This window comes from Patella vulgata, chromosome 4 (genome assembly GCF_932274485.2).
Source record: "Patella vulgata chromosome 4, xgPatVulg1.2, whole genome shotgun sequence".
NCBI lineage: Eukaryota > Metazoa > Mollusca > Gastropoda > Patellidae > Patella > Patella vulgata.
In genome coordinates this window covers 591,543-735,721 of record NC_065882.2, presented here as the reverse complement: position 1 = coordinate 735,721, position 144,179 = coordinate 591,543, and the positions used below count along the sequence as shown (strand labels likewise).

General features: G+C 37.1%; 4 protein-coding genes, 2 long non-coding RNA genes and 1 other non-coding gene across 28 annotated transcripts; 3 read left to right on the top strand and 4 right to left on the bottom strand.

Moving 5' to 3' along the window:
- Window positions 1-10,943: 10,943 nt before the first annotated feature.
- On the bottom strand, window positions 10,944-16,884 carry LOC130012492 (uncharacterized). The gene is made up of 4 exons (XR_008787930.1): window positions 16,581-16,884; window positions 13,345-13,559; window positions 11,803-12,053; window positions 10,944-11,550 (listed from the first exon to the last, which is right to left on the bottom strand). It is a non-coding gene; the product is annotated as an uncharacterized LOC130012492 (long non-coding RNA).
- Window positions 16,885-20,330: 3,446 nt separating this feature from the next.
- LOC126817643 (uncharacterized) lies at window positions 20,331-28,866 on the bottom strand. Its single transcript, XR_008787929.1, has 7 exons — window positions 28,778-28,866; window positions 26,739-26,849; window positions 24,596-24,789; window positions 23,535-23,684; window positions 23,087-23,257; window positions 22,449-22,549; window positions 20,331-20,417 (listed from the first exon to the last, which is right to left on the bottom strand). It is a non-coding gene; the product is annotated as an uncharacterized LOC126817643 (transcript).
- A 10,767-nt stretch (window positions 28,867-39,633) lies between these two features.
- LOC126817660 (uncharacterized) lies at window positions 39,634-64,524 on the top strand. Of its 18 annotated transcripts, none has more exons than XR_007679094.2 (8): window positions 39,634-40,191; window positions 49,180-49,305; window positions 49,948-50,024; window positions 50,309-50,362; window positions 57,601-57,676; window positions 58,642-58,749; window positions 59,572-59,644; window positions 59,880-59,932. XR_007679094.2 is itself a non-coding variant. In XM_056100088.1 (6 exons), exon 6 carries the CDS (start codon window positions 55,495-55,497, stop codon window positions 56,662-56,664), a length of 1,170 nt encoding a protein of 389 aa, XP_055956063.1. In that variant the 5' UTR covers window positions 39,636-40,191; window positions 46,583-46,652; window positions 49,180-49,305; window positions 49,948-50,024; window positions 50,309-50,362; window positions 51,014-55,494; the 3' UTR covers window positions 56,665-56,872. The 18 variants fall into 18 exon arrangements, 11 of the variants coding, with proteins under 11 accessions (XP_055956063.1, XP_055956066.1, XP_055956062.1 ...); XR_008787788.1 differs by lacking the exon at window positions 59,880-59,932 and adding an exon at window positions 64,418-64,524 and having other exon boundaries at window positions 39,651-40,191; window positions 57,912-58,749; XR_008787785.1 differs by having other exon boundaries at window positions 39,653-40,191; window positions 49,948-50,018; window positions 57,912-58,749.
- Window positions 64,525-68,322: 3,798 nt separating this feature from the next.
- LOC126817663 (uncharacterized) lies at window positions 68,323-72,617 on the top strand. 5 transcript variants are annotated; one of them, XR_007679103.2, is made up of 3 exons: window positions 68,323-68,400; window positions 71,286-71,426; window positions 72,470-72,617. It is a non-coding gene; the product is annotated as an uncharacterized LOC126817663 (long non-coding RNA). The 5 variants fall into 5 exon arrangements; XR_007679102.2 differs by lacking the exon at window positions 68,323-68,400 and adding an exon at window positions 70,599-70,848; XR_007679097.2 differs by lacking the exon at window positions 68,323-68,400 and adding an exon at window positions 70,600-70,909.
- A 13,083-nt stretch (window positions 72,618-85,700) lies between these two features.
- Window positions 85,701-89,681, bottom strand: LOC126817720 (galactose-3-O-sulfotransferase 2-like). Its single transcript, XM_056100608.1, has 2 exons — window positions 89,557-89,681; window positions 85,701-87,122 (listed from the first exon to the last, which is right to left on the bottom strand). The coding sequence occupies exon 2, from the start codon at window positions 87,053-87,055 to the stop codon at window positions 85,907-85,909; it is 1,149 nt and encodes a 382-aa protein (XP_055956583.1). The 5' UTR covers window positions 87,056-87,122; window positions 89,557-89,681; the 3' UTR covers window positions 85,701-85,906.
- Window positions 89,682-101,078: 11,397 nt separating this feature from the next.
- LOC126817655 (probable chitinase 10) lies at window positions 101,079-107,765 on the bottom strand. Its single transcript, XM_050544761.2, has 5 exons — window positions 107,628-107,765; window positions 105,767-105,970; window positions 104,761-104,973; window positions 103,026-103,364; window positions 101,079-101,397 (listed from the first exon to the last, which is right to left on the bottom strand). Exons 1-5 carry the CDS (start codon window positions 107,674-107,676, stop codon window positions 101,237-101,239), a joined length of 966 nt encoding a protein of 321 aa, XP_050400718.2. The 5' UTR covers window positions 107,677-107,765; the 3' UTR covers window positions 101,079-101,236.
- Window positions 107,766-118,384: 10,619 nt separating this feature from the next.
- Window positions 118,385-139,746, top strand: LOC126817719 (pyruvate dehydrogenase phosphatase regulatory subunit, mitochondrial). Its single transcript, XM_056100543.1, has 17 exons — window positions 118,385-118,668; window positions 122,083-122,213; window positions 123,684-123,765; window positions 124,672-124,753; window positions 125,138-125,219; window positions 126,317-126,438; window positions 126,941-127,055; window positions 128,214-128,366; window positions 128,719-128,843; window positions 130,430-130,622; window positions 131,816-131,971; window positions 133,034-133,173; window positions 135,306-135,454; window positions 136,401-136,608; window positions 137,583-137,672; window positions 138,329-138,511; window positions 139,275-139,746. Exons 1-17 carry the CDS (start codon window positions 118,397-118,399, stop codon window positions 139,671-139,673), a joined length of 2,682 nt encoding a protein of 893 aa, XP_055956518.1. The 5' UTR covers window positions 118,385-118,396; the 3' UTR covers window positions 139,674-139,746.
- The last annotated feature ends 4,433 nt before the right edge of the window (window positions 139,747-144,179 follow it).

Here is a 144,179-nt window from a genome sequence, read left to right as displayed (position 1 = left end):
TAAAAAGAACCCAAAACCAGAATTGTTCCAAAAAGTCTTCATGTGAATATCTCATTTACCAATTTCTTTAATGTTTTAAATTTTATCTTCATCTGTATTTTGCTATTTTCTTTTCTTTTTAAATTCAATTATCTTGTTTTACCAAATAGTTTAATTTTTTTGTGATTTTCTATCTATATTGTTTTAGATTGGAGGTAGAATAAATTGGAAATGACAAAGTAAACACACCACGCTTCTTTTTGGTAGCAGCACCGAAACTTTGGAACGTCATCTACTTTAAGAGAAGGGCCAGACTGAGTTTCGGTAATTGTAAAAAGAACCCCCAAAACAGAATTATGCTAAAAAGCCTTTATGTGATTATCCCTTTTACTATTTTTTTTTAATGTTTTGTATTTTACCTGCACCTGTACCCAGCTATTTTATTTTTTGAAAATCTTATTATCTTGTTTTACCAAATAGTTTAATATTTTATGATTTTCTATATATATGGTCTTAAATTGTGTACTCAAAATCATATATTTTACTTGTACAGGGGCCACAGAGCAGCTTTACAAGTTCAATAAATTATTATTTTATTATTATGTTGTTCTGTCAATGCAGGCATTGTTCCACACTCGGCAATGGAGGATATGGCTTATCTAGATGCTAGAGTTAGAGATAGAGAAATGGGGTTTAACTAGGTCATTTCGGGACTAACATATGGTTCAATTAAATTTCCATAATTCGCTTGCCCGTAGGGGTCTATAACAGTGGGAGGAAACCGGAGGACCCAGAGAAACCCGACGAGGTTGGACAGGCGACCCTACTTCTTTTCACGTACAACCAGGGAATCAAAACGAGGCCAGTTGACTCAAGACAGACTTTATGATACAGCGCGCACGTGCTATAACCATTCAGCCATCCACCCTCCAACTATAGGTCTACAATTCATTACATCAGAAGAGAGAGAGAGAGAGAGAGAGAGGGGGGGGTTAACGTCCACTCGACAGAAATTAGATCATTTCGGGACTAACACGTGGTTCAATTTTATTTAAACAATTCGCTTGCGCGTAGGGGTCTTTAGCAGTGGGAGGAAACAGGAGGACCCGGAGAAAACCCACGAAGATGGACAGGCGACCCTACTCTTTGTCACGTACAACCAGGGAATCGAAACCACGCCAGTTGACTCAATGACAAACCCTATGATGCAGTGGGCACGCGCTACCCATTCGGCCACCCCCAATCACATCTGCAGATTGGCAGTTAAATTTATATCGTCAATATTATAATTCCAAACGACACAAATTCGGGGTATATTTATTCTCAGATACTAATAGAAACCGAATTACCATTTTATAGTATTGGATACTTACCCCATTCTTCATTTTAAGAAACATTCCTTCCCAGGTTCCGTTTACTAATCCAGACCAAGTACTCTCTTTATCATTGTATATACTATAGCTACAATATTATGGTAGAATTAAACAACATTACACCAAAATTACCACTGACTGAAACGTTTGAGCTGGGATGAGCTCACAAGAAATACGAACCGATTATTGAAATCATATTTAGGCCAAACGATTTTAGTTTACAGTTCGTAGGGGTCCTTATCAATAAATAACTTTATCATAAGGCCTGTCATTGAGTCAACGGGCGTGGTTTCGAATCCCCGGTTGTACGTGACAAGGAGTAGGGTCGCCTGTCCAACCTCGTGGGTTTTCTCCGGGTCCTCCGGTTTCCTCACACTGCTAAAGAACGCTACGCGCAAGCGAATTATTGAAATAAAAAAATTAAACCATATGTTAGTCCCGAAATGACCTAGTTTGTGTCGAGTGGACGTTAAACCCCATTTTTCTCTCTCTCTCTCAATAAATAACCTAGACAATTCTCTTAGCGATGTTTTGCAATCTGATTAAAATACAGATCTATATTTCGTTTCGTTTTTCGTACTTTCCATGGCCTCTATTACATGAAGATCAGACCAGTGATAGTGAGGGCGGGGGAGAGAGGGGGGGGGGTCACACGAGAGGCTTTTGACCCTATGTCGTCAGACTTTTGATTAACCAATCAGCGTTGATGTTTCTAGTTTCTAGTAGGATACCCACAGTTCCGTGCATCGCACGCCAAGAACTCTCTGCAACAGACCGTTTCATTGGCTAATCCCTCAAGTCAACCAAAACGCAGGTAAACTATTCCAGTATAGTATAGTATAGTAAAGACAAGTAAAGCGAAATTTTGAACTATAAAAAAATGAAACGAAATAGGATCTGTTTAATCAGATTGCGATGTGTTCTTAACTTAACTTAAGTGTTCGAAACTTAATTATATTATTTGGAACCGAAACTAAACTGGGTGTGACCTTAAACGAAAGTTTCAGATTTTCCTTGCGTGTGATGCGATCCTCCCTACTAGTATATACGTACGTGAAATTAAGATCCTGTGATATGTATTCCATGATATCGGCTATAAATCCCACAAATATCTTTGTCCCATTTGTATCCTTTTCATCAATTAAAGGTGACCACTGAGAAAGCAAGAATAATGATACCAAATTTAATTTGAGAAAATCAAAGATTGAGCAGCTAATAAAACATGGAATTGTAAAAGTATATGGTCATCGAAAAATGAAAATTTGTAATAATTTCATAAATCGTGAAAATACCATAATCGACATGGATGTTTGAGATATTGGGCCCTCATCACATTAATTATTGTCCCTTTATTATTTAAAACCTCTTCTCTACAAATAATAATTACAAAAACGCACGCTATTGTATGAAGTATCCCTGTAACATGGACCAGGAACTGGCTATGACGTCATCGCTGCCATCTTGGAACTGTGATGTCATTTCAAAAATTTAAGTACCTTATCAATGCGCAATTATCTTAAGAAGAAGAATAACAAGTTTCACGTCTACTGTGGACATTTGTACTAATATATATTTTAGATTGGCAATTATCTGAAACATGGCAATGATGCCCAACAACATGTAACTGGCTGAAGCTTTCAAGATAATGTGTGACATATCTTACAGATTTAGTCAATACATCAAGGTGTCGTCCATTATAACCATATGCCATATTAGGAAACAGTACATAGTGACGTGACGTATCAACGGAAGTAAACACGGAACCACGTGATGACATTACAAGTGTTATTGTATCATGAGGATCTGGATTAGTACAGGTATTCTCGTCATCCTGTGAACAAATAAAAAATAAATATTAATTAAATGTAACCCTTGTGCGTATCCAAGGGGTATTTCAGGACCCCACGACCATATCCTTAACAATTCATATCGTCACTGTTAATACCTCAAATATTATTCTTTTTTTACTTTGATTGATTATAATTCAGTCTTTATATCAAGCTGTAGTTTGAACATATCTGAATAAAATTATGCATCACAAAACCAATTTTTGTCTGGGATCTTAGATTACCCCGTGTTGCCGACAATGTTTTTCGTGCGACGTGTCCGTACAAGGGTTAAAGGCTCTATGTGTGGCTCAATGATGTTCAGTATTTACAAATACATGACAAAATGATTGAAAATTCCACCGACCTATGCTGCTCCTTATGCAACAAGTCGCCGCCATTTTTAGTTGCCGCGAACCAAAACGATTGAATCGAAGCCAGTAGATTATCTTGCGAGTTTCTTTTTTTTAATGATAAATAATCAATCTGAGTTACAAACTAGCCGTGCGAAATGTTATATTTTCTAATAAATGCAAATTGGAAAATTGTATTTTGTATTGAAATGAAATTTCTTTGAATTTTGAAAGTGTTATTATCCAGAAGTATCCTTGATGTCTGTCTAGTTTTCAATAATCATTCTTGTACAAAATATTCATTTGATATTTAAAATCAATATTTAAAACTAAAAGGCAAATCATATACCAATCAAATAATAGCCTTGTCAAAAAGCCTATTGGAAATGAATTAATTAAAATCGAACAATTCTATGACCATCGTATGTTCACATTAATTTTTACTGGTTGCATTAATTATTGTCGTCTCTCAACGGATATCATGTTTCTGTCCATGAACATCGATTTTAAGATGGTATCTAATATAGTGTTTTTTAGGCTCCTAAAATAATATCTAAAGAACACTTAGCAAGTCTTTTTATATAAATTGCAATATGGCAAACGTTTATATCACTATAATAATAACAATTACCAGAAAGATACAAGTTACCCCAAACTAACCTTTTTACGAAGTTTGACAAGCGCCATATTGTCAAAACTTGTCACCAAATTTTCCAGGATGTGATACTCTGTCAAGTGATGAAATATGATCCATGTTGACCAATGTCTGATGGTAGTAGATTTTTTAGAATTCTCATCAATAAAATTTATCTGAATAAATATATACAAGTTCAAGTTCTAATGTATGCTATTGATACGGAATTGTGTCATCACATAGTATACTAGAATATAATTATATATATAATGTCGTTTTTTTTTCTGATTATATACACTAATGAACAATTTACTACTTTCATCAATAAAAAAATAACTATGTTCATCAATGAACAAATTACTGTGTGCGTCATTGAAATAATTCGCTTGCGCGTAGTGGTTTTTATCAGTAGGAGGTAACAGGAGGACCCTGAGAAAACCCATGAGGTTTGACAGGCGACCCCACTCCTTGTCACGTACAACCGGGGATTCGAAACCACGTCAGTTGACTCAATGACAGACCTTATGACACAACGCGCACGTGCTAACGATTTGGCCATTCACCCCCATTAGAAATGAAATGAAACGAGGTTTAACACTGACTATGTAACCTAGAGGAATAATTTTAAACATGTTACCGTCCTCATTAAGGTGAGTGGGGGTGTTCTGTCAAAAAAGATAATTGATCTGAATGTAAGTATAAATAACATTATTTTATAAAGAATGTTCATTAGATTTGATCTGAACATTTTTATCAATTAGAATTATCATTAGAATGAATACATATTTACATTGGAATTATCATAAATAAATACATATATGTAAATTGAAATTATCATGAATAAAAAAATATGTCAATTGGTAAATAAGCATGCAAATTAGAATATTCCCATCATAAAATGAATTTGCAAATTAGAATTCTCAACAATATCTGTGTTTTTAATTCGTGTTTTTAATGTCGAAGACTTTGGGTTATACTGAGTTAGAGACTTAGACTTAGCTACTGTAAATATTTTGAAATATATAACAAATTTGGTGTGTACCTTTCAGCTGAAACCTAAATTAGTATTTGAAATCATAAAAAAAAACCGACACTTACATTCTTTATAGTAGAATATAAATGTTCCTCTTCTAAGAAAACTATAAAATTAAGATAGATTCCAGAATGTTTCTTGGCGTAATCTGTTATTAAAGTAGTCCAGTTGTACCAATTGATTAGGTCAATGTTGATGTATAAATACGTGCTGTAATCATCACCTCCCATTTCCAACATCTCAGTTGCAAAAGTTTCTTGAGAACAAACAATAAAACATCAAAATGGTTACAATGTTTATACTGATAGAATAGTACCGGGTAATGATAATGTAACCAATATATACAAGGTAATAATAAAATGGTTACAATGTTTATACTGATAGAATAGTACCGGGTAATGATAATGTAACCAATATATACAGGGTAATAATAAAATGGTTACAATGTTTATACTGATAGAATAGTACCGGGTAATGATAATGTAACCAATATATACAGGGTAATAATAAAATAAAATATACTAAATAACCTATTAAAGTTGTAATCAAAAACATGCTTATGTTTCAAAAATGGAACAATGAAACTCAAAAAGTCAAGTTTGAACACATGGTTCTGAGTTAATTTGGGGCAATTAAAGGCTATTCACGGGGTGTCAACGCGACTTTCGGTAGCAACGGAACTAGGCTTGACAATCGAGGCTAAATAAAGATATGCTATAGGCAGAATTAGCTCTTACATACTGCATCTTTAAGTTTTATAGTCTGCATTGATTGATCATTGTCTAACTGGATATGATCGACAGTTTATTTGTTATAAACGCAAAATCATGCTTTCAGAAACCATAAACAATGGAATTAACGCCAAAATCCTCGAAAACCCTGACACCGAGTTCACAAAGCATTCTTAGACTTAAACATGCATTATGCAAGAGCAAAATCTGCTTATTACAAGTATTTCTTTAGGCCTGAAATGTTATCTAAATTATCAATTAGACATTAATTAACTTTTCCAGACCATAATAAACTCTCGATGTCAAGGCTAGCCTTCGATGTTGGCTGGATTAGATTCCTATATGCCGCTAACGGCCGTTGATAATTAAATTAAAAAAAGTGGATAATCGAGACTAAGCTGTTTATATTAATGATTTTAGTAATGATGACCGAGACTATGCCAAAATTTTACCCGCTTCTTTCTCGGCTCATAGTGGATCAATTTGACTGAAATTTTCAGCAAATTACCTTGACACTATCTAGTTTTTAACTATTATAGCGAGATCTGCCATCTCGTTATCTTATCTCCCATAATGTATCTTTAAGTTAAGAATTTATTCAAAATTGTTGGCCATATTTTAACTACAATTTAGCCCTTTATAAAACGTTTGTTGTTTTAATGTATCCAATACATCAATAAGAAATCGTGTGCAAATCTTTGTGTTTCTGGATCAAGGATATTTCTCATAAACAGTGATTGAAAGTTGAGTAAATTCTTGACTTAAGTCTGAGAATGCTTTGTGAACTCGGGGCCAGATATAAGTTACATGTTTTTTTATTCATCTAATATAATCAAATGACTTAAAGAAGATGTATTAATATTGAGCTAATTGAAATCCTCTTTTTTAGTTTACGTTCGGAAATCATAACCAGGGGAACTAACTCCATCGTCATCTAAAACCGGATATGCGTTACCTGTTTTGTTTTCGTATAATATGATCACATGATCAGAGGCAAGTCCACTGATTATGTGACTTAATGAACATGTTTTAACATTCAGCCAGTTAAATTCATCTGTTGTAGTTTCTGAAATGATAATAAAAAACAAAAAAACGTACGAGGTGTAACAGATACACATTATTTAAGATAATAGATTTAAATTTCAACCGACAGGATTCTATTAAAATATAGATTTTTATAAGCAATATTTTATTCAGATTTGTATCTGAATAGGGATTGGGGAAAAGGCATAGCCTATATTAAACCCCTCTCCATGAAATATAGATTCCATCGCATGTCCTTCGCAAATGACAAATGAACTTAAAACAAGGCAAAAGATATAATATAAACAAGCCAACAGTGATCACTGGCTGATGTCCCCCGCCGAAATCCCAAAATAAATAGATGACATATTAATTAATCGCACATCTATTTTTTTTTCAAAAGTATCAAGCAATCAAACTGATTATCAACTATACACTAAGTTTTACCACTGTCTATCAGATAGAATCAAAGTCATCTTGTCCCAAAGCACCGACCAATGAAATTACTTAGCTCTGCTTTATAGCTTTAGCTAAAAATGTTAATCATTAAACTACCTCAATTAAAAGCAGAGTTGTTTAGTCAAGGTAATGATATAATGAATCTATACTCGGAGTTTCATCACTCTCACTTAATCATAACCAAAGTTATTATGCCCCAAAGCATCCACCAATGAGATTGCTTATCTCTGCTTACCGCAAGCAGACAATGTTCATCATCAAACTCCATCAAGGCATTCACCGAATGAACGCCTATACCAAGTTTGAACATTCTACCTCAACTAGAAGGATAGTTATTGTGAACCCATTTTAAGTCCCCTGCTTTCTTCGAAAGGCGGGGTACAATAATTTAAAACCTTATGGCAATGTTCACATTGAGAAGGAAGGGTGCATTAACCATGTCGCAAATGCATATACCGAGGTCTCGAACAAATTACGAAAAGGGTCATGACAGTGGCAAATGACAATATCAAGTTCATAAAGTTGGTCTTCATACTAACGGCGATAATATAAAATAGCAATGATATCGCTAAAATGAAGGATTTTATATTGGCCATCTTGTTACACAGTGTGTGGGGAAAAAAGATTAGTTTGTATAAAACTTAACTGCAAGACAGGGCCTTTAATATTACACTGTTACTAAAAATAGAAACAATTTGGAGGACGAGACTAGATAAAACGCTCGGCGTGCATTCGACCAAGACCCGTGCGTCCTTAGTCAACCATGTGTGTTTTTGAAAATTTGAAAAATGACTAGATGCAATTTGAATGATCAGAATGTATATGATTAAATAAATGTGAAAACTGTCTTAATCCCAGTGTGTCCACAGCAAAGGAACCCAATCACAGTAGGCGTGAGAAATCCTTCTGTTTTGACCTCCAGGTAGCTGAGGAACTAGGCATCCGCATATACCCTGAACAATTCGAACAAATACAAAAACATGCCCATTACCAACAGATTATGTAAACATTTTATAAAACTTTTCAAACATTCATCCAATAAAGGTCTTTTGAAAAGATGCCAACTTAAGTTAGCCAAAAAGCCAAGGGAAATACGCTAGTAAAACTACTTTTATATGTAAAACATTGTTAGATACAACTGTAATCATCGCGGTTTCTAACTGGAATGGTGGGTGTGCGAGCTCTCACGAGCCATCCCATGTGAGAAAACGGTGTGCTTAAAGATGCATTATGTAAGATTTAGATAAATAGCTGGCTGTTCTCGCTGTTATAGTTCTAGAAAATAGATAATGAAAAAAGGATATGGTTAACATTTCATTCAAACAACTTTATTCTGAACAGAGTTAGTGCCTTTTGAAGAACAGTGTAGTCTCTATTGAGATTGCTTATGATACGTCACTACTGGTGTAAAATGACTTTGCTGTTAATAAAAATAAGTTTACGGGACTTTCAAGTAAATTTAATATATTTTGTAATATTTGTGAAGAAACTACCAGTTTTCCAAACACTTCATAAAGATACTAATCACTGCCGTGGCGCTGAAGTTAACCGATGTACAGTTATGGGGATGAGAGAGTCTGGTGGTGGTTAAGCTGACCTAGACAAATTAAGCAAAAAATTTTGACATGCCTTTCAGTTTAGAGAAAGAAGTATTTAAAGGGAATTGAAAATACTAGTACTGAAGAAGCTCAGTTTCACCTCACCAAGGAAGTTTCAAAATTTATTCGTCAAGCTTACATTGATGGTGACAATTTCCCTCGTAGACAAAGAAACCATCGACATTGGTGTGATATGTGATGGAACATGGCAGAAGTTCTACCCTCGTCAGACCGGAGTGGCGTCCGTACTGCCTGCTAAGGCGACGGAAAATAGTCTCAGAGCGCGTCAAGATCGCCATCGTGGTAAAAGCGTTGTGTAAACGCCAGATATCGCCGAGTCACGGCGTTTGTTTTCAGCATGTTCAAAACAAACGCCATGGTTGTGGAAAGCTGTGAGAACACCACTTTTTTCAAGTTACTAATTATTTGGGCCATTTTTGTGCGTTGTGTTCACGTTTGCCGGCGACCTTGTGCATATTCTGGTCGCCGTAAGGACGCCTTCCCGGTCCGACAGGGGGCATTATGAACACTTCAGGTTGTATTAAAATCCGTTCATTTGTTCCAATGTTAAGATTAATGCGTCAAAATTTAACAGCACGCGAACACAAATGGCGTCTTATTTTGTATGGTGACCTTTATACCCCCGTCAGCCCGGGGTGGTGTCCTTACCGCGCTGCTACGGGGATGGAAAATGGTTTTAGAGTGTGTCAAGATCGCAATAAGCGTGGCAGAAACGCCAGCTATCGTGCTGTGGTCACCATGGTCGCCAATGATCGCCGAGTCACGGCGTTTGTTTTGAGCATGTTCAAAATAAACGCCAAGGTTATGCGATCTGAACTGGAAAACTATGAGAACACGACTTTTTTCAAGTTTTTAATTTTTGGGGGACAATTTCTCGCGTTGTGTTCACGTTTGCCGACGACCTTGTGTATTTTCTGGTCGCCGCACGGTCGCAACAGCGCAGTAAGGTCGCCACCCCAGTCTGACGGGGGCTTAACCTAGATAATATAGCTGTCGCCAAAGTAATAATTAAAGCTGCACTTACCTACAAGTATGTATCCATTGAAAAGTAAACAAAATAAAAGTAGAGAGGTCGGGGAAATGCTTCTTAACATAATCATCACAGAACATTTATATAACTATTTTCTGTATGCCCCCACAATTAAGAAGCCCTTTCAGTTATATATTTACAGGATAAACTAAATTTTTTGGGGAATACTGGAATAACAGGAGCAACCTAGTTAATATCATTCAAGTATGATTCAATCTGAATCCGATTTCTTTCGCTAACTGGTTAGGCCGTAGAAATAAGGCATACAAATTGAACAATAAGTGTCGATGGACGACCTTTGTGTTCAGTTGAAATGTACACAACTTGTTCGACTATTAATATCGTATTATGACGAGGACATCCACGTAGATCAGATCAAAGAACGGTTAACTATATAATACAAGCATGTTGATGTTGGTATGCGAACTTGTGACCACTTGTACAAAGCCGCGAGTGCTTCTGAACGAACTTAATTTCAAGTCGAACATACAATTCCGTTAGATGTAACAGAAACCTGTCCCATTGTAGCGGATGCACTCACGCTGCTGATATTTCATTCAATTGACACACGAGGTCCCTCTGTACATTGATATGTATTTCAAAGACTTGGAAGAGAGGTCTGTTGATCTGTAAATTACCGTAGGGTTGAGAAATATAAGATAAAAGACATTTTATTGCATAACGCCCACGTGGAGCAGCATACGATTCCATAAATCACATGATTTAGTACAACAATCATACATGAACACAACTAACATACGTATATATATATATATATGAACAAACGTATTGCATCAATTGCAAAATAAATAGACGACACATATTAATTAATTTCACTTCATCTTTTAATAAAACGTCTAACGTGATAAAACTTATTCATTGACGAAAAATTTAAACCTACTGTTTGTGTTCAATAGATGGCAGTGGCAATTGGTGGTAAATGTTTGCTCAATTAACAGAATGTAACACAATTGAATAATTATACTGTTCCGCTGAAGTCGCCTCTAAATATTTATCTATATTTTATTAAAATTCGTTCAATTAACACAGTCGATAAAGCACTTATAAAGCATATGGCGTGCAGTGTGCTATGAAGGGCTTCTAACTGGCAATGGTATTATAACGTGTACGTAGGGCCTTGGTTTTGCCGAACGCCCTCGTCCACTGAAGTATAGGGGATGACCAAAGAAGCAAGCGGTTACCAGAGATGAACGAAAGGTAAGGTAATCTCTGGAATCCAGATTCGATACTGATTTTATCGTCTTGTTGTTCGTGATCTAGCTTTCATAACAGTAAATCCCAATCTTTCCATACACAATACAAGGCAACAGACGACCACACAACAACTTAGCAAAATCAAAACCCCATAAATATCAGTAAACTGGAGTTGCTTTGTCTTCATGCGGTCATCACAAAACCCCTCCTTTCGATGAGGCAGCCATTTCTTGAATAACATGTTTAGTATTCCAGATTCATCCAGATGCCTCATGCTGTTTGAATATTCACAAAAAAATATAATTAGTATTTGAACTTCAAATAATAATCTAATAAACATTTAAATTTCAATTGTGGAGTAATATTCATAATGCAAAAAGTATATTCGACTTATTTTCTGGGAAAACTGCTATTAAAGGGCCTATAGCCCTATTCATTGGAACCTTAAAATAGTTGAAAATGGTACTAGAATCACATATTTTAATAGTCCCTTTAAAGTACACGTTAATGAATTGTAAATAACTTACACTCGTTCTAGGTCATGTCGTATGGGCGATATTTTTGGTGTAGCAAGGGCGTACATGACTGTATACAGATCGAATTCAAAGCGTACAACATCACAGTTTTGAGAATAAAACTCGGCAGTGGAAGTCGATTCCGTGAAGAACACGTGATTTCCCTGTAAAATCTTTCGTAGTTGTGTGTCACGTTCTTTAGTCAAATATCCATCGTTGATCAGTTTTTGGTATATCTTTCTATAGATTGGTACTTTTTCATTCTGCAAAGAAAATGAACAGGGGTTTAAGGGTTCTTTCAAGCGCAGGCATAGGTGTACACGGCTGGGCATCGCTTTTCATTATTATGAAACCTTTTTGCATTTAGCGCCACGGTGACTCAGTATGGCGTTTGCTCACTAACAGGTTCCATACCATTGTTACCCGACGAAGTTCCAGGGACCTTTCTAGCATCGTCTCCTATTCACAGTGGTGCAAAAAGGGGAGAAAGGGAGAGAGAAATGGGGTTTAAGTCCACTCGACACAAACTAGGTCATTTCGGGACCAACATATGGTTTTTAATTTTATTTCAATACTTCACTTGCGCGTAGGGGTCTTTAGCAGTGGGAGGACCCGGAGAAAACACACGATGTTGGACAGGCGACCCTACTCCTTGTCACGTATAACCGGGGTGTGATAGAATCAATTTAAATGCAAATATTGTATTGATACAGGGGACTTAACTTAGCTCAACTGACTGAAACTCAGCCAGGTTATGCAGATTCAAATGAAGAGTGGACCGAAGCTTGCCCAGAAAGGTAAGGATCATCAATCAACCAAGGCAGCAGACGAGTCTTAGGTAATTCTATCAGGGTCCGAAATTAGATATTATTTTTCGGATTTTATTGTCATCAGATAAAAATGACCTGGAACAAGTCCAGAAATGCAATGATTGTGAATCAACTACTGCAATTCAGACGAAAATAAACATAATTTAGAGTTTATCTTCATCTTCACAGCACGTCTAAACCAGTGCAAAAACTGACCCCTAGCACAACTCCCCTAAGCACGCCAGATAGCTCGAAAAAATGAAGCCGTGAAAACGACCGTTGATGAAGTAACAAGATTTCGGGCTCTTAGTCTGTACTAATAAACAGTGCCTCCCGGAAATACTGGAAAAACGCAAATATCTTTTTCCGGGTATGAAACGATTTTAAAAAAAGCAGGATACCGTTGGGGTTTGTTGGTGAAGTTTCAGGTTGCATGGTAAATTGATCAGTACCCTCGGGAAATTCAAGAAAAACGAAAATGCATTATTCCGGTAATGACACATAGTCGATTGTAAAATGTTTTTCAAGAATAAATAGCAAACTGCCTAATTTATTTGAATGTAAAAAGACATACTTTGAAAGATTTTGCCGGTCTTTTCAATATATGAATTATCAGTATTTTCCTCCTTATGTATGCAGGCGATACGGTTTTAATGACTGCTACTAGATTTATTTGATATCCGGCAGATTTAGCTCTTGAAGACCCCTACTCTTAATTGAAAGTAATTTGTTGTAAATATTTTACCTTAAGACTCTGTAACATAGAAGTATTTGCAATTGCACCCAATGTGTAACTGCTGTTTATCATTTCTTCTGGAGTGTTGAATGGTGCAACCGTTTTAGAGGCCGTTAATATAGCCACGAAATTAGCTCTGTAAATGGACCCGATCACGACACTTAAACTCCAAAAAGCGGCGATAAAGATTCGGCTTCTGTGTGAATAGGCCCTCATTGTAATACCTACAATATTCAAAGAAACGTCCATGGAAATTAAGATGGTTTTATGATGAAGACATTTTAGATTTCCTTATTGACAATAGTTAGGTGGAATTCTAAGGTGAAGTATTTTTTTTAATTCCTACATAACCTTACTCATTCGAACTGTCTTCCCCGAACCTTTTTGTTTTATTGCTTAATCAATATGATTAAAACCCATATCTTTTATGCGTTTCTTGTTTATGGCCCCCACTACATGAATATCTAAGCTGTTATACCTGGAGCGGGTGTCTGGGGTCGTTCGAGGGGACATTGACCCTATGACGCCAGCCATTCGATTAACTAATCAGCGTCGGTTTTTCAATTCGGAAATGCGAATGTCTACCCACGGTTCCGCATAAGACCAAAGAAATCGACCCAACGAACAATTTGATTGGCTAATCCGTCACACCAATTGGAACGCGGGTAATTTAACTATACTTCCAGAAATGAAGACAATTAAAACGAAATTTTGAACTATGAAAAAGGAAACGAAATATGATCTGCTTTTTAATTGGATGTACCCTTAAATAAGAATTCTACCACAAAAAGATGTTTTAATATGACAAATAAATGAAATGAAATGAAATGGGGTTTAACGTCCTACTGTTCTGCTCCTAAACTGGGCTAATGAAGATGGGCATACGCCATACAGTATGCTACGGCCTACTCTTATATCGAATTCCAACTGCCAACGGATCTTTTACGTGCACGCCAATATATACACAGGACCTCGGTTTTGCGTCCTATCCGAACGACTAGACAGCTGTCCGTGTCAGGCCCTCCGTCACTGACAAGGGGAAACCGCGCCGGAAAATCTGGATGCACTTTCTCGGTTAATGCAGGGATCGAACATCCGACCTCCGGGCTAGCGAGCCAGCGCCTTACCCATTTAGCCACGTGATCCCCATATGACTAATAAGTTTAATATTAACATTTATCCGACACGCGAAATTTTAAAAGTCATTCTGTCGAATATTATTACAAAGGAAAAACATACCAAAAAGAAACTAATTGACCTTTATACATATCTGCAGCTTCGTTTTCATTTTCCACGTGAGTGACGTCAAATATCCCTATTGACGTCATTTTGACTAACTGGGAGAATATGACCCGTATTTTTACTTTAAATACCCCTGTTATCGTCATTTAATAGATTGTCTTACCACCCGACGTTTTTCAAGGTTGCCAGAAAAGTATTAACATATTCGAAAAGGGCAATGAACATGTATTTTAACTAGTGTGTCAGGTTGATTTCCTCGTATGCTAGGGGAATATCCTTATAGAGTGCCAGGTTGATCTCGGCGTCGTTTCCGTATATGTAATAAGTCACGTGATATCCTATATTTGCATATCCAACATAGTGCCGTGCATAAAATGCTATGTAGAAAGCGTAAAGGACAAATGAGATGCGAAAGAGGTCAAATGTCATAGAGTAAAATGTTGACACTCAAGAAAATAGCATATTCCAATAAAACATTTGTCATTTGACACATTACATCTGACATTTAACCTTGACCTTAGAAGTATTTTGACTTTATCATTACCTGTATTAGGATTTGTACTTTTTACATATAATCAATCAAAAAAAAACCCATTTTTTATTAGTTATTAGATACCTTTTTATAACGCACCGTTGCTTGGATTTCATAACAGCACTCAGTGAATTTGTCAGAAAAACAGTAAAATGAAAATCGGAATTTAGAAATAATAAATGAAATATTGTTTTATGGCACGTCAGCTCAAACCAGGCTATATTGCCCCAAACGTATAGTGGTTTACAGGAGACGAACTAAATAATAATCACAATATTATATATTTATAAATATATATATAGGTAAATATAAACATGACAGAAAATATTAATTAAAAACAAATATCACAAACCCTTATGTATATATAATTAAAATACAAGAAGCGCAAAAGCACTTTAAAAAATTATTCTGTAAAAACAATTGTCAAGCAATTTAGAAAACAGGCTCGGTGTAAGGAGTGGCAAAGGTAATGATTTAATCTAGTGTCTTGAAGATGCTTACACTCAACCATGAACCAAATGTGTTTAACTATCAAAGGAACATGACAGTGTTTACATTCCGGTTAAGGCTCTCGCTTTAAGATGAAAGTGTGTCTTAAAAAGTATAACCAATGCGAGAGCGACACAAAACAATTTCATCCTTCCTGTTTGTACTATAGGAGCTGGGCCACTCCCCTAAGAAAGGCTTGATGTGATGAAATTTGTTTATGACTGCAAGATCACAAGATGGTTGCCAGCGGCCATAAATGAAATAATAAAATATCGATGATTTAAAATATATGGCATTTTTTGTTAATAAAAGTTACATAGTGAACTTAGTCGATGCTAAAAATTAGACTTTTACCAAAGAATTTTTCTTGAATATTCCAGAATTACACCATCGTGTCAAAATAACCATGTTTCGGGACCAGCATCTATATGTAGAGTCCAGGGGAAGAACGATCGAAGTCACATTTTTGTCTTTTCGTATAAAAGGCAAAACAGACTTTTGGACGAGAATACTTGACGCGAACAGAACAACGAGTGGGTTTAATTACAACTTCAAAATGATGTTTAATACGAATCATAATTACCAGTACAACAACTGACTTCCACTTTTAAGCCAAATTAAGGTTAAATAAATACGACGGACTTGTATTTGTCCGGGAGGCCATTTCAGAAGGACCTTACTTCGATGTGACGCCGATCGTTTTTACCTGAAATTGATTGCTCCACAGAAAGCTTATACAATGTGCTACCAGATGGCGCCATTAACTGGGGTTTGTTGAAAAAGTGACTTAGATTGTTCTTCCCCGGGCTCTTCATATGTATATGTTATTTTAAAATTCCCCTTTCCCTCACTGCATGTTTATAGAAATGGTGTGTTGAAACTACCCAAAACAGCGAACCTTAGTAATATATCGTTTCGGCTGAGGTAGGGATCGAATGGCTGTATTATTTTCTGATTCCGAAATCTAAATCATTACACGTACCTTGACTAAGAGCAATTCCTATCACATAGAACACGATTACGTGTATTGTGTCGGGTTTATCTCCATGTTGCTGTATGAGATCTGGATTGATCTTGACCTTTTCCAAACACCACATCATGCCACAACCCACAATACATGTTAGAAGTATTAAAATCAAGACAGTGGCTTGAAAGGGTTGAGCATCAACCCAATAAGAAGGAGCTGGCAATTCTTTTCTGTAAAGAGCATGTCTGTTTTCAATAATATATGGCGGAAAAACATAATCCACAGCTGGAAGACGCCAAACATTGACCGAAGACGCCGAACAAAGGAAATCAAACTCCTGTAATAAAGGAAATTAAATGGGGTTTAACGAGGCCTTGGAGTTAACGGATCATTAACTTTAACGGATAGAAAGGTTGTTGCTGGAAGCCCCGTAAACTTTAACGTGTAGTTAACTTGGCGTTATATTTAACGGAGGTGTTGGTCTCCGTTATCTGTTTAATGATGGCATTAGTTGGCTGTAGCAAAAAGTCATAGATTACATTGTACCTTTGTAATTTTCTATAGAACATTTTAGAGGGTTGGGCGATGCGGGCCTATTCCATTTTCTATAGGATGAAATTCTATACTATTTTACAGAATTTTGGTGGCCTGTGGGAAATAATGGCCCCATAATTCTGTAGTGCAAATCCCATAATTTTCCCTAGATTTATGCTAAAATTTCTAAAGTAAAAAATAAAGTATTCTATGGTGTTTTCTCACTGTCTTCAGTTTCTTGTTAATACTAACTTCTATGAAGTTGTTATACTTGAATTCAAAAATTTAAAATTCAGCCAATGAACTAACAGTATTCTCTTGGATTAACTTTAATGAATCCGTTAGCTAACGGATAATGAAATTGACTTTCCAGCAACAGAAATTTAACAGACCGTGGCGTTAACAAACGACAGTTACCAAGATAACGATCCGTTAAACTCTAACGGATCGTTAAAATAACGTAGTTTTGAGCAACCGGCCCCAGTTGGTGAAGTATGGCATACACCTAGTTGTCATTCAGACAAATGTTCTATGCATATTAGTCTGGATGGATGTCAACATTTGAGCTTATCTAGGTCATTGGCTAGATTTTCCGGTCTTTTAAGATCATCACAAATGAAGATTGGCAGTTACTTGTCAATATTATAATTCCCAAGTCCCTTTAGACTGGTCATCGTCATCCCGCGCCCATGCACATGATTGGAGGGCATAAGGAACCAGATAAGCTAAAAACAAAAGCAATTTTTCGTACAATCAGGGGTCATAATCCAGATAGTTATGGTCTGAAATGCGCAAATATCTTTGGGATATAAAGATGTATTTTAAGTTTCATCAAAATCGGATAATATTTGTGACCTATAGAGGGTTCACAGCCTTCGTATTACATACTTTTACACAAATTGCGTACAAAAAGCGGCCATTTTGTCAGTCAGTTTCGTTTCGATTTTCCCGAAATTCGAAGTCAACCTTCATTATGGTAGAATGGTGATATATTTAAACGCTTTTTAAAATCGGATGAAAAATGTGACCTTTAGATAATTCACAAACTAAAAAACACGGTTTGTCGTAAATCAGGGGCCATAATCTAGGACGTTACAGTGTGTTATGTGCGAATTTCGACAGTTACTAAGATCTGTGGGTTATTAACATACATTTCAAGTTTCATTAAAATCGGATAAAGATTGTGACTTCTAGGGGGTCCTCAACCTTGGTATTACATACTTTTACACTATTTGTGAACAAGGAGCGGCCATTTTGTCCGGCAGTTTCGGTCCGATTTTCAAAGAAATTGAATGCAGGAGCGAACCTGAGACCTGGTTAACGCACAGGCGTATTATTCACCGTCTCAGATACTAATAGAAACCATCTTCAAAAGAAGGATTAGTCTCTCTTTAACTCCATACAAATTATCAAGCCCTCCACGTAATACCCTGCATATTTCGGCACTAATTTCGATAAGGTACTGTCACAGCTTGAGAGTCTTAACAGATTTCTCGATCATCGCGAATACCAAGTCTTGCGCTTTCCAGCTAAAATGTCTACCAGTGATAATCGATTTGCAACGTTCAAGGTTTGTTCAATGTCAAGGTTTCCGTGGAGTTCGCCATGTTTGATTTGAGTGTGTTTGTGTCACAACCTCTGATTGGACGCCACTGTTAACGTGTCTGTAGTAAAGGGAGATAATGTACGTATAAGTTCGTGAATTACACAGTTATGTAGCAACGTCTAGAACATGAATAGAAACCGAATTACTATTTTATAGTATTGGATACTTACCCCATTCTTCATTTTAAGAAACATTCTTCATTTTAAAAATTGACTTTCCAGCAACAGAAATTTAACAGACCGTGGCGTTAACAAACGACAGTTACCAAGATAACGATCCGTTAAACTCTAACGGATCGTTAAAATAACGTAGTTTTGAGCAACCGGCCCCAGTTGGTGAAGTATGGCATACACCTAGTTGTCATTCAGACAAATGTTCTATGCATATTAGTCTGGATGGATGTCAACATTTGAGCTTATCTAGGTCATTGGCTAGATTTTCCGGTCTTTTAAGATCATCACAAATGAAGATTGGCAGTTACTTGTCAATATTATAATTCCCAAGTCCCTTTAGACTGGTCATCGTCATCCCGCGCCCATGCACATGATTGGAGGGCATAAGGAACCAGATAAGCTAAAAACAAAAGCAATTTTTCGTACAATCAGGGGTCATAATCCAGATAGTTATGGTCTGAAATGCGCAAATATCTTTGGGATATAAAGATGTATTTTAAGTTTCATCAAAATCGGATAATATTTGTGACCTATAGAGGGTTCACAGCCTTCGTATTACATACTTTTACACAAATTGCGTACAAAAAGCGGCCATTTTGTCAGTCAGTTTCGTTTCGATTTTCCCGAAATTCGAAGTCAACCTTCATTATGGTAGAATGGTGATATATTTAAACGCTTTTTAAAATCGGATGAAAAATGTGACCTTTAGATAATTCACAAACTAAAAAACACGGTTTGTCGTAAATCAGGGGCCATAATCTAGGACGTTACAGTGTGTTATGTGCGAATTTCGACAGTTACTAAGATCTGTGGGTTATTAACATACATTTCAAGTTTCATTAAAATCGGATAAAGATTGTGACTTCTAGGGGGTCCTCAACCTTGGTATTACATACTTTTACACTATTTGTGAACAAGGAGCGGCCATTTTGTCCGGCAGTTTCGGTCCGATTTTCAAAGAAATTGAATGCAGGAGCGAACCTGAGACCTGGTTAACGCACAGGCGTATTATTCACCGTCTCAGATACTAATAGAAACCATCTTCAAAAGAAGGATTAGTCTCTCTTTAACTCCATACAAATTATCAAGCCCTCCACGTAATACCCTGCATATTTCGGCACTAATTTCGATAAGGTACTGTCACAGCTTGAGAGTCTTAACAGATTTCTCGATCATCGCGAATACCAAGTCTCGCGCTTTCCAGCTAAAATGTCTACCAGTGATAATCGATTTGCAACGTTCAAGGTTTGTTCAATGTCAAGGTTTCCGTGGAGTTCGCCATGTTTGATTTGAGTGTGTTTGTGTCACAACCTCTGATTGGACGCCACTGTTAACGTGTCTGTAGTAAAGGGAGATAATGTACGTATAAGTTCGTGAATTACACAGTTATGTAGCAACGTCTAGAACATGAATAGAAACCGAATTACTATTTTACAGTATTGGATACTTACCCCATTCTTCATTTTAAGAAACATCCCTTCCCAGGTTCCGTTTACCAATCCAGACCAAGTGCTCTCTTTATCATTGTATATACTATAGCTACAATATTATGGTAGAATTAAAATCAACACACGAAAATTACCACTGACTGAAACGTTTATACTGTGATGTGCTCACAAGAAATACGAACCAATTATTGTCCCCCGCCTTTCGAAGAAAACAGGGGACTATTAAAATGGGTTCGTCCGTCTGTCTGTCCGTCTGTCCGTCTGTCTGTCCGTCACACTTTTTGGGACACAATAACTCTCTTCCTAATTGAGCTAGAATGTTCAAACTTGGTGTATGTGTTTATTAGGTCAATGCCTTGATGGAGTTCGAAGATGAGCATTTTCCGCTTAGGGTAAGCAGAGATAAGCAATTTGATTGGTTGATGCTTTGGGACACGATAACTCTCTTCCTAATTGGGCTAGAATGTTCAAACTTGGTGTATGTGTTGATTAGGTCAATGCCTTGATGGAGTTCGAAGATGAATATTTTCCGCTTAGGGTAAGCAGAGATAAGCAATTTGATTGGTTGATGCTTTGGGACACGATAACTTTTAATTGAGCTAGAATGTTCAAACTTGGTGTATGTGTTTATTAGGTCAATGCCTTGATGGAGTTCGAAGATGAGCATTTTCCGCTTAGGGTAAGCAGAGATAAGCAATTTGATTGGTTGATACTTTGGGGCACGATAACTCTCTTCCTAATTGAGCTAGAATGTTCAAACTTGGTGTATGTGTTGATTAGGTCAATGCCTTGATGGAGTTCGAAGATGAGCATTTTCCGCTTAGGGTAAGCAGAGATAAGCAATTTGATTGGTTGATGCTTTGGGACACGATAACTTTAGTTCTAATTAAGTGAGATTGATGAAACTTGGTGTATAGTTTCATTACAGTAATACCTTGACTAAGTTTGATAATGAGCATTTTCTGCTCAGGGTAAGCAGAGCGATACGCAATTTGATTGGTCGAGACTTTGGAAAACAATAACTCTCCTACTTTGATTGTTAGACTATAAGTAAAGATATACTGTTTGATTGTTCAATACTTTGTAAAAGATAATTTGTGATAAATTTATGTGTCCTCTAATTATTTTCCTATTTCGGCGGGGGACATCAGCCTCACTGTTGGCTTGTTGAAAATTCATTTAATCGTGGTTTTAAATTCCTTATATATTCAAAATCTACCTATATTTATATTAATTCACACAACATCCATAAAACTGAATCCAAACAGAGCGGCTCATTTTAGCCTAATAAGCAAGTTCGATAAATGTTAATATTAATGCAAAAGGTATGTTAACAAAGAGGGGATGGCCGAATGGTTAGCACGCGCGCGCTGTATCATACGGTCTGTACGTGACAGGGAGTAGGGTCGCCTGTCCAACCTCGTGGGTTTTCTCCGGGTCCTCCCACTGCTAAAGACCCCTACGCGCAAGCGAATTATTGAAATAAAGTTGAACCATGTGTTAGTCCCGAAATTACCTAGTTTGTGTCGAGTAGACGTTAAACCCCATTTCTCTCTCTCTCTCAACAAAGATACAGTTTCATAGGTTCGGCAACCCCTGAAAACGACACTTTGATTAACCCAACGAATTAACAGCAATGAAATGAAATGAGATTGGGTTTAACGTCCTACTGTTTTGCTCCTAAACTGGGCTAATGAAGACGGGCATACACCATACAGTGTGCTATGAGGGAAATTGTGCCCGGGAGGCGGCGCTACGGCCTACACTTATATCGAATTCCAACTGCCAAGGGGTCTTTTACGTGCACGCCAATTTGTAACGGGACCTCGGTTTTTCGTCCCATCTGAACGACTAGACAGCTGTCCTTGTCAGGCCCTCCGTCCTGCATCACTGACAAGGGGAAACCACGCCGGAAAATCGGGATGAACTTTCTCGGCCAATGCGTCTTACCCACAAATAACAGCAAATGTACCTAAAACGTAACTCAGAAGTTGTTACTTAAAGCACCACAACGGCATTTTGTAGTCATTGGCCTCAACAGAACTAGTACCATGTGGCCATTATACCGAAGATGTGATCACCACGTGATGAATTGGAACTGTACGTTCTTTTGTATACTTACGTGAAATTAAGATTCTGTGATATGATCTCCATCATATCCACTAAATAGCCTACGAATATCTGTGTCCCATTTTCATCTTTTTCATCCATTAAGGGTGGCCACTGAGAAAACAAGAAGATAATTTCTTAAATGCAATGTTCAGGCGAGGTGCTCAATACCCTTGTCGCGGAATTTAGTGGTGATAGATCCCTAGCTAAAATAAACGTCTCATAAAATGTAGACATTTTAAAGTAACATGTTCAACGATACTCATCAACAAGTCTTTGAAGCCGGATATAGATTGTAGTATAGCTGTTAAATATCCTTGTCTCAGATGTGAGTAATCGATCACAAGCTAAAATAAACTTTCCGTAAAATCTACATGTTCTAAAGTACATCTTTATGTAATTAACTGTCGTGTAAAGGGTTGAGATAGGGTTGTCCCTATTGAGTCCAGATACTTTCAGATTCGTTTCCATACGCTCAACACGGCAGACGGCAGACCTCAATATATGATAAGACGTGATAGAATCACAACGATTTCGATCGTAGCACGAATCGTGATAGTGGTAACCTAGCATTACATATCCGGTAAGACACTCATATGTTTATCGCAGCTGAGAATACATGTTATAAATTTAAGATATGTAAAATCTTACAGATTTAGTCAGTACGTCAAGATGTCGTCCATTATAACCATATGCCATATTAGGAAACAGGACATAGTGACGTGACGTATCAACGGAAGTAAACACGGAACCACGTGATGACATTACAAGTGTTAGTACTTCATATATAATTAGATTGGTACAGGAATTCTCACCATTCTGCTAAAATAAAAAAGAAAATAACAAATAAACTCGAGTATTGTCTCTCAACGACTGAAGGATAAATTATTTACGTCCATGAACATCGAGGCTTAGAAGGTATCCCCTGAAGTATAGTATCTAAAGAACATTTAAAAGAATTTTTGTTTTGTTCAATTTTAATGTTATAGGTGTAGGTAAACTAAAAATAACATAAAATCATGACCACTTTTTATTGATGATATGAAAAACTATATTTGCGGATTTAATAATTTCAAAAATGCATTCGACCCCAACTAACCTTTTCACGAAGTTTGACAAGCGCCATATTGTCAAAATTGTTTGTCAAATTTTCCAGTAGGTGATACTCTGTCAAGTGATGAAATATGATCCATGTTGACCAATGTCTGATGTTGGTGGATTTTTTAGAATTCTCATCAATACAGTTTATCTGAATCAATAATATTCTTCTTATTATATACACAGAAAACGTATTATCGACATTACTCACCGGAAGTCTGCGTTTATGGAAGGGGTAATCGTTGGCCTACCTGGCTAGTTTAAGTGTACGTAATATATTCACAGACAAAATATGTTCCAGTCAAACTTGTCCTCAAAATTGATTGATTGGGATTTGTTTATTCAATGATATGCATGTAGCAATTTTCATGGATGTATTATCACTGTCTGTCTGGCTGGTTGATTTGCATACAGAATTTCTATCACATATCACAGGGACATTATGGAAGATTAGATAATGAACTGACAGGTTTTCACTATAATAGTTAAAAACCAGATAATGTAAAGGGACTACGCTGAAACTTTTACTCAAATTGCTCCACTCTGAACCGATATGTTAGCGACTAATATTTAGGCCTAGCCTCGGTCATCATTACTAAAGTCGGTACGATAAAAAAAAGTCTCGATTATCCACTTTTGGATTTAATCATCAATGAGCGTTGAGCAGCCGATCGGATTCAAATCCAGTGACAATCCGACACATAAGATGGCATCGAGAATTGATTAGGGTCTTTTCATGTTAATTAATGTCTAATTAATAATTTAGATATCACTTTCAGGCCTAAAGAAAGACCCGCAATAGGCAGATTTAGTTCTTGCATAATATATGTTTAATATGATTATTACAATGGCATCATTATTAATATGACGTCATAATGTATGTTTAATCGGTTAAAGGTATATTATAGAATTAAATGTAACAATAACAATTTTAAATATTTCTGGTGGATGTTTTGTTAAAATTGTATTTGATGTTCTTTGACCAAGATACATTTGATGTGTGGATGTAATCTGTGATGGAAACCTAAATTAGTATTTCATTTCATAAATGATGGCACTTACATTCGTTATAGTAGAATAAATATTCTCTTCTTCTAAGAAAACTATAAAATTAAGATAATTTCCAGAATGTTTCTTGGCGTAATCTTTTATTAAAGTAGTCCAGTTGTCCCAAGTGATTAGGTCAATGTTGATGTATAAATACGTTCTGTAATCACCACCTCCTGTCAGTTTCAGTATCTCAGTTGAAAACATTTCTTAAATAAAAACAAATACTTACACAGAGAAAGCTTTTAAAATATACCGATAAAATAGCTTAAAGGGCCAACCCCGATAATATTTTAGAGAATAAAACTTCTTAATCTTGTGTTAAAATCCCTTAAAATCCTCTACCTCAGGGCCGGGAAACTAACTCAATATCTGTGATATATTTTCAAACAACTTAAACCTGGTGTCCCAAGCTGTATTATGCGGGGTCTGGATAAAACCAGGCTTTAATTTTATAAAAATCATGTGTAGGTGAAATTTACCTTTCGTTATCAAATACAGCACATGGGTCATTCATTGTATAGACCTCTAAAAGAACGGGAATCAATTAACAGGTCATCCAACAAAAAAAAATGACCCGAAATTCTAAAAGGGTTACGTGTCCGGATAAGCAGTTTTGACGTTCACGCCCAAACGACTTAATATTTTGGGCTGAAACTTTGAGACAAGGTAATTACACCATTCCTCTATATTTAAGCGCTGAAATATCATATGTACTCAGACTTTTATTTTTGAGACTCTGTTCAATTCGGGATAGTCCCTTTAAGATATCAATAATGCAGTAAACGCGAAAGCTAGATGACGTGGGTCAATAATGTCAAACAAGAACAAACATGGCTGTGTTTATAAAAAATAGGATAATTAAATTCTTCTAACTCAATATCATCCATTCGACATTGAAAACACGAATTGTTTGTCAATTTAAATCAACGTTGATGTTGTGATCTTACCGGCAAAAGATGGACTTCTGATATCGAATATTTTAAATTGGTATACGAATCGTGTACCATAATGCGTTTCAGTGCCGTTTGTAACAAGGGACTCGTAGAACGAGACTAGACATATTCAGAAGTCATTCAAACGTATACGTCATATTCTTATATGGGGAGCATACGCCAAAAAACTATCGATGTAGACTGGAATAACCAGACGCTAGAGATTACCATTCGACTGAGACTTCTGGCGTATTTCGCCGAACACAACTGATTTTAAATTAGAATAAATCAGTTTATATACATTCATATTACATTATTATATGTGTTGCGACCAATTTGTGTCAATTTCTATGTCCCAAATATCAGCGATTTAGCTCCGCACCTAATGTCATTTCAAACATCCCATTTGCAAACATTAAAGGGAATAACAATCTCTATCCAACCTGATGTAATTCCCTAATTATTATTTATATTAACCGTCAACAATCTCTATCCAATCAGATGTAATACCCAATTATTTTTTATATTAAGCGTCAACAAAAGCGTTTATTTAGCTAAATTACCATTGGGAAATAAACATAGATTATTTCAGAAAATAACCGATCAACTGTGCTGTATTGTTTTGGGTTTTTTTGTGCTTTACTGTGTACTTGTCCGTTTGGCTGGCGGAAGGGGTTAGACGACAAAGCCTGGTTATCAAACAAAATCATTCTTTCAAAAACCAAGGGAACTAACTCCATCGTTGTCCAAACAGGACATATAATCAAATGATCAATTGAAATAATCCCACTGAGTATGCGACTTCAAGAACATGTATTAACATTCAGTCAGTTCAAATCATCCACTTTTATTTGCAGAAATGACGACGGCTAATGACGACGGGCATACGCCATACAATGAACTATGCGGGGAGATTTTGCCCGTACAGCGGCACTATAACCTACTCTACTATCGAATTCCAACTGCCAAGAGATCTTTTACCTGCACATTGACGTGTATACCGGACCTCCGTTTTTTCGTACCATGCTAACGACTATACGCTGTCTCTGGCCAGACCCTCTCTCAAGCATCACTGACAAGTGGGAACCACGCTGGAAGTTCCCGAGGAACCTTCTCGGGGAATGCAGGAATGGAACACGCGATCTCCAAATTAGCGAGCCAACGTCTTACCCACCGAGCCAGCGAGCCTCCCTATTTTCAGAAACCATAACCATATACATTACCTGTTTTGTTTTCGTATAATATGATCACATGATCAAACGCAGCTCCACTGATTGTGTGACGGAATGAATATGTCTCAACATTCAGCCAGTTAAATTCATCTGTTGTAGTTTCTGAAATGATAAAAACACCTCCACGAATCACATCAAAACATATCGATATGATTTGTCTTCTGATGACCACAATGCTTAACACGAAATAATGCATTAGAAACTTTAACCTCTATCGTTCGACCAGGTTTTCAGCAAAGCGGACCCTCAATATCGATGCCGTTCGTCCTGTCATGCGCACAATATGAAATTAAATCCTTAAAAACTAGCCGATAAGCTTGTCGGCAGAACGCCCAGTATTAATAGGTTTCCTGCTCTCATGATCATAATTCTTCACTTGGAATTTGGGGGTTACGGTGGCTAAGTGGGTAAGACGCTGGCTCGCTAGCCTCGACGTCGGGTGTTCGATCCCTGCATTGGCCGAGAAAGTTCATCCAGATTTTCCGGCGTGGTTTCCCTCCTTGTCAGTGATGAAGGAGAGGGCGTGACAAGGACAGCTGTCTAGTCGTTCGGATGGGACGAAAAACCGAGGTCCCGTGTACATATTGGCGTGCACGTAAAAGACCCCTTGACAGTTGGAATTCGATATAAGAGTAGGCCGTAGTGCCGCTGCCCGGACAAAATTTCCCTCATAGCACACTGTTTGGCGTATGCCAGTCTTCCTTAGCCCAGTTCTGGGCAGAACAGTAGGACGTTAAACTTTATTTCATTTCATTTGAAAATGATCCGTAAAAACTGTGGCCTCTTTCGCGTTCACAAACCAGTTGTTAACGGACCGGCCGATCGATTGGCAGGTGACGACTATATATGCCCAAACTAAGTGGAGCGTACAAAAACATTCATGAAAGTTAATTCCCGTGCACGTAAATGCTCCCTTGGCAGTTGAAATTCGATGTAAAAGTAGGCCCTGCAAATTTCCCTCATAATACATTTTATGGCGCATGCCCATTCGGACCTTGAACAACATTTTATTAGCCAAGATGGCGTATAACGTCACCCCACGTTCCTTTTCCCCCGAATCCACAATGGCGATGGCGCGGGTATTTCACAGGACAATTACTGGAGAGCTGCCAAACTCTCAGGACGTAATACGCCGGATATTACGGTTGGCCTCGGATGGGGATCGGGAATTACTGAACGCTTATACACTCAAACAAATGTACGGCACTAAATAAAAAAAAATAAAAAAGGTGTTTTGCTTTATTGCACTGTCTCCTACTAGTGGTCTATTAATTACATATATGAAGCAGTTCAATAAAACAAAACACCCATCCCCCCAAAAAAGAAAAAAAAAAATATGAATACTAAAAAGAGTGCCTCCTCCTGGCGGTAGTTGGCAAACTATTGGGGCTAATTAACCCAACTAGGCCAAACTCTTACAATTAATAAAATAAATACTCCTGCCTCCCCCCGCCCCAGGCCCAAAAAAGAAAATTAAAACAATTACAGGCTCTGCGACCACTGGTGCCGGTGTCGATTCCAAAACCATTTCTGTACCCCTTATAGAATCCGTATTGGCAGGTAAAGTACTATATACAGGAATGTTATATGGAATTTCCAGGCCAGTAGCTTTGGAGCAAATCTGATTTTATGAGCGACCGCGCCTTGTTGCTGTCCGGGTCTAGCCGGAGCAAACGACAGGACATTGCCAGAGTGATAATTAAATCTGTACTTACCTATAAGTATGTATCCATTTAAAAGGAAACAAAATAAAAATAAACAGATCCTTAAAAGAGTTCCCAACATGATTTATTGTAAAAACATTTGCCTAGTATTTTGTATGGCCCTAAAGAATAGCTCTATTAACGAAACAACTCGGTGGCCGCATCTAACACACGACTATAACCACAATGTTATTTGGTGAGCTATTGATAGTAACTGATTAATCGAATAATAACTTTCACTAAAGGCCGATTCCCACAGCCCACGGGTGAAATTTGATTTCGGTCGAAAGGCACACGGCGTGCATATTCAATAGAAGACTTACTTACATGTTATCAATGCCTTAACGTAATACCCTGATCGTTTGAGTATATCAGATTCCTCGATCGTCGCAAATACCAAGTCACACGCTTTCAAGATGAAATGTATGGAAAGGTATCGCTGCCAATATTGATTGCTCTGCGACAATGTCGTTTCCATTGAATATATGTAAAAAGTACAATGTACAAAGTCCTAATACGGGTAACGATAAGTCTAAATACCTCTAAGACAAGAGTTAAATGTAAAACGTCAAATGTTAAGTGTCAGATGACAAATGTTTTGTGGGAAAATGTTGTTTTTTGACGTGTCTACATTTTACGTTTCTCTCATTACATTTTACATTTGCGCTCTGCCATATCTCATTTGTCCTTCACGCTTTCTGCATAGCATATTTCGCAGAGCATCAACTTTGATATGCAAATGTAGGATATCACGTGGCGTATTAACATATACGGAAACCTGGCACACTATAAGCCAGCACACTATAAGGATATTCACCACACTATATAACAGGAAATCAGCCTGGCACACAATAAGAAATGTACTTACCTTGAAAAACGATCAAATTTGGATGGCACTTAACTATTTTACCATGATTACGGGTGGTGGTGGTGGGGGTGCATTGTCAAAGTACGAGTCTCCATACGATATTGCAGATATCATGTTCCATATTAGTAAAAGCACGTTCATTTCTATTTGTAAATAGGTAAATAATTTTTTGGTACAATCGTATTTCATAACTTGAGACAACGATCATTTGGGTGCTTCAAACCTAGCTGTATTAAAGATGCATTATGTGGGGTTTAGATAACGAGCCGGCAGTTCTTGCTATAATAGTTCTAAAATAGATAATCAAATCAGAATATGCTGAAAATTTCAGTTAAAATGCTTCAATCTTGTACTTTTTACATATAATCAATGGAAAAGACATTTTAGCTGAGCATTTAATATTGGCAGCGATACCCTTCCATAGAAATGTCTACCTGTGATAATCGAGTTGCAAAGTTAAAGGCTCGTTCAATGTCAAGGTTTCCATGGAGGTCGTTATGTCACAATCTCTGATTGTACGCTACAGAGTGGTTGCACTTGGTACATACATGTACAACTCCAATAGCGTGGTGCTGAAATGAGGAAATCCATAAAATATGTACTTTTTACTTTTCCAGTATTAATAGGTAGTTTTAATGCAATGTTACTCTTTTTCACCATTAAAATTTCAACTGACCAGTGAAGCAAATTCCAACATGAGCAAAGTTGATTGAGAACATACAAACTGGTAATGGGGTTGCTGGTGCTTCATTCACCCTAAAACAGTTATATAATATTAACAAGCGGTTGCCATGCAAGATATGCCCACATTTTGCTAATTTCTTTTGAAATGTCTCTAAGCGAACGATGTCCTCTGACAGTTCCTATCGCTTCCTATATATCTGCAATATGAAAATACCGCCCATCTCCACCTCTAGTCTAAGGCTATTTTGGAATCCTTACCGACTATTTTTCACCATGATTCTTTGTTGTTTGCCAAAGGAATCATTTCTTGCCACAGCTGACACACATTTATAATATAATAATTCAACACTATTTTCAAATATAATTTTTATTTACGGTCTGATATGTGCAAATAACAACAAGAACCGATATCCTAGGACATATAACATATAATTTAAAGTTTCATCAAAATCTGATAAAAATTATGACTTTTTTCTACAGGGTCCACAACCTTGGTATTACACTATTTGCGTACAAGCAGAGTGGCCATATTGTCAGGTAGTTTCGAAATTGTGACCTTCTAGGTCTACGTCTACAACCCTGATCACCATTTTGTCCGATTTTCACAAAATTCGAACTCAACCTACAGTACGGTGTAACGGTGATATATGTTCAAACGTTTTTTTCTAAATATAGAAAGTAAACGACAACATCGTTTAAGCAAATCAATTACACGAAGTCTCATTAACCTAATAATAGTTTAAAATGAATAGGCCTACAGCTGACACACCTTTTAAAACCATATTGACTGAAATCGGCCATTCAACTCACAATTAATGCTTTATTCTTTAGGCCTAGAAAACAATACATAAAAAGGTAACTACATGTACTATACTCCTTGTAGTTGGCACAACATAAACACACCGTGATTTGAATATGCTGTACAATGCTGCTGGTGTACGTCCGTTGATTTTCATGGGTGATCCGTGACTGTTTGCCTTCCTGTACTCGAAGGGGTGGACATCGTTTTTTAAGGAATTACTCTAGTTGAACTTCACTTAGGTCCCTCAGCACATTAAGTATTTTTTTTTATCGTCCTCTTTCAGGCATTCTGAAGCAAAAACGAAGAATATGCCATTGTCAAGATGAATCCCACCCATGTTGCGTGCATTCTTCACCCCTCGGTTAAATTGAAATCTGCACTGCCGTGTCGTGCAGTCTGTCACCGCCTGCGCTTTTCAAAATTGTGCGCAGATTGTCAGGCTTTTAGTAGAGAACAGAGTGGTGTGTAAAAAGTAACCCTGTAGGATCTATCTTCTGTCAACCTTGTGCTGTAATGGTTTTTCAAATGTTTTAGAAATAAGATTTAAATTCGATTCCGCAGTATCAACACAATTAAAGTCTATAGAGTAATACTACTAGTATAGTGTCCAAAAATATTTCCTGCAATTACGGTAAACTGCAGTGTTATTTTTGTATAGCCTAGTTGAAATACGTTTATAACATACAGTTGACAGGTCTTTAAATATTTTATCGGTCCACAAAAAAGTGATCTTCAGGCTTGTTTACCTAACCCAACAGACTCCAGCGCATTAATTTATTTTCCAGGACAAACGCTTCTGAACTACAGGGTTGTCTATCACAACCATCTTTAACGGAAAAAAATCAGTTGGCCGACCTCTGCATTTTCTTTTCATACCATGTCTTCTCGCAGTTGGCGGCACTGTCTGGCCTGTTCTGTTTTGTTTGAACCTTAAAGAGGTGTATTGTTCGTTGCTAGAAATTAGCCTACTCTATCTATCTAGTGTGGGTTATTATTCATGGCGGTACAATTCTACACGGCATGTGTCAGTGTCTTGTGCTAGTACACTTTCATGCCGATCTACTGTACATACATACGTAGGCCTGCGAATATGTTTCAGAGGAAATGGCCAGTCTTTTTTTGATAGTTGTTAAATAGACAAAGGTGGGAGGGGGAGGGACATTTTTTGATATAATTTAAATAACCACAGAATATGGTGCTAGCTACTACTGCTACGGCACCAAAATATATTTTTCTTCTTTTTGAGCGGCACTACACTAGGCCTATTTATGACTATTAAACATAGGCATTGACCGAGCCCCATTCAATAATTCATCGTACTTCATAGACGTCGGTTTTCTAGAATGAAGAATCTAGGCCTACTTGCCTCGGGCACGTAAAATTTCCCTCATTCATAGCACACTATATGGCGTCAAAGAACTGTACTATTCAGACTCTAGTTACGATCTATGATGGCGTATGTCTGTCTTCATTAGCCCAGTTCTAGGCCTAGGCCTATAGGAGCAGAAGGCCTAAACCACATTTCATTTCATTTCTCGGCCACGGCCGATGATGTCGTCGTACTTTAGATTGTAGGCTCATTGCAAAGTGACTTCAAGACGCCAAAATAGCTCAAACATTAGAAAAAACAAGGTTTATTGGCATGTACATTCCAGCCGAATGGAGATGTACTGATGATGTAGGCTAGGCCTAGCAGCCAGCTTGTTCTCGTGCGCCAACAACGGTTACATCGGAATGTCTTGACAGTCAGTGCTCAGCAAATAATAAACATTTTTAAAACGTATTAATAATCATTTATAATAAACGTTTCTAAAAAATAACCAGCGGCTGCCAGGCAGGATACGCCCACATTTTGCAAGAGATGGATAGAGAACAAGCTAAAAACAAACGGGATTTTTTGTACAATCAGATGCAATATGTTTTAAGTTTCATCAGAATCGGATAAAAAAGGTGACCTCTAGAGGGTCCACAACCTTCGTATTGAATACTTTTACACAATTTGCGTACAAAGAGCAGCCATTTTGTCGGTCAGTTTCATTTCGATTTTCCCGAAATTCGAATTCAACCCTCATTATGGTGGTATGGTGAAATATTTTTAAAAAAGTGACCTCTATTGTACAGTCGAGGGCCATACTTCAGGAAGTTACGATCCGATACGCGAGAATATCGAAAGGAACCAAGATCTTAAAACATGCATTTCAACTTTCATCAAAATCAGATCAAAATTGTGACCTCTAGAGGGTCCACAACTTTGATATACCAGATGTTTACACTAATTGTTACGAGGGGCGGCTATTTTGTCCGGCAGTTTTGGTCCGATTTTCACGAAATTCGAACTCAAAATTACGGTATAACAGTGATATATTTGAACGTTTTGTTTTAAATCGGATAATAATTGTTACGTCTAGAGGGACCTCAAGCACAAAACCTGATTTTCCGTACAATCAGGGGCCATAATTCAGGAAGCTACCATCCGATATGCGCGAATATCGAAAGGAACCAAGATCTTTGGGTTGTAAAATTCCAAGTTTCATCAAAATCTGAAGAAAATTGTGACCTCTAGAGGGTCCACAACCTTTATATACCATATGTTTACGCTATTTGAGTCCACGGGGCGGCCATTTTGTCTGTCAGTTTTGTTCCGATTTTTACGAAATTTGAACTCAACCAACCTTAGGATGTAACGGCGATATATTCCAACGGTTTTTGTTTAATCGGATAAAAAGTATGATCGCTATAGGGTCCACAAGCCAAAAACGCGATTTTTCGTACAATCAGGGGCCATAATTCAGGACGTTACGGTCCGATATTCGCGAATATCGAAAGAAACCTAGATCTTTGGGTTATAAACTTACATTTGAAGTTTCATCAAAATAGGATTAACAGTATGACCTCTATAGGCGCGAATATCGAAAGGAACCGAGATCTTTGGGTTATAAACTTACATTTGAAGTTTCATCAAAATAAGATTAACAGTATGACCTCTATAGGGTCCACGAGCTAAAAACGCGATTTTTCGTAGAATCAGGGGCCATAATTCGGGACGTTACGGTCCGATATGCGCGAATATCGAAAGAAACCGAGATCTTTGGGTTATAAACTTACATTTCAAGTTTCATCAAAATAGGATTAACACTGTGACCTCTATAGGGTCCACAAGCTAAAAACGTGATTTTTCGTACAATCAGGGGCAATAATCCATGAAGTTGCTATCCGATACATGGCAATATTTAAAGCAACCGAGATCTTTTGGAGATAAACCCATACTTCAAGTTTCGTCAAAATCGGATACGAATTGTGACCTGTAGAGTGTCCACATACAAATTGTGGAGGGACGGACAGGGGCGACGACAATATACGTTCACATGAAAATGTGGGCATATAAAAACTATATACTAACAGGAAATGACCTCAAGCAAATTTCATTTCGAAAAACACAATTTCGTTCAATGTAACAAAAGCAGTTCCCAGAATTTATTACGTTAAACCCTGTTCCATTCATTAAATACGTGGCTATATAATAGAAATCGATGGATAAATGTTTGCTCAATTAACATAATAAAACAAAGATAAATAACGTATACTGTAAGCGGTGTTCTTTCAGATATAAAAGTTTTCCGCTGGAGTGTTCTCTAAATATGTTTCTGTTTTGTTTTGTTTTAGCAAAGTACAAATTTATCGATATTTATATTCACACTGTTTAAAAAATAAACTTGAAACAATATTTTACAGTTTCACAATGCTGTTGTCTGTTGATGGAATGAAAAGGTGATATACTAAATCAACCAGCGGTTGCCAGACAGGATACGCCCATATTTTGCATAAAAATCGAGGAAGTTATGGTCTGAAATGCGCGAATATCGAACGAGATTTAGATCTTTGAGATATAAAGTTATATTTTAAGTTCCATCAAAATCGGACAAAAGTTGTATTACATACTTGTACATAATTTGCGTACAAGGAGCGGCCATAGTGTCGGGCAGTTTCGTTTCAATTTTCTCGAAATTCAATCTCTACCTTCATTATGGTGAAAAGGTGATATATTTAAACGGTGTTTAAAATTTGATAAAAAGTTTGTCCTCTAGTGGATCCACAAACTAAAAATTGTGACCTGTAGAGTGTCCACAAACAAATTGTAGGCGGATGGACAGGGGTGACGACAATATACGTCCATATAAAATGTGGGCGTATAAAAAGTTTTTATCTTTTACTGGGATATAGACATTGTAAAATGTATTACACTTTATATCTAATTTTTTTGAGGGACATGATTACTCCAATCGGCTTACACGTGTTTGGGATTATTTTGACACAGGTTTGCATTCTGGCAAACTGGAGTTTTTCTGCTAACACTTTACTATTTCCGTCTGAACATGCTGTTAATCCAGTTATATCATATGCCAATATATTCTCATTTTACTGGGGGGGGGCCGAAATATAAGTTTATCTCCCAAAGATCTCGGTTCCTTTCGATATTGGCATGTATGGGGTCGTAACTTCATGGATTATGGCCCCTGGTTGTACAAAAAATGACGTTTTTAGCTTGTGGACACTCTGGAGATCACATTTTGTTATCCGATTTTGTTGAACTGGATTCCTTTCGGTATTTGCGCATATTGGACCGTAACCTCCTGGATTATGCCCCCTAATTGTACGAAAAATCACGCCCATTTTTGTTGATTTTCTGGTCTAGAATGGATGAAGAAGGTTTGAAGTAACATTTTCTATCAGGTTTTGGTAAATATTCATGATTTGAGGCGGAAGGATAACAGGATTATCAGGTTGGCTATGGTTATATGTACGGCAACTAGTTACATGTTTTAGTATGCTTCTTCAAGTTTGGGTATCTCAAAAGTTTGGTCGTCAACCTCATACAAATTTTAGTGCAAAGACATGACCTCTGTCTGTAGTGAAAAGCATTCATCCCAACGAAAATTTAAGAAAAGTTGGAGGTGGGCAAAGAGGCCAGAATTAACATTGAATGGGGAAATTAATGGTGCTCTGCCTCCTGTATGTAAACAAGCTGACAGTGGATGAGAGGCCTAAATTTGATGGTATGATCTCCAAATTGTCAGAAAATGTGATATATGACATCGTAAAATTTCAAAAATGTTTGACAAATTTGTGAGGGGCAATTTTGATTTTAGTCAAAATTTTGTGATTTTCAGTGTTTATTTACTTTTCAAAATTAGTGGAAAATATTTTAATGTATAATTTTTAGTCTTTCTGCACATTAAAGGTTAGATGAGAAGAAAGTATCGTAATTTCACTCAATTTTGCCTAAAAATCATGATAAGTTGTCTGAAATTCTTCAGTTTACCCAAATATTGCTGTCAAAATTTTAATTATTCATCTGTTGTAAAATGAACCAAAATGTCTTGCATGTCTCTATTTTCATTGTTAAATAACGTGGAAAGGATCCGGATTGTTTTCATATTTGAGGCCCAGGAATGTACAGCGCAGTGGACGCTTACGGCTAGCCCCCGGATCCATTCACTTGATTTGATATTTGTTTATTTGATGCAATGTCTATTTTCTGTCTCGTCTCCGCAGGTTTATCTTGTAGATTTTTGTTTTGCGTGTAATGCGGTCCTCCTGCACTTACTTTTATAATGCAATTGATAGTTTCTTATTCTGTTTCATTATATATTTTATTCCTCAAAGGAGTTGAGAGTTTCGCCAAGTTGGGTTAATTATTAACCAGTTTGAGTTAACCCAACTTGTTGCCCGACTACCGCCACGGGGTTGCACTCTACGCGGTAGTCATTTATTTTTTGGGGGTGGGCTAGTGTTCTGTTTTATTAAAATACAGTGGACTTGGCTACACTCTAATTATACAGAACCCTAAACCCTTTTTTTCTAATATTTTTGTATCAATGGACTTTGGCCCAAGCCAACCTCAAAATACGCAGCCTATCGTAAAGCTGCCTTGCAGTAAAAGGCTGCAGTATTTCGAGGTCCCCCTCCGACGCCAGCAGTAAACGCATTTTTATCACTGGCTGGCAGAGTCGGAGCTCTCCTCTAATGATCCGGCCAAAGACTCGCTCCATGGCTTGCACGGTGGGTACTGTAATATGGGTAGGCGAGAAAGGGGTGGAAGAGGGACATATTGATCAGGGAAAGCAGGATTGCCATCAGCCAAGAAATCCTCTTCTGATTCAGATGGAAGTCGAAGACGACGTCTATTGTTGGAAATAAAGAGTAAGTTGTCTTCTTCGTCCGAAGACGGGGAAGGTGGCTCCATCTGAATTAGCGGAGAGCGAGGTGGTCTAAGAGGCGCAGGTTCATCGGCTGATGGCAATGAAGAAGTGGGCGACATTGGGGCAGTGCCCTCGGTCATCTCATCTCCTCGTCCGAAGAGATTAAAGGCTCGTGGATGTAGTAGCGGCAGAGGTTGTGGCTTGGGGTTCTTCGGCGTGTGCTAGCGCACCACTCACCTCAGTAGCTGCCGCAGCTCCACGAAACGCAGTCTGCTATTTAATGCCCGAGACCTCGACCGCTCGCTTCCTCAGAAGGGGCATTTTATAGTATTCGTTCTGAGTTTTTAACGAGTGAGACATCTGCAGCTCCAAGTCAACTTGAGCCGAGTCACAATGCTTTTTTCGTATGGCTCGGGCACACGGATTTTTAGACATCACAGAATTAAAAACTCTAGACATGTATAAGGTGTGAAGGCACAACTGGTTGACGAGAATAAACAATCAAAGAATCCACATAAACTTAAACGTGCATTAGAAACTGTATCTGATAAACTAGTATGTAATTATTGGGTTGCGTAATACCTCAAACAGTTGGGACACAAACGATACCTATATATAAACAAACAAAACAAAACTATTTTATATAATAAGCTCTTTATGTATGAAACTATAAAATATTTTATTTATAAGAATTATGAAAATATAGAATATTTTATATATGAAAATACAGAATATTATATTTACGAAAATATAGAATCTTTTTATTTACGAAAATATAGATTTTTTATTTACGAAAATATAGAATTTTTTATTTATGAAAATATATCATAATAGAATATTGTAATTACGAAAATATAAAATATTTTATTTATGAGAATATAAAAGATTGTATTTATGAAAATATAGAATATTTTATATAAATATAACATATTTCCTATAATATTCACTTTATTTGTGGAAATATAAAATATCTTACCTACCTACATTACTTTGAAAATTATATGACAAATGTCAGTAATGCGAGTGTGCTTCTTTTGTGTTAGCTTGACGTATTTTAAGATTTCTTATGTTGGGGGGTGCGTAGCTCTAATACGTCGAAGCACACAGCGCTCTCACAATAATTGTTATTCAAGAAGCTTTAATCTATAAGAAACATAAGTACTAATTATTTGACGTCGATCTGGGTTTATTAACGAATGAACATGAATAACACAAATAAAGATATATGAAATCATAATTAAAACATCATTTACAAATTATCTAGTAATGAATAGTTGAATATATAAAGTAAGCATATATTATGTGATCAAGTGCAATTGTAAGCTATTTCACATTATCATATTATGCATAAAAGAAACATACATTTATCAATAGCAAATATAAAGTATTATCATATTATGTGAATAAGTATAGTAAACTATTACACATTATAATATTAGGAATAACATAAACATATATACTAAATGAATTATTAGGCGACACAATTATAAACTAACTCACCTATAAGAAACATAAGTACTAATTATTTGACGTCGATCTGGGTTTATTAACGAATGAACATAATTGTTCGTATTTCGTCTCTTATATTTATACCCAGTCGCTATCGCCAACTTAATATCTTAATAATAATTACACTAGAATTATTTGAACATATACATGATAAGGGTTAACCATATAATACAAAATGTGATATAAATTAACATATTTACATTACTGAGACGTAACTCAAATATAGGTACATACTAAATCAATGACTAGGATGCATGTTAAGTAATATTAAATTATTTTAAGATTGTTGTGTAGAAAAGGTAAATAGATAAGACAGTGCGTCCAGATTAGAACGATCAGGGTTCGGAGTAAAGATTAACTTATCCACTTTAAAGCAATTAATCAATTAAGATAAGTAAATACATGTATATCAAAATATGTACTATAACAGTAATAAAGAAAACTATCTAGAATGGACGCATTTACTTTATTTTAGATATAAACTATGTTATATGATATACATTTATCTATGAACAAATAAAATATTTCATATAATATATACTTTAAAATATTGTAAATAATAAAAAAAAGTCAAACTGGGGAATGAATGAGTGGGGTCATTTACAAAAAATTTTTTAAAAAAATGCTTGGGGCCTTATACAAAAAGAATGATGAGGATCATGTACAAACCAATGATAGGGGCCATATAAAGAAAAAATGCCTTTATTTGTTGTTTATTTCTTGTTACATCTATGTATTTTTCCCTATGTCAGCGGGTTTGTCCTGTGGGGTTTGTGTTTCCCGCACTAACTACCAGAACACATTTCTTCTGCTGTTGATAAAATATAAGCTATGATGGTTAAAAATTAGAGAATCGTAGTAGTAGTAGAAATTATATTCTAAAGAACTGTGTTATGATTTATTTTGATTATTTTATTATATAAAATTAATTACAGCCATGTGCTCGTTGTGGGTAATAATCTGCCTGTATTGACACATACAAAATGGTACCCACGTGATCTGCTTTTTAAAATACAAACTCTATTCATAACTATAGGGTAGTAACGCTATTAAGGTCTGGGTATTGATAACATATGGACACAGATCACCAAATATTCCTACGCCGTCACCCAAACAAGGGCCAAAGCTATTTTTAGTCTTCCTCTCCCTTTTCCTTTTTCCCCCTTTTGCATGGCGATTTTTGTTGACTTTTTGGTGTAGAATTGAGGAAAAGGGTTTGAAAATACATTTTCTGCCAGGTTTTGGTGAATATTCATAATTTTGATGCGGAAGGATACAAGAGTTGAGAGGTTGGTTACGTTGAAATGTAGGGCCTGAAATTGCATGTTTACTTGTCTCTACTTCCAGCTTGTGTATCTCAAGTTTTTCATGAAGAACCTCATACGTGCTTTTGGGCAAGTGGTTGCCACATGTTGCTCCATCTGTGGTAGAAAGCGTTCTACCCAACGAAAATTTGGGAAAAAGTTAGAGCCGGTCTAAGATACGAGAATTAACATTGGAGTCAATGGGAAATCTTTAGTGATCTGTGTCCATATAACTCGCTATGGGTAAGTTACTCATAAGCAGGGAGTTATTCAGCCATATTGAATCTGTGCAAATTAAGTTATATTTACGGATTACTTGGATAACTTATAATATAATATAGGATAAAGTTTGTATCATGATTAAACGAATGAAGGTAAGTGGCTATGGCTTGTATTTATTGTGACATAGATATTATCGTTAGTATTTCAGAAGGAGGAAGTATTAAAGTATAATAGTGCCCTCCATCAAAATGGCTCGTCCAATTTAATGTCTTTATGTCAAGAGTCTTAGTACCTTTTTATGTACCAGGACAAGTTATAAACTATAGTTTGTGCCTTACAATAATTTGTAAACGAGCAGTAGACGGAGTGGGCTCGTATCTTTCTGTCTACGAACTGAAATGTGAATACGTCCGATCTGAATTGAAATAAGGCCTGAAAACGTACGATTTACAGTCGACCATAACTGGTAGTAAAGAAACACAGCCTTACCGCTTACAGTATGTACTAACTGATATAAATACACAATACAGGGTTCATAGTTTGGACTACGTGATATATAGTTATGATAATTATGAAACTATTAAAGTGTGGTTATCTCCCCTTAATAAGAGTGTAAAGTAGTTTCTAACTGGTATATAAACACAACCTTAGAACATGGTGTACAGTCTGTACTAAATGATGACGTAAATAACATATTATACAGTTTGGTCTGTACTACCTGATGACGTAAAAACAAAATATAGGATGTACAATCTGTACTAAATGATATTAAAACCGAACATATTTGTGAAAAAAAGCTACAACATTATTCGTCTATGTTATAGTACTTATTTAATTTAAAATCATTTTGTACGTGGTTTTGATGGTTTGTTTTAACAAATATATATGTATATATAATCCAATAACATTAATATTTCTCTCTTCATTGAACTCAATGTTAAATCCATGATATTTCTCTCCCCCTTGAAACGTTAAATCTATGATATTCCTCTTCCCATTTAGCTCTGTGTTAAATCCATGATATTTCTTGGTCTGTAACAATGTATATAACCACACAGAGCACCATATATATACCACGGTATGCCAAAGGAAACTATAGTTTTCATTTTAGTAGGCAATTCATTTCTATTTTTTTGCTTCTAAAAGGTCAACAAATATTGTAAATAGAGAACTAGATTAACAAGCAAAATATTAAACTTTGGTTATCTACCTTGTTTTTAATGAAATGAGTTAACGTTACCATGATGTCTACACACACACACAAGTGATATATATTCAATCCCTGAATTGTCTAATTCTACAATATATTCACAGCGTCTAATAGAAACTTCAAGTAGACGAATAGATAATTCACGTATTTGTGACGGGTTAATCACCATCTCAGAGTTATGTTCAGTGGGTATAACCCTCTCCTGACAACCTGAATAATTTTCTGGAATAGCCATTTCTTCTGTAAATAAAAAAAACAACATTAATGTGTAACTGGGGGATATTATTCTCTAATAGGATGGCCTCAACTTTTAAACTTTACAGATTGTCCATATATACATAAAACCATTGAGGCCAGGGTCAACCTCACCACACTTATATGTCAACTCTAGGTCTTTGATTTGAATCAAAAACAACATCATAAATTATATCAATCTAAATCATATTAATATCCCCCCCTCCCCCACAAACAAACCCCCAATAGCATGAAAATGTAAATTTATCAGTATGCCCACTCCAACCGTTCAATTTCATTTACCGATGACGATAACAGTTTCATCCCGTTCTCAATTATCAATCGTTCCACCAAATCACAGATTTCGTCCCCATTGAGCAAGTGAAAAGACCCACAATATCGGTATCTCTTTTGTCTAATAGTAGAACGACATGTCGCTACTGCATGCCGCCAAGACCAACACCGAAATCAACTCCTGAATCAAGTGATCAAATTCAAGTATTCTGTCATGTTACAGGAACACAACTTTTCATAGTCCATACCGAATCGGTCGACATTGGAGAATTATACAAAGATACCTGGTCCACACAATGAACCCTATTTATCATTTCATTACGCTATTGTATATTATATTAACACTTGTCTAATTATACCCAATCCGTAAGTAACTATTTCCTTAATTAATTTTCTTAATCTCTTCCCCACTTAGCCACTTTTGCCGGCCTTACAAATACCCATCTATAGCTACTTTATGTACTACGCAAGCCGAAACCACGAAATATACGTGCACAAGCCACAGGTACATGGAACAGGGGCGCCCTTAAGGTGCAACTATGTCATTTAAAAGAAAATTGATTTTCGAACCTTCTACATGGTTTTCTCGTTGAATGGCTCTTAATTTATTTGTAAATCTAACTTTCAACATTTCATATAATTACATTACATTATTTCTTCTTTTAGTTAAAGATACATTTAAAAGTTTGTCATTTTAAGACGAGGACATGTATTGACCACCATACTTATATCTGTGCCATGAACGGGCCCCGAAAGAATTAACGGGCACCTATCATTATATTTTTACATGGCCCCAATCATTCTCAGTTCCGACCAAATTCATTCCCCTTTTTTGAATTGTTTATGTTTTTCAATATATCATATTATACAAAATTTCATATCAAGTCAGATATGAATTGTAAGTCCAATAATGTGATATATCTTTTACTATGCAATGGTAGAGATCACTACAGATCCAAAATATTGAGTGGTCGAATTGTAATTTTAATATCAACTATCATTAATTAATAGTCTTACCTGCATTATTACTCATCCATCCCTATAGAAAGAGCGCATGTTATCGTGTGTGTAAACGTTTGCGTCTCCCGTACTGTATCGTACTGTGTTGAGTGAATGTGGTTTGTATAGACTCTAACGGGTTTACCCAAAAACATAGTGTTACTCGGCTTTTCAAAGCCGTTTATTATTTGAAATTGCGATATTTCAGTATTCATATTGTTAGGATTTTTCCTGCCGTCTACGTGAAAATGTAGACGTATAAAAAGTCAGAATACTTTTACATTTTTATTTGTTTATCAGAAATGCTAATATCGAGTAGTGTATGCATCTGTGAAATACTATACCAATAGTTCAACCCCAATAAAAGCACATTTATTTTATATTTTTATTTGTTTACTAGAAATGATATTATAAAGTCGTGTACGAATCTGTACAATACTACGACCGGGCAGAAATCGTTCGGTGGGGGGGGGGGGTTGCATAATATATTTTCGGAACCCTTAGGTTGTTCGCACAGAAGATATCTTACTCCTTAATATTCACATCAAGGTCATCTATGTACTCAAATGGGGATCACGTGGCTAAGTGGGTAAGACGCTGGCTAGCTAGCCTGGAGGTCGGGTGTTCGATCCCTGCATTGGCCGAGAAAGTTCATTCAGATTTTCCGGCGTGGTTTCCCCTTGTCAGTGATGCAGGATGGAGGACCTGACAAGAACAACTGTCTAGTTGTTCGGATGGGACGAAAAACCGAGGTCCCGTGTACACATTGACGTGCACGTAAAATATCCCTTGGCAGTTGTAATTCGATATAAGGGTAGGCTGTAGCGCCGCTGCCCGGGCAAAATTTCCCCCATAGCACACTGTATGGCTTATGCTCGCTTTCATTAGCCCAGGTTAGGAGCAGAACAGTAGGGCGTTAAACCCCATTTCATTTCATTTCATACTCAAATGTACATGCCAATGCGATGGGAGATGAACCATGTACAGTGTTACACATTTTGAATAATGAAGCTTATATGATTCCAGAAATATTGTAAAATGCTGAATACAATTATACAATCAATAAATGCCTTTTTGTGTTTTGTTGGAATGCCACAGAAATAAACAAGAATTCTCCTGAATACTAAGATCACAGTTATCCTAGAATTACATGTAACTGATAAAGAGCGTAACTGGGCTATAAACCCCACTATTGACAGTTATTAATAAGGCTATTGTTATTATTTATTTCACTATTTTACGGTTTCACAGCTAGGCCAATAGGGTTCCTTCGAGAAGCTCTTTGACGTCACATCCAACCCATTCCATGCGGTTATGGTTGGGTCAAGAAAGAAAATGCACAAAAACGTCATAACTGGACACACTCAAGCATGGAAAGTATTCAATCACATTCCCTACTATCTAAGGTCTTTCTCACTTAATTTATAGATAATGACATTCAATATTTACCTGTCAAAGGAATGAAAAAAGATATGTTTCAGATATTTTTGTATCAATAGGCGTATTAAAGGGAAGAACATTTTTTAGCCAATTGAACAGCTAATCAGAAAAGGTTTACGTTATAAGGACTAAGACTAGTAATTATTTCCCCTTATTTCATGATGGGAATGTAGTGCGAGTTATAAATAGACAATTTTTCCCTTAATGTTTTTCTCCCCTCTTCCTGCATTTTTGGGTTGACTTTTTGGTCTAGAATTGGAGAAAAGGGATCAAATTTGCAATTCCATAGCAGTTTTGGGTAATACTGATGATATTACATCGGAGGGATAGGGGGTGTAAAGTGTCTTTCTGCAGAGAAATCATTGTGTCGGAAGTGAGATTTTCACCCCTGTCAACTTCAAATCCGTGTAGCAAAAAATCTAAACGGTCAACCCTCTACAAAATTATGATGAGGAGATTGCCAAATGTTGTCCCCATTGTGCCTATAAAGATTGGAACCAACGTAATGTTAAGCAAAAAGCTACAGCCTGTGATGTTAGTTTAAACAATATTTTATTCAATAAACTGAATTGGATTGAACAACAGGCAAGGCCTATATAAGTTCTCTCCAAACATATAAAATAGTTAAATCTTATGTTTACAATACAGTGGTGACATATGTACAGACAGTGAGTAACAAACATATATACATTTTGAAGTGTAATTTTAAGTTTTAAATGTTAAAGTTTTAAAATCTCTTGCTGTCTTTTATGTATTTTTGCACTATTTCAAATATGTTGGAATTGGTATTATCGGAAAGAGAGGGGTTGCCATATAGGATCAGGTCAATTGTAACATTTTGATTAAGGTGGTGTAGATTATTTTTTAGAATTTTTCTTGGGGCAGAGTAGGCTGGACATATGAAAAAATAATGGTAATTATCTTCGTCTGCAGAATTACACCTAGGGCACATCTTTGTGTCACTAATAAAATGGTAGAATAAGTGATTATTTAAGTTACTAGCTTTATTTCTTAATTGGCAATGGATAATATTCTCTTTCCTATTTCCAGTATTATAATATAGTAGTGGTCTAATTAAAGGATACACGCGTGAAAGGCCCAATTTGAATGTACTTAACGTTTGTGAAGTTTTAATATTTTCAGGTAAGTTGTTCCAAAGTTTAATTGTGCAGGGAAAGAAACTATTAGAATATGAACTCGTTTTACAAAATGGTAGATTGAGGTTGAGATTTTCATTTCGAAGGTTATAATTTGATACAGACGGTTCAAATTTTTTAAAGGCTTCAGATAGATAAGTGGGACTTAGGTTATTCTTTATTTTGTATCAGTAAATTAATTTGTGTTTTATTCTGCGATAAGACAATGATTCCCAACCAAGCTCTTTGTATAAATTGTTTTTAGATGAATTTCTTCTAAGGCCAGTTATTATTCTACCTGCTTCAGTTTGAACACTTTCTAATAGATCAGAATCCTTCTTTGAACAGTTATCCCATACAATATCGGCATATTCTAAAATTGGACGAATAAAAGCAAGATATATTTTGTTAAGTGAAATTCTGTTAATTTTGTATTTCAGTATACGCAAAATATTTAGTCGGCCACAAGCTTTCTGGTATATATTTGAAATGTGTTTTGACCATAATGCATTAGACTGAAATGTTATTCCCAAATGACAATGAGTAGTTACGTTTTCAACTTTTGTATTTTCACAAATAACGTCTGGATGGATTGTATTTTTCCTAGTAAAAATAATATCTTTAGTTTTATTGGGGTTAAAAGTTATACACCATTGTTTAGCCCACGATGAGATAATATTCAGATCTTCAGTCATAGATTTCGCGCTACTTAGAGGATCATTATGAATAATGGTAAAAAGTGAAGTATCATCGGCGAATAGCCTTATGTTGTTAGTAATATTATCGGAGATATCATTTAAATAAATTAAAAATAGGAAAGGACCCAGCACACTTCCCTGGGGGACTCCAGAATCAGTATACAAATAGTTTGATTTGAAACCTTCTAAAACTACGCATTGTTGTCTATTACTTAAATAGTGTTCAATCCATTTACATAATATTTCATTAACTCCATATTGTTTTAATTTAGACAATAAGCCTATATGCCAAACTTTGTCAAACGCTTTTGATATATCACAAAATATAAATCGAATTTGCTTTCCTTTATCAAGATTACTAATTATAACATCATAAATTTCTAAAAGTTGGTTTATTGTAGAATCGTTAGGTTGAAAACCAGACCGGTACTTATATAACAGGTTATTTTCTTTTATAAAATTATAAAGATTTTTGAATAAGATTTTCTCTAGTATTTTACACAATGAACATGTTAATGAAATTGGTCTATAGTTTTCAGGGAACTGCGGATCACCCTTTCCATTATACGCTGCAATGATATGTGAAGTCCTCCAGATATCAGGTAATAATTGGAGTTCTAATGAAAGATTAAAAAGTTTAGTGAGAGGGCTTGTGATTGATGGAGTTATCTTTTTCAATACAGCTGGACTGATATTATCGGGACCAGAAGGTTTTGAACAGTTAAGAATTAGTAACTGGTCTTTCACTTCTTGCTCACTTACAATAAAATTTTGTAGTTCGTTGTTACTGCGAGAAGCAAAGTATGGAAGGTCAGGTACATCATTTAATTTTGAAATCGAAGCAAAATAAGAGTTTAGGATGTTTGCCATATCAAGTGGGTGTGTGTAAACACAGTTTTCAAATAATAATGGGGAGGTTTGTACCTTTACATTATCATAATTTGTAATAGATTTAGCTATTTTCCACCATTTATTTGGTTGCAAGGTTTTATTATTTATTTGTTGTTCTAATTTCTCTTTAAAACTATTTTTAGCTTCCCTAATTAATGTTATTACTTGATTTCTTATTTTTCTAAATAATAGCCAATGATTAGGACTATTTGTTTTTTTGGCGCGTCTGTGTGCTCTATTTCGTTTTCGAATTTTTATACGTATGGCGTTATTCATAAATGGCTTATCATTTGGTCTTATAGTTACTACTTTTGTTGGGATATATTGTACTAATGCTTTATTTAAAACATCTAAAAAGCTTTGATAAATTTTATTAATATCATCATTTTTAAAAACATTTTTTGACCAATCGACAGTTAATAATTCGTTATTTAAACCTTCATAATCTGCAAGTTTATAATTTCTAATAGTTCTTTTGTATGTTAATTGTTTGTATGTTTTTATATTTAAAGATAAGGTTATTGGTGAATGTGTACTGCATATAGGAGCATTAACATTAGTATCTGATATAAGGGATTTCCTATTGGTAATAAAAAGATCAATGCATGAACCTGGGATCGTTGTGAAATTAGTCGGTTCTTTTATCAGATTTTCAAGATTTAATCTTTGTAATAGTTTTTTAAATGTAGCACAATTACTTGAATTACTTAAAATGTTGATATTAAAATCCCCCGTTAGGATAAAAGAGGAACCTCTATCTAATGCATTAGATAACGTATCGTAAAATATGTCCCAAAAGGCAACCTTTGTATTTGGGGGTCTATATATTACCCCGAGTAGAAATTTGGTGTAATCAGTAAATATGTCTATAAAAATTAATTCAATATCAGAGTTTATGAGATCATGCCTAATCTGAAAGTGTAGATTATTTTTTATATAAACAACAACCCCACCCCCATGCCTGTTTCTATCTATTCTAACTGGACTTCTATAACCGGGCAGTAAAATCATTGAATCATTAATAGTGTTGTCTAAATGAGATTCAGTAATACATATTATATCATAGTTGGAGAATTCAGCTTCAATTATATCTAGTTTTGGCAATAAACTACATACATTATTGTGGACAATGGAAATGTTCCCTGTATTTAATGTATTAAACGGACCAGGGTTTTGTTCTATGCAACCGACAATTAACAAAGTTTTAATTACCAGCAATAGATGCATATTTATACCATAACACGAGATAGGATGTAAGATCACATATAAGGCATGTTGATCGTTCCGTTTGAGAGGCCAAATAGTATTAGTTTTAATCGTGGCTGTCATTAAGTAATATTTTACGTTCACATGTAAGATCGGAACAATCAGACATATATTCATATATATTTAGGTACGTATGCATAATGAGATATGGCTTCATATTAGAGATTTCTTTAAATATGTAGTTAATACATTTTACACTCCTAGAAGTTAGATACATGGAATAACGAAAATGAGACAAACAAATATACAATATACTACATAACAATAATGAAAACATCAGAACAGTATTTACAATCACAATTACAAACAAATTCATACTTATATCGAGGTATGAGTTTACATCTCCAACAGATAAATTACTTACATTGTACTTAAATTGTATGTCAAGTTTTGGAGTCGAGTAATATTAGTGTATGGGGGGGGGGGCTAATCATATATGCAAGATGCAAGTAGGTAAAGTTCGTTGATAGTGATCTAAATGATCTTTAATATTACATATACAGTAACAAGGATAATTGGATGAAAGGGTGCTATTCGATCAATATCTCAAAATATTTTCAATGTCAGAGTATTTTTCAGTGTAGAATAATGTTGAGTACAAGATTTCTGTATAATTTAATTGATTCTAGTTCGTAAAAAGATATTCGATCAATATCTCAAAATATTTTCAATGTCAGAGTATTTTTCAGTGTAGAATAATGTTGAGTACAAGATTTCTGTATAATTTAATTGATTCTAGTTCGTAAAAAGATATTCAATATACCTATAATAGGTTGTGTCAATAACTACAATATTATCTTTTTTTTTTTTTTTTTTTTTTTTTTTTTGATAATTTATAATTTAATACAGTAGAATTATTTATTTATTTACAATTGTTATATACAAAGTCAATATGAGATGATATATACAAACGGTAATATAATACAAAATACAATTAAAGTTCCTATATTATAGCTACTTTCTTATATACAGCTAAAAATATATTTGAAGTCTGTAGTGGAAAAGCGTCTGGTTGAAAGAGAGTGTGATGTTTCCCAGCACAAAAAGAACGTACATAGGGAATTGTGGGATGTTATGATGGCCATGTTAATGTTAGAGGTGAGTGTTGATTACAGTGAATGAATAGCGGTAAAACAAACGGGTAAAACTTGAGTTAGTGTTTAAATGTTTTTAATGGATTTCTATTTTACTGTTGGACATATTTCAGTGGGTGTATAGGTATTTTATTTATATGACAGAGTGAGATAGTGCCATTTAACGAAAACGAAAGATGACTAAGATGTCAAGTTGTGACAACTTAAAGTAAATAGCACGGTCTGTTTAGTCATATAGTAGAGTAATTAATATGGAAGCTTCATACAGGAGAATTCGGTAAGGCAGAGTAGGCTGAAGCTTGGTGATTTCGATTTTATTTCCTTTTGTAAAATATTGGTTTATCAATTAAGCCAAAATTTTCCAGAATTTATATGGGGTAGGCCTACAGGTGTTTGGTTATTTTCGCTTGTAGGCCTACATTCTTACTAAAAAAAATTGCAATGAGTGCTCATATACAAAAGAAATATAAGAAGATGTCTATGGTTGTAGCTACTTATTATAGTAGCAAAGTCAATATTTCATGGGAGAAGTTGCAGAGTATAAATTCAGACATGACGACACAAACCTAGGCTTAAGGAGGGTCATAAGGTAGTGAAGACTCGAGCTTAAGAGAGTAATCTTTATTTTTGTTTTCTTTTTGTATAGAATTGGTATATAAGCTCTTGTGAAATATTGGTGGATAGAGGGTGTGTTCGGTTAGACCATATGATCGACAGGTATAGGTATATATCATGAATGTATTTAGATTTTATATTGTGTAGATGGATTGTATTGTTGTTGATTTTGAATTCTTTGGTGAGATGAATGTTGTTTATATGTGTAGTAATGAAACATTTATAGAATTTTAATTTGGGGCAATTCAGAAATAAATGATGGTAAGATTCAGTTGCTCGGTTACAATAGTGGCATTTATAGTTGATAGTATATATATTTCTGTATAGCATAATATCTTTTGTTAGTACTGCATTATTGATGATTGTATACATGAAATCCTTTTCTTTTTCAGATAAGGAGGAGCATTTATAGAGGTTTGTCCAGACTTTTGAAAAGTCAACATGAGGTAATTGTTTATTTATTTTTGGTTGTGTCTGTAATAAGTCAATTAGGGACCAGTATATGTCTTTAAGTTTTGTATTGTATGTATATTTGATGGATGATTTGAGGCTATTGTAAGTTTCTTTTATATCTATATATGATTGGGGGAGTTTTTCCGAGTGGGTATAATTATTGGATGCATATCTTGGCAGAGTATCCCATGTAGTAAATCCTAGCCAGTATATGTATAGGCCTAACCAGGGACTGTTGTTGTCTTTGATTGCTTTTACTATAAGTTGTTGTTGCATTGCCTGGATTTTTAGTCGAATGTTTGTCACTTTAAGGCCACCATTTTTATGCTCTAGGTTCAAGGTGTTTCGATTAATTGTTTCACTTTTATTTTCCCAGATGAAATTGTAGATTATTTTATTTATGTTTTTAATAATTGAGTTTGAGGGAGGAACTATCCTAGCAACAAACCATAGTTTGCTGAGTATATAGGTGTTTAAGATGCATACTTTTTCTTTATATGAAAGAGAGTGATTTTCCCATGTCTGGATGGTTGAATTGATTATTTGAACAAGGGGTAGCCAGTTCTTTTCCATTTTATTTGAGCCAAACCAAATGCCTAGTAATTTTAAAGCGTCTGTTTTAATATTAATATTTATATTTACAGGATAGGAGTAGTGTGATGGTTTTCCAACAGAAAGGATTTCAGTTTTATCATGGTTAAGTTTGGAGCCAGATATAGAGCCAAATGTTTTGAATTGTTCGAGGAGGGTGCTGTATGAAGAAAGTCTAGATATTATAGCAGAACAGTCATCTGCATGCTGAAATAACTTAATCTCTGAAGGGTGGTTAGGGATCCTGATGCCTTTTATGAGGATGTTTTTGTTTATGTATGAAGCAAGGGGGTTGATACACAATGAGTATAGAATCATGGATAGTGGACATCCTTGACGAATCGATCGGTTAATTTTAATATTTTGGGAAAAGGATCCATTTACTTGGACTTTACTAATCAAGTTTTTAAACAATATTGTAACCCAGTTAAGGATGAAATTTGGGAAATTAATATGTTTAAGTAGATTTATGATATAGTTGTGTTCAATGAGATCGAAGGCTTTTTCTTGGTCAAATGATAATATATAGGCACTGGACTCATTTGTGTTTATATAATTTAGTATTGTATCTATTGAATATAGGTTATCAAAAATGCTTTTATTTGGTCCAGCTCCTGTTTGTGTATTAGAGATTAATTTGTTAATAACAGAATTTATTCTTGTGCTTAGAATTTTTGTTATGATTTTATAGTCCACACATAACAGGCTTATCGGTCTATAGTTCTTGAGTAATCGATGGTCGCCTTTATTCTTGTAGTTAATTGTTATGATACCAGTTCTCATTGTGTTAGATAATTCCCCCTGTAGATAGATGTTGTTTAATACTTCTGTTAAATCGTTTCCTATAATGTCAAAGAATTTTATGTAGAAATCTCCTGGAATACCATCTACACCCGGGCTACGGTTTGTTCTAAATTTTTGTAACGCCTTAAGGACTTCATGTCTAGATATAAAATGTGATATTGAATCTCTTTCCGTGTTTGTTAGTGTGTTTATGTCACTGTGTTCGATATAGGACTTCATGAAGTTATCATTAATATTTTGAGAAGTATATAGTTGTTGGTAGAATTGGTGAATTGTGTCTAATATATCTTGTTTATTGTCACAGATTGTATTATTTTGATTGATCAGTTGTTTAATTTGTTTTTTTGCACCCTTTTTAACTTCTGCTAATTTATATATTTTAGAATTAGTAGATACATCAATTTGGGGTATTTCTAATTTTGAACGTATAACGTAGCCTTGTTTGGTATTATATTCTATAAGCTCAATTTTTGATTTTATCTCGTTTATAGAGTTATTCTTACTAGGTATTTCATTTTCTAGGGATTCCAGTTGTTGATAAAGGTTACTGAGGATATGTTTGTTCTCAACTGCTAAGGCTTGACAGTAATTTTGTGTAATATTTCTAATAGCTGCTTTACCTTTTTCCCACCATTGTATGTTGTCAATGATTTGGTATTTTTTGTTTTGCCAGCTTGACCAGAATGTTTTAATTTGATTTTGGTAGTTTTTATCATCTAGAATAGAATTGTTAAGTTTCCAATATCCTTTACCCCATTTAAGATTGTTAAGGTTGATATTTAGTTCCACTGCTTTATGGTCAGTGAAATGAAGTGGTATATGTTTAATTGATTTGATGTAAGTTGCATATTTATTACTTATGTAAATGCGGTCTAATCTGCTAGCATGTCCTTGTGAGTTGTGATAGGTAAAAAGGGGAGTGTCAGGGGAGATAATTCTGTAACCATCACTTATATTAAGTAGATTTTGTATATCAAGTAGATATCTTATAGCATCTTTTGGATGGTTATTCATGTTGCCATGTTTGTTATCTTTACTGTTTTCAATAAGGTTAAAATCACCAGTAATAATATAAGAATGTTGTAGATTATGAATAGTTTTGACATATTCAAGAAGTCTCTTGTAGTAATAAGTTTTCAATTCTCTCTTGCAGGGACCATATATATTGAATATTTGAATAGTTTCATTATTTGCATTTACCTCCAGATGTTGGAGCCTACCTGCTAATTCATCAGGTGTATTGTAGAGTTTATGTATAATGTTTGGGCTTAATAATAGGGCAATGCCAATCTTTGTTTCATTATATGCAGTGTATAAGTTATAGCCAGTTTCGTTTTCAACATTTTTTATTTCATGGACATTGGATTTTAGAATTTCTTGTATACAAACAATATCTAGTTTGTTAAATATATTGCTAATTTGTTTAATCTTTTGAAGATTTCCTTGTAGAGCGTTTATGGAGTAAATTAACATAATAATTAGGTAAATAATAGGGATAGAAGGCTTCATTGTTAACTAATATGGTTTCAAGAACTTATAACGTCTTAATTTGTTTGATCTCTAAACTTCTGTTTCGGTAAGCGGGGATTCCGCTCGCGCCCTTTTATCATCTTTTTCTGTTTCGGATAAACTATCAAGGCTTCTTTCCCTTTTACTTACTGTGTCACACTTAGTGACTGTAGAGTTATTTAACAATGAGACATCAGCGTCATAGTTAAGATTTGACTGCGATGTTACAGGGATATCATGGGATGAGTTGTCAATGATACTGTTATCCTCTAAATACCTTTGACCCACTGAGGATCCTGTGTTAATGGGGGTGGAAGAAACATGACCACTAGATGTATCAATAATAGACTTATTAACATCATTGATAAAATGGCTATCAGGGCTGAGGATAACATTTGTTGTATCGGTAGTGATAGGAATGTCATTGTTGACTACTGTAGTTTTTATGGAGTCTAGAGTAGCTAAGTCCTGGTTTAGACTTCCTGGGTTTGCGGGTTTGACTTGACCAGAATTATAGACATTTGTTTTTGTCGTATTATTTTTTGAGGGGATAATATTATTGACACCAGGGTTATTGTCTTCACTAGGGTCATAGCCTAAGACATGGTTATTGATATTTAGGTGCTCATGATTAGGTTCATAAATATTATCAATATTATGGGTGGGTTCAGTGGCTATATCAGCAGATACTATAGCACTGTTTGGACTAGTTTGGGGTTGAAGGGCAGGAAATTCCATTTGATCATCAGGATTTGGTGCATTGGGGTTGGTTGGCAGACTATATCTTTTGTCTGGTTTTATACATTCACGGCCAAGATGCCCATGCAGGCCGCAGTTGTAACAAATTTTGCCCCTAGTTTGGCCCTCATATTTAATGGATACATGTATCCCTTTTATATAAATGTGCGATGGAATAGGTTTAAACATTTTTTTTACATAAACAATTCTAACACCGCTTCCGACCGTTGGAAATGGTTTGAAGCAGGATCTGTCACATTTAACCAATTCACAATAGTTCGTCAATTTGTTAACCAGATATTTATTGTCCATTTCGAATGGTAGGCCGAAGACCGCAACAGGAATTGAATCAACAGGGTAGTCCCATGTGATGTTTCCAGCCGACTCTACTGTATAATTGCAATTCTTCACTGAGAAGGTCTTGAGATTCTCAAGAAATAACTCCTTGGCAAGTATATCCTTAAGAGTTAGGCAAAACTTGCCCTTACCTACATTTTGGAGACATTTTATATTGCTGATGTCAAAATCCTTAGCTTGTAGGAAATATAATATGTCTACTGAGGCAATACCAGTGGAGGGGTTATCATCGTCGGGAATCAGTTCAACAGTATTGTCACGAATTATACGGTTTGTTACACTCATCTCCCCATTAGGGTTAATTGTCATCTTTGTCGATTTTATGTAACTCATTGTCAATAAAACACTTCAACAGCTTGTATGTGGTCTTAATTAGAGTTTAAAGCTGGTGAATCACGGTGGCCATAGACCGGCCATGACAATATGGCTGACACCAACACTGAGAATTCAAATGTCTTGTCACAGTAGAACTCGAATAGTTTATACAATTATCAACTCTGAGATATTAATCCATTACAGGGTAGCTGGGTCGTATCTATACAAAAGATAAGATGGCCATTGTCGGACACTAAATAAATATCTTTGTATTAGTACAAATAAGGTTGTGGGGGTTTGTGCATAAGATTGCATTATATAAGTACAACTATAACAATACACAATTTGTACTAAGAATACAAGAACAAAAATCTTATTTAACTTCATGCACATGGCCTCACTACCTGTGCTTTATCAACTTCCCACTATCCATACATGCTACCCTTTTGAAGGGCTTCATAACTCAGCTGTTAATAACCCTCTAATCATGCAGTATCAGTGCTTATTAGTAGCTAATTACCTTGTTATGTTTGTTGTTATTGTTAAATATCCTTTACACCTTGATTATTTCTATTACTGTTATTCTTAATCCATGCAGATGGTTTCTTATTAAATTCATATATATTGTCCACAAGTTTACTAAATTGTCATTGTCATTGTCTGCGATATCACCTCGGTGGAAGCGGACGTAAAATACAACTAACCCATCATCATCATCACTAAATTGTAATTTGTGCTTGATAACATTTGTCTGAGGAGGAATGACTTCGCTTTTAACGACCAAGTATACCTTCAGTCTTCCGGAACTGCGATGGGAAAACGATTTGCCCCGAGTTATGCAAATCTCTTCATGGCGGAGTGGGAAAGGGAAGTTCTGCCACTCTGTCCATTAAAACCAGATTTCTATGGGCGGTTTTTAGATGACGTTTTCATAGTCTGGACCTACACACTAGACGAATTTTGGACGTTTTTCAACATCCTGAACAATCATCATCCATCTATCAAATTAACCGCAAATGTAAGCCATAACAGCATAGATTTCCTTGATACTACCGTTTTTAAAAGTAACAACACCAAAATCACAGGCCAATTGGAAACTAAAGTATTTTTCAAAGAAACCGACACACATCAATTATTGTTCAAAAGCTCCTTTCACCCAAAACATACATTCTCTGGCATCATAAAATCTCAGATTCTCCGTTTTCATAGGATATGTACTCAGAAGACCGACTTTGAGTCAGCATGTACATTAGTATTTAGCAAACTACGGGAAAGGGGATACTCCAAACGCTATCTACGACGTATAAAAAACAACACTCTAGCTGAGCTTGCCGTCAAAGAAACAAATAATATACAATCAGCACATAAAACCAAAATTTGTGGCCATCCAAGATGTCAAACATGCAAAATCTTAAACATATCCGACCATTTCCATAACAAAACATCTGGCACAAAATTCCCAATATTAGACCAACTTTCATGCAGTAGCTCAAACATAATTTATCTTATCTCATGCAGAAAATGTGACAAGCAATACGTAGGGGAGACTCAAAATGCACTTAGGGAAAGAATTAACGGTCACCGGTCTGACATAGTCACCAAAAAAGACAAACCTGTCTCAATTCATTTCAACCAACCAAATCATGACATTTCAGATCTCATTGTCACGCCAATAGAAAAGACCAAGAGCGACTTTGAAACTTCAGAAGAAATTAAAACGTTTAGGCTAACAAGAGAAAAATTCTGGATTGACAAATTGAAAACAACAGCCCCCCTAGGTTTGAATATTCATACGGCTAGCGCAATAGCTCCTTTTGTAGTTCCATTTAGCGCAACAGCAGCAAGTGCGTCCAAAATCATCAGAAAACACTATACTGATCTTCAAGAAAATCACCCGAAAATATTCACACAGAAACTTATAATTGCATATTCTAAAAATAAAAATCTGAACGACATCCTAGTGCACAGTAAATTAGATTAAATAAGACCAGTCTCCACCCTGACCCAAAACAAACCATATATCAAATCCTATGCCTAACCGTTAGTAATTAAAATCAATTAGATATAAGAATCCCTAGCCGTAACCCGGTGATGTGGAACAAACACGATTTTTTTATAAAATCCAATCCGTTGTAGGAAACACACTAATGTGGCTCTCTCCCGAGAGCCTCAAATTTATTTTCTTTTCTCTTCAGAAACAACAATACCAGAATACCAGAAGCACCACCCAAGGAAGACCATCAGCGCCACCAACACCAATAAACAGTGAAATCGCCTTTGTATATAAATCTAATGTATTGTATGTATTTTAATAAAACTAGGAAATATCACGAACTAATTTTTCATCATCCTAGGTCAGTGCTTATGTGGAGACTTAACCTCTCCCCCCAAATTCTTAAACCTAACCCAGTCCTTACCCTAACCCTAACCCACAATCTTGTCAAAAAGCATGTAGCCTAGGCCTAAGCCAAGACCTAGTTCTGACCCTAGCCCAAACCCTCAATTGTGTCAAAAAATCATGTGCCCTTACCCTATTTACATGTTGTGACCATGAACCAAGTCTGCAGTTGGCCTTAACATTTAGACCTAACATGTTTTTGACATCATACAATGAAATGTTAACATGTACACTCCAAAATTCACACCTGTGTGACTTTTGACCAAACATGCAGTTGGCCTTAATATTTAGACCGAACCTCAAAACATGGCATCTACCTTTGAGATTGGCTTAGACTTCTGTGACACTCAAGGTTTACTTTTTTACTGATTGTTAACTGGTTTCTTTTTGGAGGGCCAGTGACGGGCTGTTCGCGAGAAATAAAGAGATTTATTTCTATTTCCAGTTGAAACCATATTTTTTTCTTATTTTCTCACTGTTTTTTATTGCATATTTATCCCCAGCCTCCTATCATTTCAGGTGCCAGGGCAATGTTTCATAGAGTGGAATGATTGACCTCAACACAAGTATTAAAAAAAAAAAAGAAGCAAAACAGGTGAGATAAATGTGCATTTCATACACTTTAAGAAGTACATCCAACCTCATCCCCACTTCTGCTCACTAATAGTAATGGGCTGGAAATTTGGTACTGCACAGGCCTGTCTTCTCCCCTTGACATTTAACTGAATGACAGAATTCCACATTTTGACCATTTTCTGGATGTCAATGACCATTTCCCTGGATAGTATTCTCCCCAGAATTCTCATTCTCATCCAAATTTAACATTTCAGGTCTACATCTCAAAACCTGATCTCTTCCTGGACTGGCTTTAGGAGAACGATGATGCATATCAATTTCATCCCTGATCTCTATGACACCTGTGGTGGAAGTGGAGGGCAAATCGTAATTAGTTTGGGTTCCAGCCCCAAGGACCTCTGTAAACTTTGCTTTTTGGTGATGACTTAATTTCCGAGCTTGAAAAGGACGCTTGTGTGTTTATCATGGCCTCTCATATTGGAAGATAACATTAATGGCTTGTGTGTTGATCGACGGTTGTGCATATCTCTTGGTCAGGAAAGTTGTAGGCACCATCGCCATTGTAAATCATTTGACAGGCCCGAGTGAACGGGGCGACCTATGATTGGTCAGCAATGTATCAGATTCCATACCGGGGGGTGGGGATGAAAAAACTGTTGTAGTGTTACATAATCAGATTATTTCAACTTACTTATCCTGTGGAAATACAGCTATATAGGAGATAATTTGAAATTCATAGGCACTGCATGTTTCAACATTTTAGATTTGACCACAATTTGGCACTTGAAACTATGTTAACAGAGAAAAACTGTGTGGTTTTCGATGAAAGTGTTAAAAGTCTAATATTGCATCATGATTACTGTTTTAAAGTATTTTTGTGTTTGATTTATATTGAATTCATCTCATCTTTTTGAAGAATGCATTTATGTTCAAAAATAAAAATGTTCTGTGGAATTCAAAATTCATGTGCTTTTAAATTATCAGATTCCTAGTCTGAGTCCTGATGATATAAAGAAGCATGGCCGACTCGGGATGTTGATATTTTTTCAACGGCTTATTTCCTGAAGTTTTGAATGGAAAGTGTCAGAAATGGTAAGAATACTGCTTTTTTATTGCCCAGCAGTAAGTTTTTTGACTATTTGGTATCAAAATAGCCATGATTGGGGGTATCCGTTGGTTGAGTGTGAATTTTGGGTTGTAAATGTGTAACATTTTGTTCACAATGATATCAAAAAATGGTTAGGTCTAAATATTAAGGCCAACTCAACTCCAGATTTGGTCTAAAGTCACGAGATGTAAACAAGACTGACCCTAACCCTAACCCAAGACCCAGTCCTTACCCTAACCCTAACCCTAACCCACAATCTTGTCAAAAAGCATGAAGCCTAGGCCTAAGCCAAGACCTAGTTCTGACCCTAGCCCAAACCCACAATTGTGTCAAAAAGCATGTAGCCTAGGCCTAAGCCAAGACCTAGTTCTGACCCTAGCCCAAACCCACAATTGTGTCAAAAAATCATGTGCCCTAACCCTATTTACATGTTGTGACCTTGAACCAAGTCTGCAGTTGGCCTTAACATTTAGACCTAACATGTTTTTGACATCATACAATGAAATGTTAACATGTACACTCCAAAATTCACACCTGTGTGACTTTTGACAAAACATGCAGTTGGCCTGAATATTTAGACCGAACCTCAAAACATGGCATCTACCTTTGAGATTGGCTTAGACTTATGTGACACTCAAGGTTTACTTTTTTACTGATTGTTAACTGGTTTCTTTTTGGAGGGCCAGTGACGGGCTGTTCGCGAGAAATAAAGAGGTTTATTTCTATTTCCAGTTGAAACCATATTTTTTTCTTATTTTCTCACTGTTTTTTATTGCATATTTATCCCCAGCCTCCTATCATTTCAGGTGCCAGGGCAATGTTTCATAGAGTGGAATGATTGACCTCAACACAAGTATTAAAAAAAATGAAGCAAAACAGGTGAGATAAATGTGCATTTCATACACTTTAAGAAGTACATCCAACCTCATCCCCACTTCTGCTCACTAATAGTAATGGGTTGGAAATTTGGTACTGCACAGGCCTGTCTTCTCCCCTTGACATTTAACTGAATGACAGAATTCCACATTTTGACCATTTTCTGGATGTCAATGACCATTTCCCTGGATAGTATTCGCCCCAGAATTCTCATTCTCATCCAAATTTAACATTTCAGGTCTACATCTCAAAACCTGATCTCTTCCTGGACTGGCTTTAGGAGAACGATGATGCATATCAATTTCATCCCTGATCTCTATGACACCTGTGGTGGAAGTGGAGGGCAAATCGTAATCAGTTTGGGTTCCAGCCCCAAGGACCTCTGTAAACTTTGCTTTTTGGTGATGACTTAATTTCCGAGCTTGAAAAGGACGCTTGTGTGTTTATCATGGCCTCTCATATTGGAAGATAACATTAATGGCTTGTGTGTTGATCGACGGTTGTGCATATCTCTTGGTCAGGAAAGTTGTAGGCACCATCGCCATTGTAAATCATTTGACAGGCCCGAGTGAACGGGGCGACCTATGATTGGTCAGCAATGTATCAGATTCCATACCGGGGGGTGGGGATGAAAAAACTGTTGTAGTGTTACATAATCAGATTATTTCAACTTACTTATCCTGTGGAAATACAGCTATATAGGAGATATTTTGAAATTCATAGGCACTGCATGTTTCAACATTTTAGATTTGACCACAATTTGGCACTTGAAACTATGTTAACAGAGAAAAACTGTGTGGTTTTCGATGAAAGTGTTAAAAGTCTAATATTGCATCATGATTACTGTTTTAAAGTATTTTCGTGTTTGATTTATATTGAATTCATCTCATCTTTTTGAAGAATGCATTTATGTTCAAAAATAAAAATGTTCTGTGGAATTCAAAATTCATGTGCTTTTAAATTATCAGATTCCAAACTGGGGGGTAGGGATGAAAAAGCTGTTGTAGTGTTACATAATCAGATTATTTCAACTTACTTATCCTATGGAAATACAGCTATATAGGAGATATTTTAAAATTGATAGGCACTGCATGTTTCAACATTTTAGATTTGACCACAATTTGGCACTTGAAACTACGTTAACAGAGAAAAACTGTGTGGTTTTCGATGAAAGTGTTAAAAAGTCTAATATTGCATCATGATTACTGTTTTAAAGTATTTTCGTGTTTGATTTATATTGAATTTATCTCATCTTTTTACAGAATGCATTTATGTTCAAAAATAAAAATGTTCTGTTTAATTCAAAATTCATGTGCTTTTAAATTTCTGTCTGAAATTCCGCAGTTTTCTGATGTACATGTATTATAGTGTTTGCAGAATGCCGCACATCTCATCTGAAAATGCATAGATTTTCATATTCTTTGGCCAGGGAATTGCATATATGTTTGTTTATTAGATAACAACAGATTTGTTTAAACTGCAGAAACATGTGAGGTATATAGGACTAAGACTAGTAATTATTTCCCCTTATTTCATGATGGACAAATGTAGTGCGAGTTATAAATAGACAATTTTTCCCTTAATTTTTTTCTCCCCTCTTCCTGCATTTTTGGGTTGACTTTTTGGTCTAGAATTGGAGAAAAGGGATCAAATTTGCAATTTCATAGCAGTTTTGGGTAATACTGATGATATTACAGTGGGGGGATAGGGGTGTAAAGTGTCTTTCTGCAGAGCAATCATTGTGTCGGAAGTGAGATTTTCACCCCTGTCAACTTCAAATCCGTGTAGCAAAAAATCTAAACGGTCAACCCCCTACAAAATTATGATGAGGAGATTGCCAAATGTTGTCCCCATTGTGCCTATAAAGATTGGAACCAACGGAATGTTGAGCAAAAAGCTACAGCCTGTGATGTTACAGTCATTTAACATTGAAGTCAATGGGCAAATAATTGCTAGTCTGAGTCCATAATATTCATAATTGATGGAAAACAGTTGTCTCCCTTTGACCATGTCAACAATGAATCGCTATGGAATCACCTGAGTTAGTATCTCATTCCAATGTTTTTAGCTGTATTTTACTTAGCTTTGCGAGATCGATTGGTATTACCTGTAAGTTCGATATTTGTTGACAAAACTCATCAAGTGTTTTATTATGACCTTTTGGCCCCCCCCCCTATCACTTTTATTTCTTACCATGAATTTATCTTTATTTTCACTTCCATTAAAATACTCTTCAATTCCGAAATTGTCTTATGAATTCGGCTATATCTTTCTTTACTTCATTAACATTATGTTTTTGAGGTCTTAGTGTGAATTTTAACCCTTTTCGTAAGATGCATATCTGATTGGGATTTAGTTTTCGTTGTAATAAATTGGTGATTTTTGGTGTTCGATTCACTCCTCCCGACTGAGGAAAGAGCGATTCCCTAAAAACAATGGGTGTATACTATTGCTAGATGTATATACCCGGTGTTCGTTTGCTCTATTTTTGATGGATTTTTTCACATCTATATTTTTCTCCCATTGGTAATTTTTTGGAGGTACTTACCCCTCCCCTTCATTAATTGGTGGTGAAGTATTGTTTGGTCGCCTCCTTTAAGGTTCCCTGGTCCTACTATTGCTTTCAGGAACATTTATTTCTATTTCGATAAAAAAAATTCTTTTCTTTAACTTTACATTCCTTGAAAAATGATCTATTGCTGGTCTCGAATCGGTTTTGAAGTTTTCCGCATTACCATTGCTACGGAAGTAGAAGAAACATTTGACTTAGAGGTCAGACTATATTTCAAAAAACAGTGGAGACGATATTTAGATGATTGTTTCATCATCTGGCTCCAATCATTTAATAATCTCGTATTATTTTATAACAAAATCAATAATATTCATCCGAATATCCAATTTACAATGGAAACTAGTACAGATAGAATAACATTGTTAGACATAATGGTAATTAAAAAAGGGGACACTATTGAATTTGATATATATTATAAAAATACTGATACTAAACCGTATCTCAAAATCAATTCGTGTCACCCTAAACACATAAAAACTGCTGTACCATAAAAATTGGCCAGGCGTATCTGTACCATTGTATCCAACAAAGTAACTAAATTTCAAAGACTAGGGAAATTGGGGGAATTTTTGTTAACTCACAAATATACCTCCAAAGGGCTAGTAAAATACCGATAACAGAATTAAGGCAGGTAAAGATAAAAGATACAAATCACAATATAATTGCATTTGTCACCACCTTAAATCCTCACAATCCTAATTTTTCCAGCGTAATTAACACACATTTTCCACTACTTCAACAAGATAAAACATTGTAAAAAATCGCCTTTTTAGTATGTTCTCTGTCGATCTCTTGCAAAATGTGCGCGTATCTTGCATGGTCACCGCTTGTTGCTAGTATTTTTTGGAACCTTTGCGAGATGTCAGCCAAGGCTGCCAGGTGCAAGAAGGGAAAGAAAACAGTAACTGCCCGAGAGTCTAGTTGAATATCAGCTCCCCCCTGGACATATCTTTTCCTGCTGTATAGCTTCATTGGGTAGTTCCTGAATGCAAGTAGGCCCAGGATGAAGAGGGGTGGTGGCGTATTTCGATAAGCTTATAACTCCCTTGACCAAAAGGTAAAACTAAATTTTAGGTTCCGCTGTGACAGTGCTCCGTCACGGAGATCATTGCTACCATAGATGCGGAATCAAGGTTTCAACAAACGGAAGTGACGAACGCAAAAGGAAAACACGAGTTATCCTTCTATATAACTGACTGAACTGACAGCGATAAGAGATACACGGGCTAATTTCTGTTCACTAATAATTCCTTCGAAGACCAAAAGTTGTTATATGAGACTGTGAGAGGGTATTTGACAATACAAAACAGAAATTGACTGTCACTAGAAAAGAGAAAACGAAAAAATATAGAAAAGTCTGTGCATTACATGTTTTTTTTTATTAAGTATAGAATGAATAAAAACTCGTGTTTAACGAGTTCTATCACATATTTGATAATTGTATTTTCATCCGTGGACATACAAATCGAAATATAACTTCGACTTCAGACTGATTCCCACAGCCAATGTATGAAACTTTATTTCTGTCGAAACTTACATGACGCGTTACGCTGTTAAATTCTTTTCACAACGGGGCATTCAATACGATCGTCTGAAATGACGATTGACTATACAAACAGAAAGGGTTTGGCATATAAACCTTAGATTGCCGCAGCTTATGGATCAAATTTGGTATCAGTCCAAAGCTACATGACACTGTTAACCTCGTTTCACGAAATACCGATTAGCCATACTATACGAAGTTGCAAGCACGTGTGAAAACACATGAAATAAAATTCAATTTCCTTCGATGTAACAAAACATGGCTTAAACAATCAGTCACTGCATCTATTGATTTTCCATTCAATTGAAACCGAGGCCCTCTCAATCATATACACATTGCCGTGTACATAACTACTGAAATCAAAACCACCAAATGTCAGTCCCAAAATTACCTATGAGTTGTGTTGAAAAGACGTTAAACTCTGTTCCATTCATTAAATACATGGCTGTAGAAATCGATGGATAAATGTTTGCTCAAGTAACAGAATAAAACCAAGCTAAATAATGTATACTTTAATCGGTGTTCTTTCAGATATAATAATATTAGCTGGAGTGTCCTTTAAATATGTTTCTGTTCTTAGCGAAGTAAACTTTATTGATTTATATACCATTAACAAAGTAAATAAAACACATTAAAATTAAAATAATACAATATTTTACAGTTTCACAGTGTCGTGTGTTCTGTGGATGGCGGTATAAGTGATCGATGTCCTAAATCAAAAGGCGTTTATCTCAGTGAAGATAGTCTCTGGATGCCAATCCATTACTAGGATATAGACCTTTTAAAATGGTTGGATGGCCGAATGGTTAGAAAGTGCGGGTTGTATCATAAGGTCTGTCATTGTGTCAAATGGCGTGATTTTCGATTCCCCGTTTGTACGTGAAAAGGAGTAGGGTCGCCTGTCCAACCTCGGGGGGTTTCCCCGGGTCCTTCGGTTTCCTCCCACTGCGCAACTGTCAAGGGATCTTTTACGTGCACGCCAATGTGTACACGGGACCTCGGTTTTTCGTCCCATCCGAACGACTAGACAGCTTTCCTTGTCAGCCCCTCCGTCCTGCATCACTGACAAGGGAGAACCACGCCGGAAAATCTGGATGAACTTTCTCGGCCAATGCAGGGATCGAACACCCGACCTCCAGGCTAGCGAGCTAGCGTCTTACCCACTTAGCCACGTGATCCCCCAAAAATGGACACAAATGGGTCGCAACGCATATAATAATATAATATGAATGTATATAACCTGATTTACATTTAATCGTTTCTGTTTATACTGTAATCTATAATCGGTCATGTTTGACGAAATACGCGAAGGGTCCGAATTGAATGACAGTTTTTGGCGTTGGTTATTTCAGTCTTCAGTGGTAGTATTCTCCTACATCGGATATGCTTAGCCTCGTTCATCGAGTCGCTTCATACTGGCACCAATTTGTGTGAATGTTTTAAAGTTTTCAGTTTGTCTTAAATATTGGATATCAGAAACTCAACTTTTTACGGTAAGAGAAAAACGTAATTAATGTTGATTTAAATTGACCAATAAGTCGTGTATGCAATGTCGAATACTGTGGATGATATTGAGTTAAAGACTTGACTCCTTTAACTATGTCCTTCTGAACAGGCTACTATACATGCTGTAATTTATCAGTCCATGTAAACACAAATAGATTATGTGCACATATACCCCACATAATGTTTGTTATATAAGCAGAATCTTATTTACACTGCAAATACATTATCACATTTTAGAAATTCCATAAAAACATCCTCGCTAGCCTGGAGCTCGGGTGTTTGATCCCTGCATTGGCCGAGAAAGTTCATCCAGATATTCCGGCGTGGTTCCCCCTTTTCAGTGATACAAGACGGAGGGCCTGACAAAGACAGCTGTCTAGTCGTTCGGATGGGACGAAAAACCAAGGTCCAGTGTACACATTGGCGTGCACGTAAAAGATCCCTTGACAGTTGGAATTCGATGTAAGAGTAGGCCATAGTGTCGCTGCCTGGGCAAAATTTCCCACATAGCACATTGTATGACGTATGCCCGTCTTCATTAACCCAGACGGAGCAGAACAATAGGACGTTAACCCCAATTTCATTTCATTTCATTTCATTTCTGATAATTGAATAGGGAGGACAAGGGGATGTATTTACTAGTATCAACCTGATTAAAATATAGATCTATATTTCGTTTCGTGCAGATCTGACCGGTTGTAGTGGGAGGTCGCGTCAGGGGTCATACGAGCGGTTTTTGACCCTATGACGTCAGACATTGATTAATCATCCAGCATTGGCGTTCCTATTGGTTTACCCACAGTTCCGTGCATCGCACGCCAAGAAGTCACCGTAACAGACCGTTTCATTGGCTAATCCCTTACATTAACCAGAACGCGGCTTATATAACAACTCTTCCAGATCCTAGTGAAGTAAAGACAAGTAAATCAAAATTTTGAACTATATAAACGAAACGAAATAGGATCTGTGTTGTAATCAGATTGTATTTGTATTTATTTTACAGTTTGTATAATTACAGTGGAACACTTGACAAATGGCAGAAGAAATGGTGGCATGAGAGACTATAGGGAGTTTGTGACACGTCACCAGGAGTAAAGCAGCTCCATCTGTCGGATATTTACAGTATATTTATATTGATTGATGTTTGTCTTGCTCTGTGTATTTGTACTCAGTGTTGAACTAATCGGTGCACGAAAACGGTCCGCTGGTTCGTGGTTTGAACTTTGACCTCTGAGTTGGCCGCGAAGGTTCCCCTGAACTTTCCAACTTGGTTTCTCGTTGTCAGTTTGGCCTTTGACCCCTGTCTTGGCGGAGAAAGTTCCCAGCGTGGTTTATCATTGTCAGTGGGGCAGAGCGGAGAGCCTGGCAAGGAACAATGTCTATTCGTTCAGATGGGGCAAACACGGTTTGCTGCATGTAAAATATCTCATGTTTTAAATTTAATTGCTAGCTGTCCGAGCAAAATGTCCCTCATAGCGCAATGTTTTGCCTTTGCCCGTATTCATTAAACCTGTTGTTTCAGAACAGATGGACAACATTACACCGCCATTCCATTAAATGTCCATTACTTACTGGAATAAATATACCCATGTTGTATTTTAAAAACAAACGGGTCTATGTATTATACGTATTCCCATTATTTAATAAATAATTAGGTATAACCAATTTTAGTTATACGGGGATCAGGTGAATAAAAATGGTTCGCGATCATTAATCTAATTTTTTTCTTAGTATATATTCATCGATTAGTGTAGAAATATTGTCGTTGCGACATTGTTTTCAAATTTATAGACAAGGAATAGAGAAAAATGATGGCATTGTATTTTATTAATTAATATCGTTGGCAAGTTATTAGATTCACATATATATAGTATGTACTTAAATCAACTTAGTGAATGAATGACATATTGTTATATAAAAAAAGTCATAATGTGCTAAACATTCAATTCTAGGTTGATAACATATATCTTGTGGGAAGTTTCTTCGGTGTATTTCCATTTTCCATATAAGGATGGGTTTCGACGTCATCAGCCTAAATTGGCCAATCTCTTTGATTATTTACATCATATTTGACCAATAGGATAATTGAACGTCAAAACTCAAGCTACAAAACTATCATATTTGTGAGCAATCGCCAGACAGCAGCTTGATTCCAGGAGGAAAAAGATGTAGCAATTGGCTGGCTAGTGTTTGAGAATGACTTTAGTATTGTAATCTAAACTATGCTTGTATCCATGTATCCGGCTATGATATATAAAATGTAAAAACGAACTGTTGCATTGTTATTCCCGGTAAAACAAACGTCTTAAGAAAACAGTAAGAAGTAAATACACAACGTGAAGGGGAAGCATAGACAACAAGTGAAAATTCTAGACGATCACAAGGCTATTAAGATATGTAGTAAGAAAAGATGCATGTGTCGTACGTAGGATGTGGCGATCGGAATCGATGGCCCGCTCTCCACGTCTGACAAAAAGGCACATGGTGCTACATTAGTCTTGCGTCAGTCAATATATTGTTATTCAGCGGTTGAGAGTGAAACATATAGTAATATATTGATGCACGGGGGCGTTAGTCCTGAGTGTTCTATCAATATATTATACAATGTCTTGCTCAAAATAATTAAACAACTTAAAAGTACAGACACTATCCCGCACTTATATTTGAACGTAATCGTCACGAAAATCAAATATTTCATCTGGTATTTAAAAAAAAATGTACAATTGACACAGTATACTTCAAATAATGGCACGCCAACATCAGAGGATTACGTCACTTCTGTATTTTAAGACGGGCCGCGACGTTATTCCAAAAGTATATATATTTTTTAATTGCATACCATACATGATGACATAATAATACTGTATGTTGTTTTCACTGTCGGCATATATGGCGTAACGATTTTACATTTTGCGGAATGTTCAAATTTTTTCATCCGCTAATTGCTAAATGATAATAAATGGTCATTATTTAACCAATATCAATTGATTCCAAGACAGGAAACATGATTTATCGTGTGGTAACTGCTGGATATAATTACTCTTAATGTTGTTATAATAACAAACATTTACAGAAAACTCTCGAACATATGAATAAAGAACATATATCACCCATATTATAAACATGCAGTGGAAACTGGTAAGATGTAATTTAGTTTTATTATAATACTTCAGATAATAATAGTGATGTATAGTTGTATAGCCCAAAATCTATCAAAAGCATGCTTAAAGCGCAAGGGAAAGGGTTATATACATGGTGAGTCATAGTTTCATAGTATTACATAGAAAATAGTACTTCAGCTGTGGTTTGAATAGAGTCTAAGATTTATGAAATATTTCTAGTAACAATGACCAGAGTTATCGTACTATTGGACAGGTATCCAGTACAAACGAAGCAGAACTTGTTAATAAGTTGTGATGTTTGCTAAAATTGTCGACCATTCATTCTAGTACATAGACATACAATAAATTCACCCATCGTTAAGTCTAATATTTCACTTAGTACAAATCGTGTTACCGCGTCCCTTTTATACGAACTAAATTAAACGATGATTTATATATATATAGAATCTTGTACACATTTATCAAAACTGTATTTACTTTTCATCTGACTAGCTTTTATATAAGTTTTTCCCGATTAAGGTTCAAGTTTGGGGTGGTGGGGTTGGAGTGGGAATGTAGACCCTTCAATTTCTTTTTTGCTTTCTGTGTTACTCTTGGTTCATGTTTGATTTTTAATTAGATTTTAAATTTAGATATTATGTTTTGTAAACGCCGAGTGTAAGGTGAAAGGGTGGGATTAATGGTCTTACTGACCCCCCCCCCCTCCAAAATATTGATCAGGTTAGGCCTACTGTTACAGTATGGGCGTGTTGGGTAACGTTCACTCGACAAAAGCTAGGTCATATCGGGACTAACATATGTTCAATTTTATTTCAATAATTCGCTTGCGCATAGGGGTTTGACAGACGATCCTACTGCTGGTCAGGTACAAGCGGGGAATCGAAACCACGCTACTAGACTCCATGCCAGACCACGTGATCCAACGTGCACCTTTTAACCATTCGGTCACCCAACTCCCGTGGTAAATAGAGTTTTCAATCCAAAGACAATTTGTGGAAATGTCTTAACGATAAAATATAACGTCTTCTCCTCCTCGCTCTCCTTTTCTCCCTTTGTGCATGTCAGGAAGATTTGCCCAAAACTATCAAATACCTTCTCGTTATCGTAAAAATCAATCCAAATACTTCGATTATATAAAAAGAAATCAGTTAATTCACGGCAATAATATACGGCAAAACGCCATTCCAGCCATCTTCCTTGATCACCCATAGGCTACTAACAAATATTAAAACATATTACCAAAATTCAATCCATTTCTGTAAAACATAACGTGTCATATTGAATAACAGTATGTCCGTTTGTGGAAAATAAATTATTTATTTAATGTTTTGCCTTTTCATTTATCAATGACTAGAAGAATGACCGGCTTCGCTCGGGGGTCATAACCCCGAAACCGGAAGTGGTAGACTAACGCCACCTGGCCTATGTTACTCCCCGGTCCGAGCTACCCCTATACCCCAAATTTCAGACTCGGGGCAGACCTAGTGTAGCGGCCAACCCCGAACAGACAAACAAATAAACAGACAGACAAACGACAGTCAATGTTTTGTCTTTTCATTTATCAATGATACTATAAATAGTTATTCCACATTATCGAATTATTTTTGCGCTGTTTCTTGGAATTAACGATTTTTATATTGAAGTAATTAAAGAATAAAACGGTGGTATGTGGTTGTGGGAGCTACTGATAGCATAAACCAATACGATTAAAATACACATCTGTATTTCGTTTCGTTTTTTTATGATTTAGATGGCCATCACTAGATGATGATCTCACCGATGGTAGTTGAAGGTCATGTCGGGGGTCATACGAGCGACTTCTGACCTTATGATTAACCAATCAGCGTTGATGTTTTTAGTGGGATACCCACAATTTCGTGCACCACACGCCAAAAGCTCAGAGTGAAATAGGGTTTAACGTCCACTTGACACAAACTAGGTCATTTCGGGACTAACATATGGTTAAATTGTATTTCAATAATTCGCTTGCGCGTAGCGGTCTTTAGCAGTGGGGGAAAACCGGAGTACCCGAAGAAAACCCGCGAGGTTGGACAGGCGACCCTACTCCTTGTCACGTACAACCGGGGAATCGAAACCACGCCAGCTGACTCAGTGACAGGCCTTAAGGTACAGCGCGCACGTGCTAACCATTTGGCCATCCCCCGTATTGGTTTAGAGGCGGATAAGTAACATAGCAGTTTATAGTTTGCTACTTCAAGATTGGGTGTCTCAACATTTCAGTGGTCGACCTCATACAAACTTTGTTGCTCTGTCTGTAGTGAAACGCGTTCAGGACAGGAAAAGGTTGGAGTCGGACAAAGTGATCAATAACGTCAATGAAGAAGTGAATGTCGGTCTGACTCCCAATATCTTCGTTTCAACGACAGTTGTCTCCCTTACTTCATGCTCTTCTATAGTCGTATTCCTGGATCAGGGCTTTCCGGGTCATTGCTTTCCCTACATGGTTCAAGATATTGTTTGCTGTCATTTAGTCTTGACGATATTCTGAATCAAACCTGTATACGGTTAATGCTAAATGATAAGGCCAACTCAATGTTTCGTCATAGGTCAGGAGATGTAAACATTACATTTTTTTAATTTTTTTTTATAAAAAATGTAAACAGGGCTAGCTTTGCTAATCCCAACCCTAACCCAAACCCTTGATCTAGCTCCAGTGCTATATATCTCGCCAACAATCACGTGCCCTAATCTTATTTACATCTCAGCGACAGGACAAAAATTGAGCTGGCCTTAACAAATAGATTTATCCACCTGTATACTGAGTTTTTACTGTTTGGTTTTAATGAATCAATCGGGAGTAAATAAAGAATTTGGTAACTTTTGAGCCCAATAAAATCGAACTGTTGTGTCTAATACCAAAATATATATTAATTTCTTCAGATCCTGCTACTGTATGCTTGCCTCTTCATTGTCGGTACCAAGACGGAAGTGATATGTACTAATAGAACGGTGACGTGTCCTGACGGGAATACATGCTGTCATTATCCACGTGGGGGCGTGTCGTGTTGTCCTGAACCTAATGTAAGTATATAACGAGATACTAATATATAAACATGCACCACTCAGTTGTGTAAACAACCCAAGTAAGTGAGTAGTTATTACAAAGAGAGGGTGGGATCTACGGCGGCTATGGGAGAATTGTGTTGGTTAAACATACAATATGCAAGAGCTAAATCTGCCTATTGTAGGTCTTTCTTTATGTCTGAAATGTTATATAAACTATTAAATAAACATTAATTAACTTATCCAGACCATAATAAACTCTCATCGTTAGCCTGCGATATTTACTGGATTTGAAAACATTTTGTGATGGATAATTTAACGTCAAAAACATCCTTGGGATTTTCTAGACTTACTTAACTGTGTCAAAAAGGAATCCAAATAGGGGTCTAAACTTATATGCCTTAAACGAACGCTAGAAAGAATTGGGGGTAACACCGGTGTCCAGTCACAACTTCTGAGGACACTGCGTGGTGTATGCCAGCCATTAGATCGACTGATGAAGAAAAGTCGGATATTAAATCCCATTCCATTTACAGACTAGACTAGGCAGATCCTACTGAAGTTATCAATGTGGGTCAGTTGTACTCAACCTTTATTTGCCAACGGCACACCTTCGAACACATGAAAAAGTAGCAGCACACCTGGCTAAAATATATGACGAATATTTTATTTAGCAAAATAAAAACATAGCAAACCATAGACGAAATACAACCGTAGACACAAACTAGTCATAAATGACTCAAACTAAATAAAGAAAAGCACAACTATAAACTTACTTTATTGCAGTGTTTCGAATTTTATCCGTCAAATAGCTGGCTTCTTTAGTGAGAAATTTACTTAGTGTGCCGTTCAAAATTTCGCGGCACACTTAGGAAGATCTCGCGACACGCCTGCACACTGGTTGAGAATCACTGGTGGGTGTAGATGCACAATTTGAACTTACGTTTTGTGTCGTTTTTCTATGTTTAAATCCGTAAGCAGTGGTGTCGGTCCTCCTTGTCGGTGAATATGACCATCCAACTTCCATTTTGTGTTATTATATTAATTTGTTTATCTTGCAGGCGGTGTGTTGTAAAGGTGGAGGTAGATGTTGTCCGAAAGGATTTCGCTGTGATGATGACTTCCTTACCTGTATAAAGTAAACCTTTCAATGTAGCTGTTCAAGCTTACACGTGCTGTGTGTCATCTTCAAAATAAATGTTTTAAAATAAACCCATGTATAAAATATTCAGTTTTAAGTCCGAATTCCTTTAGGATATGTACTCACTATAATACGAAGTGAAATGAAATGAAATGGGGTTTAACGTCCTACTGCTCTGCTCCGACTGGGCTATTGAAGACAAGCATGCGCCATACAGTGTGCTATGAGGCACTGTGGACTACTCTTTATCGAATTCCAACTGCCAGAGTATATTTCACGTGCACGCCAATGTATACACGAGTCCTAGGTTTTTCGTCCTATCCGTCCTGCACCAGTGATAAGGAGGAAACCACGCCGGAAAATCACGATAGACTTTCTCGGCCAATGTAGAGATCGAACACACGACTTCCAGGCTAGCGAGCCAGCGTCTTACCCACTTAGCCACCGTGGCTCCCCCACTATAATACAAACGTTTTTTCGGATTACCATAGATGTAATGCAGCTTCCCACTTCAAAGGAATTTACAAATTTAGTCTCGAAATGACCTAACTTGAGTGGACGTTAACCCCTCCCAATGCTGTATAATAGATAAAGTTGCGACTACTGTGAAGCCAGAAATTTCATTTGACGTCATGAAAATATGACGTCAAGTGTACAAAGACGCCATCTTGGGTCCCAAGTAATTGTACCTACTCACTATCTATTTTATGTTCTATCATACTGTTGTGTCGAAGTTGCCTGCCCCGACATGGATGTGGATATATATGTCATAGAATTCCGCGAAAAATAGATAAAACATACATTTTTTAAACGAAAATTATAGCTGAACAAACTATTTTTATTATTATACAACAAAAAGCGCACATTATTGTTATAATAATATAGTCTAATTCATAAGAAAATGAAATGAAAGATCAACCAGATAAAAGCGCTATTAAATATATTTAACTTGCATACGCTTTTAAAAAATCAGATTTTTTGTGCAGACGGGTAAAGTGAAAAATGAAAATTTAAATAATTTGGGAGATAAAACCTTTTTGCCTTCTAGCCGGCAAAATAAATGCCTGAAATTCCATGATTGTTTGGTCTGGAGCCATTCGGATTGTGTGTCAGTTTTCGGTCATCGATCATTAATTGTATCATCAATTTTTCGAAAATAGAAATTTCTTTAAATTGACTAATGGATAATACATTTAAAAACATTTAAAATCAGCGTAGCTTATAATCAGTGTAAAATCGGTGTAATCCAAATAAAAGCTGTCTAGCGTGACATGTGTTTCGGGCATATTATGTTTCATAAGTGACTTGTGATACGAGATATAGCTCTTCGAAACTTGCTGGTTTCTTTTGCTATTTGTTTGGGGTAAGACGTTATCACTCCCCGCCCATGCGTAAATAATAATATTAATCTAAATATATAAACCGCACAAATTTTAACAGATACAAATAATGTACATGTTATTCCACAGGTAGACAGACATTGAAGGGGGCCGACTCCTTTGGGTATTTGCGCCCCATTTCCAATGAAATAATCATGTTGTTCTGATGTTCAACAAGTATCAAATATATATCGTGTCTGAGGTTTGTTACAAATCGTCTCGAGCATGTTCCACACATCTCAACATTTATCAACTTTTTGTTCAATCTATAAAAGCCTGCATTCCTACAAAATGTTTTGTTCAGTCAAGTGAAACAAGAAAATTCATAGGCTAAATGGAACAATAGAACAAGTACACCTCAATGTCGACAAATACGTAAAGCTATGAAATAAGATATTTCTATGATATGATTCAACCGAAAGATCCTATATAGAACTATAATATCTACATTCAAGTTTAAACGAACTGCACCTATTCATGTTAAGTCTTGCGTCGAGCTGAATAATGTATATTAAACTCTATAGGTGATTAACAGTGTGTAACTAAAAACTATAATTGGATCTTAATTGCCAACATTTCAATATAGCTAAAATTGTCTAAACCAGTCTATTGCATCTAGATGTTTAAAGAGCGTTAACAATATATTCATTTAAGAGCAAGTATGTCATTTCGGGATTAATATACCACATATTACAAGTCATACCCAACGGAAGGAAATGACATTTGATTAAAATTCCACCATTTTGGAAATTAAATTTTTGAGATTATCGCTGCCCTTTTATTACAAAATTAATGTTGTTTCTTTTTTTTCCATTGTTTTTCCTTTTTAAATGGTATTATATTACCAAATTTGGCAGTCATTTTGAAAGGAATGCCCGCCACCAAATGACAAATACATTTTTTTAATTGATAATTGTCAAATTCGATTTTTTGACACACTTCGCTGGCATAACCACTCTGTGTTTGAGGAATTTAAAAATAAATATTTATCCTCCCACCACTGAAAGACACTGATTACGAGACATCGCCAAATTGAATTCTGTTAATCATGTCATTTTGCCTTGGCCGATATTGAATATGATTTTGTCTGACATATTTATCATTGAACCAAACTGCATTGGTTTCTTTTGCAATTTGTTTAGGACCCGTAAAACGTTAAACCAAGAAAAAAATAAAATGTTTTGTTAAACATACATTATGCAAGAGCTAAATCTGCCTATTGCAGGTCTTTTTTTAGGCCTGAAATGTTATCTAAATTATTAATTAGACATTCATTAACTTATCCAGACCATAATCAACTCTCGATGGCATCGCTAGCCTGTGATCTCTAGTGGATTATGATCCGATTTACTGCATAACTTTCCTTCACGATTTAATGATTAAATTATAGATAATCGAGACTAGGATTTTTGTCGTACCGACTTTAGTAATGATGATCGAGGCTAGTTCATAGTGGATCGATTTGAATGATATTTTCAGCAAATTGCCCTTTACATTATCTAGTTTTTAACTATTATAGTGAGAACTGCCAACTCGTTATCTAATCTCCCACAATGTATCTTTAAGTAAAGCTATAAGACGCCATGACGTCATAGTTTTTATGGCGTCATAATTGGGACCCAAAATGTCGCCTGGAAATGAGTTGTCGTAACTCTCCCTATACACATGTTCCTGAAGCAACGACTGCGAGTTTCACAACATCTCGCCGTTGCTTGTTTACTTCACAATTCCCGAACTTATAGCTATGTTATCTACATACACGTGAGCAGTATGTAGACAGGTAGACATTTTAGCTTGAAAGCGCGAGACTTGGTATTCGCGACGATCGAGGAATCTGATAGGCTCATAAGGTAGACATTTTAGCTTGAAAGCGCGAGACTTGGTATTCGCGACGATCGAGGAATCTGATAGGCTCATAAGTTGGGCTTGTACCCAATCGAAATTAGTGCCGCAATATGCGGGGTATTACGTGAAGGCCTTGATAAGATGTACGTAGTTAAAGCGAGATCAAGCCTTCTATTGTCCTGGCAGTGACGTCATAAATATATTGTTGTTGTTTCAACGTTACAGTATAAAATAATAAGACAGATAATTTTGGGACTAACACGATATCTACCCGACGAAGATCTTGACTTGGTTAGAGTCCAGTAAGTATGATGTACATCAAACCCGAGGTTAGGTTGTTGCTACAATCCTTGGATAGAAACCACGGCACTCGTTTTATCTTGTATGATGTTCTTCAGACACGAGTTGTTGATGTTAGTTAGTTGTATTTTACGTCTGCTTCCACCGAGGTGATGTCGCAGACAATAACATGTTATTGTCTGCGACATCACCTCGGTGGAAGCAGACGTAAAATGTATACATGTTATGTATACAAGAAAAAAAAGGTGCAAGTGGACGTTTACAAAACAGACGAATTTGTAACAAAACAGACATGAATGTGGACGAACATTTGGACAGAGACAAACATTTAGACATAGTATGTACATATATATATATATATATATATATTTAGGTCATTTTCGTCGGTCTGGTCGATTTGTCCGGTTGAATGGCAGGGCGGTGCAACTCTTCCTTGGGGCTTGTTGGTGAGTGTAAGGCCTGGACCATTCTTCCTTCCATTTGGTTTTGTTGTCCGGTATGGTGGTTGATTTCGTCATTATTTCTGTTGTTCATTCCTTTGTTGTTGGTTCTCTGAAGGAAGAATCCAGCGCCTGAAAAGAGAAAGCTAGAGAAAAAAGAGTAGCTGGTCTTGTGATGGTTTTGTTTTTATTTCGTCTAGTAAGGCTTCGGGGGGGGGGGGGGGCTGGGGTTGGAGGAAAAAAATGCATTTATGGCAAGTTAGTATGATATACATTCAAAAATTTATTAGGAGTTAATAAATACAATAATACATATATGGTGGCTTAATATGATCTACAATTAATACTTATTTAGTCAAATAAATAAAAGTGTAAAGAATATTTCAGGGTGTGTAGCGTTTCCCTCTTATGGGGACATTTTTGCACTATCACCCTGATTTATTAATTAATAGTTTTATTTGTGGTGTAGGACAGGTGGCGATTCCCTCTAGGGGACGTTTTTTCGCTTCATCCTACATTGTATAAATTGATTTATTAATTTTATCGGAGTTTTATTAGTAGTGTAGGGCGGTTTACGCTTCCTTCTAGAGGACATTTTTACGTTCCGTCCTACTGTTTAATTGATTAATTTTATTATTTTATATATTTGGTCATGCCTATATTCTCAATAAAATTACAGACAAGTTGTGATGTCCAGTATCTATCGTCAGGTTGTGGAGAAAGGAGAGATTTGAGACAGAGGGTGTTTCCCCTCTCTGCTAGATTCTTAATTACGGATTGACGTTCTTTGTTTAATTGATGACAGTTGATTAGCAGGTGTGACGTGGTCGCAATTTGTCCACATGGGCATTTAATTGGTGTAAAGGTGAAGTCTTTTATTACGTTTATCGTTTTAAGCCTCGTGATGAGTTTGCATATTTTAATTGAGGGATGATTGATGTAAACCTTGTCTACAAGATTGCTATCAATTTGATAGCGATGAGTATTCTCTTGTTTTAGACGGGTTTTCCATGCATTTTTAATTTTATCTTTAGCTATGCTTGTGAATTCCTGACTGCTGTATTCTAAATTTTCTATATCATTTAGTGACAACCCTTCCTTGGCTAGCTTGTCAGCTTGTCCATTGCCGAAAATATTGATGTGGGAGGGGATCCATGCAAGGACTACCTCTCTTCCGTTATTCTTGATTGTTAGATTGATATCCCTAATTTGGTGGATTATGCCCTGTCTGCTTTTGGAATAATCTGATTCGATGGATTTGATGCTACTTAGGGAGTCTGATAGGATAACGGCTTTTTGGTGTATTTGCGTGGCTAGCCATTCTATTGCAGTCTTAATGGCCATCAGTTCTGCGCTGTACACAGAACAATGTTCTGGTATCCTTTTCCTGATGTTTAGCTTTGCTTTGGGTATGAAAATGCCGCACCCTGTTAATCCCTGTGTATTATTTTTCGATCCATCTGTATAGATTTTGAGATAGTCTGCCCATTTGGTGTCTATTAGTTCTAATGCTAGTGCTCTAGCCGCTATGGGATTAGCGTGTTTGTAACGTTAATTAGGTGCGTGTTGATGATTGGATCGTTTAGTTGCCAGGGTGGCGTGACGGGATAAGTTTTTGTTTCTATGATTGTTCCTTTTAAACCGTGCTTATTTAAGACATCGTTTGACATTTGCCCGAATGTCATGGGACGCGTATTTTTTCTATAGCCTATGCGTTTGAATTGTTGGAGGCACTTATATGTCGGACATTTTTCTTTTAGCATTTGCAGTTTACCCTAGTACATGAGTGACAGTTCCTCTCGCCTGAGATCGAGCGGGAGTTCTCCCATCTCTTGTAAAAGGGCAACTGTTTTGGTTCCTATTGCTGCTCTTGTTACTAGTCTTAATGCTTTACCTTGTATTATGTTCAATTTATTTAGTTATGTATAACTTGCATTTGCATAAGCCAGACATCCGTAGTCGATTACCGAGCGGATGAGTGCTCTGTATATTAACATAAGAGTGCTTCTATTTGCGCTCCATTGCGTTCCTCTGATGTATTTCATTAAGTTGAGTGTTTTCGATGTGCGACTTACTATGCTGTCTATGTGTGGTTTCCAAGAAAGTTTGGAGTCAAATATCATTCCTAAAAATTTGGTTTCTGTTTTGAATTCTATTTTTGAGCCGCTAAGATTTAAGTCTATTTCCTGTTAGTGTCAGTCGGATGAAACATTATTGCTACAGTTTTCCCTTCTGAAATTTTGAAACCCCAGTCGTCTGCACACTTTGAGATTTGTTTTAGGGTATATTGAAGCGATTGTTTGATTATACCTATGTTATTTGAAGCTTTCCAGAACGAGCTGTCGTCAGCAAATAGTGCGGATTCTGTGCCCTTCCCTCCGTAGCTTGGAAGATCATTTATCATTATATTGAATAGTATTGGGCTGATAACGGATCCTTGCGGCGTTCCGTTTTCCATTTTGAATTTGTCACTTAAGCAATTACCTACGCGTACTCTGATATGCCTATCGTTCAGAAAGTCTTCAATCCATTTGTACATTCGGCCTTTGATTTTCGCGTTGTGGAGTTTGTGTAAAAGACCATCCACCCATACAAGGTCGAAGGCCTTTGTTATGTCAACAAAGATTGCGCAGAGATATTGTTTAGCTGTGAAGGCTTTGGAGATGTCATGTTGTAATCTAATGATATGGTCTGCTGTCGACCTATCGGAACGATAGCCACTTTGCTGTTTTGTGAAGATGTTGTTGCTTTCACAGTGAAATTTTAGTCTGTTTGTAATTATTGTTTCTAATGTAGATGTGAGACTGACTGGGCGATACGACGTCGTTTCGTTTTTGTCTTTATTGTGCTTATGTAGGGGAATGACTGAGGCAGTCTTCCATTCTTGTGGTGTTTTTCCGTTGGACCATGAGAGATTAAAGATATCAAGGACTAACACCAGTGCTTTCTCGGGTAGATTTTTTTTCAGCATTGTGTATTTCACACAGTCTAGCCCTTCTGCACTGTCGGATTTAGTCCGTAATGCTTTTTTCAACTCATCTATATTAATGGGACTATTTAGATCTGATTCATTATCTGCATCTTTTTGTATTATTGGAGGTTGTTTTTTTAAGAATTTACTTTTAATGGCCTTGAATGTTTCATTGTGTTGGTTGTTACTAGAGCCATCTGCATAGCTCTGTCCTAACAAGTTTGCTTTGTGCGTATTATTTAAGGCTGTTTCGGTTTTATAGGTTAATAGAGGTATATTTTGTCTTACTTTTTTACCGGTGATTCCTGATATTTTGTTCCATACTGTTTTTGTATTTGTTCGATCATTGAGGGAGTTACAGAAGTTTTGCCAGTTTTCTTCCTTGGACTTTTTTATTTCTGTCTCTGCGGAAAGTTTAGCTTCAAGGTAGTCAGTTCTAGTTTCCTCATTCGGCCTACGTTTGTATTTTCGTAGCGCTGATTTTCGGATGTTGACTAGAGTTTGTAGATTATCTGACCACCAAGGTTTGGGGGATTTCCTGTTAGTTTCTTTTGTTCGGGGGATAGATTGCTCTGCTGAGCTTATTATAGCCTTAGTTAGATTATTTGAAAATGTGTCTATATTATCATGCCTTCTTGACTCAAAATCCCACCCATTGCACAAGTTTTTATATAGTTCCCAGTTTGCCTTATTTAGCCTTTTCCATTTAGCCTGACATTTGGTGTTTTCTGTTTTAGTATTGCAAGATACGGAGATATGGATTGCTACGTGGTCACTTCCTAAGGTTTCGTTACCTATTTCCCAGTTGCAATGGGGGTATAGTTTTGTTGATACTAATGCCAGATCTATGTGGGTTCCTTGTTTACTAGTTTTCCCGACGAAAGTTGGTTCGCTATTATTGTCATTGAGTAATAGAAAACTGCTGTCTTCTATATACTCGTACAGTTCTATCCCGTCTTTGTCGCTTGTTGGTGAGCCCCATGCCGTGTTGTGGCAGTTGAAGTCCCCACATATAATTAGATTGTCTCCCGGAATTTGTTTAAAAATCCTATCGTAATCTGTATTTTTTAATTTATTGACTGGGGGGTTGTAAACGTCTGTTATGCTTAGAGATTGATTATTTCCTATAGCAATATTAATCGCCATTAACTCTAATTTATTTGTTTGGTTTACTGTTAATCTACTGAATGGGATATTATTTTTGACATAAATCGCCAGTCCGCCTCCGTTTGATTGGCCCTTACCATTGTGTAACTGTCTAGATTGATATCATACGGATTTCATCTCCTATTTTGGACACTTTTGTGCCCTGAAAAGATTTCCCATTTTTGGGAGTACACAATACAATAAATTTATACTCCGGCACCGATCTTGATGCGAGAGCTGGTTGGGGTTTTCTTGGTGAGTTAACCAAGGCATTGGCGAAGTTCATTGCCATGATGATGCAAATAGGTATAAAAAAGAAAGAAAATATAGAATAAAGTAAAATGGAGAATAAAACGGAGTGAAGAAAAAAGAAAAGACAAGTCAATTGCAAAATAAAAGGTGGGAGATTTTGGGAAGGAGTCGAAAAGGGACGAAAGTCTGAAGCCTAACTTTGTTGAACAACTAAGATTAGCCCGCCCGCTAACTTGAGTTGTTCAGATGACGAGTTTAACTTGATAGTTTAAAACAAATATCAAATAAAAGCGAAGAAGAGAATAAATATAACTTACAATATGAGAGTAATCCTAATAATCCAATAATCCAATAATCCACTAATCCACTAAGCACAGTTAGATGTTAACAGGGCGAACGCTAATTAACAAGAGTGACACGAGGTTAGGGTATTGCTAAAATCCTTGGATAGAAACCACGCTACTCGTATTATCTTGTATGATGTACATCAAACACGGGGTTAGGTTGGATGGAAACCACGCTACTCGTATTATCTTGTATGATGTACATCAAACACGGGGTTAGGTTGGATGGAAACCACGCTACTCGTATTATCTTGTATGATGTACATCAAACACGGGGTTAGGTTGGATGGAAACCACGCCACTCGTATTATCAAGCCATTTCTTTATTTTAATTACAAGTACCGACTAAATCAAGCTGGATAACTAAATCAAATGAAATGGGGTTTAACGTCCTACTGTTCTGCTCCGACTGGACTAATGAAGACGGGTATACATCATACAATACTCTTATATCGAATTCCAATTGCCAAGGGATCTTTTACGTGCACGCCAATGTGTTTTTCGTCCCAACCGAGTGACTATACTGTGTTCCTTTCCAGTCCTACATCACTGACAAGGAGGAACCACGCTCTGTGAACTTTACTGGCCAACGCCAAGTGAGGGGTCTGTTTACTCTTTATAATACCAGATATCCCTTCTCGTCTCATCAGTACATGTAGCTGTTAATTAGTGGCGAGTGTTGTGCACGAGATAATGTATGCTTTCTCTCTGTTATACCTGATACAACTTATCGATTGATAATAAAACTGTTGAATATTACTAGCCAAGTGGTTTACCGCCGGTGAGGAAGTGTTCTCAGTGTTTAATTCACTAAATTCTTTTATCAAATTCGTACCATTTCTCTCGTTATCGGTTTGTCGGTGAGGAAGTGTTCTTTGTGTTTGATTCACGAAACTATTTATCACATTCGTACCATGTGTCCAGTTTCTCAATACTAACTATACACGTTTGCTTCCATAATATAAAACTTAATGTTCTTGAAATATGGACATCGTAAAAACTCTACCTTTGATATCGTAAATTATATTCCTTTAATTTCACATTATCTAAACACTATAAACATACCCGCAATAGGACACTGTAAAGTATTACCACTTTAATCTTATAATATATACAACTTCGTGGGTTTTCTCCGGGTCCTCCGGTTTCCTCCCACTGTTAAAGACCCCTATGCGCAAGCGAATTATTGAAATAAAATTAAACCATATGTTAGTCCCGAAATGACCTAGTTTGTGTCGAGTAGACGTTAACTCCCATCTCTCTCTCTCTCTCTCTCTCTCTATAATATATACATAGATACATGCACCATAACTGTTAAGTAGATAATAATATGTTTAATTTTATAAAACTTACATACTATGATAAACACATACACACGCACCCCACCCGTTATAAGGACATCGTATATAAAATTTATTACTTTATTATAGTAATAAACAGAGAGTATTAAAGGACATAACCCCCCCCCACACACACACACACACACACACACACACAAGTAATATAACTTTAGCTCGAAATGTTAATCATTGGACTCAATCAAAACATTCACCTAATGAACATTTACATCAAGTTTTAACATTCTACCTCATTTAAAATTAGAAGTAGAGCTATTGTGTTCCAAAGTCTCAACCTATCAGACTGAAGTATCAACTAAGCCTAAGCAGAAAATTTTCGTCATCGAACTTAGTCAGGGTGTTGATGTATTGAAATTATAGATCAAGTTTCACCACTCTCACTCAATTAAAATCAAAGTTATCTAGCTCCAGAGTGTCTGCCAATCAATCAAAATGCTTATCGCTCTGCTTACCTTGAGCAAAAAATACTCATTATCGAACTTAGTCAAGGTATTTATATAATGAAACTATACACCAAGTTTCATCACTCTCATCTAATTAGAACTAACGTTATCGTCTCCCATAGCATCAACCAATCCAATTGATTACCTCTGCTTAGCCTAAGCAGAAAATGCTCATTTCCCAACTCCATCATGACATTCGCCTAATAAACACCTACACCAAGTTTGAACATTCTAGTACAATTAGAAGGAGAGTTATTATGTTCCATAAAGTGTAACGGACAGGCAGACAGACGGGCAGACTCATTTTAATAGCCCCCTGCTGACAGGCGGAAGGCAATAATATATCCAATGCAAATATACATAACAATATCGATCCAATTTAAGAAATGTGGAAATATAATTGTTCACGGTATGACACAGATGTCGGTTATAATTAATACATGTAGACCAATTAAATATACATCTATGACTAATTACACATATCGTTTTATGTTGAAGAATTTAATCAAAATAAAAACTAACAACAGCTTGCTACAACTAATAGCAGATCCATACACAAGTCTGGTTTCCTAGATACCTGTAGATTCATTTCGCCTAATGTAACATACACAAGTCTGAAGTTTAGTTTCACGATTGCAAGGAGTAGGTTCGACTGTCCAACCTCGTGGTTTTTCTCCGGGTCCACCGGTTTCCTCCCACTGCTAAAGACCCCTACGCGCAAGCGAATTATTGAAATAAAATTGAACCATGTGTTAGTCCCAAAATGACCTAGTTTGGGTCGAGTGGACGTTAAACTCGTGCGATGTGTTACGGTAGGATTGTCCCTATTGAGTCCACGATCTGCCACATGCAGATATTTTTAAAGACCTGATAGGATCACCACGATTAAAACCACGATTTCAATCGCAGCACGAATCGTGATAGAGCATTACAAAGTGTGTCGTTGACTATTAAACGAATTATTTTAACGCAACAGAAATAAATGGGATTGGACGGTAACCTGACGTAGCACTCGGCTCAGCGTGAACGTAGTGTTCTTTTTTTGTTATCATAGGAAGGACAACGACGCCATATTGAACTATTGTGACGTCAATAATAATAATAATAATAATAAAAAATTTATTTAATGAGGCACCGTATTTAGTTTGCAAAAAAACAAAAAAACTAATCTTCCATAGGTCCCTCCTAAGCTACAAAGACATATATACATGTAATATCAGGATATGTCACTTGATAAGTCACTCCCAAACTCCCAAACTACAAAACATATACATTATACAAGTAGAATATAGGAAGAACACTATAATTAGACACAAAATAAAATATAATGCAGTTGCAAGTTAAAATAATAAGTATGTCATCAGTTGAATATTATGGTTCCTTCAGTGTGCAAAATAAATGAGTTATATCAAAAGGCAGATTGTTCCATAAAAGACATGCAGAATAATGAAAGTACGTTTCATGGATTCCGTTTTGCACTTTTGAAGAAAAAGAGATTTACTGGTCTGTGAACGGAGCAAGATATCCGTTTTGGAAACAAGAGATTTTTCAATTAAATAGGAATTTAGATAAAGTGGAGTATTAAATGTAATAATTTTGAATGATAAGACAATTTTATTGTAAAGAATCCTCTGTGTAAGGGTACGCCAACCGAGTTTAGTAAATAAAGAGGTGGACGGAGTTTCAATCGGTGCATCAAGTATAGTTCTTGCTGCCCTCTTTTGTAATTTTAAAAGAATGTCTAATCTACTTTTGGTAGCATTTCCCCAAATAATAGAGCAATAATCAAATATTGGTAGTATGTAACTGTCATATAAGCTTTCTGATTCTAAAGCGATTCATACATAGGCCTATGTTTTGTCACGTGTTACACTAATATGATTATTTGCAAAAACAAAGAACGTGAATATGGCAGATAAATCACATTTCATATAAAAAACTTTATAAATTCCATCGGTAAACATTTGAGATCACATATGAGCTGACGATCATGACAGTGTATATCAACTTTCTAAATTTCATCGGTAAACAGTGTCCGCGCTAAATGATAAACATTTGAGATATATATTAATGGTGGGTGGGGGGGATTAGTCTCATGACACGTTGAAGGAAGGAAAAATTCAGAAAAAAATTCTACTGTTCTGCTCCGACTGGGCATATACCATACAGTGTGCTATGAAGAACATTTTGCCTGGACAGCAGCGCCACGGCCTACTCTTATACCGATTCCCAACTGCCAAGGGATCTTTTACGTGTACACGGGACGTCTGTTTTTCGTGCCATCCGAACGACCAGACAGTCGACCTTGCCGGGCCTTCAGTCCTACACCACTGACAAGGTGAAATCACGCCGGAAATATCCCGATGAACTTACAGGGATCGAACCTGCGACCAGCGGGCTAGCGAATCAGCTTCTTACTCACTTAGCCACCGTGGCCGGACAAAATAAACATTTGTGATTAGTCATACGACACGTTATCTATATTGCGGAGAGGGGGGGGGGGGTAAAAATATTTGAAAATAGAAGTTACGAATCAGAACTAACATGAGGTCAAGTTAGGATTTGGTCAATATAAAGAATACTTCGTGGTCCTTCTGAAAAGAAATATTGATAAACCCCATTCGAACAGACACCCAAGATCAGCCATGTTATCTAGATAACTGTTTATTCCGTTACAAATGGTATCGGGACTATACGATCAACAACCGGACTGGGCTGTATTGTTATTAACCGTGAGAATTTAGGAATTCTACGTAACTCGTTATCTCGCCATGGCTTTTACAGTCACCATTGATTACAGCCATCGGAGATTCAAAATGGCGTGTGTAATATACATTTGTAAGCAAACACCGGAATGGTTGGATATCCTGCAACTGATATTAGGATTTGGAATCTTGGGGCTTTAATGATGCTTGGTATCTCGCCATGGCCTTTTCCGTCATCATTTTAACCATCGGGGCTTCTACCAATAGCATCAATTCACAATCCTCTTTACTGACGGAGAACTTATCATTCCAAACACTCGCTTCAATATCTAAATTTGGCCACATATCTTTACCATGCACACAATAATCTCTCACTAATTTTAAAACACGTCTATAATGCGAAACTTCGTGTAGAAATCCCACACCTAATTCATGAATTGATTTAAATAATTTATTTTTAAAATGATTGTAGAAAATTACATCAGCTTTTAAAAGTTTTTCGAGCTTCTCCCTTCCGCTCGGGGTAATGGGAGATGGCTTCTTTTTTAAATTCGTGTTCATGCGGATATATAGCACATCTTGCATTCGCCAACACAGTCGTCGACGTAACAGTATGAACGATTCATCGAAATATTCACGAATTATGACGAAACTAAATTCTTTATCTATGGTCTCCAAATGTGATTTGATTAGTTTGTCGTCAAAACGACTGCTTGTGGATAATCCAAATTCGTTACTCATTTGCTGGAGTAAAGATCGTTGATCGCCAGCATTCGGATCCTCGAACATGTACACTTGAGACTTATCCCTTCTAAATATACCTCCATGAAAACTTCCGTCAAATTCGAACGGAATATATCGCGAAACGGGTTCACGCATTATAGCCAAATAGAACTTGGCATGTGGTACAACTTTCTGGTAAAGTGCTTTGTTATAAAAAGTATCAAGATCCAAAATATTAAAATATTCGCCCTTTGGTAAGGGAATCACTTCACTTGCACTGCCTAGAATCCAATAATTGTTACTCTTTTTTGTTAGAACAGTGTTCAGATGATTTTTGATTGAATAACGGTGGAGTAAATTCGACGTAGTGCTGCTTCCACATTTGTGAACCTTTAAAAAAGCTATATTCTGAATTGGCAAGCAGTTGATGGAGTTGATGTCTTGCGCATAACCGGTGAGCTTGTGTGAGCCAGTCGTGACTTCCGGTTTTATTTCGTAATCTGTCAGATGTAAATCATGTGACTTGTTTGTGTTCTGTGAATACGGATGACGAGTATTAAATGGAGATTTTGTATTATATATAGTGTTTGAAATAAACATATGACTAACGCAATCTCTATTGATATACACAGCAAATAGGAACAGGACACATCACACTACACCAAAACTGTAAAAAACGAAAGTAGATATTATATCAACCCAATCCAAGTGTATTTATATAAAGGCATAAATTAAGGGCGATAATCCATATAGATTTAAGAAACTGCAGAAAATTTAAAATAATTATTAAATTAGATCATTATCCAATATGTAGTCGGTTATATACTTATAGGAAATGTCAAACTTGGTATGTTGAAGAAATGAAAGTTTCGAAATTTCTTTTAAAATGCGTGATTATGTTCCGCCTTTGGCAGTTCTCTTAACATAAAGAGATTTTATTCTAGAAAGAAATAGTTCTTTATTGTTGCATGTTGTGAAAAATCGTAATGCCTGTGAATAGAAAACATTATATAGCGTGGCATCTGGTATGTTACTATAAATTGACGGATATTTTACCACTTCAAAGCCAAATTTATCCGTTTTGTCGAAAATACCGACATTAAATTTATTGTTAATTATATTAATATCCAGGTCCAGAACAGATGCATTTATAGTGCCAGAATTTTCTTTATTTAATATTAGTTCAAGGGGATATATTTCACTTTTATATTTGTTCCGTTGTCATTGATAGGTGTTATGTCATCAATGTATCGGAAAGTATAGTTCAGACTTTTAGCTACTTTGTATTTATATAAATGTGCATTTGTCATAAATGGGCGGGGTCAGTTCCCATTGGTAAACCAATGGTTTGCTGTATTATCTGATCCCCAACCTCAAATGGCATTATCAATGAGAAAATGTATGATGTTTTGAAACCGTTCTTTATCAAAAACCAAATGAAATGAAATGAAATGGGGTTTAACGTCCTACTGTTCTGCTCCTAACCTGGGCTAATGAAGACGGGCATACGCCATACAGTGTGCTATGAGGGAAATTTTGCCCGGGCAGCGGCACTATGGCCTACTCTTATATCGAATTCCAACTGCCAAGGGATCTTTTACGTGCACTCCAATGTGTACACGGGACCTCGGTCTTTCGTCCCATCCGAACGACTAGACTTATCAAAAACCACAGTGTGTGGAATTCCGCCGTTTTATAATCCATTTAGCAACTTCTGAGTAAATGGCTATCAAGTTTCTGCCTTTCCCAAAAGCTCCATTAAAATCTTTATCCAGAAACCAATCCAAATGATCTTTAAGATCGGAATATTGAAGCATAGTGTACAAAGTAGAACAGTCAAACGTTTCTATTGTTTTAGTATATTGATTTTAACTAGAGTTTCTACGCTGGGTTTGTTTTTATCAATTATAAAAATAACTATTTATGTCAGTGTAACAGCGAAGTGTTCCGCACCTAACATTATCATATTCTTCAAATATCACAAGTAGGTAACATAACCATAATTTATATAATCTTTTAGCTTGTTTTTGTATCATATCTTTAAATCTGTAATGTAATATATGATTTTTTATGAATAAATATTGTTTAAACCATATACATATTATACGGATTTTTAAATACCGCTTTTTATACAATATATAAGATACTGAGCTAGCTCCGGCGTGGTTGGTTGTTCGATCCCTACATTGCCCGAGAGAGTTCATCCAGATTTTTCAGCTGTCTAGTCGTTCGGAAGGGACGAAAAACTGAGGTCCCGTGTACACATTGGCGTGCACGTAAAAGATCCCTTGACAGTTGGAATTCGATATAAGAGTAGGTCGTAGTGCCGCTGTCCGGGCAAAATATCCCTCATAGCACACTGTATGGCGTATGCCCGTCTTCATTAGCCCAGTTCGGAGCACAACAGTATTGCGTTAAACCCTATTTCATTTCTAAGCTAGCTGTTTGCCCTTATTGACGGTTTTTAATGCTATAATTTCTATATAATTATCAATGAGCCATGCAGAATTATTCATATGTGAATTAATATATTATCATGACAATGGATTAAAAACGTTCGTCAATCGATGAGTTACAAAAGTTTCCAATAATTTTCTCTTCGAGGTTTTATCAAGGCTTGGTCATATTACAAAAGCAAGATGTTAACCCCCATTGAATTCGTGCATATCGACTATGGTTGCAGTTACTAAACAATTGTAACACAGTTTTAATTATATTGGGTCACTGCAGGGTAAACACATTGATTCCAATATCTTTTACCCTTATTTCCTTCTATTCAGGTTAACGCGTGCGCGTTATGTTATAAGGTATGTCATTGAGTCAACTGACATGGTTTCGATTTCCAGATTGTACGTGACAAGGAGTTGGGTCGCCTTCCAACCTCGTGGTTCTCCAGTCTTTAGCTGTGGGAGGAAACCGGAGCACAAGGAGAAAACCCACGAGGTTAGACAGGCGACCCTACTCCTTGTCACGTACAACAGCGAAATCGAATGATGATCATACTACTTATATCACCATAATCCTTGTATCTAGTTTCACAATTTAAATATACCTTGGAAAATAAAATAATGTCCCTGAATATTAAAATATCAACTACTTACACAAACCTGTATCCAGTAAATCGCGTCATGCTTTCACGACAATCTTAGTAAATGGCAGTTGTTTGATGTAGGCCGATAGCTAATATAGCTTGTAGGTGTGGACATTTAAACAGGTTAAAAGACGCTACTAGCTGATATTATATATAGATATAGTATTGACTGCTGGCTGTTGCTTTACGGTAAACTCATATAGAGATGTATTCATACATGTAGTATCGACGTTAAATTAGCCGTAATGGTTATTTAAACATCGTGCAATTCGATAGACTGACTACTTCCCCAGTCATTATTAGACTCGGGACTAACATATGGTTTATTTTTATTTCAATAATTCGCTTGTGCATAGGGGTCTTTAGCAGTGGGAGGAAACCGGAGGACCCGGAGAAAACCCACGAGGTTGGACAGGCGACCCTACTCCATGCCACGTACAACCGGGGATTCGAAACCACGTCAGTCGACTCAATGGCAGGCCTCGTGATAACGTGCGCGCACGCTAACCATTCAGCCATCCAACCCCCCGGATGGGACGAAAACCGAGGTTTCGTGTACACATTGGCGTGAACGTAAAAGATCCCTTAGCACTTGGAATACGATATAAGATTAGGCCGTAGTGCCCCTGTCAGGGCAAATTTCCCCCCATAGCACACTATATGGCGTATGCCCGTCTTCATTAGCCCAGTCTGAGCAGACCAGTAGGACGTTAACCCCATTTCATTTCATTTATCCATGAGGTTGACTAGCTATAGATTATTTCAAGACAAATATTTCTTTCCATGTAAAAAGAAGAAGATGTTTCTACGGTTGTATCGAGATGTTTATATATTTCTAAGGAAACGACATCATTGTTCGCGATCAATGCCAGTGTCTGTCACCGTTAGCAACGATCCCATTCAACAGAAACAAAAAATAAATAACATATTCAGCATGAATCATCTTCTGTTAAACAGTATCTATTTTCACTGGGGATCGTTTCCTTCCACTTTTAAAGAGTCCCGTGATGAGTTCCAATATGATTACAATACAGATCTATATTTCGTTGTACTGGAAGGTCGTGTCAAGGGTCGTACGTGCCCGGCTTTTGACTCTATGACGTAAGACATTGATTAATCAAGTAAAACGAAATTTGAACTATAATAAACGAAACGAAATAGGATCTGTGTTTTAATCAGATTGGCCGAGTTCGATTTGACGAACTGTCTGTTTCAACACAAATATTTAGAGCTCTTCACGCATGCGTATCCATGAAATCAAAGAGAGAGAGAGAGAGAGATAGAAGGGGAGAGAGAGAGAGAGAGAGGGAGAAATGAAATGAAATGGGGTTTAACGTCCTACTGGTCTCCTCCTATAATGGGCTAATGAAGACGGGCATACGCCATACAGTGTGCTATGAGGGAAATTTTGCCCGGACAGCGGCACTATCGCCTACTCTTATATCGAATTCTAACTGCCAAGGGATCTTTTACGTGCATTCCCATGTTTACACGGGACCTCGGTTTTTCGTCTCACCTGAAGGACTAGACAGCTGTCCTTGTCAGGCCCTCCGTCCTGCATCACTGACAAGGGGAAACCACGTCGGAGAGAGACAGATGGGTTTGGGGTTTTACCGTCCACTCGACACAAACTAGGTCATTTCGGGACTCACATATGGTTCTATTTTATTCCAGTAATTCGGTTTTGCGTAGGGGTCTTTAGTAGTGGGAGGAAATCGGGGGACCCGGAGAAAACCCACGGGGTTAGACAGACGACCCTACTCCTTGTCACGTACACTCAGGGAATCGAAACCACACCAGTTGACTCAATGACAGATTTTATGATGCTGACTCAGTAACAGACCTTATGATTCAACGCGCTAACCCTCCTCCCCCCCCCCCCCTTTGGATAAATAATATTAGCGTTTAAGTTTCGATTATGTTCATTTGAAAGGTGTTGATAAGTTTATGTTCAATACCTTTCAAATGAAAACGACATCGTTTGCTCAAAGTTTAACCTCATTTTATTGTAACCTATATTTACTGCATATTTTACGTGTTCTCATGTTGTCTAGACTGTAGGAATGTGAAATGGGGTTTAACGTCCTACTGTTCTGCTCCTAAACTGGGCTAATGAAGACGGGCATACTCCATACAGTGTGCTATGAGGGAAATTTTGCCCGGACAGCCGCGCTACGGCCTACTCTTATATCGAATTTCAACTGCCAAGGGATCTTTTAAGTGCACGCCAATGTGTACACGGGACCTCGGTTTTTCGTCCCATCCGAACGACTAGACAGCTGTCCTTGTCAGGCCCTCCGTCCTGCATCACTGACAAGGAGAAACCACGTCGTAAAATCTGGATGAACTTTCTCAGCCAATGCAGGGATCGAATAGTGTATTACAATTTATTTATATATATATTATTATGCTTTGTTTTGTAAAAGACTATGTATAGTTGTACAGATAAATATGGGGGGTGGATGGCTACATGTTCAAATAATTATATTGATATTTTTAAACTGAATTTAGATAAGCATACTTTATCAAATTTACCCGCTTTTTACAAATATATTTTAACTGCTTGGAATGACTTAAATAATGGCAAGAGACCAGGGCCCTGTTTCTCGAAATCTTAACTAAAGATAAAATCCAAATTTTAGTAGACACTTCAATTTTGATTGGCTAAGCACTAAAATCAACCTAATATTATCCAATCAAATTACTAAAATTTGGATTTTATCTTAGCTAAAATTTCGTGAACCTATAAACTTTAATGATATTTCAATTCAACCTTTATTTAATAATAACTTAAGAATTTTAAATGATTTCAGTCATCTGGTATTAATTATATTTATGATATTATATTTTATGTTAAACACGGTTTTATTCCAAAACCATTCTGTTTTAGATATTATTCAAGATACTAATGATAATTTCGATAATGATAAAGTTTTAAAGAATTATGAGTTAATAAAATCCACAATTCCTGAAAACAGGATTGAAAATCATTCTTATGTTGTTTTTAAAATTAATGATTTTTTAGTTAAATCAAAAGATATTACTTGTAAATATTGTTATAAATTATTAATTAATAATACTGATTCCGATCCCACGTCTTATTATTTCTGGAAGAAGAATGATATAAATGTTAAGTGTCCTCTTGTATCGAAAGATCTTTTTAAACAAGAATTCTTCTAGTATTGATCTAGCGCATAATATAATTTGGACTATGGATAAATTGTATAAAGTTAATATTATTGATTCTAATGTATATCTTGTATGTAAAATAGATATACAAAATATTATTCATATGTTTTTAGAATGTAATTGTCTTACAAATATTATATATCTACTTAAAGAGATTAATAATCGATATATCAAATTCACCAAGTTTACTGTTAGGTGTGCAATCTACGTCTAATAACAACAGTCATATGGAACTTTGTAATGTGGTTTTATCCTCCGCCAGACAAGCTATTTATAACCGCCGCATGTTTTATCCTCCGCCAGACAAGCTATTTATAACCGCCGCATGTTTTATCCTCCGCCAGACAAGCTATTTATAACCGCCGCAAATTGTAGATTAAATATTATTAACTTGATTAAAAATATATTAAAAGAGAATTTATACAATATTAGTAATTTTTTTAAGAATAATATGTCAAATTTTATTGATAAGTTCATTAAGTCGCCATTCCTTACATGAAGATAATAGAAATTTTAAATTAGATTTTAGAAAGAGTTTGTAGATACCCTCGACTTTTACTTTGTAAATTACCCCTTTTAATGTAAACACTGTAAATATTCATACTGTGTATAGCTGTAAACCCCAAAAAATATGTTTTTAAACCTTACCTATTAACTCTTTCATATGTAAAAGTGTAAATATGTTTAGTATATCAAAATGTATTTTTGTTTATTCATGTGTATGACATGTCTGTATATACTTCAATATCTGAATAAACATATTAACAAGAAAAAAAGTGTGTGCGCGCTGTATCATACATGTCATTGAGTCAACTGGCGTGGTTTCGATTCTCCGGTTGTACGTGACAAGGAGTAGAGTCGCTTGCCCAACCTCGTAGGTTTTCTCCGGGTCCTCCGGTTTCCTCCCACTGCTAAAGACCCCTACGTGCAAGCGAATTATTGAAATAAAATTAAACCACATGTTAGCCCAAAATCACCTAATTTGTGTCGAGTGGACGTTAAACCCCATTTCTCTTTCTCTGAATATCTTAATGTATGATTTTGATAAAGATACATGTAATGTGTTGAGAAAAGTTGATAGTTGTATTATGGATTTCGTGTTGTAAAGTTCGTTATATATGAGAGAGAGAGAGAGAGAGAGAGAGAGAGAGATGGGTTTGTTTGTGGCAATGTTCATGATATATTAACTGAATAAAAATCGTGTACATAAATAATTTTACTCCAGGCAATCAATGATCATAATATACCTATCTACCCAGAAGACGGAGTAACAAATGTCATAATAAGTATATCACTAAAACACAGTTGCTATATTTTATAACCCACTGTCATGATAATGTATTATTCTACCATATTATAATTATAATAATTTAATGTAATAATATAATGTGTGGGATACACTATTATCTAATGTAATTTAATGTAATAATATAATGTGTGGGATACACTATTATCTAATGTAATTTAATGTAATAATATAATGTGTGGGATACGCTATTATCTACTGTTTTTTTTTAGACTTGTCTGATACGATTAAAAACGCATAGACAATGAATGTTGGGGGGGGGGGGGGTAGACCCAACGGGAATCAACATTAATTAGGCCCACGCCATTTTAAATAGGCCCTATTGTTTGGAGATCTGATCTTATTTTTTAAACGTAGGCCTACAATGTACGTTAAATCCTTGTAAGTTTTCGGTTATGTCTTGCTTAATATATTGTATCCACGTGACGTCATTTATGGGCATATAAAGTTACATTACGTTTTTAATGTTAGCAACTACCTTGGCTCTAATTCTAAAAACTAAAAGGCCCTCCAGCAACTGCCGCCTCAGGCCTTGGTGGAGCTTAATCCGCCACTGGGTCTGACACAGACAGCTGTCTAGTCGTTCGGATGTTGCGAAAAAACGAGATCCCGTGTACACATTGGCGTGCACGTAAAAGATCCCTTGTCAGTTGGAATTCGATATAAGAGTAGGCCGTAGTGCCGCTGTCCTGGCAAAATTTCCCTCATAGCACACTGTATGGCGTATGCCCGTCTTCAGAACAGTAGGACGTTAAACCCCATTATTAGTCTCGATCATACTGATTACTATTGTATCCGGTTTGACTACATATACTTGGGTATTTTATTAACCACTGAAAAGATTAAAAGCAACGTGATATAACATGAATACAAATAATATATTATCTTATTTTTTATATTTATATAGGTCGTATGAGGACGTTGGTATACATTCACAGCTCTTTAATTTGATTTAAATGGCGTGGTGAAGGGTATGCAGTGTGAACAAAGCCCTCTATGATAAATATTCACCCTTTTGACAACAAGAGATGAAATAATAAAGAAGGCACAAAGAATACACCATGAACTTCTTATCGAGTTAAAGAAGCCTTATAAAAATGTAATGCTTATTGATATTGCCTTACATGTAAATAAAGGGGACCCGGCTATGACCATTGGTGAAATGATATTGTAACATGGATGTGAAATCTTCCTTTGTACTTTTCGTTGAATATGCAGATCTACTAGATTGGGTGGAACTTAACCGTGCAAATAATGTTCAATTTTATTGCACACCTTTGCTGGTTTACACTAGTTTTAGTAGAAATCATATAAAGAAGTGGGGTGGGGTTTATGTGCAATAACAACAAGCATGTTGAGCAGGTGTCAATGTTACAAGTCATTTATAGCACACGACCTCTGGTTAAACCTGTTAACTCATGAAAACCGTGCTATAAATATAACTTATTCCAAAGAATGAATAAAACGTTAGTTTATTACTGTGATTACAAAACAACTTGGAAACTAGTTGCCACTTCCAGTAGTGTATATATCCCGGTTGTACGTGCAAGGAGTAGGATCGCCTGTCCAACCCCGTGGGTTTTCTCCGGGTCCTCCGGTTTCCTCCCACTGCTAAAGACCACTACGGGCAAGCGAATTAATGAAATAAAATTAAACCATATGTTAGTCCCGAAATGACCTAGTTTGTGTCGAGTGGACGTTAAACCCCATTTCTCTCTCCTTCTCTCTCTCTCTCTCTCCCTCTCTCTCTCTCCAGTAGTGCAACTTGCCTCATGCACCCAGACAGTGTAATGTGACACTTAAATAGTTTACACCCGTGGGTGTAGTTTAAGCATTACCCCTCAAGGATGGTTTGTAAATTACACATCCATTTTAATCATTACGCCAACGCGGGTGTAATTTATTTTGTATATTTATTTCAAGCCAACGACTTCTAAGTTCAGAAAACTTGAAGTTTCAAATCGGTCAGTATGATAATTAGTATAGGGCGTTTAATCTGACCCATATTTCATATAAACCGTCGCCTACTTTACTTCATTTTACAACGACATTAAATTGACAAATATCCATCAGACTGATTCAAATTCAATTGTTGTTGGGCAATTAGACAATCTGTATCAATTTACAATGAATATAAATCATGAGGAAAAATCAATACACATATCCTGATAACTTAGCTGAATAATGTGGTTTATTCATTTATGTCCCTCACCTGAATTAAGAATAATTAATCAAGATATAGTATTTGGTCATATTTTGGATAATTTACACGTCTTTAAGTGTATACAAGCTAAAATAATCTACACTTGAGGCGTTATGAAATGTTATTAAGATTATTATACATGATACAAAACCACTCAAATTGGAGTATATACAAACACTTTTGTAACGCAAGATACGGCGTAAAATTAACACCTTATTCGAAGGAGTGTTTCCTTAATAATAATTAAACCTGTTGGTGTAATTGCAATAAAACGCTTGTAGAGGTGTAGCTCATTCCAAACACCCTCTAGGGACTACAATTACACCTATCCTGGTGTTCAGTGCTCATGAATATCGATTACACTTTTGCTAAGGATTTATACCCCAATAATTGTTACATCCTTTGGTGTAAATGCAGTATAACATTGGTAGTGGTGTAGCTTATCTAAAACACCCCACAATTACACCTATTCAGGTGTTCAGTAGTCATGATTATCGATTACACTTGTAATGTGTAGCTCTTTTAGTTGGTTATCCTTGTGAAAGTGTTACATTTTAAAAACGCTAGCTGTGATGTAAAGTTTACACTTAATTAACACTGCTTATAGTTTTTAATTACGCCGATTTTTAACAGTGTAGAGTGGGTTATTAATGATCGTTTCAAAGAGAAAATATTTTATATGTTTCTGGGATTTAATTTCTGCTTCCCCAGAGTATTTTTATATCTGGTGGAGAAATTCACCTCCGATATTGTGAAAATCTTTACGAAAAGCAAACTAATTTAACCACGATTCTTAGAGACAGACACGCTTTAGAACTTGCTTAAAAACATTTTACTGGACAACCAAAACCTATCGTGGCACCAGACATGGCTTTTCAAATTGGTCCGATTCGATGATTTTTATATAAAACAATTTTATGGATTCGCAGAACAGATCAAGAAAAGGTTACGGATGAAATTCCAAAACTGCCGACTGATATTATAATTCGAATTGATGATTAGTTAGGTTGGCGAACACCTCATAGTAATATGAAAATGGAAAACGCTTATCTTATAGCAAATAATGGACTGGTATTCTTACGGGGGTGGGGGTGTATTTCTGATCCAGTTCGTGTACATATCTTAAGTTTTTATTGGATATTCCCCACGTGATTATAAATAACAAGTTGAATAAAGTCAGTAATTATCATATTACTTGGACAAAAAGTCTAAAAAATACGCTAGTTGCTAATATCGCGTCTCATGCTATTGATCTGGATAGACAACGTTTGAATATGGCGGGGGGGGGGGGGGTCACGGTGGCTAGCTAGTCTGGAGGTAGGTTGTTCGATACCTGTATTGGCCGATAAAGTTCATCCAGATTTTCCGGCGTGGTTCGCCCTTGTCAGTGATGCAGGACGGAGGGCCTGACAAGGACAGCCGTCTAGTCGTTCGGATGGAACGAAAACCCGAGGTCCCGTGTACACATTGGCGTGCACGTAAAAGATCCCTTGACAGTCGGAATTAGGCCGTAGTGCAAAATAGTGTCCGGGCAAAATTTCCCTCATAGCACACTGTACTAACGATGCATAACTATGGTAGGCTACAGTATACACACTCTTCTGGACGGAGCACGCGATGCTACTTCCCTATTAGTTTCATATTATCATATTTCAGTATTCATTTACTAATAACTCGGTTTAAACTTTTTTTATTGAAATTTTACTCACCATTAATTTCCGAAAGAGAGAGAGAGAGAGAGAGAGAGAGAGGGAGAGAGAGGGGGGGGGAGAGAGTTTAACGTCCACTCGATACAAAATAGGTCATTTCGGAACTAACACGTGGTTCAATTTTATTTCAGTAATTCGCTTGCGCGTAGGGGGTCTTTAGCAGTGGGAAGAAACCGGAGGACTCGGAGAAAACCCACGAGGCTGGACAGGCAACCCTACTCCTTGCCACGTAAAACTGGGGAATCAAAACCATGCCAGTTGACTCAATGACAGACCTTATGATACAGCGCGCACGTGACAATCATTTTTATGTCAAAATATAGTCATTAACTCCCTTATAAAATGGCCAGTGTCTTCCCCAAGCACAGGAAAGTACATGTCGCATCGACTGGAGTTGGTGCTAAAAACAATAGCGCACAGGCGGACTAATTTAAGTAAAGTATCGTGCTGTTTTAATGTAGAATGGCCTAGTTGTACTTTCCTCGTAACCAATTCTCGTTATACATGTACTACACGATGAAACGACGGGAAAAGGAAACGGAAGCCGATCAGCTAACAAGACACATCACGGTGCAAGGGAAGTAACTACAGTTATAGTAACAAACGAACAAAACTAAATACAGCCACAGATGAAACCAACCACCGCGATCAGCAAGAGCCGATACCAGAAATATTTTACCACAAAACATCGACTGGGTACAACAACAGTGCAGGTATTAACCTTACGTAGCCCTTGATTCGTTCAGCAATCCGACCGACATTTGTGTCTTTAATTGTCGATGTTGCAGACTCGTGAGCCAGGCAATGAAACCGTCCAGTCATTCGACTGGAACAATAAACAGTCCGAGGACCCTATACACTTTTCCTTGCACGTAAAGAATTTTTGGCAGTATTAACAGTATGTCGCGGCAAAACTAGTCCAGATGGAGCAGAACGTTAAAGCTTAACCCTAACCCCAACCCTGGACTTACCTGTTATTTAGCTAGCACCTTATTCACCGATCCACTGTGGCCTGCGTGATCCCAAAAATTGCAGTTGTGAGCAATGTATTCGAATTTGAGACTTTTGTTTTAGAAAATACTGCTGCAGGTGTCGAGACTAGTTTAAAAACAATCGGTTGGGATTTTATCTCCACTTTGAAACTTTTGGATGGCCGAATTACAACAAATTACAGCAAACATTACAAATCCATTATTTACTAGTGTATATGGACTGGCCTGTAGGATTTCACAAACAAAACAAAAGAATGGCTGTTGTTGGCTGGTAGATAAATTAAATGGGCTTTAACATACTACCTGTCTAGACCATCTTGGCTAATGAAGACTGGCATATGCTATGTGGTGTGCTATTAGTGATTTTTTTCCCGGTCGAATCCCCGGTTGTACGTGACAAGGAGTAGGGTCGCCCGTCCATCCTCGTGGGTTTTCTCCGGGTCCTCCGGTTTCCTCCCACTGCTAAAGATCGCTACGCGCAAGCAAATTATTGAAATAAAATTTTAAAAACCATATGTTAGTCCCGAAAAGACCTAGTTTGTGTCGAATGGACGTTAACCCTCCCCCCCCCCTCTCTCTCTCTCTCTCTTTCCCCAAGCAGTGGCGAATCCGCCTACTCTTTATTGATAGTCAACCGTTAAGGGCTCTTTTCGTGAACGTATAACACACGATGTCAGTTTTGCGTCCTATTCTAACGACTATACACATTTGTTGTTTGTCAGGCCCCCCGTCATGCACCACTGACAGGGGAAATCGGACTAGAAAATCCCCCATATCTGGATCGAATCCGGGACCGTTACGGTTTTTAGCCACAGGGTCTTACGGTGGATAAGACGCTGGATCGCTAGTCTGGGGGTTGCTGGTTCGTTTCCGGTGTAGGACAGCAGCTGTCTAGTCGTTCGGATGTTACAAAAAATCGAGGTCCCGTGTACACATTGGCGTGTACGTAAAAGATCCCTTGACAATTGGAATTCTTTATGAGTAGGTCATAGTGCCGCTGCCCAGGCAAAATTTCCATCATAGCACAATGTGTGGCGTAGGCCTGGAATCATTATCCCAGTCGGAGCAGAACAGTAGGAAGCTAAACCTCATTTCATTTCATTTTCATTTCTTACTCACCGAGACACCTTGCTTCTCGTAGTTGACTTTTTTTTATATCTATGCTTACTGAAGCATCCAGCGTATCTTTACTAATGGGTATTAATTTGATAAATGTCCATTTAGGAAGCCCAGGAATGACCCGCTTTGTCTTTAAGTTTTAATAACTTTTTGTTAATGCTGATGACCCATTAGAAATTTGATTTGTATTCAAAATCCAACCAAGTGCGAAGTAAAAGATCAGTTCCTTTCAACACACTGGAAATTATCAATGGTGTGCACATTTATGGTCGGAGAGCATCTGGTATGATATGAAAATAGTTGTCTTTAGGGTTTACACAAATTTTCTCCTGATATCATAGGTGAGAAGCGGAACTGCGGGGGTCAAATTCACATGAATATCTTTAATCGGTAGCCTGGAGGTCGCGTGTTCGATCCCTGCATTGACCGAGAAAGTTCATCGGGGAGCTGTCTAGTCGTTCGGATTGTCCGAAAAACCGAGGTACCGTGCAGACATTCATTGGCTTGCACGTAAAACATCCCTTGGCAGTTGGAATTCGATATAAGAATAGACCATAGTGCCAATTTCCCTCACAGAACAGTGTATGGCGTATACCCGTCTTCAGTAGCCCAGTCGGAGCAGAACCGTAGGACGTTAAACCCCATTTCATTCCATTTCCCAATCACATTTAGGGGACCATCCTACGCGGTAAGACCCAACCCTAACAATTCTCTGGTGGTACAGTCTGCCTACCCAGCAATTCTCCGTTGGTACAGTCTGCCTACCCAGCAATTCTTTGGCGGTAAAGTCTGCCTACCCAGCAATTCTTTGGCGGTAAAGTCTGGCTACCCTAGCAATTCTCCGGTGGTAAAGTCTGGCTACCCAGCATTCGCCTGACATTTTACTTGTCTTGATCCGGAGATCGTTAAATAAAAACAAGGAAACAAAAGCCTAGGCAAACTTGTTTGTAAACACTTCTACGATCCTGACCCGAGCAATCTTCTTAAGGGAGTGAATTAGCGGAATACAAAAAATAAAATCTTGTTATTTCTTTGTTGGTTTTATTGCGTCCATACAATCGCTAATGTCCCTTTAAGTGTATTTATGTTCATATAGTTTTATCGTATACAGAAATGGTCGAAATTAGAATTACGGGACTGATCAATATGGCCGACTTCCGGTTGTTGTTTGGTTATTTTGGTGTACAATTGGCACGGTACGGCCAATCACAATTATTTATTTTAACATTCCAGTGCAGATTCGCTGGACAGTTCATCGTGATGAGATGACCATTTGAACATTGCTGAAATTTACCACAATCATCGTGACGGCGGTATTCACCATTTTTACATCCTGTGAAAACAAAAGTTAAAGATGTGATTTGACGAACTGGATGATTGTTTGCTATTTGTCTCTCAGGGTTTAAAAATCGGTCGTTGTCTTAAAGATACATTATGGGAGTATTTCTAAGAGAGTATTAAAGATACATTATGGGAGATAAGATAAAGAGATGGCAGTTCTCGCTATAATAGTTAAAAACTAGATAGTGTAAAGGTAATTTGCTGGAAATTTCAGTCCAATTGACCCACTATGAGCCGAGAAAGAAGCGGGTGAAATTTTTGCATAGTCTCGCTCATCATTACTAAAATCATTAATATAAACAGCATAGTCTCGATTATCCACTTTTTTTGATTTAATTATCAGTGGCCGTTAGCGGCATATAGGAATCTAATCCAGCCAACATCGAAGGCTAGCCTTGACATCGAAAGTTTATTATGGTCTGGATAAGTTAATTAATGTCTAATTGATAATTTAGATAACATTTCAGGCCTAAAGAAAGACTTGTAATAAGCAGATTTTGCTCTTGCATAATGCATGTTCAATTAAAGATATCGTCACTTACAACGGGAGACAACTGTTCGCCGGAAACTGGGATCGACATGTCACACCAAGGGGGTACAAGTTGCGATTAGAAAACCACGAGTTGCTGCTAGCTGCTCATATTCTACTACAGGACAACTCTAGGAAACTAATCTACATTTCAGACAATTATAGGACAACTAATCTACATTTCAGACAATTCTGACAACTGTAGGGAAACTAATTGTACTAGGTTTCCCTCAAATGGTTGATGCTGACAGAAACGGCAAATGATCGTATAATGGACCTTTACATGCCCTACAGAAGCTTTTGGGTTTTTTTATTTCTGCTTCGCCGATGTCAATCTACCCACGTTGAATTCAAGCGATCAGTCGCCGTGTTGGTGTAGCCAAGGTTTAAAACACGATATTTTAATTATCTAAAATCTGGAATATATAAAGGTTTTTTTTTAACTTGCGTCTTTTCGGCACCAATGAATAATGACAACAGCCATCCATCGGATTATTTGCTTTATGGTACTGGTGACATTGTGTTTGTACTTTATGGTACTGGTGACGTTGTGTTTGTACTTTATGACTCTGACAAAGAGATAGGAAGTTACCATGTTTTAACCCTTGAAAGCCAGCAGCGACCCTCGCTCGTTCTGTGCCTTTTCCATTCTACTCAATTGTCACTCGGGTTATTAATAGTTGGACTATATTCGTCAAATTTAAAACCACCATTGAGCGTGTATAGTGCTGCAGTTCGACTCCTTAACTTTATTGGTTCCTTCCAGATATCCTGAGCTCAAGTGTCTATGCAAGTCATGAGTTCGATTCCGTGCCTGTCTGTTATATGGAGTATTATCACCACCCTAACCTCGTGGGTTTCTTCCAGATATTCTGGTTCCCTCCCCCCCCCTCCACGTCTGTGATCACTAGGAGCAAGCAAGTTATTGAATGAAATATGTACCAGATTCGTCTCGACCCCCTTTGTTTTCTCCTGTCTTATCAGATGTATGCCGTACCAGTACACCGATTACAAACAACGAGAGTTCATATAGGCTATGCCTATTCCTCAATCCCTTTCAAATACTGAATAAAATATATATAAATATTTACTTGTGTTCAAAGGAGTCTTTTTGGTAGTCGTTGGTGGAGTGGTAGTAGCCTCGGCTGTAGTCGTGGTCGGAGTGGTAGTAGCCTCGGCTGTAGTCTTGGTCGGAGTGGTAGTAGCCTCGGTTGTATTCGTGGAAGGGGTGGTAGTAGCCTCGGTTGTAGTGGTATTAACATTTGTATTGGTGATTGGTATACAGTTGGCATCTCTGGGCCAGGTACATGTTACCTTGTTGACACTCCAGTGAAGTCCGGGTGCACAATCATGTACGTAGAGAACATTATGGGAACATTGTAGAAATTTGGAACATTCGGGATGACGACGATATTCCCCATGTGAACATCCTGTTAAATACAAAATAGGTTTATTTTAATGGCCTGATTTTGTCTAATAGTTTGGATTGTCACTCATCTACGACGGGAGCAATTACTATATAATAGACGGATGTTAGTGTGGCCATATTCAAGGGGGTGGGTGGATGGTCAAATGGTTAGCGCGTGTGCGTTCGATTCCACGGTTGTACGTGACAAGGCGTAGGGTCGCCCATTCAGCCTCGTTGGTTTTCTTCGGGTCCTCCATTTTCTTCCCAGTGCTAAAGACCCTTACGCGCAAGCGAATTAATGAAATAGAATTGAACTATATGTTAGTCCCGAAATGACCTAGTTTGTGTTGAGTGCACGTTAAACACCATGTATTGATTCCTAAAAGCGATCGATTTCCGACTATTTTCGCCACATGTACGACTGGTAGATAATACCTTATCATCAGATAGCGAACGCTGTCATTATTGTTTATTATCATTATTGTTATAAAACGCTAAATGTAGCGCCATCTTCGACAGGTGCGCTGTACATAATTATGGAATGAAATGGAGTTTAACGACGGCGGCGCTACGTTCTACTCGTATATCGAATTCAAACTGCCAAGGGATCTTTAACATGCACACGAATGTGTACATGGGACGTTGTCATTTGCTGCACCACTGACAAGGAGAAACCACGCCGGAACAAGGTAGAAATTGTATGCAACCCGAGTGATAGCGCGCTGTAGAGGTATATGCTACATGTGTGATGTTCATACCCTTATCTACGTACATAAGAAACACAGCATACACTACACTCAAATAAAACTGAATATACAAACCGGCGGACAAGACACAAAACACACATACATTGCAAGCAATAAACAACAAACATCAAATCAACTGAATGGATCCGGGGGACATATTAAAGGAAGAAAATCGCTAATATTTGTGACCTAGAAATTGACACAAATGGGTCGCAACGCATATAATATGAATGTATATAAACTGATTTAAATAGTTTCTTTTTTACTCTAATTTCTAATCAGTTATGTTCGGCAAAATACGCCAGAAGTCTCAATCGAATTGAAATCTCTAGCGTCTGGTTATTCCAGTCTACACCGATAGTATTTATTGCGTATGCTCTCCAGATAAGAATATGATGTCACCGTTTGCCTGGTTTTCCGAGTCCCTGTTACAAATGGCGCTGAAACGCATTATGGTACACGATTCGTGTACCAATGGTAAAATGTGTATTTTGTCTTATATATTGAATATCAGAACCCCATCTTTGTCCGGTAAGATCACAACATCAATGTTGATTTAAATTGACAAATAATTCGCGTTTTGAATGTTGAAGATTTTGGATGTTATTGAGTTCGAGACTTAGCTACTTTAAATCTAAAAGATAAGTTATAAGAAACTATAACTAAACTGACCGGTTGCAGGATAGTGTCGTCTGGTTACAAGATGTTCTGTTGAGGTTGTTTCTGACTGACAGTTGGCAATTTCTGGACTTAAACACGCACCCTTACTAACACTCCAGTGTGATCCAGTTGAACAATTCGACACCTTGAGAACACCATTTATACAGATTTGATATTTTGAACATTCTGGGTGACGAAGAAATAGATACTGTCCAATTCGACACTCTGTTAATTAAACATGTAAAGTAAAATATATTATGTAAAAGCTAAATGTGCAGGCCTTTTTTCTGGCTTCACACAATCTGATTAAAACACAGATCCAATTTCGTTTCGTTTTTATAATGCAAAATTTCGATTTTACTTGTCTTTAGTACACTTGGATCTAGAAGCGTTGTTATTTAACTCGTGTTCTGCTTGACATGAGGGGTCAGACAATCAAATGGTCTGTCGAATCGAGCGTTTGACCTATTTTTTGCGCGGAACTGTTCTTTGACATTAGCGGCAATAGAAATAAAAACAAAGCAAAAGTAGATAAAAAAAATACATGCGGTCGCTAATTGGTTAATCGAATGACTGACGTAATCGGGTCAAATGTCGCTTGCTTGGTACCTGGCGTCATAGAACGTGAACTCCTACTATATCTAAATGTAGTGTAGGCCATCGAAAGTATAAAAAAACGAAACGAAATATAGATCTGTATTTTAATTAGATTGGGCTTCACATGTTGTATAAATACAATAATCAACTCTCCAGACCTTTGGGTAAATGAAATGGGGTTTAACGTCCTACTATTCTGGGCTCCGAACTGGGCTAATGAAGACGAGCATACGCCATACAGTGTACTATGAGGGAAATTTTGGACGGGCAGCGGCGCTACGGCCTACTCATATCTTTTACGTGCAGGCCAATGTGTACAGAGGACCTCGGCTTTTCGTCCCACCAGAACGACTAAAATATATGGAAACTTTGCTGAAATCCCTTTTAAGATTAAAAGATCTAAGATAATTTTAAAACTGACCCGTTTCGGATTCTGTATCAGGATCGTTGGATGTTTCTGTACCGGCAGTACAGTTAGCAAATTCTGGGCTTAAACACGATAATCTGCGTTCACTCCAATGTAATCCATTTTCACATCTCAATACAGTTTGAATACCATTAAGACAGATAATAAACTTGTTACAATCACTGTGTCGTAGAAAACTATATTCTCCTATTTCACATCCTGTAAAATAAACATTTCACCTAAATCAGTTCAATCGTCAATTCTTCCGAGTCACACAAACTAGGTCATTTCGGGACTAACATATGGTTTAATTTTATTTACATAATTCGCTTGCGCGTAGGGGTCTTTAGCAGTGGGAGGAAACCAGAGGACCCGGAGAAAGCCCACGAGGTTGGACAAGCGCCCCTCCTCATTGCCACGTACAACCGGGGATTCGACGCCAGTCGACTAAATGATACAGCACGCACACGCTAACCATTCAGCCACCCACCCCCCCCTCCGAGTCATATGAAAAATGTTTATTTTAAAATTTCAAAACATAAACATACATTATGCAAGAGCTAAATCTGCCTGTTGCAGATCTTTCTTTAGACCTGAAATGTGATATTTACTGGATTTAAATCTGATCCATCAGCCGTTGATGATTAAACGCAAAAATGGATAATCGAGACAACGACAGCAATGATATTCGAGGCTACAAGATTTTTAAAATGAGTATTTCTCAGCTTAGAGTGAAGAATTTGACTGAAATTTTCAGAATATTCCCGTTACATTATCTAGTTTTTAACTATTATAGTGAGAACTGCCAACTCGTTATCTAATGTCCCATAATGTATTTTTAAGTAAAGCTATATGAATGAAATTTTCAGAATATTCCCGTTACATTATCTAGTTTTTAACTATTATAGCGAGAACTGTTATTTCTTTATCGAATCTTCCATAATGTATCTTTTTATAATTTGGAACTAAAGCGTTAGAAGAAATAAAAAGCAAAATTTTAACAGGTGGCGCTGAAGAACAGAAAATCAAATTCGTATGGCCTTAGGGGGAGATTTCTTTATGGTGTAATATGTCGACCCTTGAAACGATGATAAAATTAGATTCTTAATCAGATATATATGTTTAAGAAAAGCTATGATGAATTGTAACTTGACAATGAAATAAAATGGGGTTTAACGTCTTACTGGGCTAATGAAGACAGGTATACGTCATAAAGTGTGCTATGAGGGAAATTTTGCCCGGGCAGCGGCACTACAGCTTATTCTTATTTCGAATTACAACGCAAATATAAACACGGGAGCTCGGGTTTTTGTGCCATCTGAACTACTAGGGGGTGCTCGATTTTCATCTTCAACTGAATTATCAGTAAAATGAAATGCGATCGTTTGTCTGTTATCGCTCGTTGCTTCAATCAGTTATATAGTAGGATAACTCGTGTTTGTCATGTTTGTCGTCACTTCCCGTTTCTTCACGTGCTTGATACACATCTCCCGTAGCAATAATCTCTATGTTAAAGTTATATTTGGGATATATTTAACGAGTTCTATCACATATTTTATAATGACTGACACCAATATTGTCCTTTAAGCGCTCACTAATGCTAGGAGATCAGACGTTACTCGAACAGACACCATTAATCGTCGGGTTGGCGCTTGGGGAAACCCCTATATTTTTCTCTGTATGCACTCCATAGGTGTTTTTCAGGGAATCCAGTATTTTTCTAGTAAGATTGGATGTTTCTACTTCCCATTTCATATATAGCAAAATTGCCATACTTTTACTGGAAATAACCACCCTATAAATACTTTTCTGGGAAATTATCTTTAAATGAATACAATATTGCATAAATAAAGAATATAAATCTGGCTATAATTACCTAATGTTTCCACAAGAAGAAATATGGTGACCACCAAAGCTTTCATCATTGATATATGCACACAATATGCACAACACAAACAATTGATATAAATTATTTAACTCTACACTTTATTTACATACCAAACAAATTTTGCTAGACCCACCTCCTTTTGTCACAAACTTCATTTTCGTCCAATAGAAACCTACCAGCTACACATTGATAAAATAAATCTTGACCCCTTTCAAAGATGGTTTCCGCCCACAGGTTAGAGACCCACCCCCTCTCAAAGATCGTTTCCGCCTACTGATTAGACACGCCCCCTTATTTCAAAAACTAGACATTCGTTCAATAGAAACCTACCACATACACCATGGGTAAAAGATACCTTTAAAATATATTTATTGATCTCTGTCAAAGATGTTTCCGCCTACTTTTGAACACGTGACATTTAGAGACCAATAGAAACCTACCAGAAACATTATCTAATTGTAGATATATAGATATGTATTGATTCCTAAAAGCGATCGATTTCCGACTATTTTCCCCTCATGTACATCTGATAGAAATTATCTTATTATCAGATAACGCTGTCAGCACTGTTTATTATTATTATATAGCGATATCTTCAACAGGTGCGCTGTAAATTATGAAAACAAAAATAAAAATAAAATCAGTAAAATATAAATATGTATAAAAACAGTAAAATAAATACAAATTACAACAAACTAAAAATGTTGATAAATTTACTAGTCAAAGTCTATATTAAAAAACAGTTTTGAGATTAGATTTAAAAAGGCAAGAAATTCGACTGCTATGTTCCGTAACTTTAATAGTAAGTGCATGAGGACCGCACTACACACAAAACAAAATTCTACAAGATAAACCTGCGGACAAGACAGAAAATAGACATTGCACCAAATAAACAAATACCAAATCAAGTAAATGGATCCAGGGGCCAGCCGTAAGGTGGAGTACATTATAGTTCTGTAAGGGGCAGGGACTGTTAATATTACCCAAATAGACTAATACACTGCTCCGTCTAAAACACATTGATCAACTTACATGTGTCTTCTCATTCTCATTGAAATAAAATTGAACCATGTTAGTCCCGAAATGACCTAGTTTGTGTCGAGTGGACGTTAACCCCTCTCTCTCTCTCTCTCTCTCTCTGTTATTACAACACTGTTCTTATTTCTTTTTGTAGTGTCGCTATTTGGTTCTGGGGCTGGGGATGGTTTTTTATTTGTTTTTCAATAATCCGGATTATTTACTGTAGGTGGGAGGGCGGTGGGGTTGGGGGGGGGGGGGGCTAACTTTTAGGCAATCAGACGGGTAAACTGAAAAAAAAAAATATTATTACATCTAGATGACAAAATAAAGTGTCAGAAATCTAATAAAACACTAATTGTATTTTTCTTTTAATTGAATACCACGAATTTGTACTGAATTGACTATGGATTAAAACATTTTGCCTGGAGACACTATACTTTGTGCGACATTTTTCGGCATCGATTATTAATTATGAATGCAGCTGCAACAGTCTGATTGGATGGTTGGAAATCAGAACGGCATAGAGTGGGATTTCGGTTACAAAACCATTGGACAACTTTGAAGTTGTTGTATTCACTCACGGGCTAGAATAGCAGAAAAACGCATTTGCGACGGTTAGATTTTCAAAATTGTCTCCGGGATGGCAAGGCCCTACACCCCACGACGACTGATTTGTTGTTTGGGATTCAGGCCAGCGACCTATTAGGTAGGCTATAGCGGACCACATTTCAGTTGCTGTATTGACGGGCTAGACGAGCAGGAAAACACGTTTGGGGCCGTCAAATGTTCCAATATTTTCTTGGGGTGTCCGTACACAGTAAGCTTCGCTCACACAGAAGACCGACGCCGCCTCCTGTAACCCGGAATTTTTTCGGGCATTTCGGGCTCTGCCCCCTCCCTAACTGTCATTGAACCCGTACATCTATATGTTTATAGAGTATTGTTGGTAGAATAGCACAATAAGTACACATCAATAGGGTTAACATTTTATTATCGAAATTTAATGGAATAGAAAAAAAACTTTCAAACGATAATATGGGCATGACAAGACGTGTCACACTGATCCGCAGTGAATATTCGCTGGGCCACTACAATCACTGATAAGGATGACATCGATGCGACTTAATGAGCCAAAAATATTAACTTAAATTCTAAAACATTTTTCTTTATGTATTAGGAAAATAAAGGCGTTTGACTTATTTGTTGGTAAAATTATTTCCTATTTAGTGCAAATTGGTATTAAAATGAGTAAAAGCCTCCATTCTGTACGAACTAGAACGTCTTATGTAAACAATGCACGCGCCAATGAGCCAATGATTCACGCCGCGTGATGATACGTCACGTGTTAAAGGTTTTCATCTTTTTAGATATTAGAAGACTTTCGTAATCCTCTGTGGAACAGGTTAAAGACGTGTGTCTCGTTGCCTGACAACCCATCTTTCATGATTTTTTCTTTGATGTTGGCTGTTATATATATATATACAGGCTGTTATATATATATATATATATATATATATATATATATATATATATATATATATATATAGTAATAAATTACAGGCAACATAGACAAAGGGATTTGTTTTCTACTCCAGCTGTTGTTAACCTTACATGTTATTGCGCATTCTGCGACGATAAAACATTAAGAATAACCCACAAATTAAAATATAAAAAGTTATTGAGGACATAACTAAATAATCATAACGTTGATATAACTAATTTAATTGTCCATTAGGAACTACGCATATTCTAAGCATCAAAGAATTATTTTCTTTATGATCACTTACTTGTTATTCGTGTTCAAAGGACAAGTTCATAAAATCATCAAAACTTCCTGATACATTTTGGTAACATCTCGAGCTTTGATCTGAGCATATGTTCAGATAATAAAATTCAGATAAACCTTCAGATATCTTGGTCGATATGTGTTCTGAAATGGAATGAAATGAAATAGGATTTAACGTCCTACTGTTCTGCTTCGACTGGGATGATGAAGACGGGTATACGCCATGCACTATGACCCACTCTTATACCGAATTCGAACTGCCAAGGGATCTTTTCGTCCCATCCAAACGACTAGACAGCTGTCATAGTCAGGCCCTCCGTTCTGCACCACTGACAAGTGGAAGCGACGTCGTAAAATCCCAATGACAGCTGTCATAGTCAGGCCCTCCGTCCTGCACCACTGACAATTGGAAGCGACGTCGTAAAATCCCGATGAATTTTCTCGGTCAATGTGTTCTGAATATATCGGAAATCTTATTTCGTTTACATTCATTGTGTTCGTGATGGAGTTGGTTCTTTAACGTCTGCTTCCACTAAAATTGATATCGCAGACAAGACGTATAGAGAGCCGGGACTTATTCCTGCTTATTTTGAATATTAATTTTGTAATCTTTCCATCAGCGGCCTTAGGTCATGGAGTGGTTTTAGTGGGAAGTTCTTCGCTTTATTTAAAGATAAGGGAGATAAGATAAAGAGATGGCAGTGCTCGCTATAATAGTTAAAAACTAGATAGTGTAAAGGTAATTTGCTGAAAATTTCAGTCAAATTGATTCACTGTGAGCCGAGAAAGAAGCGGGTGAAATGTTTGCATAGTCTCGGTCATCATTACTAAAATCATTAATATAAACAGCATAGTCTCGATTTTCCACTTTTATTGATTTAATTATCAATAGCCGTTAGCGGCAAATATGAATCTAATCCAGCCAACATCGAAGGCTAGCCTTGACATCGAGAGTTTGTTATGGTCTGGATAAGTTAACTGATGTCTAATTGATAATTTAGATAACATTTCAGGCCTAAAGAAAGACTTGTAATAAGCAGATTTTGCTCTTGCATAATGCATGTTTAATAAACAACATAATGTTTGGTAGTTGATCTGTTCAGACAACAGTTATGCGGACATATGCGTCTCTTCTCTGGATTCGTAGATGCCATCTTTGTGGGTTTAGTGTTTGGCCACAGATCACTAATGATTTCGCCAATTGACTTTAATGTTAATTCTCGTCTCTTAGACCGTCTCTAACTTTTTCCCAAATTTTCGTTGGGTAGAACCTTTCTACCACAGATGGAGCAACATGTGGCAACCTCGTGCCCAAAAGCACCTATGAGGTTCACCACAAGCTGGAAGTAGAAACAAGTAAACATGCAATTTTCGGCTTTACATTTCAACCTAACCAATCTCTCAACTCTACAGCAAAAAGTTAACACAAAATCGCAATGCAAAAGGGGGAAAAAGGGAAAGGGAGAAAAAGACTAAAAATAATTTTCGCCCTACATTCATAGAAATATTTGGTGAGCTGTGTTTGTTTAGGTGACAGAACCGTCTTATCGTAATCTCCCCCCCCCCCCGGACTCGTCTAGCCTACTCTGAAGGTGTCTTTTTAGCGGATCAGTGTTTAGAAGCCGAGTCCGTCTGACCATGACCCTCTTTTACTCCACTATCCTGCTAATCTGGTATATCTCCCCTATATAGTTTAGTGTTTAGATGCCGAGCCCGTCTAACCGTGACCCCCCCTCTTACTTCACTATTCTACTTAATCCAACCGTGGTCATTAGATCGTGGATTAGTTCGAAGATTCGGAGTTTTAGGTCTGGTCTCGGAAGCTAGAGAAGGTTCCTGCCGTTGTGCGGTATGTTGGTGGTCTCCGTCATCCCCTTCTCTCAACCTTGTAGATTTTACAGTCTACCAGAACATGGGTGGCGATACATTTTTCGCCGCTCTCACAGACGATGACTTGGTATTTGCTCTTGAGTTCCTTCCCCAATGCCGTAAGTTTGGCTCCTTGGAAGGACTTGCCTTCCAGTGACCTCACTTGAACGATGTGGGCCTGTTCCTCTCTTCTTTTTGTTGCAAGATTTGGGGAGTCGTTGGAGCCTGGAGTTATGGCTAGGCGAGAAGTTGGATGGCCGAATGGTTAGCGCGTGCGCGTTTTCATTGAGTTAACTGTCGTGGTTTCGATTCGCGAGTTGTACGTTGTAGGGTCGTGTATCCTACCTCGTGGGTTTTCTCCAGGTCATCCGGTTTCCTCCCACTGCTAAAGACCCCTACGCGCAAGCGAATTGTTGAAATAAAATTGAACCATATGTTAATCCCAAAATGACCTAGTTTGTGTCGAGTGGACGTTAAACCCTATCTGTCATGTATTAAACGTTCCGGGCTTTTGTTAGATGTTATGCAGCCACTTGTCAGTGAACTGGCCTTCCGGTCTAGGCCTTTAAAGACATCTTTCAAACTTTGAATATGTTTCCTATGAGTATAGGTGGTTAGATGGCGTTGCATCATAAGGAATGTCATTGAGTCAACTGGCGTGGTTTCGATTCCCTTGTTGTACGTGACAAGGAGTAGGGTCGCCTGCCCAACCTCGTGGGTTTTCTCCCGGTTTTCCGCACCCCCACACGCACACTGCTAAAGACCCCTACGCGCAAGCGAATTATTGAAATAAAATAAAACCATATGTTAGTCCCGAAATGAGCTAATTTCTAGTTTTTGTCGAGTGGACGTTAAACCCATTTTCTTTCTCTCCCTCCCATGATTATCATATAATTTGCCATTGTGAACAAGAATGAACCGATTCCATTATTCTCCAAAATCAGTTGGGAGCATTACCAAACCCATATGGCATAAGTTTAAATTCAAAATAATCTTTTTGAGTTGATAAAGCTATTTCTGCCATCAGTATCTTAAACGTAAACCTAAAGTAGATAACCATTTCAATCCCCACGTTTGTTCCAGAGACATGCCTGGATTGGAGGGGCAAAGCTGGGGCAAAGTCCAAGGTTAAGGGGGCAAAGGCACGAGCTACAACTAGAGGTAGGGGGCCTCCCCCAGAAAATTTTGAAAAACAGGTTGCCGGAAATGCAGCCTGGCAGTATTTCAGGCACTGAACGACGAGGTAAAGTGTCAAACGAACGGACTTGCGAATCACGACGAAGCCCACTCACGAGCGTCAAAGTAGGGAGTCCTCCCCTAGAAAATTTTGAAAAATAGACTGCCGGAAATGCTGTCTTACAGTATCCTGTCAGGCACCGATCATCGAGATAAATAGATCTGACCAGATACCGTCCGTTGCCTGATCACTAGTTTATCCGACTAGAGAACAAAATGTCAAACGAACGGACTTGCGAACCTCAACGAATTCCCCTTGTGAGCGCCAAAGTAGCGAGTCCATTGGGGGCCTCGCCAAGAAAATTTTGAAAAATAGACTGTCGGAAATGCTCTACAACATGAACGTTTATGACTGAGAGTGGATGTGGGATTTATTCACCGTAGAAGGTATTGATTACCGAAACGTATCACAAATACTTTTTTTTATTTTTTTATTTGCCCCCCCCCCCCTCTGGCGCCGCCACTGTATGGGAGATTAGACAAAGAGATGACAGTTCTCGCTATAAGTTACAAAATAGATCACGTAAATAAAATATACTAAAAATTTCATTCAAATTGCTCCACTCTGAACCGAGATATTAGCTTTTGAATTTTAGGCCTAGCCTCGATCATCATTACTAAAAACAGAGTCTCGATTATCCATTTTTACGTTTGATTATTTTTCAAAAAATATATTCCAATCCGCTAAATACTACAGGCTAGCGGTGGCATCGATAGATGATTATGGTCTGGATAAGTTAATTAATGTCTAATTAATAATTTAGATAACATTCCAGGTCTAAAAAAAAGACCTGCAATAGGCAGGTTTAACTCTTGTGTAGAATAACTAGACGCTAGAAATTTGCACTCGATTGAGATTGCTGACTTATTTCGCCGAACATAACTGATTTGAAATTGGAGTAAAAACGGAAACCATTAAATGTAAATCAGTTTATATACATTCATATTACAGTATTATATGCGTTGCGACCCACTTTTGTGAATTTCTAGGTCCCAAATATTAGCGATTTAGCTCCCTTAAAGCACTGGGTTGTCTGAACACAGATCAGCGGAATACCAAACTAGGGGATTGTCAAGAAATCTATTAACCATGTGTACAATGACATCTAAATGGCATACTTTTAGGAGGAAGCCCGTATATCAAGCACTATTCAAATATATCTTCAATCACAAACTGTACAATATGCATACACCTCCGTTCATCTTAAAGGACCACATTGGCCTCAGTCAATATCACATATGTGATAGAACTGGTTAAACACCTTCCAAATATAATTTTAACATGGAAATCATTACTACGATAGATGCGCAGTGCAGATTTGAAGAAACGAAAGTGACGAAAGCAAAAGGAAAACACGAGTTATCCTTCTATATAGCTGACTAAAGTGACCATGTGATAATGACTGACACCAATATTGTCCTTTAAATAGCGACCAAATACAAATAAGATGTCTACATAAAGACAAAGTTGAAATTAAAGTAATGCAACTATTTGTATACTATTATAAACCAGAAAGAGTGACATTTATAATTTTAGCATCAAAATTGGTGTTAAGTACTGATTTATTTTTACAAGACGTTTTCAACAAATTTAAAAGGCTTTATTGTATGTAACAGATGTTGACAACTGTTTGAACAATACAAGTATAAATAGAAAACTTTATTTAAATATTCTGTTCATACTAGAAAAGGTACTTCTCTTCACCATACTATTACTATGTTAGCACAGTCGGCCTCGACAAATCTAATTAAAATATAGATCTATATTTCGTTTCGATTTTTTATACTTTCGATGACCACCTACACTACATGAAGATCTGACCAATTGTACTGAAAGTTCGGGTCAGAGGTCATACGAGCGGCTTTTGACCCTATGGTGCTTAACGTTTGATTAGCCAATCAGCGTTGATGTTTCTAGTGGGTTACCCACAGTTCCGTGCATCACACACCAAAAACTCGCCGTAACAGACCTTTTCATTCAAATCAACCAGAACGCGGGTTACATAACAACTCTTCCAGATCCTAGTGTAGTAAAGACAAGTAAAACGAAATTTTGAACTATAAAAAACGAAACGAAATAGGATCTGTGTTTTAATCAAATTGGCCTGAACATCAATTTCAAAATAAATAAAAAAAGATTCGATTACGGAAATAGACTTCTTATAACTGACCCATAATGAATTGCTTTTAGACAGTATAATTCTACTTCTATCTGGTCGAAGATCCTCCGTTAGAAATATTACTTTAACTTTTAAATATGCCCCGTTATTCCTGAAGCAATGGCTGGAGAAATCTCACTCTAGCCATTACTGTACAGAGCGAAATCTTGAGTCTTTGACCGCCCAATCAAATCTCTCCTCGGGGGAATTGTCACGAACTGACCGCTTAACGGCCTACTGATTCAAGTAAAATTGGATGCGTCAGGAGCAAACATCGATACTCGCATCGGTAAATAGTGCCGTCGCTATAGTTCGCTATTGGAACGACAATTCGTGACAGAAATCTCCTATATAAGCCTCCTCTATAGATTCTGTAAACTTGTACCAACATTAATTACTGCCCACGTACCTTTATGTATTCAATAATAATTATCCATATTTGTGGAGAAAATCCATGAAAATTTATCGAAAGAGGACAAGTAAAAAACTGTTGGTAGTCGTATTTCTATCCAGTTTGTTGAAACACAAAAGGCTACGTAACACGACAGTCCGTCTCTTTGATCTGGGGTTTTCCCTAAATCCAAATGTATTAAAAGATGGTATGATATATAGATTCCACGTGTGGTGATTATACAATCTATATGTTTGTAGATATTTTAAATAGCCTCGTATGTCACACATTAGTATTTCTGCAATATTTTCCTATGCACTGGTTAATTGAGCACACTAAATGTCATGCGTTATGACGTAATTATGTAGCCGCGATTGTCATTATAGAATTCGGGTAAATCCCGATTGATTTGTTACGCTGTAATGTATTGGTTGTTGACCGGTCTGTTGACCTGTCATAGTTTGGTGAGTCTGGCAGTGTTTAGATGGATTAGATCTAATCAATCTATGAGGAGTATATTATTATTCCTCAGGTCCAATCCCTATAGGATATTGTGTGGTCTTATCTTTCTTGGAAAATACTTGTTATCTCCCTTTAATCATAATCACATCATACGAGCAATGGCAGTCAAGCGGCAAGGGCACTGCATTATCGACTAGAATTCGGCAGATAGAACGAACGCCCGAGGTTTGAAATACAAGAAAAGGTGGCGTATAACACGTTTGTTTTAATACGCTTATCTCACTACAACCGACGCATTACGTTGACAGACATTAAATCACATACCTCCCAGTTCACTCTTAACTCATCAATAATATAAGATCTCCTGAAGATCATAAGATCCAAATTTTAGTAATTTGATTGGATAATATTAGATTGATTTTAGTGTTTAGCCAATCAAAATTGAAGTATCTACTAAAATTTTGATTTTATCTTTAGTTAAAATTTCGTGAAACAGGGTCCTGGCCCCAGTTTGACAAAGCATTCCCAGATTTAATTTAAGAATTTACTCAACTTCCAATCAGTGTTTATGAGAAATATCTTTAATCCAGAAACACAAAAATTTACACATAGATTCTTTTTGATTTGATGTATTGGATACACTTAAACATACATTATGCAAGAGCTAAATCTGTCTATTGCAGGTCTTTCTTTAGGCCTGAAATGGTATATAAATTATTAATTAGACATTAATTAACTTATCCAGGCCATAATCAACTCTAGATGGCATCGCTAGCCTGCGATCTTAAGTGGATTGTGTGCCGATTTACTGCATAACTTTCCTTCTCGATTAAATGGATAATCGAGACTATGTTGTTTATCGTACTGACTTTAGTAATGATGACCGAGGCTAGGCAGAAATTTTATTCGCTTCGTTCTCGGTTCCTAGTGGATCAATTTGAATGAAATTTTCAGCAAATTGCCTTTACATTATCTAGTTTTCAATTATTATAGTGAGAACTGCCAACTCGTTATCGAATCTCCCACAATGTATCTTTAAACAAAAGTTTAATAAAGGTATATATTTTAGTTCAAATAAGGCGTACAATTTTGAGTTAATTCTTAAGTCGGAGAATGCTTTGTAAAGCCGTGACCAGGAGGCTGCTCGTCAAGGTATGTGAGTTAAAATAAGACAAACACGCAAAGTAGCCAAGTATATGTGAATAAGTTACAATTCCCCGGCAGGTTGTATGTGACAAGGAGTAGGGTCGCCTGTCCAACCTCGTGGGTTTTCCTCAGGTCCTCCTTTTTCCCCCACTACTAAAGACCCCTACGCGCAAGCGAATTATTGAAATAAAATTGAACCATAGTCCCAAATTGACCTAGTTTGTGTCGAGTGGACGTTACCCCCCCCCCCCTCTCTCTCTCTCCGGGCTTTAGCCCCCCAATAATTTGGCCGCAAGTACTCTTTTCTCCAGGTTATTGCGGCCCCTGGACCCACGCCTATAAGGACCTAGAATGGACCCCCCCCCCATCAAGAATTGCTTCCGCCGGCCCTGCTCTCTCTCTCTCTCTCTCTCTGTGTCTCTCTTTCTCTCTCTCTCTCTCTCTCTCTCTCTCTCACACACATTGTTCAGTACAGAAATGTACGATATATTTAAGCTCCTATCAAGAAGGTTGATCTAGATATGTTAATATGTTAGTCATTAGAAGGACAGTGCTCTATTTTCACGATAAGCTAAAAGTTTAAAAACATTCTACATTTACTAGTGATATATACACTGTGACTCAAATAAATTGTGCAGAAGAGTCAGAAGACTTTTAGATGTAGTATGCTGCAAATATCATCGTCAAAATGGAATTAAGGCGCATTTTCCGGCCATGTTTTAATATTTGCAAACTGTTTGCCTATCCAGTGTTAAGGAGACGCAACGGCCTTGAAGACGTAAGAAGTGTGTGTCATCATGTTCTAGACAGAAGAACGTATTCATCCCTTGAACGAGAAGCTATTTCACTACCTACAGAAGCACGTGTTGTTATATGTGGTGGAGGTGTTTTAGGAACAAGTGTAGCCTATCATTTAGCAGAAAGGGGATGGACAGATGTGGTATTATTGGAACAGGGGAGGTACGTAGAAATGGTTCCACTACTGATGTCTTTCGTTTTTCCCTCCGGCCACAAATATATTTCTTGAAAGGTGTATTGTCGTGTGTTGGTTCCACAACTGATGTCTTTCGTTTTTCCCTCCGGCCACAAATATATTTCTTGAATGGTGCATTGTCGTGTGTTCGGTCCCGTGTACACATTGGCGTGCACGTAAAAGATCCCTTGGCAGTTGGAATTCGATATAAGAGTAGGCCGTAGTGCCGCTGCCTGGGCAAAATTTCCCTCATAGCACACTGTATATGGCGTATGCCCGTCTTCATTAGCCCAGTTTAGGAGCAGAACAGTAGGACGTTAAACCCCATTTCATTTCATTTCATTTCATTTCATTTCATTTTGCATTGTCGTGTGGGGGCGATGGTGGCTCAGTGAGTAAGACGTTGGCTCGCTAACCTTGACCTTGATGTTCCGTGTTCGATCAGGGCGTTGGCCATGAAAGTTTCCTGATGTGGTACCCCCTTATTAGTGGTGCTGGACGGATGGCCTGGCAAGAGACAACGGATACTCGTACGGAAGGGACGAAAAACCGAGGTAGCATGTACACATTGGCGAAAACGTAAAAGAACCCTTGATTATTCTGTTGGTGCCAATGTCCGGGCAATACGCCTCTTATAGCACACTGTATGGTGTATGCCCGCCTTCATTAGTCCAGCCATTTCATTTCGAATAGTCGTGCCCCCCCCCCCACTAAATATAATAATCTTCAATAATGTAGATAGTAGTAGTTATTTCAAACGTGAAGCTTAGAAAGGAGGTGATATTTTCAAGAAATGAAATGTGGTTTGGGTCCTACTGTTCTGTCCTACTTGGCTAATGAAGACAGGCATACGCCATAAAGGGTGCTATGAGGGAAATTTTGCCCAGGCAGCAGCACTATGGCCTACTATTATATCGTATTCCAACTGCCAAGGGATCTTTGACTTGTGCCAATGTATGCACGGGTCATCGGTTTTTCGTCCCACCCGAACGACTAGACCCCCGTCCTTGTCAGGCCCTCCGTCCTGCACCAATGGCAAGGGGAAACCACGCCGGAACATCCCGATGAACTTTCTGGGCCAATGCAGGGATCGAACCCGCGAACTGCAGGCCGCGAGCCAGCGCCCTACCCACTTAGCCACCGTGGCTCCCATATTTTTAAGAAGATAAGATAATGTTATGAATATTTGCACTGTGTAGCCTTGAAACAGTGATATGACAGGGGAGTGGTTGAATAGGTATATACAGATAACAAGCTTATCTGATACAACTATTACGTCTTAAATAATACCGTAATGTCAAGACAAAATTGACCTAAATAAAGACTATGTACTTTTATAAATAGGGGTGAAAGGGGCGGGGGAAGACAGAGACAACGTGTACGAGAGAGAGAGAGAGAGAGAGAGAGGGGGGGGAGAGAAAGTGAGAGAGAGGGCTGGGTAATGTAAAGTCAACGCAATGTTGATCTTTTCGAGACTATCATATTGTATGATTATATGGCACCCAACCACTTGATTCAAGGACATACCATATTAGCCGATAATGGAGTATTGACATCATAAGGGAGTTTGTGTGGGGTGGGGGCATCATAGGTGGAGTAACATGGTTATATGCGCCACACCATATGTCCTGGGAAAAAAGCGAGAGAGAGAGAGAGAGAGAGAAGAGAGAGAGAGAGAGAGAGAGAGAAGCTTAACGGCGGAACAAAATGGATGGTCCGGAGAAAGCCCTCGATGTTAGACAGGCGACTTTACTTCTTGCCATGTCTTGATGACAGATCTTATGACGCACCGCGCTCGCGCTAACCACTCGGCCATCCAACACCCCGCCCTCGCCCGTTGTTGTTCGGGCAGAATTACGCACAATATGAAATATTTTTTATCCCGAAAAACTGATCGTGACTGCGATGAATCATGGTACTACTACTAGATGATTATGTACAAGATGGACATACGATGTTAGGTTACAATGCAGGGGCGGATCTAGGAATTTTGAAAAGGGGGGGGGGCGCAAAATGAGGGCACTGACTGCGGAGACGGGGCGCGTCGCTGAGAGGTGGATTTCCGGCGGAGGGGTGGGGCAAGAAAATTATCCGTCATTTCCTTGCATCTGTAGACATTCCAAGAGCTATTTGGCTGATATTTTCGTCTAAGTAAACGTTCGGAAATCGTTGAAAAAGAGTCTTAAAATCGAGCAAAAAAGCCAGTTGAACATGCGACTCGAAAATTGTCAAGCCTTGTAACTTGTACTGTGTACTGTCCACACATGAAACAATGCTGAATCAAGGTGCACTCATGCACGTCGGTGATGAGCATGGGTGTATACGCCGCCGATTCCACAAGATGCTATCATTGATGTCTGTCTTATAGGATTAGGGCACCGTCAGCTAAACAACAAGAATTCGTTTGAAAGTGGAAACATTAATAAGACCAGACTGGTGTGTTTGAATCGATGGTTTGAGTCATTTGGGATCCCTGCAACGGGTTGGGAACGGACATATTTGAGTCTGAGAAAAGGCACTTTCAGCAGTAAAAAAGGGCACTGTCGAAAATTAGGGGGGGGGGGTGCCTCGCCCCCCCCCCCCGGATCCGCCTCTGCAATGTATTAATGTATTGTATCAAGTTGTATGCGATGTCACTTCTGTTAACGAATCAAGGTACAAAACTACTACATGTAGATGTTCATGTACAACGCCATGTTGTATTGGTTATTCTGATTAACAGCGCCATTAAACTAATTTACACACAGTAGTCGAGTTATCACTGTTTAAATAACATGATGGCGACTCAATTTAGTTCATAATAAATTTGTCTGTTTAGATCTTACTCCCAATAGTTCATAATATTTGAACACAATAGTCGCGTTTTTTATTTGTACCTCTTTGATTATTGGGGTTGCTGGGGTTGAACCCAATCATATACTAATACTACTTCAATGAGTGAGCTGGGTCGGCAAGTAATGTTTCAAAGATTTAGATATGTCATTTCAGATATTTATATTCTAAGAATGTCATGATTCGACTAACTGTGAATGCGTGCGAACGTCAGTGTTTGTCCTTCTGTCTGAAAAGTAATTTAGAGAAGTGAAGTTGAGTATTGTCTGTGTCCACGAACCTCCTGTCAGTCCCCTTCCTGTCGCCACTTCCTCTTTTAGTATACAATAAAGGTTAAATCTATTTGTTAAGGCCAGCTCAATTGTTGACAAGGTCATTGAGATGTAAATAAGGTTGGTGAGATTGTGGGTTAGGCTTATGAAAAGCATTGGGGTAGGTCCCGGGTTAGGGTTGGCATTAGCGCTAGCCCTGTTTACATCCCGTGACCTATGACGAAAAATTGAGTTGGCCTTATCATTTAGCACTAACCGTTCAATGAATAAATAATATGTATTAAAACTATGTTGTAGGTTGACATGTGGTACAACATGGCATTCAGCTGGTATGGTAGGCCAACTTCGCAACAATACTGTAGAAATGGACGTAACCCGCTACAGTCGTGATCTCTTCAAACGTTTAGAAGAAGAAGGACACGGACTGGGTGAGTATATAGAACATATTATGGACCTTTTGCATCAGTACGAAAACTAATACGTTTTTGTTTTCGCATCCTCTAACGCGCGGTTTCGAAATCCGACGTACGATAATAGATAGATGGCGTATTTCACTTCATGACCTTCTCGGTGCAGGCGAAGTTTTCAATCGATGTTGTGGCAGATGTACAACAAATCAAGCAGAATATTGTATTTGAGCACATTCTACACATTCTACACATTCAACACAAGGCCTCGAAAAATTGTGGCAAATTCAATATATGAGACAATAAACATTTTCGTTTGCACACGCGTAACGTTTTCACCGGTCGAACACTCGTGTACGGGTTGACGTCACAAGTACACACGAATCGATGACGTTTTCGTTTTCAGGTTCGCTTTCGTACCGATACAAAAGGTCCCTATTAACGGTTATTCGATTTTTAAATTTTAAATGGCGCTTAATTATTTCACATTTGGTTTAATTATAAAATGAATAATCGCGACATTGTTTATTATGGTAACAATGGCAATCGAGACTACACTATCCTTCAAACGAACATAACTCCGATCAGGATGAAGTAATTTGACCGAAATTTTCAGCAAATTGCCTTTTCATTATCTATTTTGAACTATTATAGCGAGAACTGTCAGCTCTTTCATGATTAGAACCTAAGAAGTGACAACAACACATGGCTCTTCTAGTACTTGTGAAGTATGTGTGATATCTTATTAGGTTTTACGTGACCACTGAAAGTTAAAGATTATATAACGCGTCCCTAAATTTAAAGCAAGAAAAATGCCAGAGAGTTAGATGAGTTAGAGATTTGTGGGAGTGATAGCCCCTATATTTAACAAGTATTTGTAACAAGTAAATTCGGGCACAAATTTGCATTATTGACTTTTTAACATCCGGGTAACCTTTGTTGTTTTTATTTTTTAGTAAGCAGGCTGAGACCTTTGACCAGAGAGAGAGAGAAATGGGGTTTAACGTCCACTCGACACAAACTAGGTCATTTCGGGACTAACATATGGTTTAATTTTATTTACATAATTCGCTTGCGCGTAGGGGTCTTTAGCAGTAGGAGGAAACCGGAGGACCCGGAGAAAACCCACGAGGTTGGACAGGCGACCCTACTCCTTGCCACGTATAACCGGGGATTCGAAACCACGCCAGTCGACTCAATGACAGACTTTATGATACAGCGAGCGCACGCTAACCATTCAGCCATCCAACCCCCCTAGACCTTTGACCAACAGCTAATGAACAGAGAGAAATAACATAATCTGTCATCTATTGATGTAATGTATTGGATTCCCTAGTTATACGTGACAACCTCGTTAGTTTTCTCCAGGTCCTACGCGCAAGCGAATTGTTGAAATAAAATTGAACCATGTGTTAGTCCCGAAACGACCGAGTTGGTGTCGAGTGGACTTTAAACCCCATTTCTCTCTCATATATTGTTCTTTTTTCAAAGGATGGAAAGAATGCGGTAGTATTAATATTGCCAGAACACACGAGCGGATGATTGACTTTAAAAGAAAACATGCCCTTGCCAGGTAACGTGCTCATCAAATCACAATTTCTATTAAACATGCATTATGCAAGAGCAAAATCTGCTTATTACAAGTCTTTCTTTAGGCCTGAAATGTTATTTAAATTATCAATTAGACATTAATTAACTTATCCAGACCATAATAAACTCTCGATGTCAAGGCTAGCCTTCGATGTTGGCTGGATTAGATTTCTATATGCCGCTAACGGCCATTGATAATTAAATCATAAAAAGTGGATAATCGAGACTATGCTGTTTATATTAATGATTTTAGTAATGATGACCGAGACTATGCAAAAATTTCACTCGCTTCGTTCTCGGCTCATAGTGGATCAATTTGACTGAAATTTTCAGCAAATTACCTTTACACTATCTAGTTTTTAACTATTATAGCGAGAACTGCCATCTCTTTATCTTATCTCCCATAATGTATCTTTAACAGTATACAACAGTTATTTGCAGAGTTAACTCCCCTAGAAGAAGTAAAGGGTGGCAGAATTATTAGAATATGATAAAATGAAAAAAGTGGTCTGAAAATGAAGTCCACCTGTTCTTTTAAAATAAAACAAATTGTATTCACCGAACAGTAGAGACAAGCTTTGGCAAATCGTATCCGTTGTCAACTGTGATGTGGTCAATGTTGAGCTTGATGTCAATGTCGATGTCAATGCTATCCCTGTCACAATGTTGATACGTCCACCTACTACTTTGTCATCTTAGCATTTCAAAGCAGGGTCGACGTAACTTTTCAAATTCATGGTCACAATCTTAAACATTTCAAACACGTTGGAGAACAATATGAAACCATCTGTTACATTAATTCTTCAACCAGAATGAAATAAATTTCCACCATACTATTTGGAATTTAAAGGCATTAAACATATTTTAAAAGAAACCCATTACTTTCCAGTGCTATTGGTTTTGAAGTACATATGCTGACTCCACACGAGATTAAAGAGAGGTGCCCTTTATTAAACTCTGATGATTTAGAGGTATAGAAATATTTAATATAAATAACTTCTATGTCAAAATGGATGATACACTGGCCTCTATTTTATAGTGGAACACAAGGTGCTGACTCGCTATCCAGGGGGGGGGGGGGCTGACAAGTACAGTATCTAGTCACCCGGATTATACGAAAACTCGAGGCCTCTTATACACATTGGCGTGCACGTTAAAGAACCCTTGACAGTTGGAATTCGATATAAGAGTAGGCTGTTACGCTTCTGTCGGTACAAAATTTCCCTCCCTACGTAATGTATGGCGAATGCCCGTCTATTTCATATGTTGAACCTTGTGATTCTTACAACGAGGTCATTGTGTAATTGTATCACCTCTTGTGTTCAATTACTTTAATCAATTAGTTTTTTACTTAGGGTGGACTTTGGATACCATCTGATGGCGTAGTTACAGCACCGGATGTTGCCATGGCATTTTCAAAGCTTGCTAAAATTAAAGGTAAAAAAGTTATAGTTAATATTGAATTGTGGATTCCATTCATAATAATTATTTGCAGGTTATTTGCCTAGTTATTTAGAAATGAATTAATTTTTGTAATTATTCAAGGTCACGGGAATCATCAGAACGTGGCCGTTGAACATACAAATACATTGTTATGAACTAGGAGCTCTCCGAATTAATAAAGTCAATGCATCCTATATCTATGCAGCTTTTAATTCATATTTTATGCAATGAAATGGGGTTAACGTCCTACTGTTCTGCTCCCACTGGACTAATTAAGACAGGAATACGCCATAGAGTGTGTTATGAGGGAAATTTTACCCCGGACAGCTGCGCTATGGCCTACTCTTGTATCGAACTCCAAATGCCAAGGGATCTATTACGTGCATGCCAAATCTTTTTTTGTCCTATCTGAACGAATAGACAGTTGTCCTTGTCAGGCCCTCCGTCTCGCACCACTGACAAGGAGAAACACACGATCTCCAGTCTTACTCACTTAGCCACCGTGGCTCCACTTCATGTGGTACCTATTTATTTCAACTTTAAAAAAAAAACACATTAAGTCTTTTGCAGATTTTTAATGTGTTTGCCATATTCATACAGCAGGTGTAAATAGTTAAAGATATATTATGGGAGATTAGATAAAGAGCTGGCAGTTCTCACTATAATAGTTAAAAACTAGATAATGTAAAGGCAATTTGCTAAAAATTTCAGTCAAATTGATCCTCTCTGAACCGAGAATTAAGCGATTGAAATTTCGGCCTAGCCCGATCATCATTACTAAAGTCTCTACGATAAAAAATATAGTCTGGATTATACATTTTGTGATTTAATCAGAAGCAGCAGACCGAGTTCTAATCCAGTAAATATCGCAAGCCGAGAGTTGATTATGGATAAGTTAATTAATGTATAATTAATAATTTAGATAACATTTCAAGCCTAAAGAAAGACCTGCAATTGGCAGATTTAACTCTAGCATAATGTATGTTTAATTAACATATTTTTGTTAATGAGGTGACTAAGTAAAACTCATGGGCATTATTTCTGTATACTAACAGGACAACAACTAATATGATAATATTGTTTAATGTTAGGTGTAAAAATTATAGAAGGGGTCAAAGTAGAAAGGATCCAAACCCAGAATGATGTTGTGAAAGCAGTGAAAACTTCTGCCGGAAAAATAAATTGTGAATATTTTGTGAATTGTGCTGGGCAGGTAATAAAATAAATTTTAATTGTATATTATTGTATCCGACTTTCAAATTATCAACCTAGTAACTCGAATCTCTGCCATCTAACATTCCAGTGGTATTATGTCAACAGTCATTCAGGCAAAAACAACTAATGGAAGAGTTATGAGTGTTGAGAGAGAGAGAGAGACAGAGAGAGACAGAGAGAGAGAGAGAGAGAGAGAGAGAGTAGGAGAGAGATAGAAATGGGGTTAACGTCCACTCTAGGTCATTTCGGGACTAAAATATGGCTCAAATTTATTTCAATAACTCACTTGTGCTTAGGGGTCTTTAGCAGTGGGAGGTAACCGGAGGACCCGGAGAAAACCCACGAGGTTGGACTGGCGACCCTACTCCTTGTCACGTACAACCGGGGAACCGAAACCACGCCAGTTGACTCAATGGTGGCAAGATATATCGTAGATTGTTTATTATCTCGATTAATGATAGTATTAAAATGATGATATGATTCAATATATTTTATTTTAGTGGTCTCGTGAAGTTGGTAAACTAAGTACACCGAAAGTTCGAGTACCTTTACATGCTTGTGAACATTATTACCTGGTCACTAAACCAGTAGAAGGTGTGGACAGAATGATGCCAGGTATATTTCATTCTTTCATATATTTAACAATCTGATTAAAATATAATTCTATATTTCGTTTCATTTTTGTTTATACTTTCGATGGCCTACACTACATGAAGATCTGACCGGTTGTAGTGGAAGGTAGCGTCAGGGTCGTACGAGCGGCATTTGACCCTATGACGTCAGACATTTGATTAAACAATCAGTGTTGATGTTTCTAGTGGGTTACCCATAGTTCTGTGCACCTCACGCCAAAAACTTGCCATAACAGACCGTTTCATTGGTTAACCCCTCACATAATCCAGAACGCAGTTTATATAACAACTCTTCCAGATCCTAGTGTAGTAAACACAAGTAAAACGAAATTTTGAACTAAAAAAACAAACGAAATAGGATCTGTGTTTTAATCAGATTGTATGTTTACGAAATATGTTCGGCTTTTTTTTTAGTCGTGATATTATTCGAATAATTGGTTTGTTTCACAATCCCAAGAGACACTTGTGGATTATTACTGATGTTTTCACCGTAGATAAGTTTGATCCTGAAATATATAATGGCAATATGGAAATATATTACGTCCTTGTGCAGTTTTAAGTGGAAAAATTCAAATGATTTCTGAATCCGTTGTCATTGTCTGTGTACTTGTTCAAATACAAAGACGCTTCAATGGCCACATGGGGGGGGGGGGGGGCCGAATGGTGAGCGGGTGCGCGGTGTATCCATAAGGTTTGTCATTGAGTCAACTGACCTGGTTTCGACTCCCCGGTTGTATGTGACAAGAAGTAGGGTCGTCTGTCCAAACTCGTGGGTTTTCTCCGGGTCCCTTAGTTTCCCCCCACTGCGAAAGAACCCTAGGCCCAAGCGAATTATTGAAATGAAATTGAAACCAGTGTTAGTCCCGAAATGACCTAGTTTGTGTCAAGTGGACGTTAAACCCCATTTCTCCCTGTCTCTCTAATTATACATGTTGGTGGAGACTAACTAACGACATAAACGAATATCTACCTGGAACGTGCTAGGCGAAGGTGTGGGGCGTTGATACCATTTTGTTTTTCTCGTACGGTTATAAGAGATTTTGATGACATAAACAAAGTTCATATTTTTACGAATACCCTCTGAAACGTGCCAGATGAAGGTGCAGATTCCATTTTGTTTTGTTTTGGTTTTTTCTTGCAGTTATAAGAGATTTTGATGGTTATATTTCTACCCGTGAATGGAATGGTGGGATTCTTGCTGGAGGATTTGAACCTGAGGCCAGACCAGTTTTCCATACTGGTGTTCCAGATAAATTTGAATTCCAACTTTTACAGGAAGATTGGGACCACTTCGGTAAGTACACTGGGTTATGTAAACATCTCGCCGTTTAGATATTGACGCGTGTCTGCATAGGACACTGTATGGAGTATGCTTGTCTTCATTAGCCCAGTCGGAGCAGAACAGTAGGACGTTAAACCCCATTTCATTTCATTTCGTTTCATTGCCTATCTTCATTATCCCGGTCGATGTAGAAAAGTAGGATTTTAAACCGATGTCGTTTCATTTTTTGCAAAGTTGACACGAGTCTTTGAATGCAAATGGAATGTCATTATATATACTGACGCTGATTTTATGACTTATTTTTGTAATTCGATAAAATTATCTTTTAAATGAACTGGGTAAAAACTTCTTATTCTTTTGCTAGAAATTCTCTTAGAACAAGTTCTTCATCGCTATCCAATTTTGGAGAGAGCAGAAATACGTCAACTCGTCAACGGTCCAGAAAGCTTTACTCCTGATTCTAATTGGATTCTTGGCGAATCAGCTGAAGTAAGTCATTTGAATGTTTTTTCTTGGATGACAAATACATTTAATAGGCTCTCTCTATTAATATGGAAGTCAAGGTAGCTTGGTGAGTGTTACGGTAGCTTGGTGAGTGTTACGGTAGCTCGGTGAGTGTTACGCTGGCCCAATAACCGACAGGTCCCGGTGTACTTAAGAAGATTCCATAGGATTTTTTTTCTGTCCAACCTCGTGGGCTTTCCCCGGGTCTTACGGTTTCCTACCACTGCTATAGACCCCTGCGCGCAAGCGAATTATTGAAATAAAATTAAACCATGCTAGTCCCGAAATGACCCAGTTTGTGTCGAGTGGACGTTAAAGCCAATCTCTCTCTCTCTATCTCTCCCTCTCTCTCTCTCTCTCTTTAGCTACGGTGTCAGGGTAAGCCCTGATAGCACATTGCATGGCGTATTCCCGTTTGGATAAGACCAGTAGAAATGGGACAGTAAAACGTTTTACCCCATAACATAGCACAATATATGGCGTATGCCCGTGTTCATTAGTCCCGATGGTACAGAAAATCAAGACTTTAAACATTCTATTTTCATGTGGACGTATATTGTCGTCGCCCCTGTACGTCCGCACGTCCGTCCATCCGTTCACATTTTGTTTTTGGACTCTCTACAGGTTACAATTCTTATCCGATTTTAAAGAAACTTGAAACATAGGCGTATTTCCCAACGTTCTCGTTCCTTGTCGAAAATTCCATGTATCGGACCGCAACGTCATGGATTATGGCAACGGGTTGTGTAGGTCGTAAAAATCCGACCGTAACTGTCGGACAAAATGGCCGCTTCTTTTTTGCAAATACTGTAAAAGTATGTAATACTACGTTGTGGACCCCTTTATAGTTTTTATACGATCTTGATGAAACTTAAAATATATGTTTATATCCAAAGATTTCCGTTCCTGTAAATATTCGTGCATATCGGACCGTAACTGCCTGGATTATATCCCCTGGTTGTACAAAAAATCTCATTTTTTTAGCTTGTTCTCTGTCCATCTCTTGCAAAATGTGGGCGTATCTTGCCTTGCAACCGCTGGTAATTATAAAATCATAATAACTAGAAATGTGATTAAAACGGAAATTCAGTTGGCAGGAATTGTTTGATGTGTTTATTTCTAGGTATTATGCGCCATGAGCACGTTTTGTGGATATAGCGCTTTATAAATGGACATATTATTATTATTAGGTATAGGGATCACGGTGGCTAAGTGGGTAAGACTCTGACTCGCTAGCCTGGAGGTCGGGTGTTCGATCCCTGCACTGGCCGAGAAAGTTCACCCAGTTTTCCGGCGTGATTCTCCCTTTGCAGTGATGCAGGACGGAGGGGCTGACAAGAACAGCGGTCTAGTCGTTCGTATTGGACGAAAAACCGAGGTCCCGTGTACACATTCGCCTTCACATAAAAGATCCCTTGACAGTTGGAATTCGATATAAGATTAGGCCGTAGTGCCGCTGTCCGGGCAAAATTTCCCTCATAGCACACTGTATGGCGTATGCTCGTCTTCATTAGCCCAGTTCAGAGCAATATAGTAGGACGTTAAACCCCATTTCATTTCATTATTACTAGGTATATAATTATTATGTAGCAGCTGGGATGAATTCTAGAGGTATTGTTGGTAGTGGTGGTATAGGTAAATACATGGCCGAATGGATTATAGATGGTCAACCCAGTATAGATCTATGGCAGTATGACGTCAGACGTTATGTTGGCCATCATAATAACAGACAGTTCTTACAAGCTAGAACGAGGGAAGTAGTAGGTAGGAAATTCAAACATACTACACTTAGGCTGTCTGTCTACAGTTAGCTCCGCTTGAAAACAGACACAAAGGGGATGCTCGATTCACAGTCCAGAACGGCCCGAATTCACAGAATTGCAATCGAGTGACGCGGAATTCAATCCTGTCACAGTTCTGTCAGTCCCGTCTACGGAGGTGGTGTGAGTAGAATCATGACGTAATTAAACACAGCGAATATGTTTGGGCTGCATGGTTGGTTGAGATATTTACTTATTCAATCGTCGCATGCGTTCTAATCCCAAATACCCCTTTTCACTCAATTGTCACTATTTTTGGGATTGAGATAATTCAATTATGGAACGTTCAATCTAGTACCCCCTAAGATAGCTGACCGACATTTTAAGTCCTAAATCGACGACTTTAGTCGAAAACACTAAGTATCTATGTATACTTTTAGAATTCTGTTAAGTAGTTATTCAGCATCCATTTAATTAACAGGGTGGCTATTGTTACGACGAGTCTGTGCCAAGTTTAGAACGAATTCCAAAATGGCTGCCAATCTCCCCAACACCAGCTTTGAAAAAGGCGCAGTATTTTCAATGTTTTCAGAACTGATGGCAGCAATTAAGAGAAGGGACGGGTTAGGGTTAGGACTATGTTTACGACTATTCAGTTTTTAACTTCGCCGATGGAGGGCTGTGAAAGCATCGTGATCGTAACAATAGCCTGAGGACTATTTTTACGACTCGTCGTAACAATAGCCACTGCCTTTAATAAAATTGAAAACGTTTATTTAGTCTTTGTGTGAAACGACGTAGAACCGCATTACAAACAGTATACTAACTTCTGGGTATGGTGGTATTTAGGGAATTCGATATAAGAGTAGGCTATAGTGCCGCTGCCCGGGCATAATTTACCGCATAACACACTGTTTGGCGTATGCTCGTCTTTATTAGCCCAGTCGGGGCAGAACAGTAGGACGTTAAACCCCATTTCATTTCATGTTCTAGGAGCTTATGAGAATGCTTATGATGACGTCAGGGTCGGTTCTTGGTTCAGATTGTACGCTCGTGTTTGTTGGAACTGCGTCTAGTGTATTATTGATGTATGTATAACTTTTTATTGTAGGAAATCAGTATAGTCTACGTTATCCAGGAGAAGTGACATCGTAGACTCTAGTGTATTATTAGTGTATGTATAACTATTTATTCTAGGACATCAGTATAGTCTTCGTTATCCAGGAGAAGAACATCAATCAGGCCGTAAATTACGTACCTCACCATTACATACAAGACTTGAAGTATCTGGGGCATGTTTTGGTGAAACAATGGCGTATGAAAGACCCATGTGGTTTGATCCAGATAAGAGAGGTACGCTGGTTATCTAGTCCAAAATAGGATTTCCTCCCCTTTCATCCCTTTTCTCATTTTGCATGGCGATTATTGTTGACATTTTGGTGTAGAATCGAAGAAAAGGGTTTGAATATAGATTTTCTGTCAGGTTTTGGTGAATATTCATGATTTTGCGGTGGAAGGGTAAAAGAGTCAAGGGGTTGGTTGCGTTGAAATGTAGGGCGGACATTTGCATGTTTTTTTAGAATGCTACTTTCAGTTTGTGTATCTCAAGTTATCGCGGGTTCGCTCCAGGTGTTGACCGAGACAGTCCATCGGGTATTTCCGGCGTGGTTTCTCCTTGTCAGTGGTGCAGGACGGAGGACCTGGCAAGGGACAGCTGTCTAGTCATTCGGATGGTACGAAAAATTGAGGTCCCGTGTACACATTGGTGTGCACGTAAAAGATCCCTGGGCAGTAGGAATTCGATATAAGAGTAGGTCGTACCGCCGCTGTCCGGGCAAAATTTCCCTCACAGCACACTGTATGACGTAAGCTGGTCTTCATTAGCCCAGTATGGGCAGATCATGCTGAAAAATCCCGAGAAACTTTCTCAATCATCTTCTGGTTAGTGAGTCTTATTGACAGAGCCACAATGATAACCAAAACAGAAGAGCTTTTGCGGGAAACACCGGGATCGATCTCCGGATCTTCTAGATAGTGAACCATGAGCGCCATACTAACCCTGACACCGTAGCTAGAGAGAGAGAGAGAGAGAGAGAGAGAGAGAGAGAGAGAGAGAGAGATGGGGTTTAACGTCCTCTCGACACAAACTAGGTCATTCCGGGACTAACATATGGTTTAATTTTATTTCAATAATTCGCTTGCGCGTAGGGGTCTTTAGCAGTGGGAGGAAACCAAAGGACCCGGAGAAAACCCACGAGGGCGGACAGGCGACCCTACTCCTTGTCACACCGTAACTAAAGACAAACATGTGTTGTCAATAATCATGTGATATTATATCATCATGGTTCCTTTAATATATCTCCATGATTTCATATTGTTCAAACTGAATATATGGCTTGTAAAATTATATTATAGAGCGAGGTGAAGATGTTTATAATCACCAAGGTTGCTTTAATAAACCTCCGTGGTTTCATATTGTTCAAGCTGAATATATGGCTTGTAAAGAAAGAGTCTGTTTAATAGATATGTCTTCATTTGCTAAATTTGAAATAAAGGTCTGTATTTTATTTTTTTGTATTTCTTTGGCTATTTAAAGATGCATTATGTAAGAGTTAAATCATCTTAGTGCGGGTCTTTGGGGGGGGGAGGGGGGAGCGGGGGTCAAATTCCATATAATTTCAGCATTTATTCACATAAAAAGCCCATAACCCAACTCTCTAGACCATGACAAGCCCATAACCCAACTCTCTAGACCATGTCAAGCCCATAACCCAAATCTCTAGACCATGACAAGCCCATAACCCAAATCTCTAGACCATGACAAGCCCATAACCCAACTTTCTAGACCATGTCAAGCCCATAACCCAAATCTCTAGACCATTGTATGTGATAATGAATGGATGAAACACACTCGGCATTTAAAATATTTAACGTTAGAGACTTTGTTTATTATCGTAGCAATGGTATTTGGTTCGAGACCCTATTGTTAACATTTCGCACACTGTTAACATCGCTCAGAATAAAGTAAATTTGACTGGCATTTATTTATTATCTGTTGTTGAAATATTATAGCAGGAATGGCCAGCTCATTATTCCATTCCCCGGTTGTAATGTCGCCTGTCCAACTTCATGAGTTTTCTCCGGGTTCTCCGGTTTTTCCCACTGTTATTTTTATTGAAATAAAATTGAACCGTGTGTTAGTTCCGAAATGACCTAGTTTGTGTCGAGTGGACGGTAAACTCTCTCTCTCTCCCCCTCTCTCTCTCTCTCTCTCTCCCTCTCTCTCTCTCTCTCTTATACTCTCTCTCTCTCTCTCCCTCTCTCTCCCTCTCTCTCTCTCCCTCTCTTTCTCTCTCTCTCTCTCTCACTCTCTCTCTTTAAACTGAGTTTGTGAATATTCAATAAATCACGACTGCACCTCCAGACCCCTCTCGCTACAGTGGACTGGTTTATTTGTCTCAAGGGGGTCATTTGTTTTTGACAGATGGAATTTCTGTGACAAATGACAAATGAACAGTGATTTGTAATCTATTTCCTGCCAATGGGATTATTTAAATTATTTATAACAAGAGGGGTTGTGGCACCTAAGGACATTGAAATATCTGTTTTGTAAATTCTGATGGAAAACGTCAAAATGGAGCTCGCCCAGCCATCCTGAACTCTGTTTCTATTTCTGGAATGATTTACATTTTATAAGGTTTGTTTTTAACACACATGATCCCAAAGTCGTCTAATATCTCTGTAAAAGATGATTACCTTCAAGACGTCAATCATTGGCTCAATGGTGCGTGTATTGTTTACATAAGACGTTACTTTTACTCATTTTAATACACATTTACACTAAATAGGAAATAATTTTTACCTAGAAATACATCAAACGTCTTTATTTATTTTTCTAACACATAAAAAATATGGTTTAGAATTTAATTTGTCGGAGGAAAAATGTACATATTTGTGGCTCATTAAGTCGCATCTATGTCATCCTTATCAGTGATTGTAGCGGACTGGCGAATATTCACTGCTGATCAGTGTGACATGATCCATTTAAATAAAACTGAAATTATTTTGTATTGTTAAATTCTGCATTGATATTGATCTTTTTGAAAACAAACAGTTAAGAAAAACACGAGCCCTCTGTTAACTGTTCTAACTCTATTTTGGGATACATAACAATGACTTGACTATCATCAACGCCTATATTATCTGGTGGAGAGAGAGGGAGATGGGGTTTAACGTCCACTCGACACAAACTAGGTCATTTCGGAACTAACACATTGTTCAATTTTATTTCAATAATGTTCTTGCGCGTAGGGTTTTTTAGCAGTGGGAGGAAACCGGAGGACCCGGAGGAAAGCCACGAGGTTGGACAGGCGACCCTACGAAACCACGTTAGTTGACTGAATGACAGACGTTATGGTACAGCGCGCACATGCTAACCATTCGGCCTTCCAATCCCCCATTATCTGATGGACGTGTTTGAATTGGTTGGTAAGGGTTTACTGTTACCTAAAATATCAGGTGGTGGGTGCCGGTGTTGACCTCGAAATCTCCAGTGTGGGTTTCTCTTGGTAGTTGTGTAAAGGCGGGAGAGGGGGCTTGACCAGGAACAGAGTTCTAGTATTTTTTTCACACATCACTGCGTTAAAATCCAATATACCGTATTATATTATATTTTATTATGTTTCAGTCATCTGGTAAAGAAGCAGTAGAATATCTCCAGTATTTATGTTCTAATGACGTCAATTTAGAAACCGGAAGTATTATTCATACCGGAATGCAGAATATATTGGGTGGATTTGAAAATGATTGTAGTATAGCAAGACTTGGGGAGAATTAGTGAGTTGATATTATTATTATTATTAATCAAGACCTGATGCGAATTAGTGAGTTGATATTATTATGACCGGTTAATCAAGACTTGGTGGGAATTAGTGAGTTGATATTATTGTGACCGGTTAATCAAGACTTGGTGGGAATTAGTGAGTTGAAATTATTGTGACCGGTTAATCAAGACTTGGTGGGAATTAGTGAGTTGATATTATTGTGACCGGTTAATCAAGACTTGATGGGAATTAGTGAGTTGATATTATTCTGACCGGTTAATCAAGACTTGATGGGAATTAGTGAGTTGATATTATTGTGACCGATTAATCAAGACTTGATGGGAATTAGTGAGTTGATATTATTGTGACCGGTTAATCAAGAAAATGATGCACAAATCGGACCAAAGAAGATGAAAATCTAGCGCATATTGTCATCTTTGACTCAATCTTTCTTGCTCTTAGTGGGGTCGGGTGGCCCAAATGGTCTAAGACGTGCGCTTTAGATTATAAGGTCTGTCGTTGAGTCAAGTGACATGCGCGTTTGATAATAAGGTCTGTCATTGAGTCAAGTGGCGTGGTTTCAATTCCCTGCTTGTACGTGACAAGCAAGTCACATGTCCAGCCCCCAGCTAAAAACCCTAAAAACCCTATGAGCAACCCAACTATTGAAATAAAATTGAACTATATGTTAGTCGAGAAATAACCTAGTTTTCTCTCTCTCTCTCTCTCTCTCTCTCTCTCTCTCTCTCTCCGTCTTCCACAGCTAAAACCTTCTATGTGCAAGCGGATTATTGAAATAAAATTGAAACATATGCTAGTCCAGAAATGGACAAGTAATGCCCCCTCATGACTAATGTATTCAACTTTAGATTACCGCTTTTTGTACTAACCCAGTCATGCTAAACACTTTCCATTCTCTGTTTCGTTAACTAATAATAGAGTCCACGTTTTATTGCCAGTTTCTTCATGATATCTCCAGCAACACAACAGACAAGGGCGTTGTCATGGTTACACCGTCATCTACCCACAGATGGTTCGGTTCAAGTTCGAGACGTAACCTCCATGTTTTCAGGAATAAATGTGATTGGTCCACATGCTCAACAACTATTAGCTGACGTCACTGATGTTTCCACAAACAAAAAAGATTTTAATGTCATGACTTGCAAAGTAAGAAGGGTTAAAAACAAACTTCTAGTCTGATTAAAATACAGATCTATATTTCGTTTCGTTTCGTTTCATATACTTTCGATGGCTTCCACTATGGTTAGTGCTAAATGATGAGGCCAGCTCAATTTTTCGTCAAAGGTCACGACCTGGACCTAGCCCCCAAGGCTAACCCTAGCCTAGAATCTCGCCAACAATCACGTGCCCTAACCTTATTTACATCTCAGCGACCTTGACGAAAAAATTGAGCTGGCCTTAACAAATAGATTTAACCCCTTTAACTACATGCAGTGTAGTGAATGCAAGTTGAACGAAATTGTTAACTCTAAAAAACGAAACGAAATAAGGTCTGTGTTGTAATCAGATTGAACAACTGCATAATAATTTCAGCAGCATAATTTATTGTGATTTATTCTAGTTAACAAAATGATCAAAAATGTTACATCGTTCAGCTATGATATATATATTAAACTGTATTTTATATATTATTACAGGTTATCGATGTTGGTCATGCTGGTGGTATCACAGCTATGATATATCAGACTATATTTTGTATATTATTACAGGTTATCGATGTTGGTCATGCTGGTGGTATTACAGCTATGATATATCAGACTGTATTTTGTATATTATTACAGGTTATCGATGTTGGTCATGCTAGTGGTATCAGAGCTATGATATATTATTTTATATATTATTACAGGTTATCGATGTTGGTCATGCTGGTGGTATTACAGCTATGATATATCAGACTGTATTTTGTATATTATTACAGGTTATCGATGTTGGTCATGCTGGTGGTATCATAGCTATGATATATCAGACTATATTTTGTATATCATTACAGGTTATCGATGTTGGTCATGCTGATGGTATCAGAGCTATGATATATTATTTTGTATATTATTACAGGTTATCGATGTTGGTCATGCTAGTGGTATCAGAGCTATGATATATTATTTTGTATATTATTACAGGTTATCGATGTTGGTCATGCTGGTGGTATCAGAGCCATGAGATTAACACATACTGGTGAAGATGGCTTTATTCTGTATATTCCATCGGAGGTACAGTAAACTTTTAAACAAATTTCCCTGGAGACTTTTCCCCATTGATTTTAGTTCTTGGTTAAAGGAGCTAAATAACTAATATTTGGCACCTAGAAATGAACACAAATGGGTAGAAACGCAATATAATAATGTGTTATAAATGTATATAAACTGATTTACATTCAATCGTTTCCGTTTTTACTCTAATTTCAAATCAGTTATAAATGTTCGGCGAAATACGCCAGAAGTCTCAAATAGCAATATCTAGCGCCTGGTTATTTCAGTCTACACCGATAGTATTTAATGCGCATGCTCTCCAGATAAGAATATGGCGTCACCGTTTGGGATGACTTGTGTAATATGTCTAGCCTCGTTCTTCGAGTCCCTTGTTACGAATGGTGCTGAAACGCATTATGGTACACGATTCGTATACCAATGGTAAAGTGTTTATTTTGTCTTAAATATTGGATGTCAGAAGCCCACCTTTTCCCGGTAAGACCACAACATCAATGTTGATTCGAATTGACCAATCATTACGTGTAAGACTTTAGATGATATTGAGTTAGAGACATAGCTAAGAATTATTTCAAATTTGCCATGATTGATTGGCGAGTAACAACACATACTCGTATGTGAACAACACCATTGACACGATGTTTATTTATATTTTCAAGTATACTCTGCACGTGTACGACACTTTGATGGATGCAGGTAAAGATTATGGAATACGAAATGCTGGATATTACGCCCTCCGACATTTACGTATTGAGAAGTCGTTTGCTTATTGGGGTTTAGATTTAAATGCCTACACAACACCTTTAGAATGTGGTCGTGAATTCAGAGTTAAATTGGACGGAGTAAGTATTCATCGTGTATTTCAATATAATCATATCACATTTCGTCATCTTTTAAATCAAGAGATATTATTTTAAGAAATGTTTGAGAGTGAGAGAGAGAGAGAGAGAGACAGACAGACAGACAGACAGACAGACAGAGGGAGAGGGGGAGACAGACAGACAGACAGACAGACAGGGGGAGAGGGGAGAGAGACAGACAGACAGACAGAGGGAGGGAGATAGATTTTGATAGGACTCTTGTATCGAATTCCAACTGCCAATGGATCTTTTACGTGCTCCATCCCAACCACTAGACCGCTGTTCTTGTCACACCCCTCGTCATGCATCACTGACAAGAGGAAACCACACCAGAAAACCCCGATGAACTTTTTCGGCCAATGCCAATTACCACAAAAACAATGGTTGTTGTTTTGACCAGTCTGAATTTTTTGTAATCAGTATGGGATGGACTGATCGAGACTATATAGATACATCATTTATAATAATAATACATAATTATTATTAATAATAATCATCATCATCGTCATCATCATCATTATTATTAATCATCATCGTCAACATTATTAATCATCATCATCGTCATCATCATCATTATTATTAATCATAATCATCATCATCATCATCGTCGTCAACATTATTATTAATCATCACCATCGTCATCTTGGTCATTATCATCGGCAACATCATCATCATCACCATCATCGTCACCATCATCAGCAGCATCATCGTCATCATCAATAATTATTTTTGGGATGTCTTACAGGATGATTTTATTGGTAAAGAAGCTTTAGTGAAACAAAAAAAAGAAGGTGTTGGTCAAAAGTTTGTTCAGTTTATCTTAGAGAAGTTTGATGTCGAGAATGACGTATGGCCATGGGGTAATGAACCCATATTTAGAAACGGACGATACGTGGGTAAAACGTCTACTTGTGGCTACGGCTTTACGTTAAACAGAATGGTATGTCTTGGTTTTATCAGGGACTATGATGATAATGGACAACCCATAATGAACCCAAATATCTATGAGTATGTTATGGATAAACATGCTGTTTATGAAATAGATGTTGCTGGCCGGAAGTATCTCGCCAAGCCTGGTATTCATACGCCTAAATTAGCTCTATCAGTCGTTGATCCGTCTTTATTAGCTTCCTTATATAAATAAATAGTCCCCTTGTCTAAAAAGTTGGCTGTTTTATATAAATAAATAATGGTCCCCTTGTCTTTAATGCTTTAAAGTTGGCTGTCTTATAGAAATAAATAATAGTCCCCTAGTCTTTAAGATTAGGACTAAACCATTAACTGTCTTTTATGAATAAGTATTTAATGCAAACCTTCTGTTCTCTAAGGTTAGGACTAAACCAAATAATTCTGGTTATCTTGTTATTTGCCATATTTCATTTAATCGCTATAATGAATACCTGATGGTACAACCCGTCATCTATTAGGGCTGGTTGTTTTCATCATCAGTATTATAGGTCGATCAGTGTGTAACATTTCATTCGTGTATGATCATGTCACAGTTGTCAGGGGGTGGGGGTGGATGGCCGAATGGTTAGCGTGTGCGCGAAGGAACAAAAGGACTGTCATTGAGTCAACTGGCGTGATTTCGAATCCCCAGTTGTACGTGACAAGGAGTAGGGTCGCCTGTCCAACCTCGTGGCTTTTCTCCGAGCCCCTGGGTTTCCTCCCACTGCTAAAGACCCCTACGCACAAGCGAATTATTGAAATAAAATTAAACCATTATGTTAGTCTCGAAATGACCTAGTTTGTGTCGAGTGGACGTTAAACCATACTCTCTCTCTCTCTCTCTCTCTCTCTCTCTCTTGAAACGATGTGTGAAGTCTCTCACAGTTGTCAGCGCTCCACATATATTGGAAGAAGTTAATATAATGAAGTAAATAGGTGTCTTTAACTGGGACTTTAAAGATCAGGCGTTCTTGGAGTTCTTTATGCCTAAAGGAAGAGAGTTCCATAGGGTTGGTACTATGTAGGAGAAAGCTCTGTGTCCAAATGATTTAAGTCTATAAGTAGCTGCTGTTAAATTGTATTCATTCTGAGAGTTGCTTGTGGTTTGTATTCTGTTAGCAGGCTACTTAGATAATTGGGTGCCGTTCCATTAACGCATTTATAATAAGCTGTACAAAGAGGTTTAAAATTAATCCTGCTTTTGACGGGAAGCCAATGGAGATCGTTATGGAGTGGTGTTATGTGGTGATTTCTGGTGGTCTGAAAAACAATCCTAGCTACGGTGTTTTGTACTAGCTATAATTTTCTAATAAGTTTTTGACTGATACCCGAGAGAAGACTATTGCAGTAATCAATTCTTATGTATGGGTGACATCTTTTGAGATTATATATATATAGGTTACGAATTTGACGAATGAATCGCCGATGGAAGTAGCTTATAATAAAAAAATATCAAACAAACAAGAAATAATAAAATGGCAAATAAACATATATTCAAAGGACACAAGTAATTAACAAGGGTTAAAAGATTTAACATGTTTTACTAACTGCTTTTTGAAGATAAAACATGAAGACGTATGTTTCACAGTTTGAGGTAATGAATTCCAGAATACAGAGGCGGTATATTGGATGGTTCTTGCCATTGCCTTTTTCTTACTTTTTGGGATTGCTAATTTAAGTTGACTTTCTGATCACAATGTCATGGTAGTTTCGGTCAATTTAGAATTTTCATAGAATGTGTTATATAAATATGATGGCAATTTGTCTCTTAGAATTTTGAAGGTGAACATTCGCTGGTTGTATTGAATGCGTTGGTAGATTGTAAACCAATTTAGAGATTTAAACAAAGGTGCCGAATGTGAATCAGGTTTTTCATCCAAAATGCTCCCTGCCGCACGCTTTTGAAATTAATAGAGGACCTCTTGTTTACCTTTATTAACATTACCCTAAACTGTGGAACAGCTAGTAATCTAAGTATGGTCAAATATAGCCGTTGAAAAATAAAATTCTAAGATGGTGTGGTAAATAAGGTTTTAACTTTGTCAGGAGGTAGATTTTTGAGGATATGATTTTGGAAATTTTATTAATTTGGAGATTCCAATCTAAATATTGGTCAACAGTAAGTCCTAATAACACTGCTTCAGATACATTTTCTAATGATGCTCCATTAACTTTTAATGATAAGCTGTTTGTTTTTGTTTGGTGTTTTGAAGCTATTAGCATGGCTTTGGTCTTTTAGCATTCATTACCATACCATTATCATTACACCAATTAAATACATTTAGTAAATCCTCTTGAAGGGCAATCTCTACATTATTTAGAGTGTTGCTAGAGAAATGAAGGGTACTGTCATCGGCAAAAAGATCAGTATCACATTTACTGACATAGATAGTACATTTTGGAGGATTATTCTATGGTCTATAAGATCAAAAGTCTTACTAAGGTAGAGATAAAGTACTCCGGTCATATTACTTGAGTCTATTTCTTTCAGCCAGATATCTGTAATTCTCAATAAGGCTGCTGAACACGAATGATTTTTCCTAAAACCAATTCATAAAATAGTTTGTATTTTTCAAAGTATTCTGTAATTTCAGAACTAATTTTTTTTCAAATGTTTTTGATATTATGGGTAAAACAGATATGAGTCTATAATTATTTGGTATATCCTTTTCTTCCTTCTTGTTCATTGGGATAACTTTAGCAAATTTTAATTGTTCAGGGAAAATATTATAAGTTAATGATTTAAAAATATAGTCTGTCGACATCCTTAGAATTTTGGTCCTATAGAGTCAATACCAATAGCCTTACTTGTAACCTGTTTTTCCATATCAAGTTCCGCATCCAAATAGACACCAAGATCTTTAACATTATCAACAAGCGTAAGACGCGTGCGCAGTCCATTCATTTATTGTTTAGTCTTTGTATGTGACGTTTTAGATTCTACGTGTTCTCCTATGTTTTAGGGGATGGGCAGGGGGTCTGTTTGAACAAAAATATTTGTACTTTTACGCAAATGAAGTGACTACTCCACCCACATGAAGTGTGAATGACACTACACTGAGACGTGCTCGAAGTGAACAATTTGATATCCGAAGTGATCATTTCTACCACACTTCAAACATCACACTTCAAATTTTCAATGAATTAAAGAAGGCAGAAATAATATTGAAGTGTGGATGAAGCCATATCAAATATGCAAATTAGGCTTCCACGAAGTGTACATTTCATGAACACTCCAATTATCTCACTTCTGAACACTTCAACAACGTGTTATCCACACTTCAATCGGGTGCTTATGGAGTGTTTTTTAATCACTTCAACCCACTTATACTTATAAAATGATTTATCAATAAATATGTTATTATTTTTTTTTTATAAACATATTTTATTCACTATAAATGAATGGAAAATTGGGGAACAGACAAAATGTCTATGTCAGACCCCTATCCCTATTTACAATACAAATTATATACTAATAATGAAAAGCAGTATATACAATATATACAATATATACAACCCTTACTTAGTTGAATACACCTAAAGTATTATAGTATGTAATAATATTAATAATATTAATAATAATAACAATAATAGTTTAAAATCGTTTAGATAAATTGAAGTATGATTGAACTGTTGTAAAGATAAGGTTATTAATTTCGTTTGTGGAGGCATGCAAGCCGTAGAGTAGAGTTTTGCTGTTCTTATACTCATCAGGTAATGTAGTAATATTGTAATACTAATACATATTATTTGTATTACTTTAGTGACAACTGAATGTGTATAAAATATTATCATTATTTTCATATTGTTTTTAATAGTTGTCTCTATATTTTGTCGTTTAAAAATGTCTCATACAGTACAGCTCATTGGTAACCAATAGTTCCCTAAAGGGCAATCAAATTACCTATCAGATCACGACGGTTATCACACCTTGTCTGTAAGCCGATTTATCACCCAATAATACATTCTACAGCAGATATCACACCTTGTCTGTAAGCAGATTTATCTACTAGTGTACCTTTGACTCTATGTGGGCCTAAGTATTGGAAATGAAATGGGGTTTAAAGTCCTACTATTCTGTTCTGACTGGGCTAATGAAGACGGGCATACGCCATACTGTGTGCTATGGGGGAATGTTTTCCCGGGCAGCGGCACTATGGCCTACTCTTATATCGAATTTCAACTGCCAAGGGATCTTTTACGTCCACGCCAATGTATACACGGGTCCTCAGTCTTTCGTCCCATCCGAACGACTAGACAGCTGTCCTTGTCAGGTCCTTCGTCCTGCACCACTGACAAGGGAAAACCACGCCGGAAAATCACGATGAACTTTCTTGGCCAATGCAAGGATCGAACATTTAACCAACCTGGTCTTGAACACCAAGTATAATGTTTATGACTCGAAATGGATCGTAAAACTTCGACATATCCCGGTGGATTAGAAGATTTGTATGTATATTTGTAATTTCAACACCTTCATTGTAATTCTATACTCACATCGAGCTAAATCGAAAACACACATAAACTTTACTAAAAATCTCATGCAGTGTAAGGTTTCTTTCAGACAAGTGGATGAATATTTATTCATAGTCTCTAGTTTTAGCCACATATTTAAAGTAAAAGCAGGAAGTCTACAAAAACATTAAAAACAATAAAAAAAAAAACCCTTTCTTGATTAAACATACATTATGACGTCACATTA

What these genes read in the sequence shown, in the direction of transcription:
- LOC126817655 (XM_050544761.2), bottom strand. Translation starts at nt 107,676, where the DNA reads ATGATGAAAGCTTTGGTGGTCACCATATTTCTTCTTGTGGAAACATTA. An exon ending in TCTTCTTGTGGAAACATTAG is followed by an intron (nt 105,971 to 107,627) that starts GTAATTATAGCC and finishes TTTATTTTACAG; the next exon opens with GATGTGAAATAGGAGAATAT. An exon ending in TGATACAGAATCCGAAACGG is followed by an intron (nt 104,974 to 105,766) that starts GTCAGTTTTAAA and finishes TTTAATTAACAG; the next exon opens with AGTGTCGAATTGGACAGTAT.
- LOC126817660 (XM_056100097.1), top strand. Translation starts at nt 55,495, where the DNA reads ATGGGAAAACGATTTGCCCCGAGTTATGCAAATCTCTTCATGGCGGAG.
- LOC126817719 (XM_056100543.1), top strand. Translation starts at nt 118,397, where the DNA reads ATGGAATTAAGGCGCATTTTCCGGCCATGTTTTAATATTTGCAAACTG. An exon ending in GGAAGATTGGGACCACTTCG is followed by an intron (nt 128,367 to 128,718) that starts GTAAGTACACTG and finishes TTCTTTTGCTAG; the next exon opens with AAATTCTCTTAGAACAAGTT. An exon ending in TTGCTAAATTTGAAATAAAG is followed by an intron (nt 133,174 to 135,305) that starts GTCTGTATTTTA and finishes ATTATGTTTCAG; the next exon opens with TCATCTGGTAAAGAAGCAGT.
- LOC126817720 (XM_056100608.1), bottom strand. Translation starts at nt 87,055, where the DNA reads ATGTTTATTTCAAACACTATATATAATACAAAATCTCCATTTAATACT.